The 144,179-nt window shown below is 39.1% G+C and overlaps 3 protein-coding genes across 5 annotated transcripts; 1 reads left to right on the top strand and 2 right to left on the bottom strand.

Moving 5' to 3' along the window:
• Positions 1–48,639: 48,639 nt before the first annotated feature.
• Positions 48,640–130,727, bottom strand: hykk.2 (hydroxylysine kinase, tandem duplicate 2). Of its 3 annotated transcripts, none has more exons than XM_088349592.1 (5): positions 130,651–130,727; positions 59,305–59,612; positions 55,821–55,963; positions 54,564–54,744; positions 48,640–51,043 (listed from the first exon to the last, which is right to left on the bottom strand). In XM_088349592.1, the coding sequence occupies exons 1-5, from the start codon at positions 130,722–130,724 to the stop codon at positions 50,601–50,603; spliced, it is 1,149 nt and encodes a 382-aa protein (XP_088205718.1). In that variant the 5' UTR covers positions 130,725–130,727; the 3' UTR covers positions 48,640–50,600. The 3 variants fall into 3 exon arrangements, with proteins under 3 accessions (XP_088205718.1, XP_088205719.1, XP_088205720.1); XM_088349593.1 differs by lacking the exon at positions 130,651–130,727 and adding an exon at positions 62,666–62,730; XM_088349594.1 differs by lacking the exon at positions 130,651–130,727 and adding an exon at positions 61,964–62,062.
• On the top strand, positions 76,696–106,023 carry nmur1a (neuromedin U receptor 1a). The gene is made up of 3 exons (XM_088349675.1): positions 76,696–76,705; positions 96,398–97,236; positions 105,638–106,023. Exons 2-3 carry the CDS (start codon positions 96,408–96,410, stop codon positions 106,021–106,023), a joined length of 1,215 nt encoding a protein of 404 aa, XP_088205801.1. The 5' UTR covers positions 76,696–76,705; positions 96,398–96,407.
• A 3,746-nt stretch (positions 130,728–134,473) lies between the features above and the next one.
• Positions 134,474–141,649, bottom strand: dynlt2b (dynein light chain Tctex-type 2B). Its single transcript, XM_088349396.1, has 5 exons — positions 141,483–141,649; positions 135,856–135,989; positions 135,718–135,787; positions 135,587–135,650; positions 134,474–135,502 (listed from the first exon to the last, which is right to left on the bottom strand). Exons 1-5 carry the CDS (start codon positions 141,527–141,529, stop codon positions 135,455–135,457), a joined length of 363 nt encoding a protein of 120 aa, XP_088205522.1. The 5' UTR covers positions 141,530–141,649; the 3' UTR covers positions 134,474–135,454.
• Positions 141,650–144,179: the final 2,530 nt, after the last annotated feature.

The following is a 144,179-nucleotide window of genomic DNA, read 5'->3' as shown; positions in this document are numbered from 1 at the left end:
AATCCTTCTAAAAGAGTGGCGTAGAGTCAATAGACAGGTAGAGAACAAACATCCTTCAGGTTTATTTGGAAAAAATGTAAATGTGACCAGTGTTCCCTCTAAGCTGCCCGCGTGCGCAATCGCGCACTGCCTGCACATTCTCAGCGCACAAGAAAATCTATCAGCGGCATGTTCCCTCTAAGCTGCGAGTGTGAGTTTTTAAAGTTTTTGGAGAACAGGTTTCTTCGGCTCGGCTCAGTAAAAGGAACCGGCTCTTTTGGGTCCTCAGCGGCTCTTCAGGTTGTTTTTGCTTCTTTCATCCCTATAAGACCAAATATTATGTAAAATTATGCACAAAATGACTGAAATGAAGGGGGAATAGAACAAAAAAGAATAAAATACCGAAATGAAAAAGTAGTATAAAGCTGAGAAGAAAAAAAACAAAAGGAAGAGAAAAAAGAAGGAAAAATTCAGAAAAAAAAAGCCAGAAAAAAAGAAAAGGAAGGAAAAAAGTAAATAGAGAACAAAAAGAAAAAAGTAACATCTCGGAAAAAATAAACACAATGAGATTTTTTTAAAGGGATTAAAAAAATGGGGAAAAAGAAGAAAAAGTTGTGTTGCATTCAAAAAATTTCCAATTATACCAAGTCAATCTTGTTGCCAACATTGTATTTCCACTAAAAAAATGTGATTAAATACAGTTCTGTATCGTGCAACTGGCTGAATAAGCCCCCAAAAATGTGAGTAGTATGCGACAAAATATACCAGGAGAAAAAAGAAATGAAAATCTTGTAAAAGGATGTAAAGACAAATGACGTTTGTAGGCCGTACAACCTTTGCAATAATAAATTAGTCAATTCATTCAAAAGTGAAAATTATTTTTGCATTACCGGAAACTCAGCAAAATGTAACTTGATGTCAGGTTTTGGACATGTTTGATAATGACTCAGTTGCCACACTTGGGATTGCCGTTGCTCACTGTTGTTTCAAGCGTTGCTCACCGACTTTGTGTGAACGCTCAGACCCGTGGAAAATTAGAGGGAACATTGAGTGTGACTAAGGAGGCCATAGAAAAGTTCTACAGAGATCTGAATATTGCAACCTTAAACCCTTTCAAAGACTACACTCCTACACATATTCCGACAGTACTCTGTAACCAGGGCTTAAATGTTCAACAGTGGGTTTGGGTTTCCATACCCAATAGTGCTTTTCCCACACAACTAAGCAGTCCCTGAATATGCCAGATGACAACACCTGATTGTAATCAGTCAATTACCAGGCCCCTGGGCACTATTTAAGCTGTGATAGGCTCCTTAGTTGTGTGGGAGAACAAGGGGTGAACGCTGCAGGTTAGTCTTGAGTAAATTCTAGCCATAAAACTTTATTTGACACTTTGTTGTTTATCCACATAGTTTAGTAATTGCAAACATTTGTGATACTCTGGAATCTGTTTTGAATACCCGATGACTCGTTGGACTGGTGAGTGTGAATTGGTTGTACGAGCATTAAGTGCTTTTGGTACTACAGAAACAGTGTAGACAAAACAATTATCCTAATGCACTATTGGTTAGCATGTTAGCATGTGGTTGTGTATTTTACTGGAATAACCTTGATGTTTTCCAATTTAATGTTCATCATTCTAACGTTAGTATGTAGTTATCTTCAGCTTGTATATTATGTGGTATGCTTCTGGAAAAGAATTGTCGTGCCCAACAGTCCAATCCATATCATGACAGCGAGCTGAAGAGTTAAACTAAGAGTTTGTCAAAATAAATCTATAAAGCAAAAGACGCTGGGCTTGGTTGTTCATGAACTACAATTAGGAGAACTATGCTTCCAAACATGGTGAAATCCTTTACCATTAAATCTCTTGACAGTAATACATCCAAGATCTGTGGTTGCAAAACTGTCTGGAAAACAAAATGTGTAGATCCTTCAGGAAACTGATGCGTCAACTTGGCAGGCTAGCCAGGAGGACAGTTGAACACTAAAATATTTCATATTCATGTTCATCAGGTAGTTGTTTTTATCATCGAGGTTTTTGATCATCCATCCATCCATTATCTGTACCGCTTATCCTCAGTAGGGTCGCGGGCCAAATCCTAGCCAGTAGACCATCAGTGACTACGTTTTTGATCATCTTAATCAAATTCCAAACTCAGTCCTACTAGAGTACAAAAATGTATCATCTTGTCACCCCCAACGCTGCAATAAACGTCAAACTCATCACTAACATCTCGCAGAACAGTCCCCACCTCGGTCTGGAACAAGAGTGGCAAAACGGAATTTACAGCAAGAAGAGCGGTCTGCAATTCAGATGACGCAAAGCGAGCTAATTTCGCCAGAAGTCCACCTCGTGGAGCATGTGGTCAAAAGTGGAGACATCTCATCGGCTGAGAGCCTTCACTGGGAAAGTGCCAAGACTGGCGTAGAGACTGTGGGTCTATTATTCAGCACACAAGCTCAGAACTGCAGGGTGGTATGTATGTAAGCAGCAGCTTGGTCGCCTTACCTTCCCTCTTACTGCTCAAGGTTTCTGTTTTGGTGGCAAATGAGTCTGAACAAGATGTCTTCATGCCTCCATTCTGAGTGATCGCATATCTCAACAAATGAACACATGGTCCCTATCCACAAACCATCGGAGGGCTCAAACTCCATTGTCTTTCAATTTTGAGAAGAGTATAATACTGCCTGTGAAGAGAACGGGTCACAGCCAAATTGAATGCCATGCTGGAAGTATTTTCACACATTGACCTGGATTTTGGGTCTAACATGTCAAACACCATATGAATCTCTATGACAATAGAACCCATAGCAAAAAGTATGAAATTGGCGGTCTTGGACAAGTACTCACTCTGACATTCAATTATTTAGAACAAACTGATAAAAAGCATTAAAAACTGTTTTTCAAAAGTGCAACTCTTTGGCATTCAGAAACAATAAATGAAAAAAAAAAACTTTAGGGTGGTCAATAAATGTTACTTTTATAGACCAAACACATTCATCTATTTCTTAATTTCTTAGTGTTTTTGAATGACCTTACAATTGTTTCATGTTTGTGATATGAGTTTTTTTTCCACAGAATAAAATGCTTGTGTGAGGGCTTGCCCAAGACCGGTGATTTTGACTCCAACCGGATCCGAGAACTGTGCAGTGGATTGCATACAAAAAGGTCAAACACCCTACCATCCAAGAGGAAGTCCAGTCAAGAGATTTAACAAGACTTTACTAAACATGCTTGGAACACTGAAGAAGAAAAAGTTGAAATGGAAGTATGACAAACCGTTGGGTACAACTGTACCGAAAACGAAGTCATCGGGTTCACACCATACAGGGTTTGGACGAACTCCTCCTTTGCCTGTGGAACTGGCCTTTGGGTTGCCAGTGGACAAGGTAAAGCCTGAATCTCGCTCTCAATGTCCATGACCTAAAGCAGAGACTACGAGTAAGCTATCTTTCTCACGGAAGGCAGCTAAAAATCCAGGACGGAACGTTTGTGTGGTAATCCGAGTGGTTACCTTTACTAAAGTTTTGTCAGCAACATCCATTTCTGGGTGGAAATTTCTCACATCAAAACACATTAGGTACGCGAGCCTTCAGCATGTCCTCTCGGGCTGCAATACTATACTGACCCAGGCCCGCTACAGATGGCGACATGATGTTATACTGAAGAAGCCAATGAATGAAAAATAAAAGTCGACCTCAAGAAGCAGTTTCAATTCCCCAGAAAGCTCGCCGAAACATCATTGCGGCCAGACTTTGTGCCGTGGTCAGTTGCCAGCAAGGCAGTCCTGTTGGAGCTCACTGCCCCTTGGGAGGAGGGAATAGAGGCAGCATATGAGGGGCAATGGGTGAAGCATGAAGACCCGTCAGCCAAGTACAGGAAGGTGGGCTGGAAACTACGGTATGCCCAGTAGAGGTGGCGTGCAGGGTTTTGTGGGCTTGTCAACCTCCCGCCTTCTAAGATACATTGGTTGCACAGGAGGTGGCAACAAAAGAACTGTCAGGAGAGGCAGTAAATGGTAGCTTCTGGCCATGTCTGTGGAAGAATGATAGAAGTGCTGGGCCTTCAAGCAACACCTAGGGCAACAGTGTGGTTGGCAGGGCCATTGCTCCGCCAACGGGAGATGTACTTGGGTCAAAGGAGCGAAACATCAATAACCAGTGTTCCCCAGCTGTTGACCCACTCAGGCAAAAGTGTTTTGGATACACTAGCATTCCAAAAGTGCCGGAGAGGTGTCTCGGGCAGGAACACCACCATTCCGTATGCCCAATTGATTACCTCCGACATACATGATACGGTGACCACTGTAAATAGTTCAATCCGTATTAGATCACCTCCCAAAAGACTTGCATATCCGCCTTTGGAAACCATTAATACCTGTTACTGCAGTCCCTGTTACATCGTAACAAAGTGCTAAATGCTAATTAATCATTTTGGTGTTTACTTTAGCACGCTTTCTTTTGTGCAACGATTCAAGAGGGTCAAAACGCTCAACAGTGGGTTTCCCCACACAACTAAGCAGTCCCTGAATGTGCCAGATGACAACACCCGATTGTACTCAGTCAATCACCAGTCCCCTGGGCACTAGTTAATCTGTGATAACCTCCTTATTTATGTAATAGAATAAGAAGTTAAAGCTGCAGATCAGGCTTAAGTAAAGTCTAGCCACTTATTGTATTTGCCACTTGGATAGCAGCGACTGCGGGATGGAGCCACGTGAATGTATCGAGTATTTTGGGCCAATTTTTTTGCCAAAAGTCTCGTCATCATTCCAGGCCTTATTTAGTAGCTTGTTTACTAGCACTGATATCTGCTGTAATGCAGATGTTATGTGGTTAACCGGCAACAAGACAGTAAATATGTTCGCAAATAATGTAAATTTCGTCCAATAAATATTGTCAGTTGTATGTTCAGTAACTTGATGTGCTTGTGGGACTGTGACACACATTAGACAGAGGAAATGGTGCAAGTTATTGATTTTATTAAGGAATAAAATAATTTTGACTGTTGGGGCTCAGTCAATTTTTTTGGATATGATTTCCCCTGTCTTTTTGGAAAACCCTTTCGCAGGGGACAGAGGAAGCTGGCGTTCAAAGGAACTGAAAGTGCTAACGGGTACAGATGTGGATAAGTCGTTTTGTGGTCCTTTCAAAAACAGCAGTTGGTCCTCATTTCTTGAAATACATTTTTGGGGTAATTACTTCAACAATAGCTTCTGTAATGGACATGCCGCATCTCTCATTCACTGATGTTTCAAATAACTTAAAGTTTCCACCACCTAAAAAAATAGAAAGAAAAGGTTCATGATATGATTATAGTGAACATATAAATGCATAAAGATATAAAACTTACCTGAGCCAGATGCTTATTGTGCCACCGGATTTTCCCCACTCGCTTGAGGCCTTTGTGGAGCAATTGCTGGCAGAGAAAAGATGTTTGCACACTCAATTTTTAGTCTTTTTACCGCCTCATTGGCCTTTGATTCACTGTGGAATCTAAGTACTTTAAAATGTGGATCCAGCAGTGTTGCCAGTGTCATTACACTGGTACTCTCCACTTTGTACAGATGTGATGCTTCACAATTTAATGCATGTAAAAGGATTTTCATTAGTGGTAATACTTTAGACCCAAACACCCGTTTCTTCTCTGAAAGTTCAACAGTTGCCTGTTGGAATGGGCCAAGCACTTAAATGATTTTTTTAATAGATTTAAAGTCACTGTAAGTAGAGGAGAGTCCACCAACAAAGAAGCAAGGGCAGCCCCCATGGCTTGCTGCTCCTCAAAGACATGCTGGTGCATGAACAGTATGCTATTCCAGCAGGATTCTACCTTCATCAGCAATTTGTTTCTGTCCTCCCATCGACTCTTGCATTTGGCCAAAGTGTTCTTTTGCTGTTGTGGAAGTTTGGAAATAGCACACAATTTTCTGGTTTTTGCCCTTATCTCTGACAAGAAAGGGACCTGGCCAAATGAGTTTCGCACAATCAAATTTAGAGAATGTGCAGCACAAATGCTTTGCCTTAAACCCAATGTGCGTGGACGAGCTGTCTATCATGTTGGATGCCGCATTTATGGCCAGGCATTTGACAGTGTCAAAAATGATCCACTCCAAGCAGGATGGTTTTGAGAGTGTCCTGAGTAATAAAGTGACAAGTCACAGTAAGATAGGCCTCCATGTTCAAAGAGGTCCAAATGTCAGCAGTCGGGCTGCAAGCTTTAACTTTCTGGAACTGTTCTTTTGCCTTCTACTTATGCATAAAATATTTTCCTACCGAAAATAAAATAATCCTAATTACTTTTGAATTATATCAAAATAAATGCCTCTTTTCAAAAATGTTTCAAAATATTTTAAAATCATCTCTCTCTTTAAGTCTATCAAAGCTTTTTTATTTCTTTCGCTAATCCCCTTCGTGCTCCTTGGGGTTCCCTTAGCTAAATTTAGGGTAAAAGACACACTGGCCTGGTAGCCAGTCAATCACCGTGTGTATATAAAAGTTGACGGGAACCGAGTTCACGTTGCCGCCATTAGAGTCAGGCAGGCTAACTCTCAAAGTGTCCGTGAATTATGTGCTGAACATCACAGGTAAATTGAAACGATGACAGACGCTTCCTGCAGAAGATTCACCGTGACTTCCATACTTTGAATTTCCTGCCTTGCTGAAGGGGAAATGCCTATGTCATCTTATTTGGCAATACAACTTTAAGTTGAATACAAACTGCAAAATGCATTGCAATGTCATTTTTTAGGCGCATTTCCAACAGCTTTGACTTTTGTTCTTATATGTATCTCAGTTACTGTAAAATTGTTTACATAGCTTCGATTCTTCTCTTTCTGGAAAGAGAACAAACCTTGGGATTAGGGATTGACCGATATAAATTCTTCAGGGCAGATATGGAATACTAATATTGACAGGAGGCTGATATTTGGAGTCCATATTCATTTGCTATAAGAGCTATAAATTTGACATTTTGAATAATGCAAAAACAAAGATAATGTGTTATAAATTCAGATAAAACTTAACTTTCTAAAACTTTTTTACAGTAATGAATTGGAATTTCAACACAACTAACATAAGTCATCTCTCACTTGTACCAAAAACTAACAGAGCAGGAAATACATTTAGGCTTTGCGGAAACTCAAAGAAAAGTACATACAACTTAAATAGCCCCCTGAAACTTTTTACAACCAACATGACTTAAATCAGATCAGCTTAAACCAAAAAGCACAAAAGGAATTTAAACAGAGCTCATGAATTGGAAAATGTGGGCACCCCTGTTTTAGAGCCAGATTGACAAACTAATGTTATTCCACTTTAATGTCTCGCTCATTCTCAAACAGACACGCTTGATTAATGAACTATTGTTGTGATAAGAGCTAATTCATTAGTCTCCACCTGAACGTACGTCTCTAAAACAAGTTGACTAAACTTTTCTTGCAACATTTTATACACACGTACCACCACAAACGCATACACACAAACACACACACACATCCCATCAGTGATTGTTTTTGAGGATAATTTAATCTTTCCAAACTACTAATGTGATCAGTACGCTTGGTACCAGTAATTGATATTGTGGACTTCTCACCATATTGGAATATCTTGATAATTAAGCTACTAAGAACCATATTGTTTTATACGGGTTTATAATATTAATAACACACTATTTGGAATTAATAATGCATTTTATTTAAAAGCGCCTTTCAGGCCACCCAAGGACACTATACAGACAATAAAAAAAATACAATTTAAAAAAGTTGTAATTAGTTGACGATTTGCAAAGACCAAGTAAATAAATAAATCATAAGGTCTGTACTTCTGATGAACATTCATCAAATATGTCATCCATGAAAAAATATGTATTTGATTCATAATTTGAAAAATTATATTACAAAGTACATTTTTTTAAAATACTCATGGGTAAAAACAAAATAAAAACCCATTTACTCTACACGTAACATTTATAAGGCTTACTTAAGGAGAGCCGACATGATTGCCTGCCTTGGGAAAGGCTGGACAAAAAAAAAAGTAAAATCGGGCGTTTTTGTCTCTTTGAATTCCCGTAATTTGTATTTTCCCTTGTGCTTTGTAGCATTTGTTTTCAGTGCAACTACACAATACAGCAACATCTAGTGGTCATAAAAGGATATTAGTTTTGGTATTCAAATATACTGTCTTGAATATGATCAGCAATCATGGTCCACGGACCCTTTAACCACCAGGGTCGTCGAACCAAAAACTAATGTGATAGTGACAACATACTCACAATATGCATTGAAAAACTCCAAATGCAATAAGTGTTTTTGGATGAAATATCTGGATGGATAAAATTAATACCTCATGTAAAAAATAACTAGTAAAAAAATGTTTTCCCATTGCTACTTTAGACGGTCAACTGCCCTGCGTTTTCTTTTTCCCCTTCGCAGGCACATCTTCCACTTTTGCTGACAGAGACAAGAAAATCATTTGAGACTGGATGCTCCTTTCACAGTCACCAACCACAATACAGGACCCCGGTGGTAAAAGGACAGGGCTGAGCACCCTGGAACAGGATCACCCAAGCTATGATGTCTTCCACAGGCTCTGACCACCCGCAGGATGGAACCAAACGCATCCACAATTGTGCAGAAGCGTATTGTTATAGAAGAAGTTTGAACTGTGAAAGTTATGAGGTCAAACATAGTCTGCCTGAGTTTTCGCCAAAGCGCTCCTCTAATTTAGGGGTGCATGATGAGGAGACAACGACTATTTCCTAGGAAATTCTTCTCGGTTTCAAACCACAGAATGTTGCTCTTCCATCTTGTGGCTAGCCCTCGTCTGCTTAGTGTTGGTCATAATTACAGCGGGCAGCAATCACACTTAGCAAGGAACCTGAGAGAGATAACCTGGCAAAGTTGCAGCAATGGGAGTATGAGTTTTCATTGCGGTAATGCTAAGAGTGTATCGGGTTTCTGTTTGTCGAGATGTCTCGAGAACTAAACAGCGGAAACGGGGTAAATTTGAATCGTCGTTCAGGTTGATTTATGGCTTCTTTAGAGCTGTGTGGCATTTCCCGGCCAATTATGAGGTCGTGATGTGAAAGAGGGAGTTGTTTATTGATCAAAGATTCATAAAAATGTTTCAATATACAGTAGTTTAGATCTCATGTTGTATATCGTCTATGTGGAATTATGCATGGAAGTGGAGAAAGAAGCTTATAATTAACAGTAATGTAAACTACCACTAAAATTCTTGGAATGCTAGCAACATCTCTAAAAGCATTTCTGCAGTTTATTCAACATATTGACATGACATGGTCCACAAAAAGCACCTACAGGATTTACCCCGCCAAAGTGCATGTTCCAAAAAGATAACAAAATATACTGATGATAATGTACATGGGCAGCACGGTGAAGCAGTGGTTAGCACGTTTGCAGCACAGTTAGTTCTGTGGTCATGAGATCGAACCTTCCTGTGTGGAGTTTGAATGTTCTCCCCGTGCCTGCGTGGGTTTCCTCCAGGCACTCCGGTTTCGTCCCGCATTACAAAAACATGTATGTCAGGTTAATTGGCCGGTCCAAATTGTCCCTGAGTGTAAATGAGCGAGTGAGTTTTCTGTCTCTCTGTGTCCTGCAACTGGCTGGCAACCAGTTCAGGGTGTCTCCTGCCTGCTGCCCGAAGATAGCTGGGATAGGCTCCAACACCCCGCGACCCTACTGAAGATAAGCGGTGAAGATAATGGGTGGATGGCTCCACTGACACTGAAACTATAACCCATTTATTTTGAAATCTGTCATTTTATAGCTGATAAGTGTGATAATAGGATCAAACAATTTTGGAAAGATAATTCACTTGGAATATATTACTCAGACACATAAAAACAGCTTTATTATCAATATTTTATCCTCATAATTCTACATTCACAAATGGAAATTCACTGCTAGAAAAAAATCTTTCATTGACTTCCAATGTGAAGTAAAACACTCTATTCTATCTAAGGGATGTTTACAGTGGGTCCTCTACATACGATCTATTCTAGTGTTAGGAATTAATTACTAAAATGTGCTGTTTACCAAATTGTTCGAATTAGTTATCTGACTCCATTAACCAAACAAAACCTACATTCTCCTAACAATGCGTGCTCGTTTCTTGATGTGAAAAGATGGACAAGAGACCGGCATTTCCACACGGGGGCAAATTTAATTTCTGAAACAATTTAACTAAGTGAACTCCATCGAATTAGCCGAATTAGTGTCGCTCGAGTCTCTGTCAAGTCTCTTCTATCGATCTTCTGCTTCTCTCCTCGGTCCATGTTTTTTTTTTCCCGCAAGCTGGTGTGCCGTCTCCTCCCATGGGTGTGCCAATGAAAGCCCCCACGTGGGGTCTACCTCCTCGCCCCGATATCTGGAGAAACTCAAAACAGCAGAGCGTTTATCAAAACAAGGCCTGGCGTCCTTCGTCAGAGTCCTGTTATCAAAATTCCCCAGCCAAAACACTCCGAATTTGAAACAGCATGACCTGAAGCCCACTCAGTGAAAATCTTCATGCACTCGATAAATGTAACTTGTATTTAATCGTATAAAATCCTTTATAGTAAAGTATATAAAACCCTTCACTAGTTACAAGATGTCTTTCAAGCAAAAATGTTGCCCGACATACAAAAGAAAACCCAAGTGACTAGAATGTCCAGACTAAACCACTGGTGAAAGCTCATTGCCAGTTTCCTGCTGTACAGACCCGATCCTGCACTTTTGTTGCATTTTTTTAATCACATTTATCCTGTCTTTCTTCTTCACTCTTACAGCACATTTTTTCCTCACTTCTCTGCTATCACGCATACACCTCTGTTAGCAATCACTGACATCCTCCATGACAAGTGCTCATAATATTTACTTCGTGAATATCCTCTTCTTTGTCAACTTATTGTATTTTTATGTTCAAGTTCATGTTTAAGTGATCAGGAAGATGAGTTTTGTATCTGTTCAAGGTAAACTTGGATGATTTTGGGAGGCCGGCAACTGATAAATTGCTTTTCAGTTATTCATTATGGGGGAAATGTGTTCGAGATTGGGAAATTCTAGGTACCAGCTCCATCCGGGACCTAGACCTTTTAAAGCCACTGCAATTTCTGAGGCAGAATGCTCCTGCATACACACCAAAACAAAGTTAACAAGAGCCTGGCAGGTCCAATCCAAACAGCAGGACCTCTCACTTGGCTTGCTCTAGGGATGCCGGTTTTAGTGGCCCGTTGCCCCGAGGGGCGCTAACCAATCATTCTGCCTCCAGGGCCTGGATAGACCTCTGCCCCAAAGGGCAGATGTTCCGCTTCACTATTCCCAGGCTTCAGTTCCTCTGCATTATTTATGAGGCTACTCTAGCCAGCACACTTCTCTAACAGGTTATATGCTACCACTACAAGTACGTTCTGCTCCGACAACAGCTGGGAGGAATTCGATTGGCCCTGAAGAATTATGGTGTCGGTGATAATGAATGTACTTTACGTAGGTGTGGGCCAGCGGAGGGGCTAGTCAGAATAAGAATGCATGAGTGCATTTTTGGCTGCAGTGCCATTCCCAACGTGTATTTTGGATCACGGGTAAAGTAAGTATGCTGAGATTTGAACACGTCTGAATAACTCAGACTTGGAGATTTGAAACAGGAAATTCTTCTGACATAAATATCAAATAAACAATACTTTTTTCATCTGTCAAATCAGGAAGTCAATTCATATTTTGCAATAGTGGAGCGGTCTATGAAAGAGCATGTCAAAATAAAAAAAGTAATGGTCTTGTCAGAGAGACAACGGCCTCCAAGGTTAAGAGACCGCAACCTTTGAAAACCTTCAACTGGCACGGATTTTATAAACCGTTCTTTCTTAAAAGCCATAAATCAAGGGGTGTCGACTCTACTTTTCAAATATATTCAAACCTCAGGAGTTAGTGGGTGGAACTGGGAGTGTATGTTTGCATTTTGGGCATTTAAATACTGAAAATCCATCATAATTTAGTTTGTAACCAGAGTTGATGGTTAAAAATTCAGGAGGTGTGGTTCAACAAAACATGAATTTTTATGCTTTCCCCAAAGTCATTTTATACAGCAAGGTAAATAGAATATTTTTCAGGGTTTGTACAGGTGCTTGAAATCCTTAAAAATGCTAGAAACTTTAATATTGTCTTTTCATGGATTTAAAATCGCTTGAAATTATTGCCATGTTTCTCAACAGTTCTGCTTAAAAAATGATGCTGACACTGCTCTCTGTTGGCTCGCCTTGACATTGCATTTCATCTTCCCTTGTGATTGACTGCATCTGGCATTAGTTCGTATGGCATTGTCCTATGAAGCATCGTTGCCCCCTACAGGTAACGACCAAGAGGACAGGTGCATGTTACACCTGAACAGTGCTCAGTGAAATGTGTATTTGTGCAACGATTACGTATCAATTATAGACATTTATTTTAGCAAATAGAAGTACTGTGTGCTGGACCTCTAAAATTGTATTTATTTACTTGTTATCAATACACCTCTCTTAGGGACTGTTTAGCCAATTCAGAATGCAGGACAAAATGCAAAAGAAAAATCCATGAAGCAGCAAAACCGTGAAAGGTGTACTGCGTTATAGCAAGAGATTACTGTACTATAATAACAAGTTTAAAATATTGTAATAATTGCTAAATAATGTATAAAATTACAAGGAAAGGAAGTTTAAATTTTTGTCTTTGATTAAAAATGTGAAATTGTCTCCAAATTGGCCACCATATTGTCAATTTGACTAATTTACTTATTTATCTTTTTTTTATTATTATTTTTAAAAAATTTTGCAAAGTACTCCCTGTTTTAGCACCCTTAAGCCTGTAGTATCATTAGGATAATCAAGTCATAGGTTTATTTTGGCCAGCATAACTCCAAATGTTTAATTCACGGCCTTGCAAGGTTAACAAAACGGACAGGTTGGAGATTGCTTCCAATAATGGCATTAGCATTAGCTCAGAGCACAACCACCGGTCAGATATTAAGATGAGGATAAACCTGGTAAGAATTATTTGTGAATTTAATTTTCAGCACAATCACTCTGCCTTGGTTTTCCATTCTGAACTGTTGTCACCTAAGATGAAAACAACTGAGCAAGTAAAATCAAATGTTCTATAATTTTATCACGTAGTATCTCATGGCCTTTATACCACCTTCGAGCAAAGACAAGGTGGGGATGTTTGCCCACCCCTAAGAAGACTAACTTTTGGAAATATTCAGACTCGATACGCACATTCACTGATAAAGACATTCCACTCTCCCAGACCAGAACTACATTGACTATCAAAAACCATCTTTCACAGGGTGTCATGTAACCTAGATGCCCCCAAAAACCTGACTGAGCACCATTAGCTTTGTTGACTCAGATTTTCCCAGAAAGACATTCCATGCTCCCAGGCCAGAACAGGTTTGTGCAGGATCTCAGTCTTTCACAAGCAATCAGGTTACTTTTTAGAAATGCCAACCAAAAATGCTTTCACGTCTCAACGCGGCTGATGCTCTCATGATGCACAGCCATTTTAATTTATACTGTTTTCATCAGGGAACGGTCCAGCTGCAAGAAAAGGTAATGCTTGGACTTCCCTTCCCCATGTGGTGTCCAGACCGTCCTGTCTCTTCGGCATGAACGCCAATAGACCGACCAAACGCTTTCAAATCATGCACGGTGTATCTGCCAAAGTCAAATGTTGCATGCAGCACATGCCGCAATGAACGGAGAAAATGAGTAAAACAGATTTTTTTCTCTTTGTGTTCACCAAGCGCAAAACAACACCAGATTCTCATTTGCAAGCAAAGCATTTATGGCCATGATTGTAACAAATGGTCCTTTCCCAACAATCATTTTTTTTAAAAAGTGTCGTTTTGGGGTGTTCAGCACCGAAATGATGGTGCCAAGCACCATTTTTGAAAAAGAAGAAGAGTTGTTTTAAGCTTTCAACTGGCATCCTGCTGCTAAACTAGACCTTGACCATAAGGTGTAATGTGGACACATTGTAAAACTGTTTTGGGGTGTTTTGACAATGAAGCCTAGCTCTTTTTTCTATAGACTTGCCAATATCCCATTTATCACATGTATAGAATTCCCCTATCATCCTGTCCAGTTGACGGCTCAGTTGGGATATCTTGGCCCAAGTCCTCGAGGTGTGCAATCCCAAGGCGATATGTTTTGAAGAAAAAAAAAGTTGGTTTTGAAGAAAATTCTTCTGCTGCGCTTGAATGGGATTGGAGTGAATGGAGGCACTTTAGAGCCCTTCTGTAGACCACCGCTGTATTTGAGTCAGACAACCACCCTGTAAGCGAGGGGGTTTATCTATTTAAATAAGTACTTCGGGTTCTTGCACCTTTTTTCATGGCCAAATTCATGCACTTTCAAAGCTAATTTTTCAATTTCTCCAGTACCATTAAAAGAAAAAAATTCGGCATACATTATATATTTTGCAGAGCCACAAATACAGTCGTATGCAAAAGTTTGGGCTCCCCTGATAATTTTCAAGATTTTCCTTTATAAAACATTGGTTGTTTGGATCAGCAATTTCAGTTAAATATATCATATAGCAGACAAAAACAGTGATATCTGAGAATTTAAATTAGGTTTATAGGATTCACGGAAAGTGTGCAAAAATTACTTGAACAAAAGTAGGCTGGTGCATAAATTTGGGCACCCTTGTTGTTTTATTGATTTGAATAACACAAAATTTGTTAGGTAAGCTCACTGTAACTTGACCTACATACACAGGTGAAGCTACCCTTATCCTGCACGATTCTGTTTCCTGTATCTATCCCCAATCTAAGCTCCGTTCTCCTGTCCCGGCTACCCGTATCCTGCCCAATTCCGTTTACTGTATCGGTCCCCGATCCAAGCTCCGTTCTTCTGTCCCGGCTGCCCGTATCCTGCCCGATTCCGTTTCCTGTAACGATCTCCGATCCCTGGCTTTCCTGCTTGTCCCGATCTCCAACCACGCTTTGTTCGCAAGGGCTTCCCTGATCCCTTAATAAAGCATTGTGTGAAATGTTACACATTTGGGTTTCCCCTTCTTGTACCGGTCAGGACGGTCAAAAAAGGAAATGATTGTGAGATACGGAGATGATGTCAGAATGACTGCCATCGAAGTGCTGCAAAGTTCAATATATTAAAAAAAAAAAAAAATCCATCTACATTAGCTGGATATTAATCTTTATTATTTACATATTTAAATATTGATTGTTATTAATGTAAAGGTTTCATTACTACATACATAGTTCTTTAGGTATGTGGCTTTAATTAGTTTTTAGCAGGTCCGCTTATGTGCAGTGTTGGCTTATAAACAAGTATATATGGTACCTTTTGAAATGTTTAATTCTGTTTGGATGGAACAATTTAGGACTGAAAGTATCTACAAGTACATTAAAATGTATTTGAACTATGGTTGAATCTATTTATCAATGTGCTTGAAAAATATGTTTTAAAGGAAATATTTTACATTGTCCGCCCACAGAGTTCTGGACCTTGCTGTTTTTCATATGTGGGAGAAAGAGATCGCTTTTGGACCACAAGCACACGTCTACATACTTCAGTTAACTCCAAGCAAGCTTGTCTGATGCTTCCTGCCTTTTAGTTTCCAAGTTCTTCTTGTGGGAGTCTGGAAACTGGAACTATCAGTTCCTTTCCGGAGACATTACAGGGTCACTCCCATTTTTTTGCCCACCCATTATTTCACATAGTTAACTATGTCAATCCAACACTCAAGAGCACACACACTAACCTTGCCTTTAGCCTATTAAAATACTCTTGATTGTAATGTCAGATAAAACTCCTTGATCCCATAAGAAATGCTAACAAATCTTGACTCAAATTAGTCAACTGGATAATAAGGTTAAAATTGACTGTAGTGAAATGTAGAGGAAAAGATGGATTGAAAGGCTCAAATTTCTCTTTTTGTATTTGCTGTGTCTTCACTTGGCCCCGCCCGTTTGGCGCCAGCTGCGGCTCATTGCCTTATTGGCTTCCCCCCTCTTTAAACTCAATGCTCTCATTCACTCCTTGTCAGTCCGTCAACAAACCTCTGCACTTGCAAGACGTGTATTTTGACTCTGTCCTGTAACATGCTTGTGTATCCAGTATCAGGTGTCGATCCCGCCTGTCTCGTCCTGTCCGATATCTTGCTCGAGTCTCTAGTTTCCTGTATCGATCCCGTCTGTCTAGTCCTGTCCGGTATCTTCCTCCAGTATCCAGTATCAATTCCGTCTGTCCCGTCCGGTACCTTGCTCCATTATCCAGTAGCTGTCCCGTCCTGTTCGGCATCGATCCATCCGTTCCGTCCTGTCCGGTATCTACTCGTGTTTCCTGTATCGATCCCATCTGTCCTGTCCGGTTTTGATCTCGTCTGCCTCTGACTCCTCTGTCTCACTTCTTCCGCCCAGCGATCGCCACATCACTGGCGTTTGTGTTTACGCGCATGGCTGCCCTATTCCCGTAAAATAAAGCTTGTATGAAAATGTTACGCGTCTGGGTCCTCCCTCTGTTCGGGTTCTGACAGTATGTTTTTTGCCTGATTATCACACAAGCGATCACATTAAGTAAAGTTACGCTGCTCATAACAGTTTCAGCACCTTTTTTTCCCTAGATGTTTGAAATCTAAATAAACCCTTGAACTCGTTACTTCCAGGGTTTTTTTATGGTCAACGTTGATGGACAAACATTGTGGCTCAAGTGTTTTGAGTACAGTGCCTTGCAAAAGTATTTTTCCCCCAAGAACTTTTTGACACAATGCCACATTTAAGGCTTCAAACCTATGGATTAAAAACGCAAAATATTTTTCAATCAACAACATGTGCGACACAATGGTGAAAAAACATCAAATTTGTTCGACATTTTATTTAGTGCTAACAAATACAAAATTAAAGGTAAGCATTTTAAAAATATTGGCCCACCTACAGGTAATACTGTGTAATATCTACTGTAAGATACGGACAGTAAGCCGCAGCTTTACTGCGGCTTATGCAATGATGTTGTCACCGACCAGAAACAGACACAGGACCCAATAGCGCTCGTTTTCTCACTCTTAATTAATAGCGAGGGAGAGCAGGGCTTGCTTCCACGATTCGATGGTCGACGGACAAGAGGAGCAGGAGATGCGGAAGTGGCACTTCCGTGTCTAGCGATGAGGGTCAAAGACGGGCAGGAATTACAGTTCGTTAGCCGGGACTGGAGAGCAAGGGCGGTGTCAAGTTCAGACACAAGGTCGGCAACAAGAGACAGGCAGATAACGGGCAAAACAGATCGGATAACAGGCAGGCGGAACGGGGCAGAGTCAGGTCCTGAAACAGGTTGGCAATGAGAATCAGGCAGGGAAAAACAGGGCAGAAACAGAGTGTGATGTTAAGAGCTTACCGAGCTGGGAGCAACGGTTCGCATAACGATCTGACAGTGATCTCTTGGAAGTCGGGGTTTAAAAGGAGTACATCAACCAATCAGCTGTCCGGGCTGTTGGTGCCAATTAAGCAGTCGCAGGTTCTCTGAATCAGCAATCATGCCAGGGGCGCTCGAGTAGTAAACGTAAGAGTGAGGTACGTGAACTATATGTGTTGTATACTGAAACTCTGTGCTTTGTACATTACAAGTTTATTTGTGAACGTTAATAATGTGGTGAAATGAACGATATACAAGAAACAACGTCGAACGAAGCAGTAATGTTTAAGGAGAATTTCTGTTTTTCTGTCGCCATTATCGTGCGTTTCAGAATATTTACCACACTTGGATTCTATGGCCCTGCAGCTTGATTTAGGATTAAATTTTGAAGCAATCTTCAATCGGAGGTCCATATAGATCGTTTACAGAGCATTTCCTCCCTGGTGTTGACCATGACACATTATAAGAAAAAAGCTATTTCAAGCTTATTTACGATAAAGAATAATTTAACTGGGAGATGGCAACTGAGCGGTCAGCGCATCCACGGAACAGTTCTGAGGTCAAGGGAATGAATCTCCCTGTGCGCAGTTTGTATGTTCTCCCCGTGCCTGCGTGGGTTTCCTCCGACATTCTAAAAACATGCATGTCAGGTTAATCGGCCGGTCCAAATTGTCCCTAGGTGTGAATGAGCGAGTGAGTTGTCTGTCCCTGTGTGCCCTGGGACTGGCTGGCAACCAGTTCAGGGTGTCCCCTGCCCAATGCCTGAAGATAGCTGGGATGGGCTCCAGCACCCCCGCTACCCTACTGATGATAAGCAGTTCAGAAAATGAATGGATGGATGGAATAATTTAACTAGAAGGCCAACAATGGATGTAAGAAGATGCCAAGCAATTAAATTTGATCCAATACTTCATTTTAAATGCAAACACACAGATACTAGTGGCTATACAGTTCATAAACACATACTGTATGCTAATCCACAGAAACTCATTTGAGGCCATTTCCCTTGAACTGCCTGTGGCAAGTGGATTGATGGAATTAAATAATTGGCTTTTAACAATTAGATGTACGAATTGCTGTTCAGGAGGGGGAACGTGAAATTGAATCCAATTTCCCACTGTTATGCTTCATATCTGGCAAAAGATGATTTAGGGCACAAAACAGACACTGATGCTAAACTTGTCGAAACAAAAATGTTACATCGATCAACTTGATTTTGACTTGGACCTCAAATTAGAATTGTTTTATACAGTACTGTATGCCTAACTTTACACCAACAATTTGCATTTTCTTCTGTATCAAAAGATAGCATAGTCTTTGTCAAAAGTTTGGCCTCATCGTAAACAAGCTGCAAAAAAAGTGATTTATACTTTCATCCAGGCCACAAACTAAAATCCCGACGGCTGCAACTGGCCCAAGGGCTGCAAGTTTAAGGCCCTTGCTTTAATCCCATATATGTATGTCATCAAAATATCCATTATTATCGATACTGAGCTAATACTTGGAACGGGTTGATATTGTCTGGGGATTGATAATGTGTTTCCATTACCAGTATCACTATGACAATGTTGTTAGTGAGTCGTAAGGTTATGCATATATTATAACTTTCGAATTTGTGCTTATACTTTATTAAAACCAGTGGATATTTTCAAAATATTCTCCAATGGAAGGTCATCGAAATGACTTGTTAACATTGTTATACAGTATTTGTATTTTTGTGCCCGGAGGAAACCCACACGAGCACGGGGAGAACGTGCAAACTCCACACAGGAAGGCTGGTAGCTGGATTTGATTCTATGACCTCAGAACTATGCCACAGATGCGCTAACCACTCAATTGCCGTGCCGCCCTGTTCTGAAACTGTTGTAATAAATATTTTTTTGTTTGTTTTTCATATTGTTCAATGTACTTATTTAACCAAAAACAGATCATTTTTGCTGCTTAAAATATTTTTGGTGTTTTTTATAGTGATTGTAAACTAATACAAGGAAGGAAGGGTTCATTTACGAGCAAAATGTATCGGTATTACATTGGCATCGATTGGTACTACCCTGAATTTAGTTTGGATCGGATCAATACCAAAAACTCCAGGTATCTCATACCCCAGTGAAGGAGTGTCAAACTCATTTTAACTCTGGGGCCACACGATAGAACAAACTGTCAGGGGCCGGACTAGTAGATTAAAGAGAAAGAAAAAGAGAGATAAAGAAATAAGAGAAAGAGGGAGGGAAAGGGAGAGAGGGCGGGACAAAGAAAGAAAGAGAGAGAGAGCGGGAGAGAGCGGGAGAACCAAAAGATAAAAAAGTCGTGAGAGAGGGGGGGAAAGAAAGGGAGAGGAAGAAAGAAATCCAAAGAGAAAAAGAAAGACAGAAGGTAGAGAAAAGAGAAAAGAAAGCACAAAAGCTATGAAGAGATAAAGAGAAAAGAGAGAAAAGGAAAAAAGGAAGTTAGAGCAAAAGAGGTTAAAAGACACAGAGAGAGAAAAAGAGAGAGAGCAACAAAGGAAGATATAAGAGAGACACAAAGAGTGAAAGAGACAGAGACAGAGTGGGAGAAAAGGGATGGAAAAGAAAGAGAGAGAAATAAATACATGTACAGTGTCTTTGTGAGAGGCACCTGGCTTTGGCAACATCAAGTTGACATATTTCAACCTGCAGCTTGTTTTTCTCTTGCGCTTCTCTGAGGGCCGGATTCAATCCCTTAGCGGGCCTGATCTGTTTGACACCTGTGCCCTAATGTATGGTCCTTCGAATTTCTAACATACACAAATTATTGCTACACTTTCAGCCACTCAAAAAGTGACAGTAGCTTTCAACCAGGAGAAGATGTCATCATGTGGTCTCCAACTCTCACTGGGCGTTTCGACCCTGAACCACAACGCTCTCGAGTTGGCGGGCCGGCAGTGAGGGCTTCTGTCTTTGTATTTCTCTTTGGATTTCTTTCTTCCTCTCCCTTTCTTTTCCCCCTCTCTCACAACTTTTTATCTCTTGTTTCTCTCACTCTCTCTCTCCCTCTCTCTCTTATTCTTTTTGTCCCGCCCTCTCTCCTTGTCCCTCCCTCTTTCTCTTATTTCTTTATCTCTTTTTCTTTCTCTTTGATCTACTAGTCCGGCCCCTGACAGAATGTTGGTTCTATCGTGTGGCCCACGAGTTAAAATGAGTTTGACACCCCTGTCCTATGCCTATATAGCTACAGAACAAAATTTACATAGGCCTTCAAAAATGAGTCTAAATTACAAAAATTAACTGGCAACCACTCTTCTAATTTGAGAAAAATGTATAGCATTAAATGGGTAAAGTAGCAGATGTGGATGATGGGGTTTGGAACTATTGCTGGCTCTCTGTATATTTAACATTTACTTGCTCCTTTGTTGGAAGGTGTTCTTATCATGTAAGAAGAACAGCACTGCGATTTCCTGATTTTTAGCATAGAGGAGGTCATCAATTCCATTGCACTGAGGTCACATCTTTCCTTTGGTCTCCCAGGCATGACGTGGTCATGGTGACATTTCTGCACTTTAATTATTTTTTCCATAATTGAAAGCAAACGATGCAAAAAAGATCAAACACGTTGCCCACGGTCATGCCCGTGGTGCAGTCAAGTTAGTGTGGTTACCTGCTGCGCTTTCGGGTTGGATAAGGATACTTTGAGGGAGTAAAATTTGCAAAACACATCAGACAAAACAGCCAACTTCATTTTTAGAGGAAGTATTTATTAAATACAGGGTCCTTGAAAAAGCCCAAATTTTAATGTTGTGTTTTCAATTATTACAAAGTGCTTGAAATTTGTGTGAAGTGCTTTTAAATGCTTAAATTGTTGCTACATCTTTATTTTTTAGCCACAAGTCTGCTTAAAAATAACGTTGACAAAGCTCTCTGGTGGCTTTGCTTGCCATTGCATTTTTTCCCTCATGAAAAACGGCAGGTGGCAATAGTTTGTATGACATTGTCCTATGAAGTACAAGAGAATAAGTGCATGCTAAACCTTAAATGGGCTCTATGAAATCATTGTTAGAACAAGGATTACATATCAATTTTCAATATTTATTCTGGGCCATGCAAAAAAATAGGTTGTGTTACAAGTGGTAAATTGTAATGGGAAGAACTTCCTGCAACTGACAATGTAAGCTACATATTACTGTCAGTTTACTCTATACCTATATTGGAAGAAATATATCGAAAAAATATTTACACACGTATAGCTAAGATCTGGCAGCGAGTGGTTAGCACGTGTGCAGCACAGTTCTGAGGTCATGGGACAAGCATGGAAAGTTTGCAGGTTCTCCCCATGATTGCGTAGGTTTCTTTTGGGCACTCCGGTTTCCTCCCACATTCCAAAAACATGCATGTCAGCTTAATTGGCCGGTCCAAATTGTCCCTACATGTGAACGAGTGAGTGAGTGAGTGAGTTGTCTGTCTCTGTGTGCCCTGCGACTGGCTGGCAACCAGTTGAGGGTGTCCCCTGCCCACTGCCCATAGTTAGATGGGATGGGCTCCAGCACCCCCGCGACCCTACTGAGGATAAGCAGTGCAGATAATGAATAAAAATATATTCACAATTTTACTCAAGATCTAAAAATTGAATGTCTTGATTAATGCACACGCGAGAAGATTAAAAATTACATAAGTAAACTGCAAATACCGTAACTTCCGGACTATGGAGTGCACCTGATTATAAGCCGCACCCACCACATTTTAAGAGGAAAACCGATTTTGTCCATATAAGCCGCATGCGCCCACATCAAAAAATGTAACACAAACACAAAATTAACTCAAACCCGACTTCAAGTCCCGCGATTGAAACTAAATGTTCTTCATTAAGGTCCACAGTCCAAAAATCACAGCCGGCAAAATGAACGGAAAATTATACCGTACTTACGGTTTGATGCAGACCTGCAGAATCTGGGTCCTGTTGAAAGTAATCCAAGGAAAAAAGTGTATATTTCCAAAGGTAAGGGTGAGAAAAATATATCAGATGAACACATTTACTCACGCAACTCGTTTTTCTTTAACCAACTTTTTATCCCCCTCTTCACCTTTTTTTTTGTCTGTCCCTCACCTTTAGAGGTCCCCACTAAACCCTGCATTTGTTCCGCCCGTCCTTTTTCATTCACCCGTGCAAAACATATCAGAATAAGTGTCTAAAATAAATACAAATAAATACATTACAAAAATAAACAGTTGCAAATACATATTCTACATGGGTTACACATATTTATAAAGAAAGACAGTACACCGAGTTTTCAAAGCTTTAATAATAATAATATAACTTTCATCCCAAACGGTGCCTGCTACAGGGCAGTTAATGGTAGCAACACTCGAGCGCCGCTGGTGGCCGTTAGAAAAATTACATAAATTGGCCACATCACTGAATCGGTTTATAGTCCGGAATTTACGGTATGTCAGGCCTCTGCAAAATACATGATTGACACCGGATTTCTTATTTTAATTGGACTGGAGAAATTAAGAAGGGATTGAATTTGGCCAGGAAAAAAAGGTGTAGAAACCCAGTGAATGATTATAATGCAGTAATGTATAAAAATGTACCAAATGACTTTGTTTGAACAATTATCGATGAACTGCACAACAGTTGAGGTATAACTTCACTAGACTCCACTGATTTCCTTACTAGGACAAAAGCGGACCCTTGAGCTGCCTTCACATGGCTGCAAAGATTCCCAAGTGACACCCTACTAAAACTATTTCAAGTACTACAACACAGATGAGAAAACATGCAATATTTCCCTAAAATTTCAATAATTGAAAGGTTGAAAATATATATGTATCCTGCACATTAATGATGGATTCCTGGAGGGGTGATGTTGTTATAATGATGGCTGTCACTGCCAATATTTATCATAATAATTTCTTCATTTATAACTTCTTTATTTACTTAGTCGTAATTATGTCACTTCAGTTGTGGTTTCCTCTATTGTCAGAAGTGGCCTTAATTTCAATTTCAAACTTCAATTATGCTATATGCACAACATGCAGCACAGACCAAATTTCACTTCCTCCTCCCTGCATGCAACCATGCAATAAGTAAGACACAAATATCAACAAGGTAAAAAAATATGCATATAAAATATAAAAATATAAAAGGTTTGTAATAAGAAATGTGAAAAGTTTAAATAAATCAGTTTTGCATTGATTTGGTAGAAGGCAGTGGGGTGGAAGAGAATTCAAATACCTGGCAGCCTATAGGAAGAAGCTGTCCTTGAGCCTGCTTGTTCGGGCTCTGTGACTGTGCAGTTTGTTCACTGACGGTTGAAGAGGCTGTGAGGAGGGTGGCTGGGGTCACCTGCAATCCTGGTGGCTTTGCGGGTAAGGTTAGACTTTTAGATGTCCAGGAGGGGCGAGAGGGGGACACCAATGACCATTTAGCTCTGTTTTCTTAATGCGGTGCGGAGTCTGTTGGCAGGAGTTAAGTGTCATTGATAGAACTATCACCTTGAGCGGAATACACAATGAGAGACAGAAAACATTAATTTAGCCTCAGAAGGGGGCGGGAGTAGCCCAGGAGGTAGAGCGCTTGTCTTGGGATCAAGGGATCCCAGTTCGAATCCCGGCTCGTCCGTGTCACATGTCGAAGTGTCCTTGGGTAAGACACTGAACCCCTAATACCCCCAATAAGCAGGTTATCGCCTTACATGGCTGCAAGGCCGCTATTGGGAAATGCGGAGCACATTGTAAAGCGCTTTGGGAAGTCATTGACTTGAAAAGCGCTATATAAATGCAGATCATTTCATTTCATTTCAAGGCCATGTGCAAACAAACACTTTCCAGAGTGAAGATCACATTAAGCCAAGTCCAGCTTTCTTCCCTGTTAACCAAATATAAGTGATTTCGTTAGGAGAATGTACTCGTATTGTCCCCAGCTATTGCCTGTATATCAGTGCTCTATTCAACAGTGGGATTGTTTTAATGATTAACTTGTCGTTTAACTGTGTTTAAATGTAAGAACTGGGTTTCTAAAAAGAGACGTAATTCTCATCATTACTAACTACTCAGTTTAAATGAACCAAACACTTTTAATTTGAATGTATTCACTAAAACCATGATTATGTCAAGTCATGTTTATTTGAATAGCCCTTAATCACAAAGAGTCTCAAAGGGCTGCACAGACCACAGATTATTGCAAACCACAGACTATTATTACACCATCCCCTGATCTAAAACCTACATGAGGGCAAGGAAAAACTCAAAAACCTCAACATGAGAAAAATGAAGAAACCTTGAGAATGGAACACACATGAGGTAATCCCTCTTCCAGGATCACTAGGCTGCAATGGATGTTGCAATAACAAATAATACACAGATACTGTCAACATAAAATATAGGTCATTAATATGATATAGAATAGAAGTGTGTTTTAAGCCTATATTTAAACATTTCCACTGAGGTTGTTGATCGAATCTCAGGCGGAAGAGCATTCGACAGCACCGGGGCCCGAATAGAGAACGCTCTCGATCCTCGGATCTCTTCTTGGCTCTTGGGATCACTAATAGACCAGCATTTTCAGAGCGAAGGCTTCGGACTGGAACATGGGGGGGAACTAAATCCGAAAGACATGAGAGAGTAAATCCATGCATGATTTTGTGTATTACCAACAGAACCTTAAAATCACATCTTAAGCTAACAGGGAGTCAATGCGATCAAACTTACTTACTTGTCTTAGTTAAAAGCCTCACTGCAGCATTTTGTACTTGCTGACGGCTCTTGATTTTGGACTTCGGGAGACAGGAGAGTAGTGCATTAAAGTAATCGAGACGGGAGGCAACAAACGCATGAATTATAATCTCCGCATCCGACTGAGACAGCATAGGGCGAATATTTAGCAATGTTGCAAATATGGAAAAAAGCTGTTAGAAATACTCTTAACGTGTGTTTGAAAGGACAGATTGGGGTCAAATATGACACCTAAATTTTTGACTGGGTCACTCTGGGTGATATCATATTTGTCAATATTCAGAGCCGTTTTTTACGGCATTTCGATGGACCAATAACTAAAATGTCGGTCTTTTCAGAGTTAAGGCGCAAGAACCATTATGTGGGATTACATCATTTTGTTTGTCTGGTAAAATGCTACTATCGGCATTTTACTATCTTGCACTATCGGCACTATGGTAAAATACTACACTATACGTAGCCAAAATACAACTTTATTTATATCTGTACATTCAAGGAAACTGTGGGGGTCAGATGCATCGACATTTCGTTCTGTATACACGTGTACTAGAATGACAATAAAGTAGATCTGAATCTGAATCTGAATTTTTGGTAGTTTCTTAGAGATTTTCGTCAAAGTCATAATTCCAAATCCACAGCACTTGGACCATGCAAAACGACTCATAAAACATGCACACGTCTGCAGATACACACAAGCAAAAGACACGCTCATTACACATGTAAAAGATAAGCTGAGATTTCATTTTCCCACAGGGAAGATTTAGCGCGCTTACGTAGATGTACAAACATCTTTAAACATACTCATATATTTAAATAGTTCTCATGAGTGTTTGGCTGCTTCTGATCCCGCAGGCCAGCCGACGCCTGTCTTTTTTTTCCCCTCAACTTGTTTTTTTGGCCTCTGATTCATGATCTCAGCAGTTAGCAAAAAAAAAAAAAGCCTCTGACCTCTTCAACCCTAGTTTTTGCCTCCTCTGTCCAGCTGAATTTTTTCAACTGTTTTTTTTATCAACTTCTAATGTCATGTTCTTATGTTTTGTTTGGCATTACTACCACCTACTGGACGCATAACATTATAGCTGTAGTGCTATGCAAAATAGTTGCCCCCTGAGAATTTTTGGACATATTGCCACATTTCGGGCTCCACACTTGGTAAAAATATTAAATAAATTGTAAAAAAAAAACAAATATATTAAACTCTTTGTAATGTACCAACAAATAAACATTGAAAACTAGGCATTGCAAAAATATTGGCTCCTTTTGTTCAACCTCTAATGCTTCGCACATGTTTTTTTTTTTGGGTATGTATAAGTTGTACACATCTTGAAACAAATATATTCCCATTCTTCTTTACAAAACTGCTCCAATTCCTTAAGGTTTGATTGTGATCGCTTGTTTCTCAGATCTTTCTACAAATACTTTAACCATTCCAATGTAGATTTTGCTTGATGTTTAGGGTCATTGTCCTGTGGAAGGTGAACCTGCGCCCATTTCAGGTCCCTGGCAGACTCCAACAGATTGTCTTCTTGTATTTGGCTCCATCCATCTTCCCATCAACTTTACGATCTTCCCTGTCCCTGGTAAGACAGAGCAACCCCAGAACATGATGCTGTCACAACTATGTTTGACAACGGGGATGGTGTTTTCAGGGTTATGTGCAGTAACTCTTATGCCAAGCACAAGGCTTTGCATTCAGCCCAAAAAGTAATATTTTGGTCTCCTTTGTCTAGACGACTTGTACCACGTTATTTGTGTCTCTTATGTGGCTTCTTGCAAACACCAAACAAGCCTTTTTATGCTATTTTTTCAGAAAGAGCTTTCTTCTTGCCACACTTTCATGAACAACAGATTTATGCAGAGTATGACTCATAGTTGTCTTATGTACATACTGTTCAGGGTCGGGTAGGGTTACTTTAACTTGATTACTTTCAATTACTTTTGGATTACTCCAATACCAAATATGCTAATAAAAGACAAGAGAAAATAAATATGAATAAAATTACTAAATTTTGTGCAGGCTTGGGGATTAACTGAATACATGGAACGGCAAAAATCATGTTGGCAAGCTGTTTGGATTTATTTTCATTTTGTTTCTGTCGCATTTTATGTTAGTTTTGTCGGAGATCAAAGAGATCAAAGGCAGGAGAGAAAGCTTACCACGTGTTGTGAGTCATAATTGTATTCATATTTAGTTTCTTTTGTCTTTTATTAGCACATTTGGTATTGGAGTAATCCAAAAGTAATTGAAAGTAATCAAGTTAAAGTAACCCTACCCAACCCTGAGACTGTTCCACCTCAGCTCTGCAGGTCAACCAATAAGACCATGGGTCCTTTTTGTTGCTAATTTGATTAGTTTGGTTTTCTTTTTCTGTTTGGGGCTTAAGTTTTGAGGGACAGCCAGGTATTGGTACGTTTGCAGTGGTTTTACACTCACTTCATTTTGATCTTATCACTCGCACAGTACTCTAGGGGATGTGTAAATGTTGAGAAATCTTGTGACCCATTCCTGCTTTGAACTCTTCCACAACTTTATCCCGGACCTACATAGTGTGTTTATTGGTATTCATAATGCAGTCATAATGCTTCAGATTTTTGTCGTGCATACAGTATACAATGTGGAAATAATTTGGTTCCACTACACGATTGTGTCTTACACGTTCTTAATACTTGAACAATAATTTCATTTTTTTATATTTAAGTTTGTTGACTGAAAGACAAAACTAATATAAATGTATATATTTTTAGGGGGGTTAACAAACGTGTGACCACCATTTCCATCATCAAATTTTGTCAAGAATATTTTTGGATCCACTTAAACTCTTCAAAGACAAACCATATTCCTTTTATGACCCTGAACAACCTCCAAATTATAAAAGTTCCTCTACACTGTGTCTAAACTTCCACCACAAATATATTTTCCCCACCGAATGTAAAAGAAACCGCAACATTCCCCATTCAATAGTAAAGATTCAAGCGGCGGAGACAAGTTTGACTGATCTGTATACAGTTTGCAGGAGGGTCTTGTGATATGAGTTCGTTATATTACCTTGTTGGCCTCAAAGAAGGTAAATAAAACCAATGATGCATCTCAAAGGGATATTGGCCATCAGTTTGGATGTTATAAAACATGGGATTTCACGCCAATACGCTATTCCCTTCCAGTGATTCACAAGGGAGCCGTCGGCATCGCCCACCCACTCACCTCATCTTTTCCTCATCTGCGACTGTCTGATCGTCTCTGCTTACATCCAGGCTCGTAGGCTCGAAACCACAAACGTGTGCAGAATTACATATATAAATAAATACCTTAGTACTCTTATCAGAACCACATGTTCACCAGTCAGTGTTGGTCTATTACTGAAATGTAATGAGTTACAGATAGTCCATTTAAAAAGTAATCGTCTTAAAACCCCAGATTACTGACAGCCAAAACGTAGCGCGTTATTCTGAAAGTAACTATTTCGTTACAGATTAACGTATACAGTAATTCATCTGTTATCGCGGTTAATGGGGACCAAAACCCGCGCAAAAAGGGAAAATCCGCAAAGCATCGCCTCTTAATAAAAGCCAAGGGTCAAACTTAAGATCCGTCCTTACCGACTGAGAGTATACGACTGTTACAAAATAACAACTATAGATCTACAAGTAAAAACACAGTACTCAGAGTTGCAGATGAGTATTAAGTACAAAAAAAATTTGTGGGCTTATAATGTAAGAAAGCAATTTAACGAGTGAGTGGCTAGCTGCACGCTAGCATTGGGTATCCTCGTATTGTCCCAGGTCTTCGGGATGATTGCAATACAAACATTCTGAATGTAGCAGTTTCCCCACAAGTGTAGCTCCAGGTCATCTGTTTCATCATTAATGGATCTGGCGTTGGTGAGATAGAAACTCCGCAGATGTAGCTTTTTAGGGTTGTTATGTAGTTCAGCCGTAGCAGTATGCCGGGCCTGCAGCCTTGCTACTGACTTCTCTTTTGATGCCGCCTCAGTCTGTCCCTGGACCCGATAACAATCCACCGCTGGTAATCACCGTTTATTGCCTGTGTGATTTGATGAATTTATTTTCAATGTAACGGGCCGCTGTCACTGTTTGTTTTAGGTGGACCAATTTACTTGTGTGCCCGGAATGCTCTTCCAGCCTATCAAAGTCACACAGACAGGCAGCCACGCCCACCAATCAAACATACATCGCTCTGCCCTCACGATAGCATTTGCTTTCTGCTTCAGAACACAATACACGATACATTGATATCAAAGACGATAATAACAATTCAATTCAAACTCCACCGAGCTGTGAACCAGAGGTAACCAAAGCTCGAAGTACCGAGGGATTACTGTACTCACTATGAAGCCAACCCCCTAACATTGTTTAAAAATAGCCTATCAATAAAAGAAATACAGTGGAACCTCGGTTCTCGACCATAATCCGTTCCAGAACTCTGTTCGAAAACCAATTTGTTCGATCACCGAAATCATTTTTCCCATTAAAAATAATGTAAATCGTTTTAATCCGTTCCAACACCCTGAATGTTTACCTTGAATGTTTAACGTCAACATGAAGCTAACCCAAGCTAATCGTACGTTCGCGTTATCGTAATCTTCCGTACGAAAGATTACGCTAACATGAACGTGTAAAAATTAAAAAATCAGGTCATTTACAAGTCATTTAGTACCTGGGTCTCCACAACAAGTGGTGAGCGGTTCATTGGAAAGGGGGCTCCGTTCCAACACCCTGAATGTTTACCTTGAATGTTTAACGTAAACATGAAGCTAACCCAGGCTAATCGTACGTTCGCGTTATCGTAATCTTCCGTCCGAAAGATTACGCTAACATGAACGTGTAAAAATAAAAAAAAGGATAAAGAAAAGAATTATGAATAGGATTTCTTACCTTTGTGGTGGTCAGCAGAAGGCGCAGGTGGACGGTGGTGCTATTATTTCTTTCTTAAATGCAATAGTTGTACGCACTACTTTTCTTTTTTCACCTGTAGCAACTTTGCTGCTTGCACTGACTTTCTTCGGAGGCATAATTAGGGGCTAAAACACTTCGTACACCTATATTAAAAGCGAAAGCAAAACGAAGCACGTCCGCACGCGATAACAGTTGGTCACGAAAAGAGCCATCTACACCCGTACGCCGCTCAGCATCGCACCCTAGCGTACGCACTCACGCATTACCGGTGTTCGAACTCTAATTTTTTGACCGAACAGCGTAGCAAGAATTTCTCGAAATTTTTGGTCGGACTCTGATTTGTTCGAACTGAGAGGCGTTTGATAACCGAGGTTCCACTGTAGAAGAAAATGTGCACACCAACCTGTGGACAAAATTAAGTCTCCATATTTCTTGGCTTGTGCAATTTTGAGCACTTACAAACTAACAGTTGATACAATCCATATCAGTTTTGTCTTCAAACCACCAAAATATTTTATTCTTAATTTCTGGGTAGTGTCCAATATTTTTTTTTCTCCAGGCATGCTGTATTGAAAAAATAATTTTACAAATAAAAAGACCACATTTCAGCATTTGTTCACAGTAAATGGTTGTAATGATTTTGGGTTGGTTTGTTTCAGAATGTTATTTAATGGTTGTAAATATGGGTAAAATGCAACTATACACGGTAGGAAGAATATTAGAATATCAGTAGGGAGAAAATCCACGTGCTTGAGACGCTGCCACCGTAACTGTATTTAGGTGTATATTGTAACATCGCAGCCATATAATCCATTTAGCATTACGTTACTTCATAATCGAAGGAATAACACAAAAAGTATAGCAGACTCTGATCCATGATTTGTTTTTAAAAAAAAGTAACGGGGGAACGACAGGTGTGTCACAAAATGGCATCGATAATATGTTACAATACCCGTTACAGAAAAAGTCACCACGATCTTTTGTAATGTGGTCCTCTTTACACTGCCGCCAGTCTCTCATCTCAAAGAGGGAGAAAAATTTGTCGACAGGGCCGCACTGCAGTGACAATGGATGAATTAAAGAAGCGTCCTAATTCGTTTTTTTAATCTTGCTAACAGCAAGCAATCCCCGAGTCACCCCAATTTCTCCTTTCAGAAAGAAAGATGATTCGGTGGAATTACTGGAAATGGCCTATTGGCGTCTGTTTTATCTGTTTTAACAGCGGGCCTGTTAGAGAGACAAGATAGCTTTTGGAAAAAGGCTCTTTGTAAACTCCAGCAATGCTGCCATTGTGCACAGTGTTATATAAGTTCCCGTTTCAGTGCAACTACTTGATTCCGTAACTTGCTTTTTAAAAGACAATCTGCTGTAAAAGAGATGACAAACTCCTACATAAAGGATTAAATTCGTCTTTGTCATATTCCCAGAGCAAATTTAGAAAAAAAGGTGTTTAACATTGCCATAATTTGACTAAAATCACAATAATTGAAATTTGAAATATATTTTCTCACATTTTTTTTCCATTTATTTATTTATTTTGCAGCGAAGGCAGTTGCTCTAGCACCACTTAGTGTATATTTGTGCCCAAATATGTGCTCATTCTTTTATTATATGTTTGGGTAAATAAGAGCTAGTTACAGTTCATCAGAGATCTTTAGGGTGACTCATTTTTCCTTTACATTGCACTATTATGTGATTTAAAGGCACATTGAAAAAATGTTCCCTAAAAAAACCCGTTATTGATTTGAATAGTATACAAATATACATGGAACCTCATATAAACGAGCATATTTTACTCGTAGGTTGAGAAATTTGGATATATTTTATGTCGTATTAGGCTCACCTTGTTGGAGGTGACATTATTATCCGCCATCTTGCTGTTACTGGTGGCCCACTAAACAAAAAAATGAAAAAACAAGAAGAAAAACGGTGCAGTTTGAGTTACATAGTTTTTATTCTTCCTTGTGCTTCCCAGCACTCGTTTTCTGCAACTTCCAGTGATCAGAGTTTCTACGAATGAAATGTTCCTTGTTTGAACCATTAAACAAAATGAAAACAGTTAAGAGCTGATTAGGACATTTTTTTTTTTTTTTTGTTTGTTTTTTATGTCGGCCAAAGACGCCTAATTTGTGGACCCAAACACAAGGTAGGAGACATATCAAGGTGCTCCGAAATTATGGTCAAAAAACAACAAAACAATTGTAAGAAAAAAAAACCTGAAGAATCAGGATGGACTGGAAAAAGTTGATGGTGATCTTGATGAGGAAAAAATGGATGATGATTCGACCATGGGTTCTTTTCAAATTGCCTTTACGGAGGCTTGGGGTGATTAACCTTTCCCAATTCCAAACCCATTAGGCACCCTCTGGTGGAAGAGGGCGCACCAGACTTCAACATAATTTCTCCCGAGAATGGGAAAAAAATACATTTAAGGAGGCTGCAGCAATGGGATGGCTTAAGGTCCTTGTCGAAACAGGATGCCAAAGTGGCTGGGGGCTCTCCTCGCAACCAGGGCAGGGTGCCGAAGCGGCCAAGGAAGAGAAGCTTCCCGCTGGGTTCTTTCATGGTCAGGTAACTATGTTATGACTTTGCAATGGACCAAAACGCATGAAGCAGGTAGCAAGGCAAGGTGCTCAAAAAATATCATATTTAATCAAAATCCACAACAAAGTATGAAACGCATAGTTAGAAATCAACACTAAAACTGTCCAAAACAGAAAACAAAAACCAAACCTCACAAATCGGGATGGACTGGATGGATTTTGATGGTGGACGAATTGATGATGACCCGGGCTCTGTCCTAAATGTCCCTATGAAGGCATGGGGGAATAGGGGTGTATGATGATTTGACACACCATTTCCAAAACCCATAAAGTGCTCTATGGTGGAGGAAGGCGTTCCAGACCCCAACTTCATTAATATTCGTATGTGTCCCGATCTCAGGTATGGTATCATTGAGGTCACATCAGGCCTTATAGATCCAGCCCGACTTGACCGAAGACCCTGGGTATTAAAGCCCAACTTGGCCTGAGCACAACAAAATTAACTTGATTTGACCTCGAAGCAAACCTGAAATTTCATCTAGGATTTGTGAGTATTCAGAAGGATGAGAGGTGATTCATGATAATAATTTAAAGCCTGACTTTTGTAACGAAATCTAAATCAAACAAAGCTCTATAAACAATCCATATTTTATTTTTCTATGTCTGCAGAGGTTACATTAACCGACAATTTTCCATCGACTGATTTTGTTTTCAAGAGTTGATATGAAAATTTACCATATACCACAGCAGAAGCAGGTGTTTAAGAATCTAAGAAAGATTTTGGCCAATGTAACTACAGACAGGCATCTACACGGCCCAGAAAATCATTTGCTGTCCTTTGCCCAGTCTGGAGGACATTGTCGGCTCGCAATACCACAGCTGATCCAAAAACATTATAAAAAGGAAAAGTATTCAGGATTTCTTGACTTTTGGGGGGAATTTTGTTGCTGCTAAATTTCATTGCACTAACCTTTCATTGCACCATTGTTCAGATGCACTCACAAGTTAGACCAGTGTACAAGCACTACCTTAAATAGTTTTGCCGATTTAAAACTTTTCTCTTTTAAATTTTTTACCACATGTTTATCCTATAGTCCCATGAATAATCTCATTATAAAAATTCAAATATTCAAAATGTTATTATCAATGACAGTAAAGACAATTATAAATTCTAACTGACAACAGTTGAAAGAAAATTTAAAGTCAATACACAGTAACGACGAAACGAGAGACACCTGGACACTCAAGGCCGAGAGAGCTGATTGGTTACGCAAGGGAGAGGAATACCAAAACACAGGTGGACATAATAAAACTTGACGAGACAGAAGATGTCAACAGAGAAACGGAGAAACGAAGGAAAAAAAACTGACGGGTCATGACACCGCCACCCTCTTCTGTGATAACTAGAACAAGGGTGGCTAACCCGGTCCTGGAGAGCCGCACGTCCTGCATGCTTTGGAGGTTTCTCTGCTCCAACACAGATGGCGCCAATTTTCAGCTTGTTAGCAGGCTTTGTGAGAGCTTGATAATGATCCAGGAGATTGGAAAACCTCCAAAACATGCAAGTCGTACGGCTCTCCAGGACCGGGTTAGCCACCCCTTAACTAGAAGACTATCTGGTGACTTCATTCATCAACAAGATGGGGCACCACCACACTGGAGACTCGGTTTCTGAACACAACACTGCCAGATGGATTGGAGGGTCTGGGCAGAATGGTTACAATTTAAATCCCGGCCACCCAGACCCATGCTATTTATCTTTGGGGGGATTTGTGATAGAATTGGTCTAAGTGCCCTCGATTCCAAGAGATATTGATGAGCTGAAGGCACGAATGACGGAAGCATTTGACAATGCAATGCTGGGACGTGTTTGGCAAGAATTTGACAATCGGCTCCAATTGGTACTACATTCAACAGTTTTGAACATTCTATGTAAAAATTGAGATTACAAAAGCGCTCCATTATTGGCTTTCTACGTAGTCTCTGGTTTTGAAAGATTTTTGTTTTTTTCTAGCAAATGCTCATGTGCCAACGTATTGTATACAAAGCAGTCATTTGTTGAAAGTGGTATTGCCTTGAAATATGATTAAAACTCACATATTGCACTCTCAAAACACAATTTTAATCGTCCCTGTGTTTTGTTTTTCTTTTAAATGGGGAAAGCAGAGTCAAGGTCTCTTCTCTTCTCTGAAAGCTGAAGTGGACTGACAAATGTATCCAGTAAAAGCTTGTCTGCGTATTTTCCTGTCCTCACTAATTTGTTTTGAAGTTCAGTTTCAGATCCGTTCCATTCTTCACTGTCCTAAAACAATAACCGCAGCAAAGAAAACGTCAAACCTATTCGAAATGTTTGTATCCAGCGAAGTACACTTCCCCATTGACAATGCGTTGGCCTTTTAAAAAAATAAAAATAGCAGATCATTTTGATAAGGTTGAGCGGATCAATCCAAATATCGATATGAATGGATACTAGGTTATTACTTTGATTGGATTGATACTATTGTCCTTGGATCAATACTTCCCCTGTCCACCAATTTCCCCAGAGAATCGATTTTATATGTAGATAGTGAAGTCATTCCCTCTCTCACACTCAGCGCCCTAGGCCACTCTATCACAGACGCTCCCCCTACATATAATCATTCTACTAACGCAAAACAGTAGATTCTAACATTTTTGGGGGGAAGTCGAAAAATGTGTTGCTTTTGAAATGAAAGTGGAATAGGAAAGCTTGATGGGGTTGAGAAAATGGTTGGATCAGTTTTTTTTTTTCGTCCACTTTTTACCACGGAGGAGCAAGTCACCTAACTCTTCCAAAAGGAAGTTAAACTTAACATGACTTGACTATAAAGATAAATAAAGTTTATTTGTATAGCCATTAATCAGAAGGAGTCACAAAGGGCTTCAGAGACCACAGAATGTCAACGCCTAAGGTGTAATTTTGTTTTTCAGTACTATGCTTTGTAATTCAGCCTGCTTTGTAATGTTATAGAGCAGATTATTTTATTTATTTTTCAGTTTCAAAACAATACAGGTTTATTATACAAGCCTTAATCATACTTATGTACCGGGTGTAATAATAACTTTTGTTTTGTTGAAATTCCTGCTGAAATATGTTGTATAGTTTTTATGTAAGTGTCCTGCAATGATGAGTCCAACGGTGCCACCTGCTGGTATGGGGTAAGGTTTGGTTTGACTTTTGATCTTGATACCCGTTTGATGCAGACCTGCTGAGTCCGGGTCCCGTTGAACGTAATCCAAGGAAAAAAGTGTATATTTCCAAAGGTAAGGGTGGGAAAAATATATATCCACTATTGTCTGCCGCGTCTACAAACAGGTGTCTGTTCCTCACCTTTACCCCACTTCCCGTCACCTCCCGTTTGTTGCACCCCTCCTTTTTCATTCGTCTGTGCAAAACATATCAAAATAAGTGTCTAAGATAAATACAAATAAATACATTACAAAAATATACAGTTGCAAATACTTATTATACATGGGTTACACACATTTACAAAGAAAGACGGTACACCGAGAGAGTTTTCAAAGCTTTAATAATAATAATATAACTTTCATCCCAAACGGTGCCTGTGAAAGAGCAGTTAATGGTAGCAACACGCTCACAACACAGTAAAAGGGTCTGGTAAAAAAAAAAAAAAAAACATACCGTACTTGTAAAAATCACGGTAAACCGTCCTCATCTTCCTCCTTAGAACTGAAGCCATCAAAGTCGTTTTCCTCAGTGTCGGAAAGAAACGTTGTCATGTAGACGTCGTCCCACGCTCACTTATTTCAAAACACGCTAGCAACACGCTCGCAACACAGTAAACGGGTCTGGTAAAAAAAAAAACAACATACCGTACTTGTAAAAATCACGGCAAACCGTCCGGACTGCTTGATTGCTTTTAGCTTGAAAGCTGCGTCATGTGCCTTTCTTTTTGCATTTTGCATGATGAGGGTTTGTTTACGCTAATTTAATTTCTGCACAAGCCAAGAAGTTGCAGTTTTCCTCGGCATATATATTCCACCGGTCTAAATTTTACCTTTTGTACTCGAGCGCCGCTGGCGGCCGTTAGAAAAATTACATAAATTGGCCGCATCACTGAATAAGCCGCAGGGTTGAACGTTTGGGAAAAAAGTAGCGGCTTATAGTCTGGAATTTACGGTATATTTATATTTTAATACTTTTAAAGTTTGCCTTGTAGTTACTTAATAAAAATGAAATTTTTAGTGCCTAAAACCTTTGTGCTGTGTTTATCGTAAATATGAACCTATTCAAAGGGGAGGGATCAATTAATCAATGATTTTGACCTTTCCAAGTATCGGATCGGTATCGGTACTACCAAGTATTTTCTTGGATTGGACCAAAAATCCCAGTATCGCAAATTCCTACAGTTTGATTGTCACTGTGTTTGTTTCGCAAATACTTTTCTCAAGGTTATGACAGAGGACTTTTCAGGGATTGACAATGCGCTTCATGTTAATGACACTCTACATGTAACAAGAGGATGGAGAATTGTTGTTTCTACTTCACTCGATGAATTTAACTTGGCAGGGTCAATATTGTGACAATGTTGTAACAGCTGCTTTGCCTTCACCTCTTCAAGAACTTTCTATTTTCCCGGTATGTCTCGCTATTGGCAATAGTCAAGGAAGTGGTCTGCGTCTGGCCTGTTTAGCGGGTGTCGGGGGCTTGTCCACATCATAAAAACTACAACACTTAATCTCGAATAAAGAAAACAGTTGAGAAAGAAACCAAGTTTCATATAATAACATACCAGTAGTTGCTACGTTGGCATCTAAAATACATGCGGAATAATTAAAGCATATTGGATTGTTCTAAATCACAGGTGTCAAACAGGCGGCCCGCAGGCCATATCAGGCCCGCTATGGGATAGAATCCGGCCCGCGGGACGACACTTAGAGAAGCGCAAGAGAAAAACAAACTGCAGGTTGAAATATGTCAACTTGATGTTGCCAAAGCCAGGTGCCTCTCACAAAGACACTGTACTTGTATTTATTTTTCTCACTCTCTCTCTCTCTCTCTTTCTCTCTCTCTTTCTTTTCCACTCCTTTTCTCTCACTCTGTCTCTCTTTTTCTCTTCCTTTGTTACTCTCTGTCTCTTTCTATTTGTGTCTTTTAACCTCTTTTGCTTTAACTTCCTTTTCTCTCTTTTCTTTCTCTCTTCATACCCTTCGTGCTTCTTTTTTTCTCTCCATCTGTCTTTCTCTTTGGATTTCTTTCTTCCTCTCGCTTTCTTTTCCCCCTCTCTCACGACTTTTTATCTTTTGTTTTTCACGCTCCCTCCCTCTCTCTCTTTTTCTTTCTTTGTCCTGCCCTCTCTCCTTTTCCCTCCCTCGTTCTCTTATTTCTTTATCTCTTATTCCTTCTCTTTAATCTACTAGTCCTGCCCTGGACAGAATGTTTGTTCTATCGTGTGGCTCCCGAGTTAAAATGAGTTTGACACCCCTGTTCTAAATAATCAAACATACCATTTGCTTGATGGCATAATTACAAAAATTGTTATAACTTGCTGTATCCAATTCAAATCAATACCAATTGAATACTTTCTGAGTTGAATATTGTTAAAATGATTAAAAATAACTCAAGAGTCCACTCGATTTGCTGAGTCAAATTTAATAAGGTATGTATAAATAAGCCTTTTTATTAATTCAATTTTATTTTTAAATGTCTTCTTCCACACATTTCTTCTGGGTTATGAGACGGGTAAAACAAGTGCGGGAGTTGAGATTAGCAGTTTCATCGACATTTTATTGTAACAGAATATTGCGGGCACAAATGAGCTTCAGTTTATTGGTATTCACATTCTTACAATGAGATTCTCATGGGTCCATTTAAAACAGGGGTGTCAAACAGGCGGCCCGCGGGCCGGATCAGGCCCGCTAAGGGATTGAATCCGGCCAACGCTCAGAGAAGCGCAAGAGAAAAAAAAAATATGTCCACTTGATGTTGCCAAAGCTGTACTTGTATTTCTCTCTCTTTACCTTTTTCTCTCTCTTCCTCCTTTTTTCTCTCTCTCTCCATCTTTCTTTCTTTCACTCTCTCTTTTTCTCTTTATTTGTTCCTCTTTGACTCTTTCTCTCTGTTTTCTTACCTTCTTTTGCTCGCTTTTCCTTTTCTCCTTCTTTTCTCTCTTTCTCTCTTGCTTTCTCCGTCTCTTTTCTCTCCTTCTCTCTTTCCATTTTTCTTTGGATTTTGTTCCCCCTCCCTCACCATTTCTCTTTTTATCTTTTTTGTTTCTCTCTCTCTCTCTCCCCTCTCTTTCTCTATTTTCTTTCTCTGTTTTTTCTTTGTCTCTAATCTATTAGTCCGGCCCCCGAGTGAATGTTTGTTCCATCGTGAGGCCCCAGAGTTAAAATGAGTTTGACACCCCTGATTTAAAACATAACCAAATAAATTAAATACAAAAGATAACGGGAGAAAATAAAACACTAGATATTGGAAATTTAGAGCTTTTCAGGATTGTGACATGATTTTTGTGCCGACAGGAATACAAGTTACAATATCAATGCTGGTACAGAATTTAATATATGTTATCCGGACCGCATATATGAATGTATGGACATTGTCAATCATTTGCAGTTCTGAACTTAGATTATTCCATACTTGTCTCAAATAAGCGTCTGCTTCGGAATGATCGAGAGCGAGAGACGCCAGGATTTACATCGAGTTTCGTCATAGAGCAAGTTGTACAGATCTTCAGAGTTTGGTTGGAACAGAGGGGGCAACAGATCGATCAGATGACTAGGCGCTAGACCATGTGTTATCTTCCACATACACATGTTTAGATGAACTCTTTTGTTTACACTTAAAAACTTTAACTCTAAAAGCATGGGTTAAACGTGACAACGGGGGTCAGTACCAAGTATAATCCTCATGGCACGATTTTGTGCTTGTTGTAGTCTCTTCATAATGTCTTTTGACTGACAGCTCCAGACAGTGGAGCAATAATCGAAGTGTGGCAGAACTACAGTATTAAACAACATTTTCCGAGTGCCCTGTGATATGAACTTTGAGGCCCGTTTAAGGGCTCCAATTGAGCGGTTTATTTTTGATATTTGTTTATTAATGTGCTGTTTGAAGTCTAGTTGATTGTCCAGTTCTACTCCTAGGTATGGGGTAGTTTTAGTCTGTTCAATGGCACAGTTACATACTACCAGGTCAAGATTGTCACTTTGGAATGATCTTCTTTTCTGGTGGCTACATATCACCATCGATACAGTTTTGGCTGCGTTGAGGCTGAGTTTGCTTGCATTCAGCCAGTCGTAGACATTTAGTAAATCAGTTTGAAGTTTTTGCTTTACATCCTTGATCGTTTTTACGCCGACATACACTGCGGTATCGTCGGGGTACATGTTGGCGTGGGAGGAGTTCAGGCAGTCTGGTAGGTCGTTTACGTATAAAATGAAGAGCAAGGGTCCTAGTATGGACCCTTGTGGTACACCGTTTTTTTCATTTTATGATCCGAAATATGTCCGTTTATTTGTGCGAATTGTCGGCGGTTTTGCATGTAGTCCCTGAACGGTCTATTTGCTGTATATCATAGTTTTCCAGTTTCCTCGTGATGATTTCATGGTTGACTGTGTCGAACGCTTTCTTGAGATCAAGTGCAATCATACCCAGTTTGGCCGGAGTCAAGGTGGTCGTAGACATGCTCAGTGAGGCGCAGTAGACTTGTTTCGGTCGAGTGACCTGTTCTAAATCCGGACTGTGCTTCGCTGATCAGGTTGTTTCTGTCAGGTATTTTGGAACCTGGAGGTGAGCAATTTGTTCAAGGAATTTGGATAGTACCAGCAGAATGTAGATGGGTCGGTAGTTCTCTGGGTTGTTCTTAGTTCCTTTCTTGAAGACTGCGGTGACGCGAGCGTTCTTCATATCGTTCGGTACTTGTCCAGTTTTGAGGGATTTGTTGAAGATATGCGCCAAGCTGGAAGTCAATGGCTTGTACTCAGTAAAGCAACCAGTGAAATTTCTAACGTAGTTTACTCTAAGTGTTAGTTTGGCACTGTTTTATATAAGTGTACTGAGTAAAAGTGTTAATTTAACACTTAAAACATAAACCTTTTTCACTAATTCAGTAAACATCTGGTCCAACTAACACTGCTTTTTTTATTGCGAAGGATTCACAAATACGCTATAAAAATGGTGAATGGTTTAATTCTGGGAGGGCGATCCCAAGAACCAATTCTTTAGAAAACGAAACAAAGAAGAATGTTTCACTGGAAACAGGCGTCTTCGGTTAAAGGATTTTTAACAGGAACTGATATGACGAGTCCAAGCCTCGTCTGTCTACAAAAAAAAAACACAACTTAAAAAATGGAGAAGTCTTACAATAGCAATTGAATAAAATAAGTTACTTAAGACTAAAAACAATGAAGGTCGAAATCAGGGAAAGAACGAAGCTGTTTGATTCACAAGTGTGCAGTCAAAATAATTGACAGTTACTTAACAAACAAAACAACGAGATTGGCTTTTTCCGCTGCAAAGGCAAGTGTTTGGTCAAACCTTTTCTGACAACAACTGATATGATGAGCTAATTTCCTGGTTACAAAATAAAACGTCTGAAATGATAGGAAGCTTCGTAATCACAACCGTATGGAGGAGTCAAAAAATTACAACATAATACATGAATTGTTAAAGAAGTTGATTATGACTTCGAAGAAGCTATATATGCCTGAAATAAAGAAGTTATGATAAGAAAAATAAACATTCAATCATGATCATTTATGTAGTATTTTCAAAAGATATGAAAAATCTTAAAATAAATTTAGTGGGAGCAATTGATAAAAGTCTATTTTAAAATCATGGACCAACTTTCCAAAGTTTCCTCGCTAGCTAGCTTGTTTAGCTCTCTCTTTACGCTGAGACGTTCAGCATCTCTCTGTATGTCTAGCCATTTAAAATTTGTGGAACCAGGTCTCTAATTTCTTATTTATTTTAAAATCCACAAATATCTTTAAAGAAACTAACTAGCTGCAGAAATAAAATGTGTTTTTGTATGACCAATGCCAGCTTGTCTTCAACTTTTAACCAGTCACATAAAATAGGTTTTCATTGATAATGTATTGTGAAGGATTTTATACATTTGACTATAAAGGATTTTGTATGATCAAATACAAATTACTTTTAAATGCAAAAGATATTTTGTACTTTCCAAATCCATTCAATACTGGACTGTTTATACAGTAAGATCAAACATCTAGTTGGATCCGCCCATCTCTGTCTGTGCCTCACCCCTTCATACCCCCAACCCCCAACCCCCCCCTCCGGAGTAAAACAAAGCCTATACAACAAGGACAGCACAAACATCTTCTTTGTTCCTTTATCTTTTTGTTTTCCTTATATCCTCACTGTAAAATGTGGAACTGGAGTGCCACGTCCAATTTTGTTGTCACAATATATCCCATGTTGTAACAATGACAATAAAGGTATATTCTATTCCATTCTATATTTACTGGCTGAGCTGTGGGGCCAGGTCAATGCAACCTTGTGAAGAATGATGTTTACAAAAACAACAGGAACACACAAGGGCTGATAAGATAATCAGCACCTCCCGACGCAAGAGGGGCCCTAGTGACGCAGAGACGCTCGGGGTCCAGACATCGAGGCGAGGGGGCTTTCCTGGCACGCTCATGGGAGGAGCCGGCACACCAGCTGGCGGAGGGACGTGGGTCGAGGGAAGAACTTCAGACAATAGGGAGAATCGAGAGCGGAGGCTTGACGGAGACTCAAGCGACACTAATTCAGCTAATTCGATGGAGTTCACTTAGTTAAATTATTAAAGAAATTAAATCTGTCCCAGTGTGGAAATGCCGCTCTCTTGTCCATCAGAAATGAGCACGCATTGTTAGGTGAATGAAGGTTGTGTTTGGTTAATGGAGTCAGATAACTAGTTCGAAATATTTGTTAAACGGTACAATATATTAAATTCCTAACAATTGTTTATTGCTTTCAGTTAGCTTGACTCATCTATTTACTGTATTAGTCTTCTGCTCACTTATATTATTTGAATAACGATTATTATAATAATAACAATAATAATAACAATAAGTCACATAACAGTTGTATTATTAATCATCATCATCATCATAGTTGTTCTAATGATTAATTTGGTATTATTTTACACATCTATTACCTCTAATGCTACTAATCACTAAATATCATTCAGACACCAATAACCACAATAGTAGTGATAATCACAGTTAACAGATATGGTAATAATAATGATAACAACAAGGTTAATTGTTGGCTTCAAGCATCCATTTGCTTTGACATGGTTCTAATATCATTCAGATGAGGGCTGCACGATTTTGGAAAAAAAACCTAAGTGAGATTTTTCAGATCAGTATCACAATTTTGAGTGCCTTTTCTTGGCTATTTTTTTGTAAATACTAATCATAGTGAGCATTGTTTCGCATAGCGTTTTGTGAGACAGCTGAGGGTGGACAGCCTAGGGCATGGGTCTAAAACATGCTGCCCCAACTGTAAAATGTAAAAGTTTAAAGGGATGGTTCTGTTTGAATCTAGGCTTAAAGTACACTTCTATTCCATAGCTTATGAATGACCTATATTTTATGTCGGCATTGTCTGTGTAATATTTGCAGGGTTGGGTAGGGTTACTTTAACTTGATTACTTTCAATTACTTTTGGATTACTCAAATCCCAAATATGCTAGTAAAAGACAAAAGAAACGAAATATGAATAAAATTATGACTCACAACACGTGGTAAGCTTTCTCTCCTGGCTTTGATCTCTTTGATCTCCGGCAAAACTAACATAAAATGTGACAGAAACAAAATGAGAATAAATCCAAACAGCTTGCCAACATCATTTTTGCCGTTCCATGTATTCTGTTACTCCCCAATCCTGCACAAAATTTAGTAATTTTATTCATATTTAGTTTCTTTTGTCTTTTATTAGCATATTTGGTATTAGAGTAATCCAAAAGTAATCGAAAGTAATCAAGTTAAAGTAACCCTACCCAACCCTGAATATTTGTTATTTCAACTTCAATTGCAGCCTGGTCATCCTGGAAGGGGGATTACCTCATGTGTGGTCCCTTTTCAAGGTTTCTTCATTTTCCTCATGTTGAGGTTTTTGAGGTTTTCCTTGCCCTCATGTAGGTTTTAGCTCAGGGGATGGTGTAATAATAGTCTGTTTTGCAATAATCTGTGCTCTGTGCAGCCCTTTGAGACTCCTTGTGATTAAGGGCTTTACAAATAAACACGACTTGACCTCAGCTACTAACAATTTTCTTGAATTTTTCTTATCACAGAAGAGTGTGGCGGTGTCATGACCAGTCGCATTTAGTTAAATTTTTTGTTTCCCCGTGTCTTTGTTGACATCTTCTGTCTCGTCAAGTATTATTATGTCCACCTGTGTTTTGGTATTCCTCTCCCTTGAGTAACCAATCAGCTGTCTCGGCCTTGATTGTCCAGGTGTCTATCGTTTTGTCATTACTGAGTGTGTTTTGACTTGTAAATTTTCTTTCGACCGTTGTCAGTTAGAACTGTCTTTATTGTCATTGATATAAACATTGTAAAAATGCTTTAATCGAGGAATTTGGTCACGTCAGGTGTTGTGACAAAAAAGTTGGGTAGAACTATTGTCAGATAATTTATCGTACACACTCGCATGTGTTTGAATTATCTTTTTATTACTATCTATTGAACTATCTAGTATATTATTAGTACTTCAATACTCCAACTCAATACAACATTTTATTTATATCTGTACATTCAAAGAAACTGTGTGGGTCAGATGTATCGACATTTCATTCTGCATACATGTGTACAAGAATGACAATAAAGTATATCTGAATCTGAATGAGAGCCGACACCGGTTGGTCAGGATTAAGGTGGGAGAAAGAAATAGCCTGACAAAAAAAACGTGTATTTAGCTTAAAAATGGCGCAATGTATACCTTATTTCCATTCATAATTAGGGAGACAATGTACTTTTGGAACACCTTGTGTTTTAAAAACAATAGACAAAAACAGCAACTATTTTTGCACTAAATTTGGAACACATTATATGGGATAGAGACTCTTAGGGAAAAAAATATTTTATAAATTTAGCGTTTACCAAATTTTTCGAATTAGTTATTTGACTCCATTAACCAAACACAAACTTTATTCTCCTAACAATGCATGCTCGTTTCTTAATGGGAAAATGAACATAGCCAGGATTTTCACACGGTGGCAGATTTATTTTCTTAAAGTATTTAACTAAGTGAATTCCATCAAAGTTAGCCGAATTATTGTCGAATTAGTCTAATTAGTCTTCGTCGAGCCTCCCTCTCACGATCTCCGATATGCTCTCCTATCTCTCGTCTCTCCTTCCGATTCCCTTCTTGGGGCGGGTCAGGTGTCAGCATCAGCACCTCCTCACCTAAAGGCGCCGCCATGTCTAAAGGACTCATACCAACAAAGCTTATCAGCCTTTTCCCGCGTCAGCCCTTGTCCCCGTTCTTGTTGTTTTTCTGTAAACATCATTCTTGTCTAGGCTACAATGGCCTCGCCCCACAGCTCAGCCAGTGAATATCTTTTGTATTTAAATGTAATTTGTATTTGATTTGATTCTTCTTCTTCTAAAAAAATCCCTTATAGGCAAATAGATACAATATAAAATCCTTCAAGATGCACAATTATTGACAGAGATGGGAGTTAGCTCACACCTTGTAGAATGGATTACTGACTACCTGACAGGCAGACCGCAGTATGTGAAACAGGGGGGCTGTACATCGGACACCGTGGTTAGCAGCACAGGATCTCCGCAGGGGACCGTTCTCTCTCCGTTCCTATTCATTCTATATACATCGGACTTTAAGTACAACTCTGAGTCCTGCCATGTGCAAAAGTTTGCAGATGACACTGCGATCGTGGGATGTATCAGAAACGGGCAGGAGGAGGAGTACAGGAAATTGATTCAGGACTTTGTCCGATGGAGCGACGCAAACCACCTGCACCTAAACACCACCAAGACCAGAGAGATGGTGGTGGACTTCAGGAGAACCAGAACTCATCCGGTTCCTGTAACCATCAAGGGAGAATGTGTAGAATTTGTCCAGACCTACAAATACCTGGGTGTGCAGCTGGACAACAAACTGGACTGGACTGCCAACACAGAAGCTCTATGTAGGAAAGGGCAAAGCCGACTTTACTTCCTCAGAAGGCTGGCCTCCTTCAACATCTGCAAAAAGCTCCTGAAAATATTCTATGAGACAGTAGTGGCAAGCGCCCTCTTCTATGCGGCAGCGTGTTGGGGAGGCAGCGTCAAGAAGAAGGATGCCTCTCGTCTCAATAAACTGGCTAGGAAAGCGAGCTCTGTTGTGGGCAAAGAGCTGGACAGCCTAACAACAGTAGCTGAGAGACAGGCACTGAAAAAGCTGAGGTCAATCATGGACAATCCATCGCATCCGCTTCACAGCATTATCTCCGGACAGAAGAGCAGTTTCAGTGACAGACTGCTGTCACTGTCTTGTACTACGGACAGACTGAAGAGATCTTTTCTTCCTCATGCCATGAGGCTCTTTAACTCCACCCGGCAGAGTAAAGGCCCACATTAAACCACACCACCTACATTGGATATTACTGAATCTTACTGCATTATGTGTTCTGTGTAGCACTATTTGGTTACTCTATATAACATGCTAAAGTGGGCATTTGCACGTCACACTGGGTATTTGTATATTGTATTCTTTTGGCTTTATTATTGTATTGTTCTCAGCTCAGGGATACTGCTGGAAATGTGAATTTCCCTTAGGGGATGAATAAAGTATCTATCTATCTATCTATCTATCTATCTATTAGAGATGTTTGGATAGGACAAGCCTTAAACCAAATTCAAACAAAAGATGCCTAGTGCAGAGGGTGTAAGGTTGTTTAAAATTGTTCAAGTGCTTGAAATGTACAGTTATGTTAGGTCAATTTTTTAAATACAATACATATCTAAGAAATTATCCAAACTACCATTTAAATATATCAAACAAGAAAAAGTACCCCTTTTTGTGTTTTTCAAAGAGTCAAACATACGGTCCATGGGCCAGATCAGGGTTTTTATTTAGCCTGCAAGAATACGCTGAAAGAAGCACAAGAGAAGAATGACTCGGAGTTTCAAAAATGTCCACGGGATGCTGCCAAAGCCAGGCACCACTCACAAAGCTACTGGAGCTGTATTTATTCCTCTCTTTCATCTCTCGCTCTCTCCATTTCTTCTCTCCTATGTCTCTCTATTTCTTCTATCTCCCACCCTCACAATTTTTTCCCTTTACTTTTCCTTTCTCTTTCTCTCTATTTCTTCTCTTTTCCTCACCCTCCCTCTCTGCTTCTCTTTTTTTCAATTACCTTAAGTTTTCTCTCTCTCTTTCTTTCTTTAGCTGTTTCTCTCACCCTTTCTATTTTTTCTCTTTCCCTCTCTCACTCTATTTTTGGTTCTTTCTCAGTCTCTCTAATTCTTCTTTCTTTTTCTCTGTGTCTTTTCCTCTTCTCAATTCATCTTTCTTTTTTTCTCTCACTTACAGACACATCAGGTGGTTCAACAGGTCCTTTAGGTCTGCCCAGAGTCGGCTGATTTAAATGGCATCGGAAATCAACATTCGGCTCAGGGAAAAAAAATCAAAAAGCAGTGGCTTAGCATTAGGCTTTTGTTTACGTGCAGGAACGGGTTTTTCTGTTATTGATTTCGTTGACCTTCTCTCCTCATTGTTATTTTTTTGTTTGAGAAGGAAACAAATGCAAATGTACAAACTTGCAACAGATGAAATTAAAAATCCTGGCTAAAAGTGTTTTGGACTGTGCGAAACTATAGTTCTCTGCTGTATTTCCAATAGGTGGAGTATGAAGGAGAGCAACCACAATGTCCAAATGCCAAGGGGATTAATGGCACTTTTGAGTGGGGTTGGTATATTAACCAGACTTGCCATTTATTTCCAGGATTGGTGGATTACAAAAGCGAGGGGAATAAAGACAAAGCATGTGAGAAGAGAAAGATAAGGCAGAGAAGAGATGTACCTTCAGCAACATCAAGAGCCAGATGAACCCACTTGCAAAACACACTCAATGTTTAGATTTCACAACCAAAAAAAACTTTTCTTTAAAGGGACACTGTGTCATATTCGATCACTAGATATCACTGAATTGTGTAGTCCGGCCAAAAACAAGTGCTGAAAACGCCAAGGGAGACTGGAATCTACGAAGACTCAAAGTGACCAAACTGCAGCATTTTTCTTCTAATTATTTTGCCCAGCCTTTAACAAGGTTTTGAGGGTACCTGTAGCAGCTATACTCAATATTCTCACCACAATTTATCTGAAGCGGTTTCCCTTTGGTAGATGTTACAGGCCCCTCAAAAAGGACAAACACGCTAAGACCATTCCATACTAAACAAAAAATTGTATACCTTGTGACTTATTTTGAATTTTCTTTGTTATTGCACTACTATACATTGCACTATTGTTACAATGCAGTCTTGTTTTCATTCCAACTTGGCAAAGCTATTCACGTAGCACTTAGAGAGTGGCCAATATATCTTTTATCCTGTCTTTAAAGTTTTTTTTTCCACGTCTTACCCTGGAGTGCCATGTCTAATCTCATTGCATAAAATGTTTCACCAGGTTAAATGTTTAGTTTTTAGTAAAAAACAATACAAGTTACTTACAGAAGCCTTAAACATACTTATATAAAACCTTAAACAGAAAATATAGCACTAAATCAACTTACGAACAATCATCTGGAACCTTACTCGTTCGTAAGTCAGGCAGCGTCTGTACTCATTTAAAATAAGAACAGCTTTCCTTTTCCAGTTCTCTCTCTCGCTCTTTCAGTTGACAAAAAAAACAGAAAAAAACATTGACTTAACTTTAAATCGAAGGTTTGGACACCCCTTCAGTTCGGTATTGTTAACGCATATTTCATAGAAAAAATATTTCACTTTCAAGATACTTCAAAGGACGAACCCCACTTTTTAAGGTTTGATGATCATTTGTGCACAGCATTTTTCAGATCTGACCGCAAATACTCTAAGATTGAGGTCTGGACCTTCTAGCATCTTATATCGTTAGATTTAAAACCCATTCTATTGTAGATTTTACTGTTTAGGTTTATTGTCATGTAAGGTGAACATGCGCCCTATTCTCAGGTCTCTTGCAGACTCAAACAGATTATCTGTCAGAATTGCCCTCTATTTGGTTCCATTCATCTTTCTCTCAACTTCCCATCAGTCCCTGCTGAAGAAAAGCAACCGCAGCGTATGGAGTTGCCACCACATATGACAGTAGAGATAGTATTTTCAGGGTGATATGCATTTTACTCTTGCGCCGACCATAATGCTTTGCGATTAGCCCAAATAGTTCAATTTCGGTCTCATCAGACCAGAGCACCTTGTTCCGCATGTTATTTGTGTCTCCCATGTGGCTTCCTGCAAACACCAAACGGGCCTTTTTTATAGAATTATTTCAGGAGGGGCTTTCTATTCAGCCCCTGTGGTCCTCACCTATGGAATGGTCTGTGGGGACCCTTGATATTAAAAAGAGGCGACTCAAGACATACTTTTTCATTATGGCTTTTAATTTATCATTTTTATTTAGTTTTCATCATATCATATTTTACTTCACATTTTTATTTTTTGTTTAGCAGTTGTTTCTATTTATATTTTTTAGTGTTTTCTCATTTTGAGGGCCTACATTGGTAGTGTGTGGTTTAAGGGCTGCAATCCGGCCATCTGCCGCTATCCCTTATCTGTGTAGATAACTTTCCCCCAGGTCCCTTTCCTCACATGATTAGTATGTGCCTTGTTATAATCATTTCATTTCGATTACTATTTTTGTGTGCGTTTTAACCATGGTGTGTGTCCATAACATATTTCGGGCTGTTCAGCGGGACTAAAGCAGGGGATTTTACAGTCTTATTATACACTTAATGTTTTTACAGTACTTTCAATGGCAAGGTATTGCCTGAAAAGTGCTATACAAACAGGGTTGGGTTGGGTTACTTTACCTTGATTACTTTAAATTACTTTTGGATTACTCAAATACCAAATATGCTAATAAAAGACCAAAGAAACTAAATATGAATCAAATTACAAAATGTTGTGCAGGCTTGGGGAGTAACGGAATACATGGAACGGCAAAAATGATGTTGGCAAGCTGTTTGGATTTATTTTGATTTTGTTTCTGTCGCATTTTATGTTAGTTTTGCCGGAGATCAAAGAGATCAAAGCCAGGAGAGAAAGCTTACCATGTGTTGTGAGTCATAATTTTAATCATATTTAGTTTCTTTTATTTGCATATTTGGTATTGGAGTAATCCAAAAGTAATTGAAAGTAATCAAGTTAAAGTAACCCTACCCAACCCTGTATACAAATACATTTGATTAGGTTCTCCTTGCCACTTTTTTAGAAAGGGCAGAATACAACTGATAGTTGTCTTATGGATAGATAGTCCCACTTCAATTGTGTATGCCTGGAGGTCACCCGATGCTTCTCTGATAAGTTTTGTCCTTTGCTGGGTCGGTATTTTAGAAGGAGGGCCAGGTATTTGTAGGTTTGCAGTGGTTTTATGCTTTCTCCATTTTTATATTATTGCTCGCGTGTTCTGGGAGATGTGAAAATGATGCGAAATCTTCTTGTGTCCCATTTATGCTTTGAAATTTTACAAAACTTTATCCCTGACCTGCCGGGTGTTTTTTTGTCTTCATGCTATCTGTTCTCCCGTGTCACCTTTCACAGACCTCTGACCCTATCACAGAGCACATGCATCCAAACTGAGACTTGATGACCGACCAGTGCACTGTGGCATTTTTAGTCATTTAGGTCCACATCGGGTGATTCAGAAGTCATCGGGGCTTTTCTAGAGTTAATTGGCTGAGTAACACCTATTTTTCTTTTTTTTTCGTTATAAATATAAATATTTAATCTGGTTCTACTTCATAATTGTACCTAACATGTTTGTTTGTTCTTAGAATATATTTTAGGTTTTTTAGCTTCAAGTTTGAAGACTGAAATGTGGCAATACGACAAAAGGTTCTTGGGGGTGGGGGCAATACTTGCGGTAGGCAATGTATTTCACTTTTTTTTACTGAACTGGGCAGCATTTTGGAACCATACCCCCTCCACCTGCTCTTTTCCCATCTTGAATAGATTGTGTAAAATCGGAATGCCTTTCTTGGATGAAATCATCAGATACTCTTCATTTTCGGGTTGCAAAGTCACCGAGTGGCGAGCCATCACCAAAGACTGGCAAAGGCGTGACAGGACCAACCAAAAGAGGCAGTCTCTCTCTGCCGGGTTGAGCGGTAGAACGCTTTCCCAGCCGGCTAGGATGGCTCCGCCCACTTGGATGGGGTCGGGGTGCTCCAGCATCATATACGCAATGGTGATAGCCAGTTCATAAACGTAACAACCGAAGTTCATGTCGCCGAAATCGATGATGCCGGAAATTTCGTGGCCTTGGTTTCCATTTGCTTGCACCAACACGTTGAGATCGTTGAAGTCTCCGTGAATGAGGCCTATGGAAAGACAAAAGAAAAAACGACATAAGAACTTTTATGCGCTGGTAGGTGGTAAATTCTGGACTTCAAAACTCTTTTTTGGCTACATTTGAACAGGGTTTTACCCAGTACTTTTCCATTCATATTTAAGACTTTTTAAGACCTTACCTATCTCACACTAATCAGACATCCACAATTACAAAGAATCAGTCAGGATAACTAAGAAACTCTGATTAGGACTGGGACATGTGACAGTTCCCATCCCGAAGTTACTCCAACGACAACAGTGTGTTGGAGACAGACAGTACATAAAGCTCCAACATAATGCTGCATTTTAAAAAACGCGGATATCGGAATTTTTACGACCGACACATTGCATGTTTGCATGATACTTCTATCACCAGAGCAACCTCTATCAAGTTTTATTTAATTCAAGAAGGCGTTTGATAGAGTATGGCAAGTTGCATTAGGGGCCACCAAGGGGAAGTACAACATGGGCCAGAAACTAGTTCAGATCATTGAACAACTGTATGTAAATGCCAACAGTGTGGTACTTATCAATGCTACCATTGGAGTGTGGTTACCAACCACAATCAGACAAGGTTGCATTCTCTTTCCAACTTTATTCAACATCGACCTGGAGAGGATCATGTCCAAAGCTCAGGAGCAACATGAAGGTAAAGTCAGTATTGGGGGACACAATAGAATAGAATAGAATATACCTATATTTTCATTGTTACAAAATGGGTTAAACATATTGTGACAACGAAATTGGACGTGGCACTCCAGTCTCACATTTAACAGTGAGGATAAAAGAAAACAAAGAAAATAAAGGTTATAATTTACACAATATTTACACAACATCACTAATCTCCCTTTTGCTGATGATATTGTCTGATTGGCAGGAGACTGACAGGAACTCAGAGCTCTGGTCAATTACCCGAACAAAGAATCAACTAAATATGAAATGAAAAACATGACAGAAAAAACAAAAATAATGACCCACAATCCTTAAGGTATCACCACAAACATCACCATCAACCACAGAGAGCTAAAACCTGTCAACAATCGCCTGGAAAAGGATCAACCCAGTATGGAATGGAAATCAGCCTTGGAGATGCGATGCTATAGGAAACTTTTAAGCATTAGCTACTTAACCCATGTGACAAACAAAACGGTGTGTAACACTATCAGAGGGCACGTTGAAACTTACGAAGAACTGTCATTGACTGTGCGCAGACGGAAATTCCAGTGCCATGGTCAATCACAAGATCATCAGGACTGCCCAAGATAATTCTCCAGGGCAAGGTCCAAGGGGGCAGGAGGAGAGGAAGACTGAAAAAGAACTGGGCCGACACCAATTAGTAATGGACTGGTGCCAACTTTGTCACGACCCAAGAACAGGCCAGGGACTGTCAACAGTGGAGAAGGGATCCTTGAACTTTAACACACAGATAAGACACGGAAAAAAATTACAGAGTAGATAGCGATAATGCCCTGCTCAATCTCTTCTTCCTGTTCAGTCAATCTCCCCTTCCCCAATTTGTTTGAGATGGACCACATCTCTATTATCGCAATTTTGTTTGTTTTATTACCAATTTCTGCTCATAGTCATGGGTCACAAGAAATTTTGTGTTTATGGGAAGGAAAAGTGGAAACCAGTGACAACAATGATCGAGTCAAAGTAGGAAATGCCAACAGAGAAGCTCTATGCAGGAAAGAACAAAGCCGACTTCCTCAAAAGGCTGGCGTCCTTCAACACCTGCAAAAAGCTCCTGCAAATGTTCTATGACACTGTGGCAAGCGCCCTCTTCTATGCGGCAGCGTGTTGGAGAGGCAGCGCTAAGAAGAAGGATTCCTCTCGTCTTAATAAACTGGTGAGGAAAGCGGGCTCTGTTGTAGGCACAGAGCTGGACAGCCTGACAACAGTAGCTGAAAAAGCTGCAGTCAATTATGGACAATTCATCACATCCACTACACAGCATCTTCTGCAAACAGAAGAGCAGCTTCAGCGACAGACTGCTGTCACAGTCTTGTTCCACGGACAGACTGAGATCATTTCTTCCTCATGAGGCTCTTTAACTCCACCCGGGGGAGTAAAAGCCCACATTAAACCCCACCCCCACATTTGCATATTACCATATTTCTATTACTGTGTGTATTTTGGGTAGCACTATTTAAATACTCTTTATCAACACGTTATATTGGGTATTTCTGTATTCTATTTCTATTATTTTATTTTTCAACACAAGGATACTGCTGGAAGTGTGAATTTCCCTATGGGGATGAATAAAGTATCTATCTATAATTGCAAAATATGAAAATAGTGTCTGCCATAAAAGCACTCCTTGAAAGTTCAGTTAATTGTTTCAAAATGTTGTATTTCTAGCATGTTTACCAGTAATTGGCTATTTTAAAGCTTATATGTGATGTAGGCTTATATACTAGTAAATAGGGTACTTAAAGTCATTTTGGTTTTGCGGGCCATTTTCTTTTGTTTGAAAAAAAAATGAGCATATTTTTCCATCCCTGCTTCAGACTGCACAATGATTACATTTAATAATTGTGAGAAGTGGATTTTTTTCTTGATTTGGGTCGCAGCTTGTCATTAGGGCAGACCAGTTGAGAGCTACTGGCTCTAAATACAAAAGTCCAAGGTGACGTCTCAAAACATTCATGACACCCTTCGAGAGAAATGAGTACATGCTTTTGTCAACGTTATTCATGTAATACATAACAGGAGCAAAACGGGAAGTTTGACAGTGTTTTATTCGATATTTCCAACAGACTCAGAATATTTAAACTTTTTCACTCACACATCCAAGTCCTCAATTGTTACACCTGAATTGAACAGTGGTGGAAGTTATCTGTCAAAAACACTAAACTTCTGTTTTCCATGTCATCTGCGTCAAAATCAGGTTCCTGAACGCTCCTTTAATCCTCGAAGAACGATGACAAGTGAACTTCACCAAAATCCGACCACTTTTCAATTCTTGAAAATATTCAAGGATTTTTAAGTGTGTGTCTGTATTTGAGGTTGCATTATGTTGAGTGGAGAGTGGCGATTTGCTTATTGTATATTTAATGTTTATATACGGAACTTTGAGTTGCATTTTGGTCAAAAATGCTATATAACTACATTCTGATTCGATTGCAAGTTGGCACAGAAACCACCAATGACAAAAACATGATTCTATTCATGTCTGTGTTGCCCTGGCACTGTCTAAAAATCTAGTGTTCGCAATTTACACGATGCAGACTCATTTGCACTTTCTTATGGCACAGTAGTAAATATATGCTCGTCTAGGTAATCGCAATCTTGAATGGTCGGAATGACGGATGCGAATTACTTTATTTTTGTAGCTGTCTAGGCCCGCGGCATAGAATCTGTGGTAGTTTTGAAACCTGTACAAAGACCCAATTGAGTTTCGTTCTTAAATTTGAGCTTGTGGCTTTGAAATAGGTGCTCTCTGTCATCTGTCATTCACAGTATTTCTGCCTTTGCAAAACCAATACACCAGATGAAAAAAAGACTCACTCTTGCGGAAGCTGGAGTATTTGGGTCCCACAGCGGTTTTGTAGTGATGGAGGACAGACGTCACAACCTCCAGGAGAGGATCTCCTTCGAGTACTTTGATGTATTTCTCCAAAAGAGGAATGCTTGACAAACTCCATAAGAAGCCTTCCCTGTGCAGTACGCCAAGTTGGGCATGTTCCATCTGGGGTAAAGACAGTACATTCATAATACTTTTAAATAGGGCCCAATCAATTAACCAGATACAGATTATATCTAAAAACAATCAGCCAAATGATGGTTTTCACCTTAGAGCAGGGCTGGGCAACTAGTTGGAGTCGGGGCCACATAGGATTACAAAATGTGGCCATGCGGCTAATCTTGGGGACCTATCCAAATTTTTCATTCATCAATAAATATGCTTGCATACACTTACATGTTATATTTCTTTAAATTTGTATTTAAATAGATTCCTTTAATCAAGTTGGCTTTAAAACGCTCATAGTTAATAATACATAGGTGCCTTGTTTAAGGCACTCAAGTTGATATATAGTTTTGTAGTATTATTGAAAGTATTTTTGTAGTATTTATGCAGTCGTGTTTTGTAGTATTTCTATTGCAGTTATTTGTGGTATTTCCACATGTGTTTTTGTAGGATTTATATTGCAGTTATTTGTAGTATTTCCACATTAGTGTTTTAGTAGTATTTCCATTGTAATCATTTGTAGTATTTCCAAATTAGAATTTTTGTACTATGTTTGGTAATATTTGGGTAGTATTACTGTCGTTGAATTTTTGAAGTATTTCCATAGGAGTATTTCTGTAGAATTTTCATAGTAGTATTTCGATGGTATTTTTTCCCAGTTTTTAAGTTGAGTTTTTTTATTATTTTAGTAGTATTTATGTTGTAGACACAGAAAGGGACAATTGGCACAAAAAACAACCCGTTTTTATGAGAAGTATCTCGATTCCCATTATATAAAGTTTTATAGTTATTATATTTTAACCATTTTCGGGCCGAATGAAAAAGCCTGACCCAGGACCCATGTGGCCCACAGGCCGTAGTTTGCCTAAGACACCCCAGATTAAGTCCTTAAATGCTTGGTTAGTTGCTTACTTGAGTACAGTTTTTTGGTAAGAGATTAAAAAACGATTTTCAATCTGCCTTCCCTATAAATATAATATATATATTATATATGAACTTCCAAATCAATCCAAATCAAAAACATTAATCACAATTTTCACTTTGCTCACGGGTCATAACAATACAATGTTTTCAACCTTATTGAGGGCTTCGTCCATTTTGGCTGCAGTCCGCCCGACTTTATAAAGTAGCTGTGGCGAGAAAGGCACCTCGGAAATGGGGACTCCGGGCAAATAAGTCAACAAGCGCACCAGGTACTTCTGTAAACCGTTGCTACAATCTGTCAAATATAACAAAACAATAATTAGTATTTGTAGATTTTGGATTCTGTTTCTTGAAAGTTGATTAAGTGCGAGAGTTGATATAAGGCCAACCCAATGTTGACATACTTATGTTCATAATTCACCCGAGTCAGGAGCTATTATCTCTTGCCTCCGTGTTAAATGCTTAACTTCAAAAGATAACCAATGAATTTATCTATACCACAAGAAAACCCTATGCACCATATGGGATCTTTAGAAACTCATCTACAGCTATCACTATTCACAAATGGGTATTCCTCCTTTTATAATCATCAAATACTGTATGCCACTGCTTGGACTAGGTTTAAGCAAGTCTAAAGTCAAATTTTCTCCAAGTTTGGCGGAGGTCACAAAGCTGGAGATAAGACTTGCACGGGTGCTAAAATGAAAATATTCTTGATCACGATTGTTGTTGTTGTTTATTCTGAATATGCATTATAAGTACTGCAAGACTTCCTGATTATTGTCAATTTCTCAAAACAAAAACAGGTGGAATAGAAAAATGAGGAAGCTAGATAAAGCAGAAAACATAGGTAGAGAAAACAAAATACATCTTCGGACAGAAGTGAGCGGGAGCATAGCTTATTAGCTCTCACCTCTTTCCAAAACAAATATATACCCATACATATACACATACATACATACACATGTGCATATATACACCGACATAAATATAAGCAGGCTACATACATACTTTTACACTTATATAATTCTTTATGCATACTTACACATACTATATATATATTCATACAGATATACATACATAAGTACCTACATACAACTAGGTCTCACTGACTCATTACTGTGCCATTCTAAAATAAAATTCAATGTTTCCAACTCAGCTTATCATAACTCTAAGGAATTTATTATTATGCAGCCCTTTCAATTTCAACCCCATCAATTTCTAATGATACCTTCGTGTTCACTGTGCCTTGGCCAAAACACTTAGTTTTGGTCACATTTAATGATCATTTGTTCCAATCAAACCAGATTTTTTTCTTTTTCAACAGTTCCCACTTGTTGAATAGTGTCACCTGTAAAATTGACCCGTTTTAACCCCCTAGCTAATTCACGCATATCATTTATATATAGTACATACGCTCCCATACTTACGACCATTCGACTTTCGTAAAACCGTAGATACGAACGTTTTTCTCGGGATGTCGAAAAATATCCGGACATTGCTGTAGGTTAGATTTTGTATTGTGTGCACCTTTTTCGAGGTCACCCAGCATCCACCCCGAAGACGAAATCTGCTTTCTCTTCCTATTTCGTGTGTTAACATACTGTACTGTATCTCCAGCGCGCTAAGAATTTTGACATTTTTATTGTTTATTTTGTGCATCCATTCAATATGGTTGATGTAAAAAATAGGCAAGCCGTTTCTTTTGAAATGAAAGTGAAATAAGAAAGCTTGTTGCGGTTGATAAAATGTTTGGATCGCTTTTTTCAGCCAATTTCTACCACGGAGAAGGAATTGGCCTAACTATTGAAGCTTATCTTCCAAAAGTAAGTCAAACTTAACTTTGTTTATCTTTATAGAGCATATTATGTTATGTAATGTTTAATTTTTAGTACAAAACAATACAGGTTACCTATACAAGCCTTAAACATAAGTATATAAAGCTTAAACAACCAAAATATAGCACTGAAGCAACTTAGGAACAAATTAAACTTACTAACGATCGTCTCAGTCGTAAGTAGGGCAGCGTCTGTATAAACAATTTGGGGCCCAACATTTACACCTGGGGGACACCACATGAAATGTCCAAATATCCAGAACAATCATTACTTACTTACAAACTGTTTCTGTCCTTTCAAATAATTATTTACCCATTCTAATGCCATCCCCCTTATATCATATTTTATTCATTTTATTGAGTAATATGTTATGGTTATGTGTTTCAAATACTTTTCTGAGATCGATGAATAATAATATACCCGTCGGGTCCAAGATCTTACCTCTAATACCTGAACATTATGTTTGTGTTCATGTTTGTGCTGTCACCTTAATTTAGTTGAAAGTCCACCCCTGTTTATTTTCAATTGATGATGATGCTTATTCCAAGTTATCAGGTTTCTCTATGCTTCTCCCATCAGTACCTTGGCCTCTTCAGGTGTTCCATTAAGTATAATGAATATTTTGCAGTTTTTAGTCCATGTACTCTGATTTTTTTTTCATCCTCTGGAGATAAGATGCTTTCCTTGCAATGTCTGCTTTGGCCTTTGTGAGATGTTTATTTATGTAAACGTTAGTTCCTTTGAGCATCTTGCCCTATTTGAGGAGTGCAACCTTGTGCTTCCTGTTTAAAAATCTCAGAATGACCGCTGGCTGTTTCTTCTGGGTAGCGGGTAACAATCTTCAACCGCAGTCACCTGTTGCTCAGTTGACATAACATCCCAGTCAAAGCCGGGTTCCCCCTCGCTGACTGCTGCCGCCGTCACCGCCCCAGCATGTAATCGTGGTTTAAATGGTATTCCCGTGACGACAGCATCATTCATTCTTGTGTATTGCTCAAGGTCTACGATCTGACTTTCAAGGTATTGGAGCCGCTTGTCCTTTTCTGCCTTAACCTCGTCAACAAATGCGAGGATGTTTTTCTGCTGCGTCCTCAAAGCAGAAACTTCCTCAGAGAGAAAGTCGAGTGACTTTTTTTAGGTCATCCATCTCCTCCGCCGACACAATCAAGATTTTTTTCGGCCCCACATACAATCTCTGAATTCGCAGACAACTGACATCTTAATCAGCTGTTAACTGATAGCTAACAAACTCAAAGGTACGTCACCTGCTGCAGAGCGACGATAACAAACCTGGCAAGTCCGCTTCGAGACAGAACCAATCAGAACCGGCCAAGAGTCTTTTCGGGTCACTCAAAACTAAGTCAAGATGTTAAAATTCAGACTTAAATCGGAGATGCGAACTCCGCTGACAGATTTTGCTGCGAACCGGAAGTGTTTGCCGTGGTTGTCATCCAATAATTAAATTATCTTGATCCGTTTTTCTTTAAATTTTCAGATGAAATTATACTTATTGTCCTACTCCTTTCTTAATGTGTCTCATTGCCTTTGTTTTACTGTATCCTACTGTGTAATAATCCATTGCAGAAAGATAGCGGACAATCATGTCAGCTTCCTCTTGGAGCATGGCCCAAACCACCCTAGACTGTCCACCAACCAGGGACTCACAAAATTATATCGGAAACATTGGATGAACTGTGCTACTTCAAACACTACATTAACTCAAAGCTACTTAGTAACCTGTATGCCTACCTACTTTAGAATACTATGATTAAAATCAACTTTAAATTGTCAATCGTACCAATTCCTTCAAGAAACATGGTCTGTCCCATTGTCGTTTTCAGGGCTGTTTGGGTAGGAAGTCCGATTTTGTGGAGAAAACTCATGGCGTATGTCTGTAGCTCTATCAGAGTGGGGTCCTGAGAGTGATCCGAGTTCATTATTTTCAGCACGTACTCGCCACCTTCGGCAGTGGAAACAAAGAAGTTTTGGTCATCGTAGCTGGGCAGACAACGCAATTGAAGAGGAGTCAGCTGATAATGTTTCTTGACGAGATCTGCTGCCTGACAGGGGCTAAGGTTGGGCTTGACATGCTCTGCCGCCATAGTCCTGCGAACAATACAAACCAGTCAGTTACAGTGACTATTATATTATTACAACAACAAAACTGAAAAATGGGCGTTGCAAAAATATAAGATGGGTCTTAAAGGTCCGCGAAAGGAGACACTGGAAAACAGACAGAATTATGAAGACCAAAGAACACACCATGCAGGTCCGGAATAAAGTTGTGGAAAAGTTCACATCTCTCGGAGCACTGTACAAGCAATAACATCAAAATGCAGGGAACATAAAACCACTGTAAACCTAGCAGGACCTGGCCGTCCCGCTAAACAAGGAGAAAACTAATCAGAGAATCAACCAAGAGACCCATAATCACATTGGATGACCTTCAGGCATACACAACTGATGTGGGACAATCTCAGCATTACACAATTATGTGTCGTGCATAATGAAATCTGCCCCTTATTACTTTTTCAAGGCACTGTATTTACAATCGAGCAATGCGACAGTTTATTTAATCGAGAAGCGACATTTGTACTGAACAGGGTCACAAGTAACTGGAGCTGATCAGGGCCAAACTGGACAAGAGATTGCAAACTGCTGTGACTACCGTTTAGCCATATGCAGGTACTAATGTATACAGTAGGGATGGGCCACATACGACTTTATCCAACCCGCCAAACAAAAGTGGTCAAAACATAATGGTCTCAGGCACATCTTGACATTGAATATCTCGGTAACTTGTAAAGATATAAACACATCTAGTATATATTGAGAAAGCTTGTAATCTCAATCTTTACATTTAAAGATGTCCAATGTGAGCACTAAGGCTGTACGATTAACCAAAATCGAATTGGTAACAGGATTGTGTCATCGCAAGACCAGACACTATAACAATGTCAACTGGAAAACTAAAATACCTTGCATTTCACGATATTTTGAAAACTAAGTCAGTGATGCAAATAAAGTGTCAATCTCATAGGCTTTGTTGCCATATTGACAACAAATGTGAAGGTTTTTGTTCAGAAACAGTAACACAGGCATGAAAATGGGTCAGTGGTTAAAAAGGTGAGAAAAGTGTGGACATTTGTCCCGGTACACTGTACAGCCCAACAAAATATTCACAGGTTTATTATCTTGGCTGAATTCAGTCTCAAGTCGCTTGCACGAAGGCAGGTTAAATTGTGCTTGGCTCTGTTACTGTGGTGGATTTTTCCCTACAGCTAGCTTGCTTCTGAACAGGCTAAAAACTGCGCTAAGATCTTCGGTGGGACATTTGGCACTTCTACTTTCTTGCGTGTGAAAGATAATGTGTTTTATAACACCCATCAAACCACTAAATTCGCATAGGTCACCCTTTTTGCCTTTAAAAATTGGAAGAGATCTCCATGCCTGGTTACATGTTTACAATGTTGGTTGTAAGTCATTGCTCTATGCAAAGAGAGCTTTGAGCATGTGTCCATTTGCGGCATTGCCACAGTACAAGAACACTACCACACAAATTACAACTGATATCGTTCTTTTTCTGTAGCTGAAAATAAGGTAAACACCACACTTGCGCTTCCTGTTTTGACTGTCATTTTTAGCTTCTGGTTGGGGTGGATGCATATATTTGGCCCTCTTATGCCTGGAGTGCAGGTTGTAGCAGCAGGCCAGGTAGGGAGGGGTACTTAAAAGGGTGCCCATCAATCACAAAATAAAGCATAAACTTAGAGAGTTGCAGAGGACACTGGGGGAGAGAGAAGGCCTGCACCATCTTAATACAGAAGCAGCACTTTGAAGAAATTGGTGGAGGAGTGACACATCGATACCAGGACTACAGTATCAATACAATCCAAGTACTTGCTTAGTATTGCTAATAAAGATCGATGGATGATTTTTAAGGGCTGATACTTATTATTAGCAATAAGAGGAGGTGATAACCAGTATTTGGACCCGATATTAATTTGCTGTAGAAGGTTAAACATAGGCATAAGAAATTTTTAAAAATGTGAAAATAAACAAAGAATATTTGTTGTATATTCAACTTAATAGCTCTCTAAAACCTTGTACAGTTAAGAAAACTTTCAACACAACTAACATGACTAATCTTTTACCAAAACCAAAAACTAACAGTGCAGGAAATAAAATCATGCTTTGCAGCAACTTGTATAAAGGTACAAAAATACTTAAATATATATATATTTTTTTCAGTAAATAAATAAAAATACAACAGAAATGACTAATATTAACTAAAACAAAAAGTGTATCGAAAATTAAACAGTTTGCGAATTGATATGTGGGCATTCCCGTTTTAAAACCCGATTGATTAATGTTATGCTAAAATAGCTAACCACTTCCACTTTGGCGTACTTTTTATGCCCTCAATCACAAACATACACGCTTAATTGACAAACTACCGTCATGATGAGAGCTAATATATCAGTTTCCACCTCAAAGTGTCTCTTTAAAACAAGTTAAACTACACTTTGTATGAAAACGCTTATTGCAAAAAAAGCGTTTCTTCCACGGAAACATGAATGTCGGAACATGTAACATGTAAACTGAGTTCCTGCTTCAGTGGCTCCGCCCTTAGTCGCTTATCCAATCAGCAGGTCGAAAAACTTCACGTTGAACTTTCTTGTGCAAAATAATTTAACGGAATCAATTTGTGATGGGGTGCAGCACGGCGGTGCAGTGGTTAGAGCGTGTGCGGCACAGTTCTGAGGTCATGAGATCAATATAACATGTTAAACTACATAAATGAACACGTTTGGGAAAAAATATGGTGTAAGATTTTTTTTCTTGTATTTTGTAAGGGAAAATACAAAAGTTTGTAAGGGCATGGAGCCGTGGCAGGTATGGATTACACAACATGAATCCCAAAGTATAACATTTTAACAAGTCAGGCACAAAGGCATATCCAACTTTATATCGTTGTTGTTTTAACAACATGAGCTCCAAAAGCATGTGGATGCACAAGCATGAATGTAAAACAATGGTTATTATTTGAGCTGCTGCACATTTTTCTGGGCAGTTTAAATGAAAATAAACACGATGATAACGGCACACTTCAAAAACGCAGATTAAGTGTGGAAAAACTATAACAAACTATTACGTACCTTTGAATAAGTTGAGAAGTGTAAACGGTTTGTGTGTCATTTATCTGCTGAACAAACATCCTGTGAGCTGAAATGATGAGCAAGAATACGTCGTTTCCGGTCTGACTTTTCAAAATAAACAAGTGGTTTGCGATTACGATTTACTCTGAATCACATATTTTTATGCCATAGTATATGCTGCAGAATATTGCCAGTACTTAAATTGAAGCAATGCGATGAAATTAATTTTGATCAATTGAATGATGCTTTAGTTATCGCTTGAGTTGTAAGGCCATGTATTATTATAAATGATAATGATATTATATTATATAATCATAACTTATAATGATGATGATGATGATGACGATAATAATAATAATACAAATAGCAATAATCATAATAATAATAATGAAGCATACTGACAGTAGTATATATATATATATATATATATATATATATATATATATATATATATATATATATATATATATATATATATATATATATATATATATATATATATACCCATATACCCATCCATTATCTGCACCTCCTACCCTCCTAGGGTCGTGGCGGTGCTGGAGCCCATCCCAGTTATATAATTATATAATTATATAATTATATAATTATATATATATATATATATATATATATATATATATATATATATATATATAATCATTATCTCATCTCATTAGCTACACCGCTTGTCCTCAGTAGGGTCGCGGGGGTGCTGGAGCCCACAACCCAGCAATCATCGGGCAGTGGGCAGGGGACACCCTGAACTGGTTGCCAGCCAATCACATGGCACACGGGGACAGACAACTCACTCGTTCATTCACACCTAGGGACAATTTGGACCGGCCAATTCACCTGAAAAGCATGTTTTTGGAATGTGGGAGGAAACCGGAGTGCCCGGAGGAAACCCACGCAAGCACGGGGAGAACATATATATATGTATGTATATATATATATATATATATATATATATATATATATATATATATATATATATATATATATATATATATATATATATATATATATATATATATATATATATATATATATATATATATATATATATATATATATATATATCCATGAAATATGGTTGCTATATTATATTGTTTCTTTCTAAAACAAACCAGTAGTTTTATTTTCAAGTTGTGTTTTTTTTTTTCATGGTTCTGTCAACTTCTGTGGGAAAAGCAAAAGAAAGTGTACCTCTTACAAGTGGCCACAAGATGTCAATATTGAATTAATAATTTGTTTTCGCTCGGGTTTTACACAATCCTTGAACGGTATACGTTTTATGTGATGTGCCTTACCTACATTGTCTTTCATGGATTTGTATAATTTGCTTTGTTTCACCAATATTATAATGAATTCAAGAAAATTATTGTATGTTCTGTATTGACTCTACATATTGAGGATATGAAATGTTGTGTGGAAACCACATATGTGTTTTACATAGACAATGTGTAATATTTGACCATTAGATATAACTGCATTATATTGTAAAAACGAGTGCTAATAATACAAACTGTCTCTTTAAAACTTTCATATTAAGGCAGGAGCCTTAAATTATCACTCTGCCCGCCTTGATTGGCCCCTGAGCTGTAAGTGTGAGATCCCTGACTTACGAGTATTTAAATAAATGCATGTTTTATGATAGTTAATGCATTTTTGCCTATTTATAAAACTAATATTCTTAAGTTCTTATTATTCGCAAGTATAATATCAGTTTCCATTGCTCAAAGATGACACTCAACTATATCTTCCGTTGGAGGAATCTGCCCCAGTAAACTGGAAATTTGGAAGCCTGCTTCTCTGAGATAAAAGGATGGATCTGTCACGAGGCGGGGTGGAGTGGAAGGGGTGACCGGACCAGAACGGAGGCAGGAGGCAGGAAGGGAGAACTCAATTGCGTGACGATCCATAAGTTTTATTTAACAAAATAAAAGTTGTCCAAAACTCGGGGACAAGACAAACAAAAACATTCTTACACTCAGAACAGAACGGTACAGAGTTCCTCCGGCACGAACTCAACAGGACAGGGCATAACAGACGGAAAATGTTTAAAACTAAAACAGGACAAGGCATAGCAGACCGGGGAATGTGTAATGAGCCAGCCCCCGCCAAACCCACAACCCAGCCTTAAGTAGCAGACCAGCAATCAGCTGATCTGCTACAGCTTGAGTTCAGGGGCGCGGCAGACTGGTCGCCACGGCGACCGTGACAGGATCTCACTTAACTTTTTGCACCTTAACTCTGAAAAGACTGAAATTTTAGTTATTGGTCCATCTAAATGCTGTGACTTGTTCTCAAAAACTGCTCTGAACATTGACAAATGTAATGTCACCCAGAGAGACTTAGTCAAAAATGTAGGTGTCACATTTAACCCCATTCTGTCCTTTAAAACACACGTTATGAATATTACTTGAACAGCTTTTTTCCGTCTTCGCAACATTGCTGGCCCAGTCCGATGCAGGGATTACAATTCATGCGTTTGTTACTTTGTTTACTGTAATGCACTACTCTCCGGTCTCCCAAAGTCTAAAATGCAGAGCCTTCAGCTGGTACAAAATGCTGCGGCGAGGCTTTTAACTAAAACAAGAAAGTTTGATCACATTACCCTGATTTTAGCAAACCTGCATTGGCTCTCTGTTATCTTAAGATGTGATTTTAAGGTTCTGTTGGTAGTATAGAAAATCATGCATGGTCTTGCTCCCTCATGTCTTTTAGATGTAATTTCTCCCTACAATCCGGTCCGGAGCTTCTGCTCTGAAAATGCTGGTCTACTAGTGATCCCAAGAGAGACAGATCTGCAGGTTTGAGAGCATTCTCCATTCAGGCATTGGTGCTGTTGAATGTTCTTCCCCCTGATATTTGATCTGCATCCTCAGTGGAAGTGTTTAAATCTAAGCTTAAAACACACTTGTATTCAATAGCATATGAATAACCTATAATTTATGTTGACAACATCTGTGTATTATTTGCTATTGCAACATCCATTGCAGCCTGGTCATCCTGGAAGGGAGATTACCTCATGTGCGGTCCCTTCTCAATGTTTCTTCAATTTCCTCATGTTGAAGTTTTTGCGTTTTCCTTGCCCTTCTGTAGGTTTTAGATTAGGGGATGGTGTCATAATAGTCTGTGGTTTGCAATAGTCTGTGCAGCCCTTTGAGACTCCTTGTGATTAAGGGCTATACAAATAAACGTGAATTAACTTGAAAATTAGCAAAAAAAGTATTTGTTATTCCCTGTTTCAACATAGCATTGTAAGAAAAGACAATCAAACATATAGACATTATAGCGGGTGTCTATCACCATTGCTCAACGCGGTAAGAACAGAGTAGACGACAGACATAACCTCCTATTATGAGAGCAATTATTAGAATGACATTGTTTGGAAATCTCTCGTTTTCTTTGCTGACTCCACCGGTAAAGATTTGATTAATAAAAGACAAAACACTCGACGTGGACAAGTTATGGCCAGGTTTTCTCCCTTCACTAGAATATTCCTAAAACCCCGTGGACGATTGAAAATCTCTGTGATCCGTGTGGTGAGCAAGTAACATGGTAATCTAACTAATCATTTTTTCCGCCGTTACAGTTAATGAGGGTCAAAAGCGTTGTGTTACTTTGAATAAATGGAAGAAACTACCATCCATAGCGACTCTGCTCTTTTTTTGTTATCTTCAGTAATAGCTTACATACTTTTTTATGAGTCCACTGGGTTGTCTATTACAAATCAGCATGTTGTCTCATGTTAAGGCTATGTCAGAGTGTGCAGTCTTCTTGTGTGTCAGGAAGATAAACAGGACATCCTCGGTTAGCCTTTTAGCATATTTATTCAGCAACAACACGCGAACGTGAATGCGGCTCTCATTCAACACAGCACGGCAGCCATCTACAATAACACAATACATTGATGTGAGTGCGTGATGACGTCACACAATAAAGAACATCCAAGAGTCAGAACGTTACTAAATTCACAATACCGATCATCTCCCTTGGGGAAACTAGTGTAGGATTTTTTTCAGTGGATCCTGCTAATTGTCCAAAAACTGCTGCTCTATTTGCACTGAGGGAAGTCTTGTCTGCTATCATAGACAGAGAGAGAGAGAGAGAGAGAGGATTGACCATTTATCTCAGGTTATAAGAGTTAGATTTAAATTATGTAACTGATTTTATATTGTTTACTCCGGATAGCCATTTTGGGGCGGCAGTGGCTCAGGACGTAGAGCGCTCGTCTTGGGATCAAGAGATCGCAATTCGAATCCCGGCTCCTCCGTGTTACATGTCGAAGTATCCTTGGGTAAGACACTGAACCCCTAATGCCCCCAATAAGCAGGTTAGCGCCTTACAAGGCTGCACGGCAGCTATTGGGAAATGTGAAGCACACTGTAAAGTGCTTTGGGAAGTCTTGACTTGTAAAGCGCTTTATAAATGCAGATCATTTCATTTCATTTTATCATATTGTTTATTTTTGTTGCACTTCAAGTATAGGATAAATCTGTTGCTGGTGAGGTGCAATCAATATTACAATATTACAACTACCTGTCAAGTCATGTCAAGTTATGTTTATTTGCCAGCTCAGAAATACTACTAAATTACAACTAATGTAATATTACAAAAGTACGAAAGGAATACCACAAAATACTGCTACAGAAATTTTATGATTGAAATAAGATAAAAACCTTACTACTGAAATTTTAGAACAGAAATACTGCAAAAATACACATTCTACTATAAATATACTACACAAATTAAAAATACTACTATGGAAATACTACAAAAATACCTCTACAGAAAAACTACGAAAATCCAACTGCAGAAATACCACCAAAGTACTACAGAAATACAACTACAGTAGAACTAACTACAAAGCTAAATATCAAATGAATTTCTTAAACCACCTCATTTATTATTGTACTAATTGTAATTATTGGTGTTTCAACCCTTGGCAAAGGTGCTACACATGACATTTAGTAAGTCTACTTGTTGCCTCATCTTCCCTCGAAGCAGTTCTCATTTATGGTGGCAGCTTGTGAAACAGATGTGATTGAAAATGATCATAGCTTGGCGACCTTGAATATTTCTCAGCTCTGAGTATCGAGTTGCAAGGCTGCTAGCGATACAACATGCAAGTTGTGGTTTAGATATTAACAAACATTTCCTACTCCTGGTTTAGTATTGTGGGTGTTGGTGTCATTTCCAAGTGTAAAAGTCCATGAAACTGGTTTGACAGATTTAAAAAACATTTGAAAAGGATCTGATTAAGGTAAGGGTCTAGAGCAGGGGTTCTTAACTGGTAGATCAGGACCCAAAAGGGGATCGTGGCCCTGTTTTCAGTGGATCGCGGGGCTTTGCCAAAATAAGGCTAAGAAGAAAAAAATCCCACACAACCGACACACATGACATTTTCTCTCTCAGCAAAAGTCGGCTGGGGATAATTGATAGCGGCCAAAAGCAGTGGAATTCATTCTGGGCAGGCCACAATGGCACGCTTCAACGGCCCCAACTGATGAAACGTATTCCACCGGTCTCTAGGCAGTAGTTACCAGAGATAATGGATAATCAACTAAAGTGCCTTGTCAGTCCTAATTCACAGATATATGAGGTTGTGAATAATTTATTAGAGTTCAATTTTTGGTGGACATGACAGCAGAAAAGATCTACCAGGCTTGACAAAAGGTTGCACTATTTTATTTCATATTAATCGAACCGGGGGCCGATAATTTTGCAACACCCCCTTTTCAGTTTTTTATTTGTCAATACAATATAAAATGGTTTGTTTCAATTCATGATTGTGTCTCACATTTCTAAGAAAATATTTTCTTGCAAGTCTGAAATGTGGCAATAAAAGATAAACTTTTTGCTTTTACTCTTGCTCGGCATTATAGTTCTCTTTATTGTACTATACATTTTTTACATTTTTAATGTATTACTAAAATTAAACTTCCTTATAATCATTATTGTAGGAATAAACTTACATGTTAAGGAAAAAAATATTTAAACTAGTACACTCAGAAAAACATTTTTAAAAAGGGCAAAAATATCTGTATACTGAGAGTGCTTTGTCTAAGATTGACTTTATTTTTCTTACTGGGGAAATCAGTTAAAAATAAAAAAATGAGCAAAATTATCTATTTTATAATCTCTATTATGATAATTTGGAGAAGATTAAGGATTTTTTGTCTTATTTGACCAGAAAAATGAAATAGAATGATCCAAAATGAGAACCATTTCATATTATCCCCTCTTTAAAATGCAAATTTTAGTTTTTTTTTTCTTAGTTCAATACAAATATTGAACAAATGATTTATTGTCTTCCCTGAAAAGAAAATCGATCGCTAGGCGGAAGAAGTGAGAGAGAAGTCAGAGGCAGACGAGATCGAGGCCGGACAGAACACATGGGATCGTTACAGGACACACGGGTAGATACCGGACGGGATGGACGGGATCAATAGTCAAGTCAAGTCAAGTCAAATTTATTTATATAACCCTTAATCACAAAAAGCAAGATACCGGACAGGACGAGACAGACGGATACTGGATACACGAGGAGGATACAAAACACAAGTCTTGCAAGTGCAGAGGTTCGTTGACGGACTGACAAGGGGTGAATGAGATCACTGAGTTTGAATAGGAGGGAAGCCAATCTGGCAACGAGCCGCAGCTGGGGCCAAACGGGCAGGGCCAAGTGAGGGCAATGGGCAACCGTGACAGATACAGGGTCCTTATGAAGGCAGACGCTTTAAAACCATATAAAATATTGTGAAAATAGCTTCAAATAATTTTCTGTTATCGTTCCAATCGTGGTTACAATTTTGCCAACCAAGAATCAATCACAACCGCACAATTTGCAAACTTTTTTGCTTAAAAGGTTTATCATTTAGGATTAGAGAGAGAGAGAGAGAGAGAGAGAGAGAGAGAGAGAGAGAGAGAGAGAGAGAGAGAGAGATACTTTATTCATTATTGACCCTAACCATTTCTTTAAAAAATGGGTTGCCCCCATGAAAAAATAAAGAAACCTTACCATATGATAAACATTGTGGGTATTTCGTAGCACAGGGAATGGGCAGAAAAGGAAACGATTAAGTGCATTTTTTAGGTGGGACTCTGGAGTTTTATATTAATAATTGCACTTCTGAAATAGTGCAATTTCTCAATCAAGAAAGACCACGCATAAATTATCCGAATACATCCTGAGCAATTCCACAGTAGTTACTCTTCTGAACCTTCTGAAAAGATTTTGATGCATAAGTGATCAGGAGTCATGATTGAAAATGCGAATTTCTGGGCAAATTGCTTATCTCAGCAGAGCAAAGGTTAATTAGAAGCAAGAGTGCCCGGTCGATAAGAGAGAAACCACATTTACATTTTATAAAAACATACAGTATCATCTTGCAGAGGAGAGGTAAAAATGTACCTCAATATACAATTGAATGTCAAATGCACACTTTTTTACCATGGCCTCTTACAGTCATGAAAATCTTTAGTACAGAAAAGTACTTTTATATTAGAGAGAATACAAAAGTCAATTAAGAAACGCAAGGCGCCTCAGGATACATCAACCAATGAGTATCTGTGGGAAAGGGGAAAGCAGATGCAGCACATGGTGGAAACACTCAGTGAGACGTAGGAGGACTCCAGTCAGGAAGCACCCCACAGTACAGGAGACCTCTCCGCATCTGCCGCCCCCTTGACCACAGAGTCCCCTGTTACACAACCCAGGTGGGGGTAAGCCGGCTCTGGATTAGGAGGGAGAAGTTTAGCTGGGGACCAGGAGAAGATGGGCAGTGACTGGACATCACTGCCGGCCAGCCAGTTTGAGGGGGTTGTGGTTCAGGGTCGAAACGCCCAGTGAAAGCTGGACACCACCTGATGACATCTTCTCTTGGTTGAAAGCTACAGTCACTTTTTGTTTGGGTGACTGTTAAGAGTAGCACTATTTTGTGTATGGTATAATTCGGTTATCGCGGTTAACGGGGGGCAAGACCCCCCCGCGAAAAGTGAAAATCCGCGAGGCAGTGTCGCCCCTTCATGAAAACCCCCAAGGGTCAAACTTACATCAAGGTGACGTCCTTACCGACTGAGAGAGAGGTACACTTAGAGGTACACTTGTATTTTCATGTTATAACAAATTCAAAAAATACACAACTGACCTCTAACAGTCTCTGAAACTCATGACAAAAAGTTACAGGACACCAGGGCAGACAACTCTGAAAAGTTGCCTGCCCAGCCATAAAGTTACCTGCCCAAATTTTTCCCAACTTGAAACACAATAAGACAACTAATCGCAAAAAAACCCATTGTTGCAAAGTATTTAGGATTGATAATCAGAATATATAACAGAACAACACTTTAAAATAAGTTTATTATAAATCTACTTATAACAGTCATTGCATGTATGTTTTCCATCTGCCATCAGTATGTACCTGTATTTACTCATCTTCATTCATGCAATGTTTGCGTTGCGTCGTCTGCTACAAGCCACGTGAACTCTTCTTTACACGATGCTTTTAATGTACGTTTACGTTTTGTAGCATCATAGAGTTTGTTAGCTTCTTTTGAATATTTCTTCTGGGGCCTGGGTTTTGGCTTGATTCCTAACCACTTGTCCATTTTTCTTGTGTTCTCTATGCGTCTACTTTGGAAAATGATATGCAAATGCACGACCTTATAATGCTCGGGAAAGTCCGGAAGCAAAAAGTTATTCGATACAGGCTTCTGATTGGCTGCTGAGTATGCTAATTGCCAAACGGACCAAAATTCAGAAATTTACAAACCGAACGAAGATTTCAAATTCGGAATAAAGCAAACATTAGGTTTGAAAAAGAACAAAAAAATTAAAATGAAAGATTTTTTTTTTTCTTTCTCGAAAAAGTTGTCGGCCACCCGGTAGGAGATGTTTAGTAAGTTGTACGCCCGACTGGCGTGTCACGGTTGCCGTGGCGACCAGTCTGCCGCGCCCCCGAACTCAAGCTGTAGCAGATCAGCTGATTGCTGGTCTGCTACTTAAGGCTGGGTTGTGGGTTTGGCGGGCGCTGGCTCATTACACATTCCCCGGTTTGTTATGCCTTGTCCTGTTTTAGTTTTAAACATTGTCCGTTCTGTTATGTCTTGTCCTGTTTAGTTGAGTTGGAAGAAACAACTGTTTGTTTTGTCATGTCCCAGAGTTTTGGACAACTTTTATTTTGGTGAATAAAAGTTTTGGATCGTTACGCAATTGAGTTTTCCCTTCCTGCCTCCTGCCTCCGTTCCGGTCCGGTCACCCCTTCCACTCCACTCCGTGACATGGCGTCCGGGCAGACGTTATTCCAGACACTGCCTCTAACATTAAGTTCTTTTAAGCTTGATGCCTGTGATCTGGGATCCAAACAGTACATTTTCCACATTTACGTGGCCTTGCGCGTTTACCATCCTTTGACAAAGATTTAAAGGCAACTTTAGAGATGTTAGTCTCGTTTCTGGATATAGCGAATCATAGTTACATTAAGTCCATAGTTTGAAGCTATGGGTGCAAAGCTAATTCCAATATTTCAAGAGTCACTTTTTCATTTATTGTTAGCATTTTTCACTTTGTCTTCGGTTTGATAGATGAACCATAGGATAGTGAGTGTTTAGGTGAAATAAAAGAAATGATTGGAAATTGGCAGATCATTTTCCTGATTATAGGGATTTTTATAAGGTTTTCTTTTTCTTGGTAAAAATAAATATTCTCGTCGTCAGAATTATTAAATAGAAATATTTTTCTAAAATTCTGATAAAATCATAAAAATGAGCATTGGTTAATTACTGGTATCTCATTTGCTGCCGTTAAAGTGGACCAGAACCCACATAGTATGCAAAAACGCGCTATTTTTACAATGTGCTCTGCCTGCTCCGCTTGGAGCAATAGTCGACTGGAAATAATGGATCGCGACCGAACAGGTGGTCTTCATTTGAGGTGGAAAACGTAGCCACGCATGACACAAATTTGCTCACTCCGTAATAGTTGACTGGGGATTATGGATTGCAGCTAAAACGGTGAAGTTCATTTTAGATTTAAAGAACAGAAGAGAAGCCACGCATGATACAAATTTGGTCTCACATTAATAGTTGAGTGGGGATAATGGATTGCAGCCAAAATGGTGAAGTTCATTTTAGGTGGGCCAAAATGGCGTAATGCAGCAGGCTACCACCTCACTCCACAATAAGCTCCGGCAGCCCCCAAGTAAATTGAGTTTGAGTAGGCCTTGATTTATTATTGAGGTTGAGGTCAGATAAAAGTATAATTTTTCATACGTGGACACTGTCAGAACTTGAACAGACCTTGGACCCAGACGCGTAACGTTTTTACACGACTTTTATTTTACGCGAACGAGGCAGTCATGCTCAAGAACACCAAATCTAGCAATTCGGTGATCGCTGGGCAGAAGAGATCGAAACCGGAACAGACAGACTGGATCTATACCGGATACTGGATACAACAGCAAGATACCGGACAGGACGGGACAGACGGGATCGATACCGGTTACATAAGCAGGATACCGGACAGGACAAGACAGACGGGATTGATACCAGACACTGGAGGCAGATACCGGACAGGACGGGACAGATACTGGATACTGGATACACGAGCAAGATACCGGACAGGGCAGAACAGACAGACTCGATACCGGATACTGGAGTAAGATACCAGACAGGACGAGACAGACGGGATTGATACCGGATCCTGGAGCAAGATACCGGACAGGACGAGGAAGCCAATCAGGCAATGAGCAGCAGCTGGTGCCAAACGGGCGTGCCGAGCTGAGGGCAATGGCAACCGTGACAGCCTCCCATTAACGTTCATATAAATTCAATATTTTATCGTGGGGCAAAGGCATCAATCTGTTCATTTGAGATACTGAAGCTGGGGTCTATTTACTGACAGACCATGGGTTAAAATATTTTATAATATCGACAATGGGAGTATTTTTTTATTTTTTATCTTCGTTAAAAATATATATACTTTACTGTTCCCGCGAGACAACACTCAGAGAAGCGCAAGAGAAAAACAAGCTGCAGGTTGAAATATGTCAACTTGATGTTGCCAAAGCCAGGTGCCTCTCACAAAGACACTGTACTTGTATTTATTTCTCCCTCTCCCTCTTTCTTTCCCACCCTTTTTTCTCCCTCTCTGTCTCTTATACTCTCTGTGTCTCTCTTTTTCTCTTCATTTGTTGCTCTTTGTTTCTTTCTCTCTCTGTGTGTCTTTTTAACTTCTTCTGCTCTAACTTCCTTTTTTCCTTTTCTTTCTTCGTGCTTTCTTTTCTCTTTTCTCTCCTGTCTTTCTATTTCTCTTTGAATTTCTTTCTTCCTCTCCCTTTCTTTTTCCCCTCTCTCATGACTTTTTATCTCTTTTGTTTCTCACGCACTCTCCCTCTCTCTCTTTTTCTTTCTTTGTCCTGCCCTCTCTCCTTTTCCCTCCCTCTTTCTCTTATTTCTTTATCTTTCTTTTTCTTTCTCTTTAATCTACCAGTCCAGCCCCCGACAGAATGTTTGTTCTATCATGCGGGGTTAAAATGAGTTTGACACCCCTGCTCTAGTCTGACTTACGTTTTAATGATGCAGTAGCCGCTGTTACCGCCTGGACAAAACAAAGAAAATGCCCCGGGGAGCGAAACGGCTCAGCATTAATGAATCAAAGTCGCTCCGATGTTGGCAATTCCGGCAGTGGGCAGATGTGTTTTCCAACCGCCCATCTTAATCCGATCAATGATGTTTTCCCATATTCTCTGTGGCCACATGCTACACTTAATTTAGTTAGCACTAAGTTTGATATTTAGTTTTGTGCATTACTGTAATGGTATTTCTGCTGTCAGATTTTTGTAGTACTACTTGTACTTATAGATTTTTTAGTAGTTTTGTATTATTTCTGCAGTAGTGTTTTTGCAGTATTTCCGGAGTAGTATTTCTGGTTTACCCCTGCCGTATCATACGGGTGCCCAGCCCATCCTTAAAGAACGCGTCCACAATCCCACTATCCTTTCACAACACCTCTCCACTCCTTTCTATCACCAACAAGAGCTCTAGCTTCCATTATATTTAGACCTCTTGATAGATAGATAGTATTTCTGTGGAATTTTTGTAATATTGTTGTATTATTTCCATAGTTTAATTTTTGTAGTATATTTGTAGTATTTATGGAGTAACCCTGTAACCATGATTAACCTGTGCCCGCTCATTTGGCGCCAACCGCCGCGGTTCTGATTGGCTCCCTTTCTCGACTTAAACCCAGTCCTATCAATCCCCTGTTGTCAGTCCGTCTGCAAACCTCAGTGTATACTAGGCTAGCCTTTTTCGACCCTGACTCCCACCTGTCCCGTTTTTGCTCCCGTCTGTCTCCGGCTACGACCTGTTTTGATCCTGACCACGTCTGCTCTTCCGTCCTGACTTACGACCTCTTTTTGTCCCCAACTACGTCTACTCTCCCGTTCTGGCTTACGAATCTTTTCCGACACCGACCACGCCTTGCTCTCCCAGTCCCGGCTACCGACCAGTTTTTCCGTCCCCGACACCGCTATCGCTCGCTACAGAAGATCCACTTCTGTGTTCGGATCACAATCCAAGTACAAGAACGACTTGCTTCCTGCGTCCAGCGAACATCGGATCGTGGGCGCAGCCCTTTCTCTTTCCTTCAATGAAACTTGTGGTAAACGCTACGCAATTGGGTCCTGTTTCTGTTCTGGTCCTGACAGTAGTTGTATTTTTTTTAGTATTTCTGTTGTAATATTTCTGTAGTATAGTTTCTGTTGTAATATTTCTGTTATAGTATTTTTTAATCATATTACTACTTTTTTTTAGTATTTCTGTAGAGTATTTCTGAAGTATTTTCACAGGATAATCTGTAGTATTTTTGTCGTATTTCCATGGTAGCATTTTTGTAGTATTTGTTTAGTATTTTGGTAATACTGTTTTACGGCAGCGCAGTGGTTAGCGCGTGTGCAGCACAGTTCTAAGGTCTTGGGAATCTCCTGTGTGGGTTCAAAACCAACTACCGGGCTTCCTGTGCGGAGTTTGTATGTTCTCCCCGTGCTTGCGTGGGTTTCCTCCGGGCACTCCGGTTTCTTCCCACATTCCAAAGACATGCATTTCAGGTGGATTGGCCGGTCCCTAGGTGTGAATGAGCGAGCAAGTTGCCTGTCCCTGTGTGCCCTTCGATTGGCTGGCAACCAGTTCAGGGTGTCCCCTGCCCACTGCCCGATGATTGCTGGGATGGGCTCCAGCACCCCCGCGACCCTACTGAGGATAAGCGGTGCAGCTAATGAGATGAGATGAGATGAGATATTTTGGTTGTACCTTTGTTGTAATATTTCTGTAGTAGTATTTTTGTTTTCAGTATTACTGTAGTATCATTTCTGTAGTACCTCCATAATATTTTATTTTAGAATGAAACCAAAATAATATATTACGTCCTCATTTTTAATCACTAAATTTGACATTTAGTTCGGTAACAATTTTGTGGTAATTTTGTAGTATTCCTATAGTAGGGATTTTGTTGTTGACACACAAAGTTGGCACAAGAAAAAACATGTTTTATTAGTAGTACTTTATCTTCTGTTATAAAAAAAGACCATTTTTGTTTGGCGGTCCGGATGAAAAAGCCTGATGAGCAGCATGTGGCCCGCGGGCTGTAGCTTGCCTACTCCTGCTCTAATTACTACCTGAGTTTTCAGTGATTGCTACTTCCCTACCAAGAAATGACAGTATCACTTTATAACAATATGCAAAGAAAACTCGCAAAGTGCAATTAAAAACACAGTCCCTGCAATTAACGTTAGAGTAATCATGCCATTATATTGGACGCAATTATGGATAGAAATGTGTGGAAAAAGAGGAAAACAAAAATGGATCTGAATATAGCACGTGAAGAGTTGACGAATGACGACAAAGGCTGACATGTGGCAAAAAAAAAACAGGGGGGCTTGGAGGAGGGTGCTACGCATCACAAGCGCGAGGAGGGGACGGGAGATCGGCACATCGCCGTTCTCACTTCATTCCGCGCACGCAAGGAAACACAAGGTAAGAAGCATCTCAGCCCCTTTTCAACTTTCTATAGCTTTTTAATCATCAATGATCTGAGGTGAAAAAATCCAAATGTAATCCATTATCTAGTGCATGGGTGGGCAATTCGTCTGACTTCAGGACCCACCATACCACTCTAATTCCAATACTAGGATTGTGCAGTTTAAAGCAAAGGTATTAGAATATATTTTTTCTTTTTGTTCAAAAAACAAACTGACCAGCAAAACCAAAAGGATTTCAAGTACCGTCCATACTTGCATTTAAGCCTACATTGAATATAAGCAACCCTCTAAAACTGCTCTAGAAAGCCACATACTGAAGAAAAATCTAAATATTAATAAAGTGTGTACGTAAACACTGACTGATTTACGCATCTGCGGCACAGTTCTGATGTCATGGGATCAAATCCAGCTACCAGCCTTTCTGTGTGGAGTTTGCATGTTCTCCCCCTGCTTGCGCGTGTTTCCTCCGGGCAGCCTGGTTTCCTCCCACATTCCATAAACATGCATGTCAGGTTAATTGGTCGGTGCAACTTGTCCCTTTGTGTGAATGAGCGAGTGAATTGTCTGTCTGGCTGGCAACCAGTTCAGGGTGTCCCCTGCCCACTGCGCGAAGATTGCTGGGATGGGCTCCAGCACCCCCGCGACCCTACTGAGGATAAGCGGTGCAGATAATGGATGCATGTACCTAAATATTGATAATTATTGAATTATGTAGTGTATGATATACTGGTCAGAAGCTAAAAATACAACATGTTTAGACCATTTTCTGCACCTTCCACCATTTTTGTATTTCACAATGATTTCTTTCTTCGACCCAATCATTGTAGTCGCTGTTTTTCACTTTTCTTTACCCTTATCACTAACATTGTTGGAACCCATTAGAATGGGCAGAGTAAGGAAATAAAACCAACTTAAACACAATAAAATGAGATCCGGTACCTCTCAAACGTGCTGAATGACTGAACAGAAAGAAGGGTTTGAGCAGGGCATTTTGCCACTAACTATATCCAGTAATTGACTTTCTGGGGGGTTTTTTTTTGTCTTCGCAATGTTCCGCGACCCATTGCAAACCTTTGGGTCCCGACCCACCAGTTGGGAATTACTAATCTAGAGCGGGGGCTAGGCAACAATTTGGATTTGTGGGCCACATTGGTTTAAAAAATGTTGGTCATAAGGCCAATCCTCGAGGCCAATCAAATGTTTTCATTTATGAATACACGTTTACATGCTGACAAGTACACGTTATATTTCTTTATATTCGTTTTTAAATAGATTGGTTTCATCACATTAGTATTGAAACACTCCCAATTTATGTGTATATATATATATATATATATATATATATATATATATATATATATATATATATATATATATATATATATATATATATATATATATATATATATATATATATATTTTTTTTTTTTTTTTTTTTTCTTTTTTTACATATTATAATAATGTAATAATATATCCCTGTTTTAAGTACTTAATTTATTCAAAACTTAGTTTGGTAGTCATGTTTTTTGAGTGCAGTGGTTAGCACATTCGCCTAACACACGAAAGGTCCCAGGTTCGAGACCGGGTAGACCATCCCTTAACCACTGAACCATTACCTCATGTAGACGAAAAAAAATGTATAACATGCTTGAGTAAAATATGCTCTGAATACAAAAAATTATATATTTAAAGAATGTATTAAAAGAGTAGAATGTATCATGAATTGTTCTGTGTTACTTTGTGCTTAAGCAACAAGTGAAAAGGGAGCTAAAGTGTTAATTCATTTGTATTTAAAAACAATCTTCATCCCAAGAGCCAAGAAGAGATCCGCAGGTTCAAGAGCATTCTCTATTTGGGCCCCAGTGCTGTGGAATGGTCTTTCCACTGAGATTCGATCTGCAACCTCAGTGGAACTGTTTATATCTAGGCGTAAACACTCTTATATTCTATATCATATGAATAACATATATTTTATGTTGACATCTGTGTATTATCTGTTTTTACAAAATCCCTTGCAGCCTGGTCATCCTGGAAGCAGGATTACCTCATGTGCGGTCCCTTCTCAAGGGTCCTTTATTTTTCTCATGTTGAGGTTTTTGAGTTTTTCCTTGCCCTCATGTAGGTTTTAGATCAGGGGATGGTGTAATAATAGTATTTGGTTTGCAATAATCTGTGGTCAGTGCAGCCCTTTGAGACTCTTTGTGATTAAAGGCAATACAAATAACCATGACTTGACTTGACAAAGTTTTTAGTCCCATGAGGTTTCTTTTTTTGCAGAGAATTTAACCTGCTTGGGAAAAAAAAACCCTCACAGGGCACAGATGAAGCTGATGTGTTATAGCAAGTTTGTAAAGAATTGAAAGTAAATATTTCTATGATTCCCAGTGCTGAAGGGAGCTTTCATCTCCATTTATTAAGGCACAATGATTCTAAACAACCCAAATCGACCTCTGAATGGTTAAAAAAATAATAATAAGGATCTGGAGTGGCTAGGTCAAAGTCCGGATATAAATCCAATTAAGATGCTGGGGTGTGACCTTAAAGGGGCAATTCATGCAAGAAAACGATCCAGTATGGCTGATTTGAAACAATTTTGCAAAGAAAAGCGGGCCAAAATTCTTTCACAGTGTAATTTAATGCACGGGGCTTACCTTGCTGGTCAACCACGCAGGATGCTGCTGGTGCGAATTTGCACGGACTTTTAATAGTAGCACCAATGATTTTTGGTACTGGAAAGCTGATTGTACTACGAAGAAGATTTTAGTCGGACGCAAGCATCGGATAATGAAAAGTTTGTAAAATACGTCAGGAGGTACCACTGTATTTCCACGATGAGTCTGCCAGTGTCACGAGACCGGACCAGATTGGAGGCAGGAGGCAGGAAGGGTGAACTCATTCGCGTTAACGATCAGTTACTTTTATTAAGGAAATAAAAGTCGTCCAACACTCAGGGACAAAAACAAAAACAGGCTTACAGGCAAACAGGAACTCAGACTAGGAATACTCACAAAACAGGCTTTTACTCAAAACAGGCAAGTACAGCTTTCCTCAAATCAAACACAACAGAATAATGCAAAGTAATGCAATGAACCCGCAACCGGCAGTCCCCAAAACCCGCCCTTAAGAAGCAAACACGCAAATGAGAAAATCTGCTACAGCCGGTGCCAAGGGGCGGGGCCAGCCGGTCGCCACGGCGACCATGCTGGACATGACAGCCAGATGATAGTTGTCAGAAGATATAACAAACAAACCCAAGCCTATATTGAAGGGGGGGGGGGGGGGGGGGTATTAATACCCATGTATAAACACCATCAAATAAATAGATCACTGACAACAAAGTTGCTCAATATGATGTCAAACTGCATGAGAGTATGGGCTTTCTAATGTATTTGTAAACACCATTTTCCTGAGTGGTTGCTGTCAACAGTAGCATATTTTTCCCTAAAAAAAATCAAACTGGTCTCACCGTATAGAACTCATTCTCTCTAGGGATGAATGAGTACAGAAAATGTAACAAATATGACAGACTTGAAACAATACTTCTGTGAGACGACATTAGGCTAGCATGCTGAAGAACATCCCGTCAAGGCTAGGCTGACAAGTCGAGCCGAGTAAATTAGAGGAAAATGGTGCATTTTGGTCACCAGCAGTGTTCCCTCTAAGCTGCGCGCGTGCGCAATTGCGCACTGCTCGCACATTCTCAGCGCACAAGAAAATCTAGCCAGCGCACAAAAATGAGGGCTCAAATTTACTAATTAAGAAGCAACTTAAGTCAAAGTTACAGTGCATGAAGGTATAATACACGGGTTCCCCTGACGTTGTGTCCTAAATGCGGTATTTTGAAGTCAATGTCGAACGAAGTTGAAAAGTAAAGTCAGTAGAGTTTGTCGAGAACCGGCTTCTTCGGCTCGGCTCACTAAACGGCTCTTCGCGTTGTTTTTGCTTCTTTAATCCCAACATGACCAAATATTATGTAAAATTATGCACAAAATGACTTAAAGGAATGGGGGAATAGAACAAAAAAGAAAAATATACCAAAATGAAAAAGTAGTGAAAAGCTGAGAAAAAAAAACAAAAGGAAGAGAAAAAAAAGAAGGAAAATTTTAGAAAAAAATCCAGAAAAAAAGAAAAGAAAGAAAGGTAGGAAAAAAGTAAATAGAGAACAAAAAGAAAAATGTAACAGCTCGGAAAAAATAAACACAATGAGATTTTTTTAAAGGAATTTAAAAAAAAAGTAGAAAAAAAAAACACGGAAAAAAGAAGAAAAAGTTTGTGTTGCATTCAAATAATTTCCAATAATATCAAGGGAATCTTGTTGCCAACATTGTACTTCCACTAAAAAATGTGATTAAGTACAGTTCTGTATCTTACAACCGACTAAATAAGCCCCCAAAATGTTAATATTATGCAACAAAATATATCAGGAGATAAAAAGAAATGGATATCTTGTGAAAGAATTGTAAGAACAGACGACGTTTGTAGGCCATCCAACCTTTGCAATAGTACATGAGTCAATTCATTCAAAAGAGAAAAATCATTTTGCATTGCCGGAAACACAGCAAAATGTAACTTGATTTCAAGTTTTGGACATGTTTGATAATTAATTATCTTGCCACACTTGGGATTATGGTTGCTCACTGTTGTTTCAAGCGTTGCTCACCGACTTTGTGTGAACGCTCAGACCCGTGGAAACTTAGAGGGAACATTGGTCACCCGACTTTCCATAGTTTGTTCTCTTTCTTTTTGCTTTGTTGTACTAGTTTCGGTTCGCTCTTCACTGTAGAGGGACTCCTAGTGGTCAAATATTACACACTGCATATTTGCAGATGACACCCACTGTTTCGCGCCACAGAAAAAATGGTAAAGTTGGTTTACACATGTTGAGAATAGTTAGACGCAGACACAACAAAGAATATATCAGATACGGATTATGTTATATTGAAGTAAAGTGTTGTGGATAGCATGAAAATGCGGCTCACTGAGCAAGGGACAATGTATTACTTGACCTCTCGATGTTGCTTTATTGTGTGGTGCGACTGTAAAGTGCTAAAAAGCACAGGGAAGAATACGATTTACAAAAACTCGAAATGACCAAACTGCATTTTTTTCCTAATTTTTTGCAAGCTTTTCCACAATTACAGTGAAGCTCAAATAAACACAAATTTCTCAATCTACAAGTATTTTAAAAATGCATGTTTATATGTATTACATGTATTTTGCTTATTATTTAAATGAATATTGTTTTTTTTTAATGAATAAAGTTTGTATACCAGACCAGAGTCACCACATAATATACACTGTCCCTTTAAACAAAACAATATTACTTGAAGATGTTTTGATTTTGCTGCTCACATATATATATATATATATATATATATATATATATATATATATATATATATATATATATATATATATATATATATATACATATATATATACTCTATATGAATATACTCTACTATCTATTACTTACACTAATTATCCGTCCATTATCTGCACCGCTTATCCTCAGTAGGGTTGCGGGGGTGCTGGAGCTCATCACGGCTATCTTCAGTGGGCAGGGGACACCCTGAACTGGTTGCCAGCCAGTCGCACGGCTCACAGAGACAGACACCTCACTCACTCACTCATTCACACCTAGGGACAATTTGAATCGGCCAATTAACCTGACATGCATGTTTTTGGAAACCCACACAAGCACGGGGAGAACATGCAAACTCCACACAGGAATGTTTGATCCCATGACCTCAGAACTGTGCCACACAAGCGCTAACCACTGCGCTGCCGGGCTGCGTGCACAAATTGTTCATTCATTAAATTGGAGATGTTTTTTTTTCTTGATTTGGCTTGTAACTAAGGTGGAACGTTGGTTCCCGAAGTCAGACACGCTGAGAACAACTGGTCCAATATGTCCAAAAGGGGGAGTTAGGTACAAGTATCCAGGATTTTTCTTATCATTTCTCGAAATGGGTTGCTGCAGAGGGGGGTTTACCTAATCATTTCTAGGTGGCCGGTCCAAAGGGCAGCGCTACTGCTTGATTCGTAGCAGCCGGGGTGTCAAATTCATTTCCACCCAGGGCCACTTCAGTATAATGGCTGCTCTCAAAAGGCCTGATGTAACGTATAAATGTAACACAATGTAATTGGTGTTAGATGTATTTTTTTCTTCATGTAAATTAAGTCTGAATTCATTAATTATCTATTCACGGCATTGACAAAATGTCACTACACAAACAGTTCCTAGCAAAAGTGTTGGTCCCCCAAGATATTGGCCATTCTAACACCTTTATAATTTTAGTTTTAAACTATTGTATTGTAGATTTTGCTCTGTGTTTAGGGTTGTTGTCTTGTTGAGAGGTAAACCTGCACCCCTTTCTCATGTCTCTTGCATACTCCAAAAGACTTTTGGCCTGTATTTGGCAACATCCATCTTCCCATCAATTCTAACGATCTTCCCAGTACCTACTGAAGAAAAGCAACCCCAGAGCATGATACTGCCACCACCATGTTTGACATTGGGGATGGTGTTTTCAGGGTGATAAATAGTGTTACCCTTACGCCAAACGTAATACTTTACATTCAGCCCAAACAGTACAACTTTGGTTTCATCTGACCAGAGCACCTTGTTTCACATGTTCCACCTGCAGGTCATCCAATGTGATCATGGCCCGCTTGGTTGCTTCTCTGATTAGTTTTCTCCTTGTTAGGCCAAAAGTTTAAAGAATAGCCAGGTATTGTTAGGTTTGCAGTAGTTTTATGGTCTCTGCATTTAGATATTATTTTTCACACAGTGCCCTGGGAAATGTGTACATTTTATGAAATCGTGCTATAACCCGTTCGTACTTTGAACTTTTCCACAACTTTATTGCAGACCTGCCTGTATTCTTCAGTGCTTGTATTGTTTGCTTTCACAGACCTCTAAGCCTATCACAGAGCAGATGCGTTCAAACTTAGACTTAATGACACTCTGTTATTGTTCGTCATTTAGTTCGACATTGAATCATTCAGGGACATTCTGGAGTCGGTTGGCTGAGCTGAGAGAACAGGGGGTCAATATATTTGTAACACCTACCAATACTTTTGCTAGGCACTGTTTAGTTCAGTCATACCTCTATGTACGAGCATCACTTATTTGGAACAAACATTTTGCTTCTCATACAACAGATAATCCAAGTCACGATCATTCCCAAAGGCTACCACCAAAGACCGCTCAAGAGCGCTCGAGACTGCTAACTGGTCAAGCTACAGCACTTTTTAGTGACACGTTCCCTTTCTTTCGGATTTGGAGAGGAGGCACAGACATATTTTCCTTTTTCTTTAAAGTACATTAGAAAGAGAAAGCGATGCGAGTACAGCTAAAAGGGCAAAAGGAGATGAATAAAAACTGAAGTTTACAGTAACCTTATTTTCAAGTATACAGTAAATACTTAATTATCATCAACAGTCACTCCTCCCGCAACCCTTGCCAACACTTCTCCTGCAATATGTACACACCTCGTGACGGCGACCCCCTATCTTATGACTATATGTTTAAACACTATTTGGATGTGTTATAGTTATAATAAAATATGTGTTTTATAGCTATTTACAATAAACTTTGATGCTTTTGGTAGGTGGGGAAGTTTTTTTTTTTTAATTTCATATTGCTTGAAATTTGAGCTACGAGCATGATCCTGTCATGAACCAGAACAGGATCAGGACCCAAACGCGTGACGTTATCACCCAAGCCTTTTATTTTACGGGGAATGGGGAGTCATGCACGTGAGGCAGCAGTCTGGCGTGAAGTGATAGGAAGCCAGAGGCTGATGAGATTAATACCAATTCCCCGCATTGATATCGGACAGATGAAATGAAATGAAGTGATCTGCATTTATATAGCGCTTTTCAAGTCAATGACTTCCCAAAGCGCTTTACAATGTGCTTCACATTTCCCAATAGCGGCCTTGTATTGCAGCCATGTAAGACGCTAACCTTCTTATTGGGGGTATTAGGGGTTCAGTGTCTTACCCAAGGACACTGCGACGTGTAACATGGACGAGCCAGGAATCGAACTGGGATCCCTTGATCCCAAGACGAGTGCTCTACCTCCTGAGCTACTGCCGCCCCAATGAAATGATCTGCATTTATATAGCGCTTTTCAAGTCAAGACTTCCCAAAGCGCTTTACAGTGTGCTTCACATTTCCCAATAGCGGCCGTGCAGCCATGTAAGGCGCTAACCTGCATATTGAGGGTATTAGGGGTTCAGTGTCTTACCCAAGGACACTTCGACATGTAAACGGAGGAGCCGGGATTCGAACTGCGATCTCTTGATCCCAAGACAAGCGCTCTACCTCCTGAGCCACTACCGCCCAGATGGGGTCGATCATGGAATGGACGGCACAGACAGGATAGATAATAAAACAGGACATTGAAAATAAACAGGACAAAAATAGACGGAAACAAAACTGGAAACTGAAATTAAACAGGAAAAAATAAACGGGAACAATACTGGACAAGAAATACCAACAGGAACAGGACCGAGTCGGAACCCACGTCTTGCGGGGCAGGAGTTTGTTGACGGACTGACAAAAGGAGAGTGATAGGACTGGGTTTAAATAGCAGGGAAGCGAATCTGTCAAGAGCCGCAGATGGTTCCACAAGGGCAGGTCCAATTGGGCGCCATGGCAACCGTGACAGATCCTGGAATGAACAAAGCTCGTATGAAGAGGTACTACTGTATAATACCTCATACATTAAATACAATGCTACCTCTACATAAGAGCTACTCGAGCTATTAGAAATTCAAGATATGAAATGTCCTTAGAGTAACATTTTTGCCGAACTGCGAGAGAAATCCAACTTAGAAGAATTTCCCAACATTACCACAGGAGACTGGGGCTGTAAAGTCATTTTAATATGATCTTATTCATCTTATTCCTGTAGTTTTATGTTCAATTGCTCTTTGAATGTGTTTTTAGTGATGAGGTTGATATGTTTTATAGCCATTTAGGGTTAACTTGGATGCTTTTAGGAGACCAGTAACACATTAATTGGTTCCAGTTATTTCCTATCAGGTAAATTCAGTTGAGATAGGAGCAATTGTAATACAATCTTGTATTTAGCGCTATCACTGTATAACAAAATCTTCTGCATCATGTTTTAAATTCCACTCGTGGGTTTCGATATGGAAATACTGGCGTGTAGTAGCTCTGAGCTGTCACTTTGCAGATATGACAGTGGACAGGCATTTTTGGAAATGTAGTTTTTGTTCAAGCGCTCTTTTGACCAGTGTATTTAGACCAGCACTAATTTTTTTTAATCTCCTTTTTCTTTTCTCTTTTTTTAAAAACAATCCGTGAAAACGAGGTAAGCAACAGCAGAAGCAAAACGGCCGCAATCCCCCAACATCACTTAAACAATGCCAAAAAGAACAATATTCTAATCTCCTTCTCAAGCATACATGCCATAAATCGTAGCAGAATTGGGGCAGCAAGTAGGATCTCACCATGACGCCACACAGAGTCAACCGCAAGGTCCGTGACGGTAAATAATAATCAGTGAAAAGTGAAAATCATGTAAGTAAAGGAAGTCATGCGTAATAAAGGTGATGTGTCATCAACGAAGGGTGAATTTAATGGAAAGAAAGTCGCACTTTGTAAAAGTGACGTGCAATCACGAGGTGGTTTATTAAAAAACCAGAGCAGATAAGTGAATTACCACATTCAGTTGTTGTTAAAGATTTTAACTGAGCTGGCAGTGGATTCATTAATAACTTTTGCTTGATGATTTTGCCAGAATTATTATGAAATTTAAAAAATGGATAAGCGTTTAAATTAGAAATGATAAAAAACAGAAAGGACATTGATAAGTTCATAGATTAGTACAGTGTTTTTTAAATGGTGGGTCGAGGACTTGTTTTTAGTGGGTCGTGGGCAATGTTCCGTCTAAGCTGCGTGTGTGCGCAATTGCGCACTACCCAGAGCTTTTCTGCGCACAAGAAAATCTAGCCAGCTCACAAAAGTGAGGGCTCGAGATTGCTTATTAAGAAACGAATTAATTCAAAGTTACGGTGCAAGTAGGTAAAAATACACGGGTTGCACTGACGGTGTGTTCTAAATGCGGTATTTTGAAGTCAATGTCAAAGTAGAACGTAGCTGAGTAAAGTCAGTAGAGTTTTTCGAGAACCGGCTTCTTCAGCTCGGCTCACTAAAAAGGACCGGCTCTTTCGTCTCTTCAGGTTATTTTTGCTTCTTTAATCCCAACATGACCAAATATTATGTACAATTATACACAAAATGATTTAAAGGGAGAGGGGGTGAATGGAGCAAAAAAATAAAAAAGTACCAAATTGAAAAAGCTGGGGAAAAAAACGAAACAAAAGGAGAGAAAAAGAGAAAAAAAGAGCAGGAAAAATAATTTTAAAAAAAAGCCAGAAAAAAAGAAAGAAACAAATAAAGAAAAAAAGTAAATAGAGAACAAAAAAGCAAGAAAAAAGTAACAGCTAGGAAAAAATAAACACAATGAGATTTTTTTAAAAAGGAATTAAAAAAGGAGAAAATAACAGGGAAAACGAAGAAAAAGTTTGTGTTGCATTCAAATTATTTCCAATTATATCAAGTCAATCTTGTTGCCATCATTGTACTTCCACTACAAAATGTGATTAAATACAATTCTGTATCGTGCAACCGACTAAATAAGCCCGCCAAAAATGGTAGTATTACGTGACAAAAGATATCAGGAAAAACGACGTTTGTAGGCCGTACAACCTCTGCAATCGTACATGAGTCAATTCATGCAAAACTGAAAAATAATTTTGCTTTGCTTAGAAATGAAAAAAAAAAATAGAAAATAAAATAACTGAGGGACATTCAAACTCCCTTACAGTTGATATTATTAAATTTCTGCAATTGTGAGTACACACCCTCCATTGGACATAACAGAAAAAGACAGATCGTTTGTTCACAGGTGTTGAGAATGGCCAAACGCAGATACAGAAAATAATGTATGAAAAATGGAATTTAGACATAGCCACTGGAGTGAAGCGTATTGGATTTCATTAAGAATGCAGTTAATTGAGCATTAAATGAAATTATTATCACCGGAGGTCATTTTGGTTTGGCTGATCATTTGGTTTTCCTCTACTGTCTCTGGTTAAAACGGCACAATCCTTTTATTCAATACATTTGAGGAGCGGAGTTTTTTTTCTTGATGTGGGTCGTGGCTTGTAATTACGCTAAAATTAAGCTACTAAACCACTGGTTTAGTAAACTAAAAATAAGGAGAGAGGACATCAATGAAATTTGAACTTGCAAAGAGAACGGCAGCAGACTGTACAAAATAACCCTCAAAATCCCAAATTCCAATTCTATTCGAAAATCCCTCCCTTGAGCCCTTTCTTTTTATTAAATATCTTAGGTTGCAAAAAGCAGATATGCCCTAAAGGGTGTGGAAATCAGAGAACAGCAACATTATTGGCTAATAGTGGAAATAATGTAAACAATGCACAATAGTCAAAAAAATAAACTGGGATCCTATGCAATCTTCGTTTCTGGTGTCGAGTATTGAAACAGCGATCCAACAAATTATACCCCAAAAATAAAAATCCAAAACAGTGGTCTCATCTCATCAGCTACACCGCTTATCCTCAGTAGGGTCGCGGGGGTGCTGGAGCCCATCCCAGCAATCATCGGGCAGTGGGCAGGGTACACCCTGAACTGGTTGCCAGCCAATCGCAGGGCACACGGGGACAGACAACTCCCTCGCTCATTCTCACCTAGGGACAATTTGGACCGGCCAATTCACCTGAAATGCATGTCTTTGGAATGTGGGAGGAAACCTGAGTGCCCGGAGGAAACCCACGCAAGCACGGGGAGAACATACAAACTCAGCACAGGAAGTCTGGAGCAGGATATTCAAACAAAAAGATCATAAACATGGACAAATACAGCTTTTTTTCAAATGCGTCATCCCACTCCACCCTGGTAACCATGCAAAAACTCAAACATTAATTTAAGAATAGATAACTTATCACCTCGTGAAAGGTGTTGCTGTGTTCTTCTCAAAAGATGTTAATGTCACAAAGTCATCTGTTTGCACATCTATGAGTGGTTGGCGCAGTAGCACCTCCAAAGATGGTAAGAACTGACAAAGGCAGGTCCTTACGTCAAGTCTATTGCTTAGAGATGGTGTAATAGCAAACTGTTAATGGAATCCTACATTCTTACCAACCAAAATAGGTCAATGGTAGAATCCACTTTAAGTGGGTGAGTGCCTTTGTTGATTTTTTTGTATTAAATATATTCTCATCTCAATGCTAGAACATGTATGTTTGCTTATTAATCAAATCAATATTTTTTTAACAAATGTAGTTGTTTCTACCCCTGCTAAATAATGCACAATGTCGCTTTAACCCAGTGCACCTTAATTATTTTCTGTAAACCTCTCACAAAAGTCCCCCACTTATCACCCTTCCGGCAAGTTCCTCCCTTGCCCCCCCAAGACTAGAATTTATATCATTTGCCCATAATATTGTTTAAAATACACCTCTTTATAACACTGCATCATTAGTAACGAGTAAGAGAATATAAGAAAGAAAGAAACATGGACCAACTTAAAATAAAGAATAATGTTTATTAATTGTAACAGAAGTGGTTAAAAGTGCATATAAAATTCCAAAATTGAATGCAAATCCTTTAACATCTTTTTACAGATTTAATTTTGAAAAATATCTGAATAACTGAATACCAGCATTAACTCAAAACAACAATTCTAAAAACTCGAACCTACAAAACAAAAATTATAAAATAAATAATGTATTTGACAAGCACTGCTTTAACCTTGTACAATATGTGTTGTGGCAAGGTTTGATTTTTCATATTTCTGATATACTGGGCTAGCTACTGACGGAAGCAAAGTTCCAGGAAAAGCAAGTACTATGAAGTCATGTTGAACGCAACCGCTGATGCTAATGGTCAAAACCCGCAGGTGAACGATTGCATTCAGCATTCAATGAAAAGTCAATTTGCGGCTTATTATGCTACAGGCTACATCACTATGGAGATAGGTTGTGAGTGACAGGCAAAGTTTGGTAATCATTTTTCGTTCCTCTGGGGAAGAAATATACAGTGCCTCGCTAAAGTATTGCCCCCCCAAAAACCTTTTGTCATTTTGCCACAGTGCAGGCGTCAAACTTAGAACTAAGAAACTGAAAATATACTTTTTCTCACGTATTAACAACATTTGAGACAGAATGGTGAAGTGCAAACGAATTATTTCAACATTTTATACGATGTTTACAACAGAAAACAAAGAGAATGCACCTGTGTGTCAGTTTAAATACACCTGCAATCAATGTTCCCTCTAATTTTCCCCGGGTCTGAGTTTTCACACAAAGTCGGTGAGCAACGCTTGAAAGAACAGTGAGCAACCATAATCCCAAGTCTGGCAAGATAATTAATTATCAAACATGTCCAAAACTTGACATCAAGTTACATTTTGCTGAGTTTCCGGCAATGCAAAATTATTTTTCTCTTTTGAATGAATTGACTCTTGTACTATTGCAAAAGATTGTACAGCCTACAAACGTCGTTTGTTCTTACAATTCTTTCACAAGATATCCATTTCTTTTTATTTCCTGATATATTTTGTTGCATAATATTAACATTTTTGGGGGCTTATTTAGTTGGTTGTAAGATACAGAACTGCACTTAATCACATTTTTTAGTGGAAGTACCATGTTGGCAACAAGATTCACTTGATATAATTGGAAATTATTTGAATGGTATTCTTTTCTTTTTTGTTCTATTACCCCCTTCCTTTAAGTCATTTTGTGCATAATTTTACATAATGAAATGAAATGAAATGAAATGATCTGCATTTCTATAGCGCTTTTCAAGTCAAGACTTCCCAAAGCGCTTTACATTGTGCTTCACATTTCCCAATAGCGGCCGTGATCTGTGCAGCCATGTAAGGCGCTCACCTGCTTATTGGGGGTATTGGGGGTTCAGTGTCTTACCCAAGGACACTTCGGCATGTAACGCGGACAAGCCGGGATTCGAACTGGGATCCCTTAATCCTAAAACGATCGCTCTACCTCCTGAGCTACTGCCGCCCCAATATTTGGTCATGTTGGGATTAAAGAAGCAAAAACAACCTGAAGAGCCGTTTAGGACCCGAAAGAGCCGGTTCCTTTTAGTGACCCGAGCCAAAGAAGCCGGTTCTCTACTAACTTTACTCATCTTTGTTTTACTTCGACTCAACTTCAAGATACCGCATTTAGGACACAACGTCAGGGGAACCCGTGTATTTTTACTTTGATGCACTGTAACTTTGACTTAAGTCGCTTCTTAATTAGTAATTTTGAGCCCTCATTTTTGTGCGCTGGCTATATTTTCTTGTGCGCTGAGAATGTGCGAGCAGTGCGCACGCGCTCAGCTTAGAGGGAACACTGCCTGCAATGTAATTGGCTGAAGGTCTGTGAAAGGAGAGACGGGAGAAAATACTGCATTATGAACACCAAAGAATACACCAGGAAGGTCTAAGATAAAGTTGTGGAAAAGATCATTGCGGGGATGGGATACACAAAGATTTTGCAACCTTTACATATCTCCCGGAGCACTATGCAGGCAATAATAACCTGGCTGTCCCTCTAAACCAGGGGTCTTCAACCTTTTTCAAGCTGAAAGCTACTTATTGTAATTGATTAGCGCAAAGGGCAATCTAATTGATATACCATATTTTTTGCACTACAAAGCGCACCGGGTTATAAGGCAAACACCCCAAAAATAGTTTTTTGTCATATATTTTCCATACATGAGGAGCACCGGACTATAAGGCGCTACAGTGGGAACGTCAACAAAACAGTCTGATAGTTTAGTTAAACTTATTAACCCTCTAACATTACGACGGCTCGCAAAGAAGCAAATACCTGTCTCAGACACGTACGGACACGTTGTCTATACGATGTCACCAATCACTCGTATGCGTCATTCCACATATTGTTAGGAAGGTTAAACTCATGTGATTCAAGAAATGCCAACCATTTCCTACTTTCTATTTTCTTTTTTGCTGGCAACTGTGTGGACAGCAAAGTAAGAATTTTATTGTGCAGGGAAACGTGGTTCCTTACAGTGCATATGACAATAAACATATTGAATTAAATTGAATTTAAAAATAGATTCATCACAGAAACATCAAGATCAGTCTGAAACAAAATGCTGGGAAAATATAAAGCCGGAGTAGCTCACCAAAGTCGTCTTGCAGCCATCCCGTTAAATAATAATATGTAACCATGGTCCTCTTACATCCGTGAGTGAGGTAAATCCAACCGTGTAAAATATTTACACACTCCAAAACACGCAATAATGCCGACAAATAAAAGAAAAATTCCACCAAGAAGCATCTGTATTGATGGACGTTGCTTGTTGCTAGCTGTCTGTTTAGCCCCATGATTCCTGTTTACAAATACAGACTAGTAAAAAATATTTTTTCCTGGCCATAGAGCAACCTAACTTGTGATTCACGTCTTTTTCGGCTAATTGCTGGCTTAGTTTTGCCCCAGTTTAGCCTAGGCAAGCCTGTAAATGCTAAAAAGAACCCGCCTCCTTTACCTTCGAATAACTTTAGCCCATAGTGACTGATTCAAATGATGATTGACACTTTGGTTAGGAAATGAATCACCCATCTATATATCCCAGCATACACCGTGGACGTCTTCTCCTACGGGGGAAAATTTTGCCTTAGTAGCGAGCCCTTACAACTCAATTTCAATCCGTCTAAAAGGTGCACTGTATCATAAGGCGCATGGTCAGCTTTTGAAAAAAATAAAGGCCTTTAGGTGCGCCTTATAGTGCAGAAAGTACGGTGCATTTCTAAAATAACAACTTGTGATTTTATTATCATGTTTTTGTCATGTTATTACCAGGTTAAATGGTGGGAGTAGGGTTAAATAGATTCAGTAAAAAATCAAAATGATGATGGACAAAAGTTGAATGCGCTCTTGAAACTGGTGTCGTTCGGAGGATTCGACATGTTTAAGAACCACTGGTTTTAACCATGGTTATTATCATTCTTCACAACTATTGCAAGATGACTGCAGACAGGTTTATTGCAGTACTGGTGAGAACAGGTTTGTAGTGCCCATGGGAACCAAACCTTCGACCCAAACAGCCAGTTGTAAACTCAAAGTGGGCCAAATATTTTCGCAATGCCTACTTTTCGATTTTTTGAAATAAAAACCGTTGAAAAAATGTGGTTTGTTTTGACGATTGTGTCTCACATGTTTATGATTCTTAGCAAATATTTTCAACGTGTTTAAATCTGTGAGTTTTAAGCCTGAAGTATGGCAATTTGTCAAAAAGTTCTTGGAGTCAATACTTTTGCAAAGCACTGTAAGTCAAAGACTATACTCGATTTTTAACAGCAAGCAATAATAATAATAGTAAAGCATTAAATAAGGATAAAGCATCGGGAGGCTCTGCCTCTCTGGATCATCTGTTCATGAATAACTCAAAACACAAATAATATATTGTTTTTAAAAAACACATGATAATGTTGTATATTGCCTGGAGCAGAGTGCCCAGGGACTTAAGCTACAATTAAATTGTCAATCAAGAACCACTTTAACCTTAAGTCTGTGTTGATTATTTCTTCCGACACTGAAATGGCTGATTGAATTTCTCAAATGGAACAAGCTGCATGATTAGACTAGCAATGAAAAAGATGGATGAATGTTCCGACAAAGCTTCAACAGGTGGGGGTCTAAAAAAAGAAATAAACAATAGGGTTTTATGGGGAATTTTAGTATTGATCAAATCCAAGTAAATACATGGTAGTAATGAAATGAAATGAAATGAAATGAAATGAAATGAAATGAAATGAAATGATCTGCATTTATATAGCGCTTTTCAAGTCAATGACTTCCCAAAGCGCTTTACATTGTGCTTCACATTTCCCAATAGCGGCCGTGATCTGTGCAGCCATGCAAGGCGCTAACCTACTTATTGGGGGTATTGGGGGTTCAGTGTCTTACCCAAGAACACTTCGACAAGTAACACGGACAAGCCGGGATTCGAACTGGGATCCCTTAATCCTAAAACGATCGCTCTACCTCCTGAGCTACTGCCGCTCAGTGTCGGAAGAAATATCGATCAATACCAATACTTTTTGCGTGAAAATGTTGTGATCATTGAATATTTGAACCCTCCCCTGAGGTATTTTATACACATTATTAAACAATAAACAGAAATATTTCTATTACACTGCGACATATATATATATATATATATATATATATATATATATATATATATATATATATATATATGTCAACCAGTTCACATAAATATATATATATATATATATATATATATATATATATATATATATATATATATATATATATATATATATATATATGTCAACCAGTTCACACACATATATATATATATATATATATATATATATATATATATATATATATATATATATATGTATATATATATATATATATATATATATATATATATATATATATATATATATATATATATATATATATATATATTTATATAATGTATAGCGGGCAGCACAGCAGCGCAGAGGTTAGAGCGTTTGCGGCACAGTTCTGAGGTCATGAGATAAAAGTTTCCTGTGTGGAGTTTGCATGTTCTATGCGTTCTTGCGTGGGTTTCCTCCGGGCACACTGGTTTCCTCCAACACTCCAAAAACTGTCCCTTGGTGTGATTGATCGAGTGAGTTTTCTGTCTCTGTGTGCCCTCCGAATGGCTGGCAACCAGTTCAGGGTGTCCCCTGCCCACTGCCTGAAGATGGCTGAAATGGGCTCCAGCGCCCCTGCGACCCTACTGAGGATAAGCGGTGCAGATAATGGATAAATTATATACCAGTATATATATATATATATATATATATATATATATATATATATATATATATATATATATATATATATATATATATATATATATATATATATATATATATATATATATATAGTGTCCTACCTGGTATCAGTATCGATAACTAAATAGTTTAGTATCAGTATCAGGCTGGTAAAATCGAACATCCCTACTCAAATCCCACCAATGCTGACCATCAAAATGATCTTGAAGGTTTAAACCAACGGTTCTTAACCTAGGTTCGATCAAACCCTACAGGTTCCATTGAGTGAGTCTCACGGGTTCGGGGGAGCCTCTGCCACACGGGTCAAGACATACATGCCTATCATGTCTATACGCAAAATGTCCCCCTTGGCCATCACTGGCTCCAGATCATCACGTGACATTGCTTGGCTCATAAGTGTCAAGTCAAGTCATTTTTATTTGTATAGCCCTAAATCACGAAGAGTCTCAAAGGGCTTCACAGATTGTTACACTATATTACACAAACTATTTTCAACCGACAAGAGGAGTAGGTTATTCATATGCAATGGAGTAGAAGTGAGTTTTAAGTTTAGATTTAAACATTTCCACTGAGGTTGCAGATCGAATCTCAGGGGGAAGAGCATTCCACAGCACCGGTGCCCGGATGGAGAACGCTCTCGAACCAGCAGAAGACTTTTTTGCTCTCGGGATCATCAGAAGACCAGCACTCTCAGATCGTAGGCTTCGGACCGGGACATAGTGGCAGATCAGATCTGAAAGATAAGAGGGAGCAAGTCCATGTATGATTTTGTACAATACTAAGAGAACTTTGAAGTCACATCTTTGGCTAACTGGGAGCCAATGCAGGTTAGCCAAAATCGGTGTTATGTGATCGTACTTTTTTGTCCTGGTTAAGAGCCTCGCTGCGGCATTTTGTACTAGCTGAAGAGACTTGATTCTGGACTTCGGGAGACCGGAGAGTAGTGCATTGCAGTAATCGAGACGGGAGGTAACAAATGCATGAATTATTGTTTCCGCATCAGACTGAGACAGTATTGAACGGATTTTAGCAATGTTGCGAAGATGGAAGAAGGCAGTTCTAGTAATTTGCTTTACATGCATCTCAAAGGATAGATCAGGGTCAAATATGACACCTAAATTTTTAACTGAGTCACTCTGTGTGATGTGACATTTGTCAATGTTCACAGCAGTTTTTGAGAATAAGTCCCGGCATTTAGAAGGACCAATGACTAAGTGCTACACTCTGGAATGATCCAACGTATGAATGTCTTTTTAATATGTTGTCTAGGAGCTCTCTTCATAGTTCAGTCAATACTATGTCAGATGAATACATAGAATAAAGATTCTTGTATATGATGGAAGGTGATGGTAGTCAGCGTCCTATCTGCATGATTTTGCAATGCCAAGACGAGTAACTCTAACCTCACACCGCAAAACTAAAGGAAAACCTTGATAACCTGCGTTGGCAATATAAGAACACAATGCTTGTTGAATTGAAGGTGAAGAAAGCCAGATTTGATTTGTAGCCATTATGCCGATCCTCAAAGCATCACATGAAGTTTCGTACATGATCACAAGCCCAGGAGAACAAACACCAGTTCAGTTCAGGGTCCCCCTTGCTCACTGCCCTGAGACAGCTAGGATGGGTTCCAGCATTATTGACCCTAATGAGGATAATCGGGTCAGAAAATTGAGGGACTAAAGTAGAGTTTAGTGAATGCGCAATTGGAACTAGTGGGGTATGGAGGATTCAATAGATTTCAGAACCACTGGTTTAAACCATGGTTATTATCATTCTTCACAGGTATTGCAAGATGACTGCAGACATAAACGGCAGTTACATGCTGGAAGAGACCGTCAATCTGACTGTGGGAGAGTTTCTAGAAAAATATCTGGGACCCCGACGCTCGCCAATGTTGCTTCCCATTTTCATCAACTACCTGGTCATATTCCTGGTAGGCGTGATTGGCAATGTGCTGACGTGCTTTGTCATTGCCCGCAATAAAGTCATGTGGACGCCGACTAACTACTACCTGTTCAGTCTGGCCATGTCGGACCTACTGGTGCTGATGCTGGGCATGCCGCTGGAGCTGTATGACTTGTGGCAGAACTACCCCTTCTTGTTCGGGAAGGGGGGCTGCTACTTTAAGGTTTTCCTCTTTGAGACCGTCTGCCTGGCGTCCATTCTCAATGTCACGGCGCTGAGCGTTGAGCGCTACATTGCTGTCGTGCACCCGCTGCGCGCCAAATATGTGGTGACACGCACACACGCCAGGAGGGTCATCCTCACCGTTTGGGGCGTGTCCATTTTGTGTTCACTTCCCAACACCAGTCTGCACGGGATCTCCTATTTGACCAGAAACTCCACTGGCCCTGACGACGTGGAGATCCCCGACTCGGCCATCTGCACGTTGGTGAAGCCTCAGTGGATTTACAACCTGATAATTCAAGTGACCACCTTACTATTTTTCTTCCTGCCCATGCTCACGATCAGTGTCTTGTACACGCTTATCGGGATGCAGCTCAAACAGGAGAGGATGCATCAAGCCATGGAAGCAAAGTCGGGAACGATCCAGGACAGTTTCTGCAGTGTCCGAACTCGACAGCAAAAGGCCAGACGACGGCAGGTCACCAAAATGTTATGTATGTCTATGCTGATTTGTTACATATTTTTGAACATATTTTAAGTTTTGGGTATTACAGTTGAAGACAAAACCTTCATACAGGGTTCGCACACTTTTACAATGACCAAATTCAAGCAGTTTTTAAGGCCTCTAAAAGCCAATTTCTCCAGTAATATTAAAAAATAAATCCGGTGTGAATCGTTTAATTTGCAGAGCCACAAATAAATCTGTGATTTACATATGCGATATTAATTTCACATTTGCATTTCTCAAGGTATATGATTCTTAGATCTTGAGTAAATCGTGAATATATTTATGGGTCTAAACAAAATTGTGTAAATATTTTTGAGACAAATCTCTCCCCATGCAGGATTGTCAAGTGACAGCATAGTAAACATATGTAAACAAAGACAAGAAAACCCCTCCACCCTACACCTCCCCGCCCCACCTCGGTTTTACTTCAAGTGGTTAGCTAAGTGCATGTATGCTTAAAAACATACACACACAAAAAAAAAAAACGGAAATTGGCATGGCGATTGAGTGGTTAGCGTGTCCACGGCACAATTCTGAGGTAATGGAATCAAAATCTATATACCAGCCTTCCTGTGCAGTTTCTATGTTCTCCCCGTGCTTGTGTGGATTTCCTCCTGGCACTCCGGTTTCCTCCCACATTTCAAAAACATGCCTGTCAGGTTAATCGGCCGGTCTAAATTGTCCCTAGGTGTAAATGAGCGAGTGAGTTGTCTTTCTCTGTGTGCCTTGCGACTGGCTGGCAACCAGTTCAGGGTGTCCCCAGCCCACAGCCCGAAGATGGCTGGGATGGGCTCCAGCACCCCTGCGACCCTACTGAGAATAAGCGGTGCAAAAAATGGATGGATGGATGTGTGTCGGACCGTCTCAATGTGTACTTTGTGTTTTCAAGTTTCAGAAAAAACATGGTGTCCATAAGCCACAAAGAAAAGAAAGGGTGTACCAGTGTACCAGTGTAGTAATAAATCCAGCCTTGGGTGCAATTCAATGAAATATAAGTGTCTGTTATACCAAATATCGCTATTCATGGGGAAGGTTGTAAATTCACCTGAAGAATAGTTGACGTAGTGTCAAAAAAGCCTTCCAAAAGTCGTGCATTTTGGGGCAGCAGTAGAACGTGACTCAAATTGCAGTGGCAACCATGGCATTTATAACACCTATCCTGGACATCTGGATAAATGCATAAGTGTTTGGACATTGATAAATGAACTCTGTCCAGAACTTTAAATTGGATAAGCCCCAGCTTAGCACAGGTGGTTGAAGATTTTATTATGGAGATCGCGCTTCCCCAAAACTCATCAACAATTCGTAGATAATTCGATTTCTGTTTCCCACGCCAGGCAAGTTTCAGTACAGCACTGGTCACTCATTGACAGTATGTCATTGTCGATGTTTGAAATCACTCCTCTCTTTAAGGGGTTAAGTAAAAGCAATTGTTCCCAGTTCTGTACTGGGGATAATGTCTGAAAACCAGTAAAGATTTTTCAGATGAAATCACAAACCTAAAAGAAACGAAAAAATGGGATTGAGGAAGATCATAAAGGTTGCAAGGTTGGCAAAGCTATCAAAAACATTGCTTTCATATAGGTCTTTTGATACCCTTATCCTGCCACACACCATACCCTGGGTCCATTAGCGTAGTAGGGAATACGTGATTGATATTAAATCAGCCAGACAAAGAAGTGGCAAAAATTTTGAAGAACTGCATAAACTGATCCCAAATCCAAGTGTTAAGCACCACTTCGTTGTCTGTATACAATGAAGGCTTTATGGGCAAAGACATCTATAGATAGGCAGGAATAGAAGAAGCCCGACAAGACTAAGGTTGAATGGGCCCCAAGAAGAATCATTGGCATTCAACAAAAAGATAAGTATGTATACATTAGCTTCCCCATAAAGTTAAATATTTGGTAGCATCAACCCACTGCTCAGTTTGCAGCTTTGCAATAAAGACCTGCAAACTCTACGTGGCTTGTCGCCCCAAACAAAATAGTTTTGTCAAGAAGATGAAGAAGAGATGTTTTGGTAAAAAAACAAAACAAAAAGGGATTGACCAGAAAAGGAAAATACATTTTGGTAATACATTCATTTTATGAACACTAATTCTGTCAATTAATGAAAAGGGTAGATTGTCAGGTTGAAAGTGATGTCAGAATGAGACAATAGACGCTTTTTGAGTTACAAAGCAAGCACAAAGCACTAGGCGACCGCACTCTTAGATTACCATGGAATAAATCCGACAGACTGAGGCGTGAGCACCTTTCTTATTCTGGTACAAGGGTTCTGATTGGAGGATAAAACAAATCATGTGAACATAGGAGGCATTCTGGTTGGTTTAGACAGAAATCACACATTTAAATGCAGTGCATAATGTTGGTCGCTAGACGGCTTGTGAGTATAATAAATGAGCAATGAGGATAGTGAAACTTTATAACACAATGCGTCTCTGTAATTTCAGGGATGCATGCTCTTGGGCAGACTCGGAATGTGGAAGGCAAGCTTTTAAGCGCACTTCCCGGCACTAAAAATGAAACTTTGTAAACATAATGCGTTTCTGTAAGTGAAAAGGAATGTGGGAGGCAGGGCCATCTTTTGAACTTGAAGGCGCTTGCCTCTGAACACCCAGTGAAATCGTACACCCACACACTTATTTAGTATACTATGAAAATATAAATGTATAAAGATATATGAGCACAAAAGTATAAAAAGTATAAGAGTAAATAAAAATACAGTGGAACCTCGGTTTTTGAACGCCTCTCAGTTTGAACAAATCGGTTCTCGACCAAAAATTTCGAGAAATTCTTGCTTTGCTTTTCGTTCAAAAAAATCGGAGTTCGAACGCCGGTACGCTAGGGGCGACGCTAGGGGCGACGCTGAGCGGCGTACGGGGGTAGATTGCCGCCACCCCTCGTGAAGAACTGTTGTCACGGCAACGCGCACTCCTTTTCTGTTTTCGTTTTTCAAAAGCGGTGAAGGGAGTATTCAACCCCTAACTATGCCTCGGAAGAAGGTTGGTGCAAGCAGCAAAGTTGCTACAGGTGAAAAAAGAGGAGTAGTGCATACAACTATTGCATTTAAGAAACTAATAATAGCAAAATATGAAGGAGGTGTGCGAGTTTCCCTTCTTTCAGGAATACAGCATGGCTTCTGCTGACCGGTAAGGAATCCTATTCATAATTATTTTCTTTATCCTTTAACCACTCACCACTTGTTGTGGAGACCCGGGTGCTAAATGACGTGTAAACGACCTGATTTTTTTATTTTTACACCTTCATGTTAGCGTAATCTTTCGTACGGAAGATTACGCTAACGCGAACGTACGATTAGCCTGGGTTAGCTTTACGTTAAATATTCAAGATAAACATTCAGGTTGTTGGAACGGATTAAAACAATTTTACATTACATTTAATGGGAAAAAAACGGCTTCGGTGATGGTACAAATCGGTTTTCGTACAAAGAAATGGAACGGATTATGGTCGAGAACCGAGGTTCCACTGTACAAGAGTATAAAAAGCACATTCAAACCATAATTTCCTTTACAGATATTGCACCATCTTTGAATGTCTATTCGCACCTTTGAAATAAAAGAACTTAAATTTACAGTTAAAAGATCAGAGAAGGATCGCGTCTCCTGCAAAAACATTACGGCAGAATTCAAGCGTTTCAAACGTGTAAAATCCTTCAATCTTTTCCCATGGCCCTTAATATTCGAGCTGACAAACTTAAGATGCATACCTGCCCCAGCTACACAGGTTTCTGCATCATTGCCGACTATTCAAAAAGACACAACCAAAATAAACATTGCAAAAGACAGACGAGGTAAGGCACCCTCCCCTTAAATCGAAAACCAACACCTGGAGTCGCCTGGAACAAATAAGGAGACGCATATGTGTAAACAACAGAGAAGCAAAACTGCTATGCAAACAGATGGCAAACAAAAGCACACACACAAACACAAAACAACATAAAGGTAAAACCCCTGTCAGTTTTGAAAAAGACAAAACCATACGCAAAATAAATATGCAATAGTGAATGAAAAAGATAGCCCCCATCAAATTACTAAAGCAAAAGGAAAAATAAAAACTAAGCAAATTACTTCAAATGGATCATATTCCAACAAAGGGAATGTAATCGGATTAAAACAAAATAATAAATCAAGTCAAATCGTTGGATCAAACAAAACAAATTATAAAACAAATGTTTTTTTTCTACTTTAATGCAGATAGTGTGGTTAATTAGCCAACAATTGGAAAGTGAAATGTAAATAATAAAAAAAAACACAATCATGATAGTACAAATCAGCAAAACATAAATTGATTGAATGAAAAATAAAATAATATTAATAGTAATAATAATAAAATCCACACAAAACTTTAAAAGTTCCGCTTTTATTTACTGTGATGTAAAATTCAAGACGTATTCACTGGCCCGCTCCACTGACACAAAATCCTTTTCCATAACATTGTAAGTGATGCGCTGGTGGGCAGGATGAAACAGGCCGCATCGCACACCGTCGCGGGCGTGAAGTTCTCTGGACCCGTCCTTGAAGGCAGCTTGTGCCTGTGCTACCTTCGAGGTGTGATCAGCAAAGACGACGATTGCAAAGCCTCGCGCATTCATATAGCCCTTAATCACAAGAAGTCTCAAAGGGCTGTACAGACCACCATCCCTGATCTAAAATCCACGTGAGGGCAAGGAAAAACGCAAAAACCTCTGCATGAGGAAAATGAAACCTTGAGAAGGGGCACCACACGAGGTAATCCCTCTTCGTGGATGACCAGGCTGCAATAAATTACACGGGTATCAACAGACAATACATAGACATCAACATGAAATATAGGTAATAACAGAATGTACGGTTGACAGCCTAGCCTAGATTTAAACACTTCCATTGAGGTTGCAGATCAAATTTCAGTTGACAAAAATTGTTGGTAATATCGTTTACACCAGTATATACCAGAGCCATATCCTCCTTGTGGGAGGTGGCTAGAGTCAAGAACACATTCACATTTCTGAATCTTTCTGGGAGATTGATATAGAGGAGGGGATTCCCAGCCCCCTCGCTCAACCCAACTGATGTGTTGGGAGTCATTAGGTGACCAAACCCCCCAATTCCAAACCCTAATGCCGAGCGCCAAGCAGGGAGGCAATGAGTACCAATGTTATAAGTCTTAGGTATGACTCAGCCGAGGATTGAACCACAAACTCCCAGTCTCGGGGCGGGCGCCATACCCCCAAGGCCACCGAGCTGGTCACAATGTAGTTTTTATCTATTGAAATTCTAAGTAAAAAAAAAAATATATTTTTTTTTTGACAGAAATTATATTTTTATTCACGCAAATTTACCTCTCTGACAAAAGACAAAGGAAATACCAGGACAAGGAAAAATAACAGCAGAAATTATTGTTGTTACTTTGTATACCGTAAATTCCGGACTATAGAGCGCACCTGATTATAAGCCGCACCCACCACATTTTGAGAGGAAAACCGATTTTGTACATACACAAGACGCACTTGTATATAAGCCGCATGTGCCCACATTTAAACATGTAACACAAACACAAAATTAACCCAAACCCGACGTCTCACGATTGAAATTAAATGTCCTTCATCAAAGTCCACAGTCCAAAAATCACAGCCGGCAAAATGAACGGAAAATGATACCGGTACTTAAGGTTTGATGCAGACCTGCAGAGTCCAGGTCCCGTTGAAAGTAATCCAAGGAAAAAAGTGTATATTTCCAAAGGTAAGGTTGGGAAAAATATATCAGATGAACACATTTACTCACGCAACTCCTTTTTCTTTAACCAACTTTTTACCCCCTCTTCTTTCCTTGTCTGTCCCTCACCTTTAGCGGTCCCCACTTAAACTCGGCACCCCGCGTTTGTTCCGCCCCTCATTTGTCATTCACCCGATCAAAACATATCAGAATAAGTGTCTAAAATAAATACAAATAAATACATTACAAAAATATACAGTTGCAAATAAATATTATGCATGGGTTACACATATTTACAAAGAAAGACGGTACACCGAGAGAGTTTTCGAAGTTTTAATAATAATAATATAGCCTTGACAGGGCAGTTAATGGTAGCAACACTCGAGCGCCGCTGGCGGCCGTTAGAAAAATTACATAAATTGGCCGCATCATTGAATAAGCCGCAGGGTTGAAAGTTAGGGAAAAAAGTAGCGGCTTATAGTCCGGAATTTACGGTACTCAATTCAGCAATCACAAAGGTCCGCAGCAAATAAATCTAGTTCCCTCGCACAGCACAGAATATTTGCACAATCATTCTGATAATGAAGCCTGCATACGGTTGTTCTTGGCCGTTCACCGGGCTTGGGTTTGGTTTAAACGCTCTGGTCGGAGCGATCCAGCAGCGGCTCCTTTTCCAATTTTTAACGCTGCTTTAAGCATCCCGGCGACAGCGGGAGTCGAGGTCGTATCTGGACTACCACAATCCAGATATTATACTGACCTGCTCTTGCGTAGTCCTCGAATTTACTCTCCATCTTCGAAACGGTTGTGGTGAAAGACCCAATGGTGGTCTTCATCACCGCGATTTTGTCGGTGCAGCCCGAGAGTGAGTGCTCCATCTCTCCCGCCGCACCCCCAATCCTAGCAAAGTTAGCATTGTTCCAGGCTTTTTTTGTTGGCTAGCTAAGTTTTCATTGCTCGCAAATCTTGTATGATGGGCAATAAAGCATCGCCAAAAGCCTCGAGGAGTTCCTTACAGAAAATATCAGCTATGAGATGTCCACCAACCAACAAGTCGAACTTGATAGCGGCCACATCTTGAATGGCTCGGGCCGACGTGTCAGCGGTAGCTGTTGCTATAGCAGGTGAAGCCTCGAGAGGCGTGGTTCCGACTTAATTGAGTCTGGACAGCGTTGCCAGCCATTAATACTGTTGAAAGCGGATTCCCGGTTGCAAAAAAGTCGAAAAAAGAAACACAATGGGATAGAAAAATTGCAAAAAGGGCACTTATACAATTTCAATCGAAAACTGATAGGAGCTTCTGCAGGCACTGCCTATTCCATTTATGCTCTGCCTCTCATTCTCTCTTTTTTCATTCCTTTTATCTCTCTTTATGTGTCACTCTTCCCCTCTCCCTTTATCTCTCTCTCGAATCCACAAACCGTGATGGAGTACTGTAAACGACTAGTCTAGGGCTCTCCAACGTGGTGCCCACAAGTACCAGGGTACTCCCTCAGGAAAGCTGAGGTGTCCACGGACTTGTTATGGTCATAGCTTACCAGTGCGGGGTCATTGCGATTTCTTAAAATGAATCTTCTTAGTGGTTGACTGAGTCTATTTAACCCTGCTTCCAAATATTAACCTGGAAATAACATAGTATGAACAGAGTAATAACATGATAAGATGTTATTGTAGAAATGCATATCTAACTCGTAGTCCTTTGCGCTACATAGTAACAAATAGTAGTTCTCAGCTTGAATAAGGGTGGACACCCCAAGATTTTTGTATTATACAATGAAATTCTATGAAGACAATGAAGTCAAAGACCAAACAACCTACCCTTTTAACAGGCCAAAGCATTTGTTTGACAAAAAATTAATTCATACTGTACTTCCATCCATCCATCCATTATCTGCACCGCTTATTCTCAGTAGGGTCGCAGGGGTACTGGAGCCCATCCCAGCTATCCTCGAGCAGTGGGCAGGGGACACCCTGAACTGGTTGCCGGACAGTCGAGGGCACACAAAGACAGACAACTCACTCATTCACACCTAGGGACAATTTGGACTGGCCAATTAACCTTACATGCATGTTTTTGGAATGTGGGAGGAAACCGGAGTGCCCGGAGGAAACCCAAGCAAGCACGGGGAGAACATGCAAACTCCACACAGGAAGGTTCGATCCCATGACCTCGGAACTGTGCCGGACACGCGCTAAACACTGCGCCGCCGTGCTGCCATATACTGTACCCGTAAACATTTATTTATTTTTTCAACAATACTCACACACTTTAGGAATATTCAGCCAATCAGAATGCAGAACATTATGCTTTATGAAAATCATTTGAGCAACAAGACTGTGCAAAATGAATCAGAATCACGTTTATTATCATTGTGTTGCTACAATAAAATTAGAGTGGAACTCCAGTTGGTAACATATACCATATATATTAATAATAAATCAATAAAGTGGTACGTATTCACATCTAAACTAAAATTTACACAAAACCAAGATATTGCACTTAGAAGTGTGTTCCAAAACTATAGTGTTGTGTGTTAACTCTAGGGAAGAATCCATCCCTCAGTCTGTTTTTCCGGGCCTTGTGGGATCTGTACCGTAGGCCTGATGGTGTACCGCATTATAACAAGGGATTACTGTATTTCTAGTCAAAAATCAATCTTTTTTTTTTCAGTTGTTTTGGTGGTGGTTTTTGGGATCTGCTGGGCCCCGTTCCACACCGACCGCTTGGTTTGGAGTTTCATCACGGAGTGGACCGACAACCGTCGGGAAATATTTGAGTACGTTCACATTATTTCCGGAGTGTTCTTCTACCTGAGCTCAGCCGTCAACCCCATTCTGTACAACTTGATGTCCACTCGCTTTCGTGAGATGTTCAGGGACGTCATGTGCCATCGTCCGCACAACGCCACGAACAGGAATTATTCTCTGAGTGTCACTCGAGTGACTCTTCGCAGCACTCTGAATGAAGCACCCCTCGCCAGTGGGGTCAACGTTCACGAAGGCGAAGCTGAAGACGGGGAGCCGGCACTCAACGAGGAGACCGCGTTCGCATGTTAGGCCTTGTGGTTTTAAACAACTACCTCTCTGAATACAGTGCCCCCCCCCAGGGACCTTTCGAAATATTGTCATGTTTCAGGCTTTAAACTAATAGATGAAAAACTCAAAATATTGTCTAAGAATCAACAACATGTAAGACACAATTGCAAAATGAAACCAAATGTGTTCAGCCTTTTATATTTTGCGAACAATGAAAAGTAGGCTTTGCAAAAGTATTGGCTCCCTTTGAGTTACTACTTTGTACAACCTCCTTTTGCTGCGATGGCGGTCACAATTCTTTTTGGTTAGGTCGACATATGTTTTGCACATCTCGAAACCGAAATATTTGCCCATCTTTCTACAAAACAGCTCAAGTTAATTAAGGTTCGATCGTGATTGTTTCTGCACAGTATTATTTGGTTCTTTCCACAAATGTTTTATAGCATTGAGGTCTGGACTTTTGCTTGGACACTCGAACTCCTTTATTTTGTTAGTTTTAAACCATTCAATTGTCGATTTTGATTTATACTTAAGGTCGTTGTCCTGTTAGAAGGTAAACCTGCATCCCATTCTCAGGTGTCTTGCATGCGCCAACAGATTTTCTGCCAAAAGTGCTCTGTATTTGGCTCTATCCATCCTCCCATCAACTTTAACTATCTTCCCAGTCCCTGCTGAAGAAAAGCAACCCCGAAGCATGATGCTGCCTCCACCATGTTTGACAGTGGGAATGGTGTTTTAGGGTGATGCGCAGTCTTACTCTTACGCCAAACGCAACGCTTTGTATTCAGACCAAATAGTTCAATTTTGGTCTCATTTGACCAGAGCACTTTGATCCACATGATGTCTCCCATGTGACTTCTTACACTCGCCAAATGGGCCTTTTCAAGTTATGCTCTCAGAAAGGACTTTCTTTTTCTTACTCTTCCACGAATGGCATATTTATGCAGAGTACAACTATTAGTTGTCTTGTTTGCAGATCGTCTCACCTCAGCATTCTATGCCTCAATGTCATCTAATTTGATAATGAACCTCTTGGTTGCTTCTATGATTAGTTTTATGATTGTTTGGTTTAAAGGGACGGCCAGATTTTGGTATGTTTTCAGTGGTTTTATGCTCTCTCCATCTTGATACTTTTGCATGCATGGTGTTCTGGGAGATGTGTATATATTGTGAAATTTTCTTGTGTCCAATTTCTGCTTTGAACATTTCCATGACTTTATCCCAGACCTGCCCCGTGTGTTCTTTGGTCTTCAAAATGCTGTCTTTTTGCAGTTTCTGCTTTCACAGACCTCTGAGCCCATTACAGAGCAGGTGCATTTAAACTGAGAATTAATGGCTTACAGGTGCTCTCTGTCATCTTTAGTTGTTCAGGTCAACATTGGATCATTCAGAAGTCATCAGGGTACTTATGGAGTCAGTTGGCTAAGCTGAGAGAACGAAGGGCCAATTTTTTTTGCAAGACCTCCTTTTCATTTTAATAAAAAAAATATAAAATGTCAAAATGAACTAATTCCACTTCATTATAGTATCTCACCCTTTGTTGATTCTTGTAAAAGATTTTCATTTATTTAGCTTTAAGTTTGAATCCTAAAATGACAAAAAGTTAATTGGTGGGCGAATAGTTTAGCCAGGCACTGTATAACCATGAGCGTGGAATCAGGTGACTGATTTCAGGAGGCGCATGTCCAAATTGTGCCAAACTGATGTGCTGAACGATCATGAGTGTTCTCTAGTGGTAGCTTCAGGGACTTCTCGTACACTGAATTTTTCTTTGTAAAGCTTCGAGATTTTTGTTAGAAAAAAACTTGGGTATGGAAATTTTTGTTTGCAAAGGTTCTTATATAGAGGTACCACTGTATGACAATCAAACTTCTTGTTTGGCTGTCGTTAAACGTTTGGGGCTAAGTTACAACAACAAATGTTGACTGATGTGTTAACAAGACCCATATGCGCTACAATAAAAGCGCGTGGTGTAGGGTTGGGGTGCAGATGATAAGGGTGGGCGATACTGGGGCTTTTGGTATTGCTCAAAAGGTATAACAGAAGAAAAAAAATTAAATATTAATATTGCAACTGTTTCAGAAGAAAAGTCAAGAAACCCAAACAAAAAAAAGCTGCAGTGAAAATACAAATACAGAGATACCTTGGTTCCCACGGTCAATGGGGTCCAGAATCACTCACAAAAAGTGAAAACCCGAAAAGTAGTGTCGCACCTTTTTTTTTGTTTAGGAGAGCTTCATTAGGGCAGACTTGCCAACTTAACGAATAAGGGAGCGAGAGAGAGAACAAATTGAAACCCAGTACTATTTTCAAGCAGTTGATACTTTTTTGATCAAAGCCCTGCTGACTGAGAGAGAGCCAGAGAGAGAGAGAGAGAGAGAGAGAGAGAGAGAGACAGAGAGAGAGAGAGAGAGCCAGAGAGAGAGAGGTGCATCACTTTGGCAACAAACCAAAGGCGCGGGACACAAATTCTCACCGAGATGCAGACAGAACACGGAGCAGGTGTCTGCTCACAGACAATACAGTATGAAAGACTCTATTATATGAATTGGCCAATCGGCATTGGAGATGTCAAGTCAAGGGGAGCTTGCCGATCAGGGTAAATCTTGGCTGCAACCAATTCCTATTATTAATTTTTTTTTTTTTTTAATGAACTTTGAAAACGGGTCATATTGTGTAAAACTGTGGTTCTTAACTTGTTTGACCATGACTCTGGTCAAGGGAAATCCACTTCTCAAATGTATCCAATGAAAGACTAAATATTAAAGCAGAGAAAGTTGAATATATACTGTATATACACTAAAAAAAAAAAAAAAAAAGAATAAAAAAATGACCAGCAAAAACAAAACGACTTCAACTACCATATAGTTCATACATATAAGGCTACATCACAAAGCTATCCCCAAAACTGCTTTGAAATAGCAACTTACCAAAATATATTCTAAATATTAACGTGTCTACAAAAAAAAATAATGCCGTGAAACAAGTCGGAAGCAGGAAGTAGGAACTAGTTTGCGTAGACGTCCTCACACTTTAATTGAGAAAGAAAGAAGTTGTGCAAAACACAAACGGACCAGATCAAAAAAACAAAACGGGTCAAACACAGGCAAAACTACAAACTAGGCATTTCCAGAATCATACAGAACTTTCAGGAAACTCTCAGAATGTTACGAAGTGCAACAACGTCCAACAAGCACAACAAGTATAACCAAGCCTAAACAAGCTTTCAACAACGATCTGGCAAAGCGCAGTTCAAAAGAGTGCGTTTAAGTACCCACAGAAGTAATCAGAAAATGCGAGCCGGTGTCAAGGCACGGGGCAAGTTTGGCGCCATGGCAACCATGCAAGACCTGACAAATAATTATTTAATTCTGTAGTTAATCAAGATAAATATGCTGGTAAAAAGCCACAAATATAACATATTTGAACCACTTACTGTAGCTTGTAGCAATGCTTCAATGGCTTGACACATGTACACAGTTTCCGTATTTTGCAATCATTTCCCTCTTTGACTCAATCGTTGCAGTCACTGTCTTCCACTTGTCCTTACCCTTATCACCGGAATAGGGAAATAAAACTAAACAACTCACAATAAAATTAAATGTGGTCCCTCTCGACGCGATTGACTGAACAGATTGAGCTTTTGCATTAAGCCATCCACTGTTAAGGATGATTGACCTGCCATTTTTCAATTTCTAAGCATTATTTTGCCATGGACCCACTAAAAACGGCTCTGCAATCCACTTGTGGGTCAAGTCCCACCAGTTGAAAGCACTGGTTTAGGCCATGTCCCAAAACTGGCTTTTGTTTAAAACAACCTCGAAAGTCGGGTCATTTTGTTTCAGCTGGTTGAAAAAGGATATCATTTATTAAAACCACTTTAATCTAAACAAAAGATCAAGCTCTGGCTTTTTTTCCATCAGCCCTTGTTTTTTTTTTTTATTAAATGCATATTTAATTGATGTATGTATTTTTCTTATTTTTTCAACTGTTTAGCAAAGTTGATGATTTTGAATTCATAGTAACCTTGTATTTAATAAAGAAGTTAAGTGTAAACCAATCAATGAATCAGGAAAAAACTGAAAATAGGGTCACATTGTACAAAACAACAACCAAAATGTGTCTGAAATACAAGTTCTGTGTAGAAACCGATCGATACCCATGAAACTGTCTCAGATGACTTTATCACACTGCAAAAGACTAGCAGGGTAACAGTGCATGTATCCTTGTTTTTTTTGGTACATTTGGCACTGCACGGGCATGCTGAGCTCTCACCTGGAATATGAGACGAAGCACAGGGGATGGAAACAAGCTCGCACTCCAAAAGTGCAGTTTTGGTCATGCAGAGACTATTCATATGAAATGTGCTCTAATCCAGTGATTGTCTACTGGTCTGGTTTAAGGACTTAATTACAGGCTGCAAAAACAAATCTGCTTCTCAAATGTATTGAATGAAATGCAGTTCAAACTAGAGATCGTGAAATATATGGTATTTACAGTTAAAAAAAAAGACGCGCAGAACCGAAACGACTTCAAGTCAAATAAGTAATAATATTCTCTCCAATACTCAATCTGCTGCATTTTAAATGAAAACTATAATGCTTGAAATGCTATTTAAAAAAAAAAAAAACTCTTCTGCTGTTTTGTCTACCAAAAAAGTGAACTGCACTCATTTGGCAACCATCCATTATCCCTGGTTGCAAATTACTGCGAGCAGGAACCGTCAGACCGCCCTTTTGTCTGCAGTTGTGCCGTTCTGCTCGTCTGGAATGAAAAGCACAATTGTTGCTGCGATCCATTATCGCCAATGGACTATTGCTGATAACTGGGGCTAAGAGAGCAAATTGGGGTTATGTATGGCAGGCTCTTTCATTTTTGTCCGCCAAAAATGAACAGCACACATGCGGCTGCGAGCTATTATCTCCGGTCGATTATAAGTGCAAGCCGGTGTCGGCAGAGTGCAGGTTAAAGTGGGGGGAAGGGGTACTAATCAATGTTGTTTGATATTGTAGGGAGGGTTTCTGGTCTCCCTTACCCGCGATCAATAGATCACTGTGTTTGAGTTTTGCAACGCTCAAAATGTGTCAATAGACTACACTGGTTTTTTTTCCTGGGCTGTGAAATAGTCAACTCCTGTCAACTCATGATTGCGCGGCATTATCGCCATCTATTGTTACGGAGTGTAATTGACAGTCTGCTGTTTTATATCAATTATTAATTGTTAATTATTTTGCCAAGGAAAAGGGCCGTAACCTACTGAGATTGGGTCCACGGCCCACTTTTTAGTCCAGACCCACCAGTCATGAAACACTGCTCTATTCTACAATTTTTAAAACAGCAGCATTGAAAATGTTACAGGTTAAAGAGTTAACACATTTGTGGACATTGAAGTGTATTTTTATTGAATTGGAGTTTTCAGATTCAGAGCTGCTGCTAAATTTGTATTGCTCATGTCTTTAAAGGGACACTGTGCTAATTGACCATTGAATGCAGCTTAGTTGTGTAGTGGAACCAAAAACGAGTGCAACAAAGCACAAAGAAGATTACAAACTACAAAGATTCAAAGTGGCTAAATTGCAGAATTTTGTTTATTTGCCTAGCCTTTAATGAGGTTTTTGGCCTTTTTGGAACACCCTTAGCAACAAGTTGGTGGATAATCCAAGCACCCTAATCAGTTGGTGCCTAATAATACATAGTGTAATTTAAGATAGTGTTTCTTAACTGGTTGGTCGGGATGTAAAAGTGGGTCACGGACCCATTTTCAGGAGGTCGAAATCCTTTTTCTTGGTGAGATAATGTTAAGAAGAAAAGAAAGGATGGTCAACCACTCTCCTTAGTAGTACATGGCGATAATACCCTGCTCAATATCTTTTACCTGTTCAGTCAATCTGTGTGTTTAGCAGTGACCACATTTCATTTTATTGTGAATTTGTTGGTTTTATTTTCTCTTTCTTCCCATAATAATTGGCCCGAAGAAAGTTAGTGATAGGGGGAAGTAAAAGTGGAAACCAAAACGAAGTACGAGTGTCTGCCACTCAAGTCAAGTCATATATATTTGTGCCACCCTTAATCACAAAATGTCTCAAAGGATTGAACAAGTTACAGTTACACCATCCCCTGATCTGAACTATCATGCGGGCAAAGGAAAAACTCAAAATCTGGAAAACCTCAAAAACCTCAAAGCACTGCTTTTAAGTACAGAAAATGAGTTAAAATATAGTTTTAGCTTTTTACCACCATGTTTATTTTCATTAACTACATAAATAAATATTTGTATCAATGTTTATGCGTAAGTTTTTTCCGTGATTTGGGTCACAGCTTGTAATTAGGGTGGCATGGTGGGTCCTGAAGTCAGACCAGTTGAGTACCAATGATTTAAAAGAAAATATCATAGTTGCACGTTTTTCTAAAATAACAAAAAAAAAAGATTGAAACATTTAAATATGTTGATAAGTATTGACTTTAGTGAATACATGTATAGATTTATTTGATGTGGGCAGTTTCGAATTTTGAGCTTAAATCTCTTTCAATCACAGCCATGCCAATGAAAGAATTTCCTGGCAGTGAACCAAACTGTGACCTCAAACTTCATGTACAGAGACTCAAAATAGTTTGTGTGCCGTTGATTTTAACAGCAGTAGTTGTTAAAGTATTGCCATGATTTATGTATTCAAAGACAATAACGACACACATTCGAAGCGCCCATTAATAACTTGTGTTTATGCTATTGCAGATGTGATCTTGAATCATTTCTTATTATTGTTGACATTTACACAATTGTGTTATTCAAAACCAGCTCAAATAAAGAAATGTTTGTCTAAATTTGACAGTTGTGTTTATCATTCGTCTTATCTTACAGTGTCACAGGTGATCTTATTTTAAAGTGCAAGGGTCATGCAAGGTTTTGAACGAAAAAGTGCTCAAGCAACCGTAGAAACAAAGATTACTGCTTATAAATGATGCATATAAACACAATGCTTATTTATAAAGGGAGCAAAGAAGCGCTGATAATGGAAGTTAGATGATGACGACTCAAAGTCAAAAAGCAGCTGTGCATGCCTTGATGGGGGTGCAACACTCCCCTTATTGCAATAATGAATTACAGTGTGTCACTGCATTGGACCCCTGTTTTCTCAGCTCAGCCAAACTGACCTCATAAGTTCCTTTATGACTTCTGGATGTTTACATTTCGACCTATATACTTAATTTCACAACATGTAAACCTCTCCCAGAGGACAGCGCCAGCAATAATATCAAAATATAGAGGGCATAAAACCAGTGCAAACTTACCAAAGCCTGGCCATCCCTCTAAACTTTCGGCCCAAACAACAAGAAAACTAATCAGAGAAGCAACCAAAAGACCCATGATAACATTGGATGACCTGCAGGTAGATGTAAGGTCTTGAGCCCGGGCCCATACCTGAACATGAACCTGAAATTCGGGCTGTGTTCATGCTTAGAATGTCAATCATTGAGTCGGGCCGGTCGGGCTTCTCTCTCGCATTTTTTCTTCTCCCCTTCATGGAGGATCTACACAACATGCACTCAAGTAATTATTTAGATTAAAAAAATGCTTACAAACTATCAGTTTAACTTAAAATCCAAATAAATCCAAATGTGTTGGGGGAAAAGTTGAGCAGCTTCCTCCCTCCACCTCCCTCACGTCAGACGTCATTTCTGCTTCTTGCCAATCAATAGCTTACAAGCTTTACATACTTTCTTTCGGCTTTTTGGGCAAATCTTTCACTCTTTGCAGCTTGTAATCTGCAGAATATGATTTTCCTTTCGGTGCCATTTCGTTCAGGTGCATTTTCACTTCACTGCACGTCATAAAAATGCGCACTTCGGAGCCAAACCATTCATTCAGGCACTGCACTTGCTGTGCACACCTAATAAGTGTGAATAGGATGTGAATCGGGTGGCGACTAATTTAGGATGATGTATCCTTCATGGGTTGAACATGCATTTGATGAAATGGGTCGTTTGAGACATTGCTCCGAAGAACGGTGTTCTTTGATTAAAACGTTGATTGGGGAGGAAAGAACCCATAAAGAGGTACAAAAAAGTTTTGGCTGTTCAGATAAAGTGATCTCCAATAGGTAGAAAAACAGTAGACACATGGAAGTAACCTGAAGACACCTATTAAAATGGAGAATAACCAGGATGGCAGAGGCTCAACCAATGATCAGCTCCAGGACGATCAAACACAGTCAACAATAAGTGGGACACAATCATGAAGTGGAACACACTTTATTTGAAATTTTAAACCTGAGACTGGGACGGAGATTTCTCTTCCAACAAGACAATGATCCAAAACATAAAGGAAAAGCTACAATGAAATGGTTCACCAAAAACATCTCAAGGTGTTAGAATGGCCAAGTCAAAGTCCAGACCTCTATACAATTGAGAATCTGTGGAAAGAACTGAAAACTGCTGTTCACAAACGCTTTCCATCCAACTTCACTGAGCTTGAGCTGTTTTGCAAGGAGGAATGGGCAAAAATATCAGTTTCTCGATGTGCAAAACTGATAGACATACTCCGAGCGACTTGCAGCTGTAATCGCAGCAAAAGGTGGCACTACAAAGTATTAACTCAATGGGGCTGAATAATTTTGCACACCCACTTTTATGTTTTTTTATTTGTTAAAAAAGTTTAAAATATCCAATAAAGTGTGTTCCACTTCATGATTGTGTCCCAATAATTGTAGATTCTTCACAATAAATTACAGGTTTATCTCTTGATGTCTGAAGTCTGAAATGTGGCAAAAGGTCACAAAATTCAAGGGGGGCAATACTAGCCTCACGTGATGAACATGTTTTATGACGAATACCTTTATTCATTCATAATATTTTGAAGAATAACAACACATGGGGTCATTTTTGACATCACTTTTGCATCCAAGGCTTAATTCTATCAGCATTGAACCAACCAAATAGGTTTACATTAAAGAGATTATTTAAAAGGGGGGGAAGTTTCTCCCCCGAGGCCATCACCACCCTAAATGAGTGCACAAAAATGTAAAAACATATCTTGTGACTTATCGTGTTTATTTTCTTTTTACATTGTTGCTGCTAAATGTTTTTGCTCGAATAATTTTCGAGTGATTTGGATTTTGTTGCTGCTAAATGTTATTGAACGTCATTTTGCAGTATTATTACAATGCACTATTGACATACCTTTTCATTCAAACACATTGCGCAATTAACTAGCAGGGCGCACGCTTCACCGGCACGACCAAGACGGAGACTCCGGTAAAAACAGGAGTGGGGGACTATGCGCTGCAATAACAGCCGAATCATTGACACACTGCTCACTCGATATAGAGTTTCTGGCAGTATCATGTAGACCCTTCTATCTACCGAGAGAGCTCACCTTTTTATGAAAACTACGAAAATTGAGAAGAAATTTTCATTTTTTTCCTCTAGCTGGTGCCCTCGTTTTTTTAAAAAAAGGCTACCAAAGTTGAATACATTCCCAATGTATCTTTCAACAGAGTGCCACGGAGAGGAATCAATTATTATCACAAAGCTTTATGAAATCAGTCGCCCATGACTATTTACATTTTAATCACTAAATCTGTTTATCATTTAACAGTTTTATTCATACCAAATGTAAACAATAACATTATTAAGGATAGCTACTTTGTTGTTTAGACTTCAATTGATAACATTTTCTAAGAAATGGGTTCATCCAAAAGTGGGGCTTTTAAATGTTACTAGGATTTTTTTTTTCTTCTTATCCAAAGATTTTCTCGATCCGTTCTGAAATACAATTTTCAACATTTGGCAACTCTGTAGAACATCTGTTAGGCAAACATCGATACTATTAGTGCATAGGGTTAGTGTACTCCTAGTTTCTGAGTATTAATCGGATGCAAACATTTGGGCACCTTCGCAAGTTTTGACACTGTCCGGACAGCTGGTATTTTTATTCCCTTAATCCTAGTTTAGATGGTGCCATCAATTTCAACCAAGAAAAACCCTGATGAGGTAGAGCTCTTTTGACTAGGAGTGGGGAATGGAAACAATTATATTGTTTCGATCAGAGTCAATGCGGGGAGGTATCGATCAATACAAATACAAAACGTTTTTTTTTTTGCTTGCAAATGTCATAATCGTTTAATAATTGGTTTGTGATTATGACAAACAAGTCAAGTCATGTTTATTTGTTTAGCCCTTAATCCCAAGGAGTCTCAAAGGGCTGCAAAAACCACAGAGTATTGCAAACCACAGATTATTAGTACACTATTCCCTGATCTAAAACCTACATGAGGGCAAGTAAAAACTCAAAAACCTCAACATGAAGAAAATGAAGAAACCTTGTGAAGGGACCGCACACGAGGTAATCCCCCTTCCAGGACGACCAGGCTGCAATGGATGTTTTAATAACATTGGGGCCCAACTGGAGAACGCTATCGAACCTGCGGATCTCTTCTTGGCTCTTGGGTTCAGTAGTAGACCACCATTTTCAGAGTGAAGGCTCCGGACCGAAACATAGGGGGAAATTAAATCTGAAACATATGAGGGAGCAAGTCCATGCATGATTTTGTATGCTACCAACAGAACTTTAAAATCAAATCTTAAGCTAACAGGGAGCCAATGCAGGTTAGCTAAAATCGGGGTAATGTGATCAAACTTTCTTGTCTTAGTCAAAAGCCTCTCTGCAGCATTTTGTACCAGCTACATGCTCTTGATTTTGGACTAAACACATCACAAAGATTTTAAGCACTAAAAAGGTTGTATTTCTTTATCCTCACTGTAAAACTGGGCCTGGAGTGCAACGTCCAATTTCGTTGTCACTAAATAGTCAACCCATGTTGTAACAATGACAATCAAGGTATATTCTGTTCTATATCTCTCACTCTGTAAGCACTATGTCGTAAATCCTTACTATGCCTTTTCTTCTGACAGACTTTTCTCTTTGAAGTTTTTATATATTGTTTAACCTGGAGTGCCATGTCTAATTCTGTTGCATACAATGTTTACTTTTTAACCAATGACGATTAAGACAATTCAGTTCAATTTAACTCGATTGTCCAAAAAAGTGCTTATTAGCGTGGCCTTAGAAAAATCTAAATGTTCTTAAAATACTATTGTCTTTTAAGAAAATTATTATTGTAATGACATTTATGTTTTGAAATGGGTATCTGGGTGTGTTTTGGGTTTCTGTTATTAGCAGATTTCGAAGTCAGTGACTAGGGCAACGCGAAAACATGATCTTCAGGCAACGTGGATGGACAACAGCTGGCTAACGTGCCTGTTTTTCTCTTGATGCACTATTTCAGACGTGTTCAACCATAAGCAGAGTTTTCTGATATCGCTCATCTCCCAGGGCACTTTCAAGTGTTTTGAAAGTCATGGTTTACGTGCTTGGAAGATGCTGAAAGCCCTTCAATTAATTGGTGAAAAAAAAGATAAAGTGATGACAGAATTCTGGAAGCAGCTCAACATGTGAAGTGACTACTGCTCTTAGAGATGAGGTTCTTAATCACCACGTTGCTTGGATTGGGTTGAATATCCATCCAAATCAATGCATAGGCACACGTAAATCCGTGAGAGGACTGGCATCAGTTAGATCCTTCTGGGCTTAAGCAGGAGCTTCTGAACCTCTATGTTCATTAATGAGTTGTGATCACTCAACTCAGATTGTTTATTCCAGTTCTTTCCAGCGGGTGGATCTTGACTCAAAAGTGGGTTGCAGATCCATTTTCAGAAGGTCGCGGGCCTTATCCTTGGCAAAAGAATGCTAAGAAGAATAAACAGACTTTCAGTTACACTCCTTTACAGTAGATGGTGATAATGGACTGCTCAATCTCTTTTACCTGTTTAGGCAATCTGCGCTTTTGAGAGGGACCACATTTAATTTTTGTTTTGGTTTTGTTGGTTTTATTCCCCCTTTCTGCCCATAATAATCAGTCACAAGAAAGTTAGTGATAAGGAGAAGGAAAATTGGAAAACAGTGACACAACCATGGAGTCAGAGAATGAAACGATCATTTAAAATATTGATATTATTGATACAAAGCAAGTACAGTGGAACCTCGGTTCTCGACCATAATCCGTTCCAGAACCCTGTTCGAAAACCAATTTGGTCGATCACCGAAAATCGTTTTTCCCATTAAAAGTAATGTAAAATTGTTTTAATCCGTTCCAACAACCTGAATATTTACCACAAACGTAAACATGAAGCTAACCCAGACTAATCGTACGTTCGCGTTAGCATAATCTTCCGTACGAAAGATTACGCTAACATGAACGTGTAAAAATTAAAAAAATCAGGTCGTTTACACGTCATTTAGCACCCGGGTCTCCACAACAAGTGGTGAGCGGTTAAAGGATAAAGAAAAGATTTATGAATAGGATTTCTTACCTTTGTAGTGCTCAGCAGAAGCCATGCTGTATGTATAGCAAGATCGGAAACTCGCACACCTTCTTCATATTTTGCTATTATTTCTTTCTTAAATGCAATAGTTGTACGCACTACTCTTTTTTTTTCACCTGTAGCAACTTTGCTGCTTCCACCGACCTTCTTCCGAGGCATAATTAGGGGTTAAAACACACCGTTCACCGATATTAAAAACACAAGCAAAAAGAAGTGCACGCTCACGTGACAACAGTTCTTTACGAGGGGTGGGGGCAATCTACACCCGTACGCCGCTCAGCATCGCCCCTAGCGTACCGGCGTTCGAACTCCGATTTTTTGAACGAAAAGCGAAGCAAGAATTTCTCGGAATTTTTGGTCGAGAACCGATTTGTTCGAACTGAGAGGCGTTAGAAAACCGAGGTTCCGCTGTACTTGGATCAGATCAATATAGTATTGGAATCAATAATTCTACCTTGCATCACAGCGTCAATTGACACGTTCTATTATCGACTTAATATTCAAAATATGGTACAATAGAAGGTATTTTAGTTGTCTTCTAGACATCGTTATATAGTATTAGTGTTTTCGTTCCATTGCAATTTTTTCTGGGGGGGGGTTTGACTTTTATCCTGAAAGAGTTGTTGTAGTGGAAGTTGTATTTATACTTTTAAAGGTTTTTACATTGTCTGATTTAGACTATTTGCACTTTGACTTCTTGTTCAAAAATTGAAGTTTTTTAGTTGTCTTGTTGATATTCTTATACAGTATTTGTATTTTTGCTACATTGCTTTTTGGGGGGTTGGACTCTTTTGACTTTTCTTCTGAAACAGTTGTAATGTACTTTAAAATTACATACTTAAAGCATTGTCATGTTTAACAAATAAATAATTTGCAATACTCTGTGGTCTGTGCAGCCCTTTGAGACTCCTTGGAATAAAGGGATAAACCAATAAACATGGCTTGACTCACAAACCAAGCTCAGGAGAGGGGTTCAATTATTAAACGATTATAACGTTTGCAAGCAAAAAGTACCGGTTTTGTATTTGTATTGATCAATACCTCCCCGCATTGACTCTGATCGAAACAAAATAATTGTTGCCATTATCACCCACTCCTAGTCAAAAGAGCTCTACCTAATCAGGGATTTTCTTGGTTGAAATTGATGGCACCATCTAAACTAGGATGAAGGGAGTAAAAATATCAGCTGTCCGTACAGTGTCAAAACTTGCGAAGGTGACCAAATGCTTGCATCCGATTAATACTCAGAAACTAGGTGTACACTAACCCTATGCACTAATAGTATCGACGTTTGCCTAACAGATGTTCTACAGAGTTGCCAAATGTTGAAAATTGTTTTTCAGAACGGATCAAGAAAATCTTTGGATAAGAAGAAATAAAAATCCTAGTAGCATTTACAAGCCCCACTTTTGGATGAACCTATTTCTTAGAAAATGTTATCAATTGAAGTCTAAACAACAAAGTAGCTATCCTTAATAATGTTATTGTTTACATTTGGTATGAATAAAACTGTTAAATGATAAACAGATTTAGTGATAAAAATGTAAATAGTCATGGGCGACTGATTTCATAAAGCTTTGTGATAATAATTGATTCCTCTCGGTGGCACTCTGTTGAAAGATACATTGGGAATTTATTCAACTTTGGTAGCCTTTGTTTTTAAAACAAGGGCACCAGCTAGAGGAGAAAAATGAAAATTTCTTCTCAATTTTCGTAGTTTTCATAAAAAAGTGTATTCCAAACTGGCGTAGTAAACTAAAGAAAATTAACAGTATTTAGTAGCTTTTGATTTTGAATTACATACAGCATTGGTTCTCAACTGGTTCTGACTGAAGGACCTCCATTCCATTCCACCATATAAACAAGCTGCAACCCAAATTAAAAAAACAATTCCACCTTCATATTTATCGAATGAAAGGCTTGTACAGTTTAAAGCAGAAATAGTGAAATATATTCACCTTAAAAAAAACAACATTAAATGCTGTTTATACTCACATACTGCAGATGTGTAACGGTTGCCATGGCGCCCAATTGGCCCCCGCCATGTCGCGCCAGCTGCCGCTTCCTGACGGATTGGCTCCCTGTCAGTATTTAAACTCTGTCTTGTCAGTCCCCTTTTGTCGGTCCGTCTGCGAATCTCCGTTTTTACACGGCAAGCCCTTTTTCGCCTGTCCTGTGTTTTTGCTCCTGTTTTTCTCCCGCAACGATCTGTTTTGATCTCGACCACGTCTGCTCTGCCGTCCCGAATTACGACCTGTTTTGATCTAGACCACGTCTGTTCTCCCGTCCCAAATAACGACCCATTTTCTGATATCGACCACGTTTTTGCTCTTCCACCCCGGCTATTGACCCGTTTTTTCCACTCTCGACACCGCCGTCGCTCACCATGGAAGTCCCACTTCCGCGTCTGAGCAACCTACACCAAGCAACCAGCGATCTCCGGATCGTGTGTGGACTCCTTTCCCTTCTTCCTAATAAAACTGTGAGAAACGTTACGCGAGTGGGTCCTGTCTCCGTTCTGGTCCTGAAAATATGTCTACATTGCATATAAGTGACCCCCTAAAAATGATTTAAAATGGCCACATACAAAAATAAATTCGTACCCCAAATATTTAAAAATGGTGTATCTTAACGATAATTATTTAGATCAATATACTGGTAAAAAAAAGCTAGACTTATAACATTTTTAAACCATTTACTGTACCTTCAAACAGTGTTTCAATGGCAGACACTCGCACAATATTCTCCAATTTTCGAAATAATTTCCTTCTTTGACTGGATCGTTGATGTTTACCACTTTTCCTTACCCTTGTCACTAATTGTATACGGACCCATTAGAATGGGCAGAGAAGGGAAATAAAAAAAAATACACAATTAGAGTAAAATGAGATGTGGTCCCTCTCGATTGACTGAACAGAAGGAGGAGCTCAAGCAGATCCTGATCACCATCTACTGTGTAATAGACCCTCCATTTATTTCTTCTTATTATTGACCCACTGAAAAATGCACCTGTGGTGAAACACTGACATAGCGGGTGGTAATTTCGACAACCAAAATGATAAGAATGGCCCAGTCATAATCTTTTGGTAGATTATTCAACAATGTGCACATAATTGAATTACTTACTAGATGTACTTTAAAAGGAGTAATACATCCGTTAACATCAGCTATAAAGAGTGACGGTATTTTTTAAGGACATGAATGTTATGTTTGGTGAGGCAGACCCAAGCAGAAACACAGGCTGAACGACAAGAGTTTTATTGGGGGTTGGTGGGGCAAAGGGAAAAAACAAAAAGCCTTATCAACTAAGCAGAGGGGACGTTGCTAGAGAGCAAGCTGACTGGGTAAAAAGTTTCTGGTGTCATTCTTTCACCTTACTCTATGCCAGGGACGTCAAACTCAATTGCACAAGGGGCCAAAATTCAAAACACACTTAAGGTAGCGGGCCAACCAGGATGAGCATTTATTGAACACACTTAAACTGAATGTCTTTGGAACATAAATATGAATTAAAAACAGACAAGAATATTAAATTTAAACCTTAAATACCTTATACAGTATTTATTATTTTGCAGTAAATACAAATATATTGTTAAATTATACAACTTAGAACATAACTTAAACAACTTAACATTAAAATAACATTCAAATTCCTTTGCTCCTATGTCAATGTAAATATTAAAAAAAACTTAAATATCCCAAAAGTTTTTGCTCTCCTTAATATATCTCCTGTCAAAAGTAGAGATATGAAAATGCTACACAAATTTTTTTGTAAAAACATCACAACATTCTGAGAACAGGGAGCCTGATGTGCTTACCTTTGGCGCAGATGGAGTAGGGCGAGATGGGAGGGAATGCTTGCACTTCTTGCATATCTCCACCCATCCATCCCACTCACCCAATCAAATAACTTTGAGTTCTCTTCCGGTCTTTTGGCGTATTTACAATTTGTTCCGTGGATTCATCAAAAAGTATCTGAACACTGAACACAGATTATATAGTGACCTTTTATATAAAGGATTATTTAGCGTTGTACAGCCAAAACAAGTTTTTTTTGTGTGACACCTTGACTGTAAACTGTAGTGAAAACGTGTCCAATTTATTCTGAAAAGTACTGCTTTGAAATACAGCTTGGGTTTGGCTATGCGTGTTTCTAAACAGGATCAATGGCTCAAGTTTTAAACGAGATGGAGAAAAGGTACACATACAAAGAGCCATAGGTTCCCGACCCATGGTATTTAATGTAGTATACGTCATATATGAAGGAATAGGTACATGAAATGAAATGAAATGATCTGCATTTATATAGCGCTTTTCAAGTCAATGACTTCCCAAAGCGCTTTACATTGTGCTTCACATTTCCCAATAGCGGCCGTGATCTGTGCAGCCATGTAAGGCGCTAACCTGCTTATTGGGGGTAATACAATACACAGTGACTATAACGTCAGAATATGATGTCCAGGGATGCGACGGTATTGTTCATATTGACGGGCCATTAATAGCAATAATGTAAAATGGTCTTGCGGGCCAAATATGATCACGTGGCCCGCGGGCCTGGAGTTTAACACATGTGCTCTATGCTCTGCAGAGGGTTTGGGCTTTTTAAGCCTCATCTTGCTAGGGTAAGGAGTCTAAGAGGGAAGGAGGGGAAGTAATCAGATTGAGCCTCAGCAAGCTTCCCATGTCTCGCTGTAGTCCATTTGAATTTCACATTATTTGGAACACCTGAAGCGCCCCCAAAAAATCCAGGGGCAAGACTCCACTCTCATGTTTGGTTGATAAGTACATGCCGTTTTAGTACTGATATCCCTGAGCCTATTCACTCAGTGTCTTGCTTATGCCTAGTTAGAACTCATCAACAGTGTAGCGGTTGACTTGCCTCACATGCACTTTAAGGCAGGGTTCAATTCCCCCTTAGTGATGAATGTCAGACTTGTCGCAGACTGTCACAAAAAAAAACCTGTGTGCAAGATTAGCGGTATTGCAAATACATGGATGGACGCCTCATGGGTCTAATGCGGAGTGAGGGGGTGGCTTAACTTTTTCCGCCTGGTGAGAAATTATCGAAGCTGACAAATGAAGAGCCCAAGTAACTCCAACAGCATTCGAAAGACATTATAGACATGGAAAACGGATGTTGTCAAGGTTATTTTTCACAGATAAGCTGCCCTTTGATTCAAATACAAGCATCCACCCGCCAACAACAAAGTATCCTGAGCTACAGTGTAAAGCATACCTGTCAACCTGTACATTTTTGCCGTACAAAGTACGTTTATTATGCATTTTAAGACGAGTACGACATACAAGAAAATCTGTATGGAAAAACGCAAATTTGTCAATTATGGGTACCATCCGGTATACACCGACTATCACGAAACGGCAAATCAATCAAGTCAAAGGAGTTCGAATTGTGTAGTGAAAGGAAGTCCGTCTCTTTTTAGAGAACCGGCTTTTTCGGCTCAACTCATTAAAGAGAGCCGGCTCTCAAACAGCTCACTTGCTTTGATGCATTATATTACGAATGATGATGTTGTATAAAGAAGTTAAGAAAAAAAGGAAGTATAAAAGGAGAAAATGAAAAAAGACCGGTTTGTGGTTATGCCTTTAATCAATATAATACCAACAATAATTTAATGCAAAAAATGAATTAATATTTTGAATAAGAAAATGTATTATTCTACTTAATTATATTTGCATTTTTGTATTTTTTCCTTCTTCAGTGAATGTCCGGGCTACTTAATTTTTTAACTTTTTTTATAATAAACCTCATTCATGTCGAGCAACTCGGTATCTTACAACTAAATGTTAGTTAACAATATATATGATATAAAGAAACACATGTACAGTATAACATGTTAAACTACATATACATATATATACTGGACTGTCTCAGAAAATTAGAATATTGTGATAAAGTTCTTTATTTTCTGTAATGCAATTAAAAAAACAAAAATGTCATACATTCTGGATTCATTACACATCAACTGAACTATTTCAAGCCTTTTATTATTTGAATATTGCTGATTTTGGCTTACAGCTGAAAAAAACTCAAAAATCCTATCTCAAAATATTAGAATACTTCCTCAGACCAAGTAAAAAAATAATTTTATAACAGCAAAACTAAATCAAACATTTGAAAATGTCCATTGATGCACTCAGTACTTGGTTGGGAATCCTTTTGCAGAGATTACTGCATCAATCCGGCGTGGCATGGAGGCAATCAGCCTGTGGCATTGCTGAGGTGTTATTGATGCCCAGGATGCTTCGATAGCGGCCTTCAGCTCATTTGCATTTGCAGGTCTGGTGTCTTTCATCTTCTTCTTAACTATACCCCACAAATTCTCGATGGGGTTCAGGTCAGGGGAATTAGCAGGCCAATCAAGGACAGTGATGCCATGGTCAGTGCACCAGTTACTGGTGGTTTTGGCACTGTGGGCAGGTGCCTGATCATGCTGGAAAATGAAATCCTCATCTCCATAGAGCTTTTCAGCAGATGGAAGCATGTAGTGCTCTAAAATCTCTTGGTACACAGTTGCATTTACTCTGGACTTGATGAAACACAGTGGACCAACACCAGCAGCTGACATGGCTCCCCAAACCATTGCTGACTGTGGGAACTTCACACTGGATTTCAAGCAACTTGGATTTTGCTCCTCTCCAGCCTTTCTCCAGACTCTGGCGCCTTGACTACCAAATGAAATGCAAAACTTGCTTTCGTCTGAAAAGAGGACTTTGGACCACTCTGCAACTGTCCAGTGCTTCTTCTCCATAGCCCAAGTCAGACGCTTCTTCCGTTGTCTTGAGTTCAGAAGTGGCTTGACCATGGGAATACGGCTATTGTAGCCCATTTCCCGGACATGTCTGTGAACTGTGGCTTTTGATACCTGGACTCCAGCTTCAGCCCACTGTCTTTGAAGCTCCCCCAAATTCTGGAAGCGGCTCTTCTTCACAATTTTGTTAAGGCTGCGGTCATCTCTCTTGGTTGTGCAGCGTTTCCGGCCACATTTTTCCCTTCCAACAGACTTTTTGTGGATATGCTTTGAAACTGCACTCTGTGAACAGCCTGCTCTTTGAGAAATTTCTTTTTGTTTCTTACCCTCCTGATGGAGGGTATCAATGATGGTCCTCTGGACAGCAGTCAGATCAGCAGTCTTCCCCATACTTGTGATTTAGTTTACTGAACCAAGCTGAGTGTTTTTAAGGCTCAGGAAACCTTGCAAGGTGTTTCGAGTTAATTAGATGATTCAGGTGATTAGTTGAATAGCCTACTTGTATACTTTTTCATGATATTCTAATATTTTGAGATTTTTGAGTTTTCTTAAGCTGTAAGCCAAATTCAGCAATATTAAAATAATAAAAGGCTTGAAATAGTTCAGTTGATGTGTAATGAATCCAGAATGTATGACATTTTTGTTTTTTTAATTGCATTACAGAAAATAAAGAACTTTATCACAATATTCTAATTTTCTGAGACAGTCCAGTATATATATATATAAACACGTTTGGAAAAAAAATATGGCGTGAGATTATTTTGTATTTTGTAAGGGAAAATACGACGTCATGGAGGTTGACAGGTATGGTTAAGGCATAGACGTATCAAAAGAAGACTTCAACCCTCGCATTTCATTAGAACATAAAAAGTATTTTTCTGGTTTTTGCCATAGCTTGGTAAACCAGGGTTCCTGCAGAGCCTTGAAAGGTCTTAAAAGGCAATGAATTCATTATTCTAAAAATAAGGCCTTAATTGGCATTAAAATGTCTTAAATCCAATTTTGGAAAGTCTTAACAATGTGAACACATCAATCAGGTTTATATTTGTTTGAACTAAATAGATTAAGTTACATTTATCATTTGTCTTTCTTTGATAATTCACCGATTTACTTTTGTGACAATATGGTGTGACCACAATAATGGGATTATCAAAACGGTGATGTGGTTTCAGTCGGGCCTTTCTGAGCAGACGCATCTCTTAGGTCTCCCCTCAAAAAGCTTAAAAGCTGTGCCAGGTCATTTGCAAAAGGCGACGATGTATTGTGATTAAGAAATACTTGTGGGGTTTTTTTGTTTTATGTGTTTCAATTGTCCAGTATTTTATTTTTGTCAACTTGGTCTTAAATTTGATTTCAAAAGGCATTCAATAAAAGTCTTAAAAACGTTTTGAATTTAACTTGCTTTAAGCTCTAGGAACCCTGATTAACAACAGTTGAACATTGCTAAATTACGTAAAAATACTCATTTCCAAGAAAACCTCTTAGAAAAATGTTTTTTTGTGAAAGGATGCATTTCAAGCAGAACTTTCACTTCAGTGCATGTTTTTTTAATTGTTTTGGCATTTGTGATACTTCCAAAATGTCAACAAAGATTTTCATAAAAAAACAGAAAGGCACTTTGCTTGCAAAATAATATTTAATTCCAAGAATTCTAAACTTTTGCATTAATGATGCATGAACTTTGCAACACCCAATGATTCCTGTGACGTGATCATATGATTTTGGTTACCATGGCAATCACCTGGCCCGACGTATGGACTTAATCTTTTTAGAGAGAAAAAAAGCATGTTTAAAACGTTAACTGCTTATCTATAGCTTTGCTCTTCTCACTGCACTGCTTCAGCACGCCTACTCGCCATACGGGCCACCTACACACTCTTCCTGGACAACAGGAAGCAATAACTCTAATTTGTGGACAAAGATCTACCGGTAATCAAAGCCACTCCTGCCATCTAATAATTTCCATACTGAAATAATTCCCAGAGGCATTATACGTAATGATGAGCTGAGCCAAAGGCCGGGCTATGGCTCTATTTGCGCATCAAAGGTTGCCGTCACAACTCCACCGCAGGGGGTCTGCCCCTCCCACGAGACCGAAAAAACAGAGCTGGTACACGTCTCACTACGCAAGGGCAGTCTGAATTTGGCCAGCAACAAGGGAAGAGCGCATATCCTAACAAGACGAACTAAATCAAAATCCTGGCTGGTCCTGACCAAGTCTCAGCTCAACAAGCAGCCAGAGAACCTTGCCAAGTCAGCAGCCAGGCTTGATCAAGTTAGCGGCCAAACCGGTGGAACTTTGCAGAACATCTCGTTGTTGCTAGGTATAGGTAGTGGCGTGACGTAAAAGGGGGAATGCTAACAAAAACACGATAACGTAATAATCAAGCCAATGTTGTTGTCTATCCAAATGCTGCCAGTTAAAGTTCTCAACTTCGAGTTTTGTTTTTGTTTTATTTTCTCATTATTGTTTTATGTTCTATTCGAGCTTCTTCAGTAGATGATTAGTAATAGTCCATAAATTCTAGAGTGTGTGTGTGTGTGTGTCCTGATTAAAGTATATTGAAGTATCTCATCTCATCTCATTAGCTACACCGCTTATCCTCAGTAGGGTCGCGGGGGTGGTGGAGACCATCCCAGCAATCATCGGGCAGTGGGCAGGGGACAACCTGAACCGGTTGCCAGCCAATCCCAGGGCACACGGGGACAGACAACTCACTCGCTCATTCACGGAAACCGGAGTGCCCGGAGGAAACCCACGCGTGCACGGGGAGAACATACAAACTCCGTACAGGAAGTCGAGCTGGATTTGAACTCACACAGGAGGTTCCCAAGACATGAACTGTGCCGCACATGCGCTAACCACTGCGCCGCCGTGCTGCCCCATATTGAAGTATCAAAAAGGTAAAGAAGAAGTCACCTAAAGTGTGTGTAGCAACCCTTCAGAATAACTAAAGATTTTTAATACGTTTTTCTAACATAATGATCGAAAAACGTATATGGTGCTCCAAAAAGGCTGGACGAGTTTTGAAAAGACTCTTTAATTGAATTGGTCAATAAATTGTTTGTAAGACTAATTTATTTACCACCTATATTTGCTACACTCTTTGTAATGGTTTTTTAGAATAAAAAGTATAAAAAACTATTTTCATGTTTTGGCATCAGGAACAATGCTTCTGAAAATAAACCTCAGTTATGGCATTGAATGAGCTAAGGTTTTTACGTGTGAAGTGGTACCAAATTTAATAACCAAGTATGCGTGGAAACCACTGTTTACACTCAGCTAAGAAAAACAAGTACATTTCCGTAAGCGGTGTTTTGTTTACCCATTCAAAACATTGGATTTATAGTTCTCAATCAGGTGAGGATCTTATGTGAATGTTATTTGGAAAATGCATTTGTTTTGCAAAAAGAATTTCATTAAGATTTTATTTTAAGGACTATTAAGACAATCCTGATTTTTTATTCGCACTGCATTTTATTCATATATCTTACCCAAAACAAGTTCTCCTCTTGTGAGTGGACCCACTTGGAAAGTGAATGGGTAGTGTGAAGCAACTTTGGTATGATCAGCACCAAAATTATGGCAAAAATTTAAATCCAATTTAACTGTTTCCAACATGAAATACATTTCGAATCACAGTGAAAACTTGGTCTGGATCAAGTGTCAGAGGTACAACTAAATCTCGGTTTAGGACCACAATTAGAGATAAAACTAAAGCAGCACTAGACCAAGAGCAAAATAATAGTCCAAAAATACCAGGACCTGAACGAGAGCCATGACTGGAACACAAGTCAAATGAAACATTGTCCATTCTCAAGGTTTTCCATTTTCCTCATGTTAAGGTTTTTGAGTTTTTCCTTGCCCTCGTGTAGGTTTTAGATCAGGGGATGGTGTAATAATAGTCTGTGGTTTGCAATAATCTGTGGTCTGTGCAGCCCTTTGAGACTCATTGTGATTAAGGGCGTCACAAATAAACATGACTTGACTTGACTATCCCAAAAGGTTTGAGAGGTGATAACGCAGCTCATATTTTTCTACTGATTTAGATACTCTTGCGCCAGGATTTTCGACCTGTCATCGTGCTTAATACTAAACTGGGTATTACAAAAGCCCCAAAAATGTCAGGTTGAAAACGATGTCCAGATGGTTTAAGAAACTTTTAAGTTAAAATCAAACTCGTTTATTAAAGAGAAGCAAACATATAGAAACAAGGCAATTATACGTACGTTGAGGATTCTGATTGGAGGACACAATAATCTGAAAAGCAGTGTATAATGTTGGTGCAAGTATAAGAAATGCACAATAGGCGGCTTGGAATTTTGGAGTCAAACTCTCCCAAAACAGAACGTACCCAGAGCAAAGGAGTTCCCTGCACCTGTTTGATAACAGGAGTCTTACAGTGAGTGTCTGAATTGTAGCTTTTTGGCTTGGGAACCTTATTGTCCTGATCTTGAAGGTGCCTCCTCCTGAGAACAACTTGAAAGCTTAACAGGCTTTGAGTACAATACAGAAATGTATAAACGTATATTAACAAATGAAGTATGTATAAACGTATAGAATATAGTATAAAAGGCACAATTAGCCCATAATTTTCCTTACAACAACATTCTGAGTAGTGAAAATGGCCTCTTTATATACTGTATGTCAGTCTTATTTTCAGGCAAAATATTAGAATAGAATAGAATAGAATAAAATATATCTTTATTGTCTTTGTTACAAAATGGGTTAACATATTGTGACAACGAAATTGAGTATGACACTCCAAGTTCACACATTCACAGTGAGATAAAAAACCCAAGAAGATAAAGGAACAGAGAAGATAAGGTTATAAAACAAGGAGGATAAGGTTATAGTTATAATTCACACAAAATTTACACAAGAAATGTCGACATGTAGGATGTTACATAAAGTTTGGTATCGTAAGGGTTTGTGCAATATGCATTTGGTGCAAAAATGGTCATCATAGTGCTAAAAATACTGTAGTCAACATATGCATTTGGTGCAAAAATAGTGATCATAGTGCAAAAAAAGATAGGCAACATTGTGCAAGGTGACCAGTAAACATAGTGCAGTCAACATTGTGCAAGAAACATAGCCATAAGTACCATTTACGTTCGAATGAGGTAGTGTTTTTGCAAGAGTTTTTCAGTTTTTTGTGCGGTGTGTGTTTAGGGTGGTAATGGCTCTGTTTGTTTGTATTGTATCTAGACTAATAGTCAAAAGCTAGCCCAGGAATTTGCATCATATGATATTAAACACCTGTGTTTGAACAAAAATAAAAAAGTAAACTAAAAAAAAAAAGTTAAATGATAAACAAGTATTTGGGATTAGTTAACAGGACTTAATTCATTAGGTGCCAATGATGGCTATGTTCATAAAGTTTTTATTTTACTGTAACTGGAAAAGCCTCACATGGCTCCCCTGAATGCACATCTCGACACATAATGAAATACAAGAAAATTAGGCTGCACAGTACATGCTGAAAGGACTTACCAACGCCTATTGTGGACAACCACTAAAAAAAAATCCAGCATGTCTCCTTCAAGACAAAACAAATATGCGCCCATTTTGGATGACCTCTTCAGACAGAGAGACTCTGAGAAAATAAATTACTGTCTCGACTTTCATTTCATTTGACTTCATTTCATGCAGGAAGCCAGTCCCCCGACCTTGTGAGGGCTCAAGTCACACTTCATTACCACCGCACAATGAAGCTTTGATTGACACTGTTCCAGACCTCAAAATGTACTGAGATATTCAAGACAATATTCACTTGCTTTTGTCAAACTAGGCACAGCTTTTTGAGTCCTGTTTTAAACAAAGGCAAAGGTATGATTGTAAAATAATAGCAAGGAAAAAAGGTAGCGCCGTCTGTTCTAATATTGAGATGTGTTACTGCATAGTAATAAACGTACGAGTTTTCTAGTTCTTTAAATCACATGTGGTTGTACTTTAAAATGAACCTTGGGCAAAACCTAGTTTACGAGCTGTGACAATGACATCAATATTTTAATTATGTTGATAATTAAGTAAAAATTAATGCACCTCATTATTATCCATATACTCGTATGTTTCTACGTATTCCCTTCTTGTTTTATCTACTTGTCGCCACAATGCATCCATTTAAGTAGTCGTTTTACAATCTTTACATTGTTCAAACTGGTGTTCTGATTTACCGTTGAGAGGGAAAGCATTGAGTCTTAACAAACCACCTACATAATTCAGTCTGGGCAAAAGACTGGTTTGAAGCTGGGATTTGGGGAATTTTCCACTGACTTGTGTTTCTTTCTTTATTTATAATCTATCATGATTTGCCCCTTTGGTATATAAATGATTGACAGACATTTTGAGAAAACACCCTTGTGAAACTATTACGGTCATGTTCTGTATTCACAATTCTAGCATATTTGATTTTACTTGTTTTTATTGTAATGAAAACCTCCCAAAAACTGCTTCACTCCACCTGTCGCATCTCACAACCCAGATGTTGACTCAAACATGTCAAATATCCCCTTTTGGGATAGTCAAGTTATGTTTATTTGTCTAGCCCTTAATACAGGGAGTCTCAAAGGGCTGCAAAGACCACAGATTATTGCACACCACAAACTATTATTACACCATCCCCTGATCTAAAACCTACATGAGGGCAAGGAAAAACTGAAAAACCTCAAACATGAGGAAAAGGAAGAAACCTTGAGAAGGGAGTGCACATGAGCTAATCCCCCTTCCGGGTTGACCAGGCTGTAATGGATGTTGCATTAATAAACAATAAAAACAAAAATAAATACAAAAAAATTGATGTATTATGTAAAAAATAAAAATAGATGACCAAGTAGGCAATGCATGTAGCATTTACAAACAATACACAGACTTTGTCAACATGAAAAATAGGTTATCAATAAACTATAGAATATAGGCACGCTTAAGCCTACATTTAAACAGTTCCAGATCGAATCTAAGCATTCCACAGCAGCAAGGCCCGAATGGAGAACGCTCTCCAACCTGCGGATCTCTTCTTGGCTCTTGGGATCAGGAACATAGGGGGCAAATTAATCTTATGACATTTACAAACTTTTAACTAGGACAAAAAAAGTCCGATCACATCACCCCAATTTTGGCTAACCTGCATTGGCTCCCTGTTAGCCTAAGATGTGATTTCAAGGTTCTCTTATTATTATACAAAATCATACATGGACTTTCCCCCTCATATCTTTCAGATCAGATTTCCCCCTATGTTCCGGCCCGAAGCCTTCGTTCTGAGAGCGCCGGTCTTCTGGTGATCCCAAGAGCCAAGAAGTGTTCCGCAGGTTCGAGAGCGTTCTCCATCCGGACACCGGTGTTGTGGAATGCTCTTCCCCCTGAGATCCGATCTGCAACCTCAGTGGAAATGTTTAAATCTAAGCTTAAAACTCACTTCTACTCTATAGCATATGAATAACCTAAACTGCTTGTGTGTAATAACCTGTGAAGCCCTTTGAGACTATTTGTGATTAAGGACTATACAAACAAAAATGACTTGACTTGACAAAGAGAAGTCTGTCCTCCATCACATCTAATAAGCTTAACAAATACACCAACTTAGCTACTCATGTGGTAGTTTGTGGAAAGAAATCCTGTCTTCATTCAAGATTTTAACCCCATTACGCAATTGTAAAATACTGCATTCTCATCATCATCAATATTTTTCATGTGCTGCATTTAAATAGTTATTCTATTACATGGTTCGTATACCTTATTCATGGTCAAATTCAAGCACTTTTAATGAAGTTCACAGAGTTTTCCAATTTATCCAGTACCATTAAAAGAAGAAATATGTTGAGAATTGTGTATTTTGGAGATCCAAAAATATGTCAGTGATTTACACATGTGTTTTTGAAGTCCTCAAATATGTCTGTGTCACAGACCAGGGCAGGAAACAGGAAAACAGAACCTAATAGCGTAACGTACTCACAATTTTTTGGGGAGAGGAGAAATGCGCGCACACTCGATCCGGGGATCAATGGTCGCAGAAGTGGATTCAAATCCAAAAAAGAAAAGTTGTCAAAAAAAAAACTGATCAGGCCAAAAATAAAACAGGACCAAACACAGGCAGATTCACAGGACTAGGCATTTAACACAGAGTTAACCAGGAGTCTTGCAGAAGTCTCACAGAGGTATCACAGAAGTTTCACAAACGCTCAGACACCTAACGGCTCTAAGGAGCGCGTTTAAGTACTGCCAAAGAGCAATCAGTCAATGAGTCTCAGCCGGTGTCCATGGGTGGGGCCAATTGGGCACCGTGGCAACCGCGATAGAACCTAACGCCACCCAACTGGGACCAACTGGGCGCCATGGCAACCGTGACAGTTTGCGGTTTACATATGAAACTTTTAATTTTGCATCTGCATTTATCCAGACATATGAGTTTTAGATCTTGAGTAAATCACGGAGCTGAGCAATTTGTGTGTAAATATTTTCAAGACAAATCTCTCCCCATCCATGTGTTAGGTATAATGACAGTAATATGTGGCTTACTTTTTCAGTTGCAGAGGTTCTTCCCATTACTGTTTATAACTAGGAAACGCTACCTTCATTTTTTCATGGCCAATAATAAATGTCTATAATTGCTATGTAATCCTTGCACTAATACACATTTCATCATTTCATAGTGCCCTGTTTGTCTAACAATAATAATAATATCTTAATTAAGCTAACCTTTCATATGACTGGAGAGAGCTGACTCTGCCATTATGAAGAGTCAAATCTTTTTTTGTACCTTGCATGGATTTCTTCCACGTTTTAGCCATTGTTGGAATATTGGTTTTTCTAGTCATCGTTCATTAAAACAGCAGCCTCCTGGCATATTTTCAAGTGTCCACTTGGGCGTAGTGAGGGATGATGCTTCACATGACATACAAACTTATGCTAGCTGATGTTAATCACGAGGGAAGAATTCAAGTCATGTTTATTTGTATAGCCCTTAATCAGAAGGAGTCTCAAATAGCTGCACAAATTACAGATTATTGCAAACCACAGACCATTATTACACCATCTCCTGATCTAAAAAACCTACATGAGGGCAAGGAAAGACTCAAAAACCTCCACATGAGGAAAAAGAAGAAACCTTGAGAAGGGACCGCACATGAGAAATACCATGGCAGAGCAAAGTCGCCAGAGTTAACGTGTCAGGATCATATATTATTCATTATATACAGCGGCTTGCAAAACTATCTGGCCTCTTGAACTTTGAGACCTTTTGCCACATTTCAGACTTCAAACATAAAGATATAAAACTGTAATTTCTTGTGAAGCATCAACAATAAGTGGGACACAATCATGAAGTGAAACACACTTTATTGGATATTTTAAACTTTTTAACAAATAAAAAACGAAAAAATGGCTGGATTTCACTGTACATAGTCCATCGAGTCAGACTGCCAAGAAGCATGGCAATAATTTCAAGCATTTAAAAAAATTATAGCACTTTTCAAATCGTTACAACAGCAATAAAATTCAAACCTTGTCAAACCCTGCTATTTTTTAATAACAAGCTTATATTGGTTTTGTTAAATTTTGTCTAAACCCTAAAAGTCTACCATATTTTCCAGACCATAAGTCTCTCCGGATTGTAAGCCGCACCAGGCAAAAAAATGTATAACTAATAAGGAAAAAACATGTTTCAGTCGCACTCAGAGTATGCGTTGCATTTTTGGGAGAGGTTCATTTGATAAAATCCAAAACCAAAAACATACATGTCATCTTCAAAGGTATTTTAAAATAAAAATGAAATAGAGAACACGGTATACTAATGTTACACGTATGTGAATATCCTAGACACGCTTTTCAGTTACGACGTAACAATTAGAAATTATTCGGATAACTTTAGCATAAAGAACATGCTTTTCAAACTATTAGCTTCTCTCTGAATCCATAAATCCATTGAAATATTCATTCTCTGTGTCAATTTTATCAGTTAAGACCTCGTCCAACTTGGGAAGAAGACGATAAGCCTCTTTGCCTCATCTTGCCTCTTTGAAAAATGTCCCCCACATAAATGGGCAAGGTTCAAATTATCAACACAGGCCTAGACCGCCCTCTTGCGGTTTAGTATGAAAATTACATGGGAAGGAGATACAGTATACAGTACTGGTACTAAAAATCCTAAACTCAGTGATATAATAATGTGTCATAATTTCTCAGGTAATTCTCACTGGAGTACAAGTCGCACCCACGGCCAAACTGAAAAAAAACTGCGACTTATAGTCCGGAACAAACGGAACATTTTCGCCCCAGCAGCTGACCTTATCCTCCACGCTCCTTAATAGAAATAACTTCCAAACACAGCCACTGCGCAGAACAAGCTATCCTGTAAAATAGACCCAAAAAACATTCAGATCAAGACACAAATCCACTCCAAAACTCGAACTCCACACTAAATAGAAGTACTTGCATTCATGAAAATATCTTCTGCGTAGTTGTCTGTATCGGCATCCCATAAACATCTTGATGACATCCTGTCAAACACGACAGGTTTTATACGAGCTTAAATAGAATAATAATGGAAATACACATCTCACTCACTTGACTCCTTGTCCACGTTGTTCCCCGATTGTCACTTGCACAACAAGCTTGTACCTGTCATATCCCAACTCTGTATCACAAGAACCAAACAAACACATTGATAACTAAAAGGCATCTGTGTTGATTTGCCCTACTTACTCTTCACTTTATTTTTCACAGAATCCGCCAGAGTGCTAGTAAGCTCTGCAACCTCATCTGGGTTGAAATCGACTTCGAACAGGTGCGCCTTCACTGTTTCACGAATGCACTCCTTCACAACTGCAGGCTTGAATCTAGAATGTTACAACAAAAGATACGGATGACAAAATTCTGCAGGGTCCAACAACCAACTTCTAAGTATCACCTCTCCTGTATAAAATTGATCAAAAAGAAATCAAGTTAGGGCGGCGGAGTGGTTAGCGTGTCTGCGGCACAGTCCCGAGGTCATGGGATCAAATCCAGTGACAAGCCTGCCTGTGCGGAGTTAGCATGTTCTCCCGTGCTTGCGTGTGTTTGCTCCGGACAACTCCGGTTTCCTCCCACATTACAAAAACACTAATATCAGGTTAATTAGCCGGTCCAAATTGAACCTAGGTGTGAATGAGTTGTTGCAAGTGAGTTTTCTGTCTCTGTGTGCCCTGCGACTAGCTGGCAACCAGTTCACTGCCCAAAGATAGCTGGGGATGGGCTCCAGCACCCATGCTGCCCTACTGAGGATAAACGGTGCAGATAATGGATGGAAATCAAGTTATCCCAAATATGATAACCTCATGCCATGAGGCTCTTTAACTCCACCCGGCAGAGTAAAGGCCCGCATTAAACCACACCCTGTACATTGCATATTACCGAATTTTAATGAAATGTGTATTCTGTGTAGCACTATCTAGATACTCTATATAACACGCTACAGTGGGTATTAGCACGTCACATTGGGTATTTGTATATTGTATTCTTTTTGCTTTATTATTGTATTGTTCTCAGCGCAGGGATGCTGCTGGAAATGTGAATTTCCCTGCGGGGATGAATAAAGTATCTATCTATCAATCTATCTATCTATCTATAACAGACAAGTCAGGTCAAGTCATGTTTATTTGTATAGCCCTTAATCACAAAGAGTTTCAAAGGGCTGAACAGCTCAAAGACTATTGCAAGAGAATTTTGCAACAGTTGTATAAAAATAATATATAATTCTGGGAATCAGGCATTTTTTCTATTGGAACTTTTCTAGTAGCAAGCCTATCCACTTGTTAAATCGGCACATCTGTTTTCCCTACACTACTGACAGTTCTCATGGTACCTAGCCACTTATTGCACATTTGCACATCTGTCATCCTCTGCACTGCTGGACTATGTACTTCATTGCAGTGTTTTTTGACCAGTGCAAAACAGCATGCCAGTGCATAATATTGCTGCTTTCTTTCAGTGATCAGCTTACTTAATATTAATCAAAATCAGTAGATGGTAGAATATTATGTTTTTTCTTTTTATATTTGTAATATACTTAAATATGTTATATTTCATTGTTTGCCAATGCAACATCAATTGCAGCCTGGTCACCGTGGAAGCGGATTCACCTCTTGTCTAGTCCCCTCTCAAAGTTGCTAGATTTTCCTCATGCTGGGGTTTTTGAATTTTTCCTTCCCCTTGTGTAGGTTTTAGATTAGGATGGTGTAATAGTAGTCTGTGGTTTGCAATATGTGGTCTTGCAGCCCTTTGAGACTCCCTGTGATTAAGGGCTGGACACATAAAAATGTCTTAACTTGACTTTTATATATTGATGAAGCTGTTTAAGAAGGTAATGAAAAATTGTATCATATAATAAATGTAGTAAAAATCTTGCACATATTTTTGCTGATTTAAATTATTATTTTTACTGAAAAAAAATAATAATAAAAGTTAGTTCACAGTAAAACAATGCTGTTCCACTGGCTGGTATTTTATTTATTTTTTTGCATTTTAAGAATCATTCTTTTTATTTTTCAAGAAAAACAAGAAGGAAATATGTTATGTAAAAAAAAGCCAAAAACTAGCAAAATCTAAAACAAAGAGCAATTATATTCTAAACCATGGTGAACACAAATGATGAAAAAAATTGATACTGTCAATTTAGGCCACATAATAATTTAAGCTTTAAAAAAGGGAAACTAGTGTTTTTGGGTGTGTTTACCTGGCTGCCCATTTTGCACATCTATTCCAGATTCTCTTCTTGCACTATTTTACAGTATTCACATTGCTAAAATTATTTATCTACTATTGCACATCCATATACGTTGTTCATTTTTGTACTTCGGGAAAAAAATGCAAATCAAATGTATCAACATTTATTTCTGTATACATGGGTGTCAGAATGAATACCTGTCAGCTTATAAACTTTCCCCGTAATTTTTACGTTTTTTTTGGTCATTTTAAATTCTGTTCACCGTTTAACTATTTTGTACAGTAAAAAAATATATAATAAAATAAACGTGTTTTTTTTTAATAGACCAATCTCATTTTGTCTATTTCGGGTCTAATCCAGATTATCTCTGTTAGCAGACAACAATGTCATCGAAGATTTCTAATATTGTCACGGTACACGAGCAAATGTCATCCTGTAATAAACAACACTAAATTTACTGCACGTGGGAAAAGAACTAAGAAAGACTGATTTACATCCACCAATCGACTATGAAATTTACATGAATCAGCCTGAGAGTTGTCAAGTCAAAACAAATAATAGGGAACATCATGTTTGTAAATTTTAAAAAATCTATCGACAGGCTGAAACAGTCAGGAATTGGAATGGGATGCTTCATATTTTTTTTAGTTGAAAACAAGTTTGTACAAAGTCAGGTTAACCAGCGTATTTTACACTTAACTGTCCGATAACAAGAAAGTTATCTTGTTAGTGTGGGTCTATAATATAGTTGAGGCTGCAGACAGTGAGATGAGTCTACGAAAGGTTAAAGAAAATCTCAAATAAGAATTCAAAATTAAAGATCTTGGCAATCTCACTCACTTTATCGGGATTGATTTCACACAAAGATACTGAAAGAATTGTTGGAGTTGTTTATTTCAGAAATAAAATCAAGTTGTTTACATGAATTACCTTTTTTTAATTCTACATATTCTGTCTTGCTGTGATTAAAAATGTGCCGTGTTGTGTTTGTTAAGTACCGTAAATTCCGTACTATAAGCCGCTACCTTTTTCCCAAATTTTCAACCCTGCGGCTTATTCAGAGATGCGGCCAATTAATGTAATTTTTTTAACGGGCCGCCAGCGGCGCTCGAATATGAGAGGTAAGATTTAGACCAGTGGAATTTATGAGCGTGAACATACCCACATCGTGCAGATTGTACGAAATAAGGCTCATGACGCAGCTACCATGTTAAAAGCAAACGGGTATATTGCTGGGATGCATTGATGTAAGGGAGCATGAAACGACTTCATCATGATGAAATTTCTTTCGGACTTTGAAATAGACAATTTAGATATCTTTACTAAGGAGAAAGAAGAAGGCGAAAGAAGCAGACGGTCTGCCGTGAGTCTTACGATTAGGTCATTTATTCCTTAACAGACTAATTTGTAGATATGCGAGCGTCTTGTTAGTAGCGTGAGGCTACCTCCCAAAGGCACGGATTAGGATGAAAGTTATATTATTATTATTAAAGCTTTGAAAACTCTCTCGATGTACCGTCTTTCTTTGTAAATATGTGTTATATGTATTTGCAACTTTATATTTTTGTAATGTATTTATTTGTATTTATTTGAGACACTTATTCTGCACGAGCAAATTAAAAAAGAGGGGCCGAGCAAACGCCAACGCTGATGGGAAAGTGGGGACCGGTAAAGGTGAGTTTTTGTGGACACGGCAGACAATAATAGATATATATTTTTCCCACCCTTACCTTTGGAAATATACACTTTTTTTCCTTGGATTACTATCAACGGGCACCCTGAATCTGCAGGTCTGCAACAAATTTTAAGTACCTATATAATTTTACATTCATTTTGGCGGCTGTGATCTCTGGACTGTGTTCTTTGATTAAGGACATTTAGTATCAATCGCGGGACTTGAAGTTTGGCTTGAACTAAATTCGTGTTTGTTTGATGTGCATGCGGCTTACATACAGGTGCGGCTTGTGTATGGACAAAATCGGTTTTCCCCCTAAAATGTGATGGGTGCGGCTTATAATCAGGTACGCTCTATAGTCCGGATTTTACAGTATATTAGCAAGTAATAAGAGTAATTGCAATTGTTAATAAGGGGAACAAAAGGCTGAGGTTTACAAGTAATGAGAATGACAATAGAGTATATTTGAATCTGAATTTAAAACAATTGTCAAGTCAAGTGTTTGTAAAGTATATTAGCAAGCAATAAGAGTAATGGCAATTGTTAATAGGGGGAGCAAAAGGCTGAGGTTTACAAGTATGAGAATGACAATAGAGTATAAAGAGCATTCCACAGCACTGGGGCCCGAATGGAGAACGCTCTCAAACCTGCGGCTCTCTTCTTGGCTCTTGGGGTCACTTGCCAACTCATGATTTCTGGGTTGTGGTGATAACCCACTGTAAGGTTCCCCAGTCTGCTGCCCTGCTCCAAGCATAACACACTGTAATTTTTTTTTTGCCAGTATGCTCTTAACTGAGACGTGACTATATGATGTTTAATACTGTTTTTTGGAACTATCGAATTAGTCAAAACGCAGAGATTTTTTTGTTTGGTTTTTCATTTTTAGGGGAGCCGCATCATCTTTTTAAAAAACACTCGAGTCTCCCCACAGCTTTAATATTCCAGTTATGTACAGATTTCATTTTAAATGTTCTGGATGTTCTTGACTTGATTCTTAAGAAGAAGTATATTATTTAAGTATTTTATTACAGAAGTAATGTAATTTATTTTTTTACTGTTAAATGTTTTTACATTGTACTATTTACTTTATTTACACTTTACTTCATTTCCATCATTTTGTGCAAATGGATGATTTTCATTTGTCATGAGAACTTGTTGCAGCACGGCGGGGCAGTGGTTAGCGCGTGTGCGGCACGGTTCTGAGGTCATGAGATCGAACCTCCAGTGTGGAATTTGCATGTTCTCCCCGTGCTTGCGTGGGTTTCCTCCGGGCACTCCGGTTTCCTCCCACATTCCAAAAACATGCATGTCAGGTTTATTGGCTGCTCCAAATTGTCCCTAGGTGTGAATGAGCGAGCGAATTGTCTGTCCCTGTGTGCCCTCCGGCTGGCTGGCAACCAGTTCAGGGTGTCCCCTGCCCACTGCCCGAAGATAGCTGGGATGGGCTCCAGCACCCCCACGACCCTACTGAGGATAAGCGGTGCAGATATTGGATGGATGGATGATAACTTGTTACAGTTTTAAGCGCAATATTACAGTTCAAATTTGTGTATTGTTTTAATTTCACGTTATTTCTCATACTTTATATGAGAGGTGAACACTTTATTTTCATCTATATTTTTCTATTTATGAGTCTTTATATTGTATATTGAATTATTGTCAACTGGAGTGCAGCAGTATTCTCGTTGTAGCAATACAATGACAATAAAGGTAATTTTGATTCTGTATTTTGTATGTCTAATGTAATACCCAAAGACGAGTAAAGACTTTGGGTTTAATATCTAATGGAAACCATTTTGACTTTATATTCCACAATAAATTCATCCTCACCAGAATTGCAGCTGGAAGAAAATAGTTGTTTACGGTAGCTTGGTAACGGGAGCGCCTGATTAGCGAAAGGCTCCTGCAAGCTAGCGTGACGAAATACGAACTTAGTTTATTTTAAACACTCACTTTTGCTGATAGTTAGGTCGTATCAGATAAGAATCTGAGCTTTCCATTGCATATCGGTGACTCAATGATTCAAAAAGAAGTCAAGAGGGAGAGGAGAAAATTTAGCATTCCTTCCTTCGCTTTTAGTAAAGTTTGAGTAGTGATCGTGATCACCACACTACCGGAAGTTGATGCGGTTTCCTTTAGCTTTTACCGGAAGTGGCAGAATTAGACTACTTTTTATGTGCTTGGCTTACGACAGAGTTCCCTTTTTACGACGACGAGACCAAAATAAAACATTGCATTGTACTCGTTTATCTTTTTTTTCTGATATTTAACAAACTAGCATATCCAAAGAAACTTTATTTAGTTGTATTGTAATGCCCCTCGATGTGATTTCTGATGCATTAGGTCGCTGATAAAGTCTCTGCAAATTAATAACAAAATCACAAGGGGTATACCATTCATGTTGGTCCTAACTCTCACCGTTCACCTGCACACACTGACTCACTTCAGAGCTCAAAACTTTCGCATCTGTCGCCTTCCCATTCGCCCGCGACATGTCCTAACTGTCATGAACCAAAACAGGATCAGGACCCAAACGCGTGACGTTACTCACACAAGCCTTTTATTCTACGGGAAATAGGGAGTCATGCACGTTAGGCAGCAGTCTGGCGTGAAATGATAGGAAGCTAGAGGCCGACGAGATCGATACCAATTGCCCGAGTTGCTATCGGACAGAAGGGATCGATACCGTACAGGACAGGACAGACAGGATAGATAATGAAACAGGATATTGAAAATAAACAGGACAAACTAGACGGGAACTAAAACTGGAGAGAATCATTTCATTTCAATAATAAACAGGAAAAAATTAGACGGGAACAAAACTGGAAACCGATATAAAACAGGACAAAAATAATTGGGAAAAATACCGGACAGGAAATGCCAACAGGAAACAGGACTGAGTCAAAACCCACGTCATGCGGGGCAGAGGTTCGTTGATGGACTGACAAAGGAAAAATGTGAGCACTGAGCTTAAATAGACGGAGAGCCAATCCGTCAATGAGCCGCAGCTGGCGCCACATGGGCGGGGCCAATTGGGCGCGATGGCAACCGTGACACTATCCGATAGAATTAATGCGTGTACACAGACAACAGCAACAAAAACAGAGATTACTCTAGGTTTGCGGAGTTATTAAAAGGATGGTTTTATTCCTATGAAACACAGCCAATAACTTCCCTTACTAATGATTGCAATTTGCAATTCCCCTTAATAACCTATAATAAATCCTACAATCACAACTCAGCACCTATTTAATCACAGCAAGATGGACTATGTAGAATAAAAACATAGAAATTTTGAGTGAACGGGTTTAAGTCAATTCATATTTATTTATATAGCCCTTGTTAGGTTTTAATTATTAAAATTTATTGTTTACCAAATTGTTCTAATTAGTTATCTGACTCCATTAACATTCACCCAACAATGCGCGCTCGTTTCTTGATCGAAAAGATGGACAAGAATAGCCGACATTTTCACACGCGAGAAGATTAAATTTTATTAGCAATTGAACTAAGTGAATTCCATTGAAAATAGCCGAGCTAGTCGAATTAGTGTCGTCGGAGTCTCTGTGAAGCCTTTTCTGAAGTCTTCCAGCCTTTCTCCTCTCGGCCCACGCCTCTCCGCAAGATGGAGTGCCAGCTCCTCCCATGGGCGTGCCAATGAAGCCCCCTGGGCTCCGCCATCTCGCAGAAGAGCGCCACTATGTCTGGAATTAACCAAAACAACAGAGCGTTTCTACGTCATCATGGCCTTGTTCTCAAAACATCGCCTGCCGTCCTCCGTCAGAGTCCTGTCATCAACAGAACTAGACAAAATATTCTGCATTCGGACCGGCGCGACCTGTCATTGAACTATAGCCTACTCGGTGAAAATCTTCATTGCACTCAATAACTGTAACTTGTATTCAATCGTATAAAATCCTTAATAGTCAAATGTATAAAATCCTTCACCCTTTATCACATAAAGTCACAAAAGGCACAACAGAGCACAACAACAGAATCCAAATGTCAAATATCATCATATCAATGAAAACAATATTGTAAAGTTCATAATCGTGTTAAAGAAAGAAAACTTGAGTGAAAACTTGAAAAAGACCAAAAAAGAGTGATGCAAAATTAGAAAGAGATAGAGAAAATAAAGAAAGAGAAGGTGATGTCAAGCAATGAAGTGTCGCAACAGGAAAAAAAGAACATTGTTGACAAGATTAGAGGTGGCACTTCAGGATAAACATGTCATGAAAGAAAAATACAGGATAAAAACGAACGTTAAGATAGGCAATATTTACAAGATCGTGCTTGTGAATCAATAGTGCAATGAAAATAATGCAATGACATTAGCAGCAACATTGTACGAAGGAGCTAAGATACAAAATATGGATATACATCATTCTAATTAGATATCTAGGTAAAGATATTTCTTTTTGCTTTCTTGAGAGCCTCTTTCATTTGTCAGCCTGTTCTGAGCCCCCCAAATTAGGCAAAAGTCCCTCAGTCTTGTCTAGTGAGAGAAGAGAGTCCACAATTCAGTGGCGCAATTTCCTGTACCAAGTAAAAGAACTACCTTTACCGACGGCTCGTGACTGCTACCATTCATTGGCTAATTAATCCGTACGCGCTCATTTTACAGTTTAGGACGGCACAACCTGATACAGA

Source organism: Urocampus carinirostris, chromosome 12 (assembly GCF_059441175.1).
Source record: "Urocampus carinirostris isolate Australia breed hairy pipefish chromosome 12, RoL_Ucar_1.0, whole genome shotgun sequence".
Classification (NCBI taxonomy): domain Eukaryota; kingdom Metazoa; phylum Chordata; class Actinopteri; order Syngnathiformes; family Syngnathidae; genus Urocampus; species Urocampus carinirostris.
Note: the sequence above shows the minus strand (reverse complement) of the source record. Positions and strands in the feature narration are given on the sequence as shown.

Coding starts and splice junctions, on each gene's coding strand:
- nmur1a (XM_088349675.1), top strand. CDS start 96,408: ATGACTGCAGACATAAACGGCAGTTACATGCTGGAAGAGACCGTCAAT. Junction 97,237..105,637: donor GCAGGTCACCAAAATGTTAT/GTATGTCTATGC, acceptor TTTTTTTTTCAG/TTGTTTTGGTGGTGGTTTTT.
- hykk.2 (XM_088349592.1), bottom strand. CDS start 130,724: ATGGGCGCATATTTGTTTTGTCTTGAAGGAGACATGCTGGATTTTTTT. Junction 55,964..59,304: donor CATGTTTCTTGAAGGAATTG/GTACGATTGACA, acceptor TATATTTGACAG/ATTGTAGCAACGGTTTACAG. Junction 51,044..54,563: donor ATACTCCAGCTTCCGCAAGA/GTGAGTCTTTTT, acceptor GTCTTTCCATAG/GCCTCATTCACGGAGACTTC.
- dynlt2b (XM_088349396.1), bottom strand. CDS start 141,529: ATGGAAAGCTCAGATTCTTATCTGATACGACCTAACTATCAGCAAAA. Junction 135,990..141,482: donor CGACCTAACTATCAGCAAAA/GTGAGTGTTTAA, acceptor GTAACATTCTAG/ATTCAAGCCTGCAGTTGTGA. Junction 135,651..135,717: donor CAACGTGGACAAGGAGTCAA/GTGAGTGAGATG, acceptor CGTGTTTGACAG/GATGTCATCAAGATGTTTAT.